A 144,179-nucleotide genomic window follows, 5' to 3' on the forward strand; every position below is an offset into this window, starting at 1 on the left:
CCCTAGAAAGAGTTGGTGATTTTCCTACAGTATCATTTCTAAATTGTCTTGCAAGTGCACCTCTGCCATGACAAGTGTGATAATCTGAAGGAGAAGATGCTATCATTCAAAATAGTAACAGCTATAAATACCAAACCCCTCAAAATTAACACCTAAATTCCCAAGCATTTCCAATCCAATTAAGCTCTTTCCTACTAGTCTCATAAATTCATTTCAGCCTGTCATTCACAGGAGCCTCTGTAGTTTCTAATACAACCTTTAATGCAAAGCTTCCCTGAATATAATATAAATGCAATACAGTATCACAAGTTGTTACTCTGTGCTTTTGTTACATACTTATTTTTAAAACAGACAACCCAGGTATTTTCCTGTCAAGAGTGCATAATTCTGGAAATCCCTTGCTGCTACAGCATATAGCATGAGAAGTCTGTGCTTTGAATTAAAAGGAGCTTCCAAATGTAATTTTCTTCATCATTTTCCCAGTATAGCAGTGAATGCAAATGACATATCTGGCTGGGTTTTTTCACTTTGCAATCCAGTAACGACACAAAACTGTCTGTCGTTTGTCACTCTATGTCCATAGACAGTAGTCAGTCAGTCAAATGTGAAGTTCTAAATTATCTATAAAATCATATAATTGTAGCATTTCAGAACTGCAGGAGTAGGTGGATACAACCATGAGCTCCAAAATAACAAGTTAATTAGCTTATTTTACTATACCTGCAAAGACCATACAGTATCTCTCTGCCCTATATAAAGTTATATTTTAAGCACGTTCACTCATATATCTTGTCTTTTCTTTGTTTTCTATTTCTTAGCAAATTTAGTTCATTCTATTTTGACACGATAGCAATAGAATACGCTAATATTGTATCTGTAATTAATGACAGATATATGGAACATATGGGGTCAGGCCAAACAAGCGGTATGATTTACTGATACTAGTAGTAGTGGATATGCACTAAATAAAGATTTTTTCTTGGCTCTACTTGAATAAGTAGGGCTACTCTTAAAATACCCAATCTTGTATTTGTGAGGTAAGTAGAGAGAGTGAAGGGGGGAAACTCTGTATTCAGCAGAGATATTTGCAACCCAAATCAGCTTAGTTTTGCCATCCTGTGAGTGGAGGGGAATTGATAAACTCTGCAGTCCTAAACATAGTTTCACTAAATTTGTCTATGATTCTATCAAGATTAATCAGAATTTTGTCTACTACAGAACATGTTCATCGCATGGCAGCAGCTCACTCTGACACTTAGAAAATTGCAGGTGGGTTTTTGGTTGTATGAAGCTGAACGGTGAAATGCTTATTTTTAGAGAAGCCAAGATTACACCCTGCATTTTTAGATGTTTGCAGAATAAAGACGTCAGGAATGTTGGTCTGCAGGAAGTGATTTCCCTTAGGCCAGATTTCCTTTAAAAGCATATCATAGCTTGAAGTGTAGTCACAGCTTACACTGGCAAAGTTATGTTTTTGAAGGTATCATTAGTACCAGACTTCCTGATTGAAATGACCTATTAAATTTAGGCTCCTTGGTATAAAAACTAATAAGAAAGTGAAAGAAAAGATGAAGTGATATTTTATCCTAAAAGGGGGGAAAAAAAAAAAAAGTATTTTCTTAAAATATCTGTATTAATTTTTGTTTTTGTAAGTATTTATAGCATTATTGCATTATCTTAATCATCTTTACATTCTTTTTCTAGCTATTAACTAACTTGGTCTGTGTCTAACAGTGTTTGAGTTGTTTGTATCTTCAAGTTTTATGTTTAATGAATGTTATTTCTAGGGACTGGATAATATATTTGTCAACTAGTAATTAGGAGCAGGATTTTGTTTGATGTTAAACTACAACTGGGTGTTTGCATGTCAATGTGTACAGATGAGGGATGTTCTTTTGTAGCAGCTGGATGCTATGTGAGATCTAAAGTCAAAATGTAAGAGCAGATTAAGCCATTCCATGAGTATTCCTCATTCTAGTGCACCATGAGCAAAGCTGTAAAATGGGTTTAGGATTATGCCAACATACTGCAAAAGTTGATGTCAGCAGTTTTGCATGAAACACTGTGTGTGTTTGAAATGTGATGCATTTCCTACACAAAAAAAAAAAGATTCATACACAGTATTAACCTAGAACTTGCATTCCTTCCCCCAAAGCCAAAAGTAATCTGAAATGAAGCAATGATGACTCTTTCAATTAGAAGTGTTCAATAATTAGTTTAAATGTCACCCCTATTTGCTGGATGACCCATCCTTCCCTCTATAGCAGACATAGTGGAACCATGGAGGAACACATTGATGAAGAGTTCTTAAAAGGGTTAATAAAAATTTAGCCAAATCATTTTCCAATAAAAAATGGGAGATTTTGAATGAACGTTTCTATTTTGCTTATATCTTCTACAGAGAACAGGCAATACAAAACAGTCTAGTTTTGTTCTAACATGAAACATATTTGACCTTGTTGTTTCTTGACTTTTCCATTCTGACATTTCAAACTTCTTTCAAATGAAATGTTTGATAAATGTGAATCACTTTTTTCCCATTTTTCTTGTCCTAACCAAGTTAGATTCTTTAATTTTTTCTTCCCTTTAAGGACAAAAATTTCAAAATTCTGGTGCTTGCTATAGAAAGAAGATTCCACTTAAACAAACGTTCTTTAAATCTGTGGATCTGATGTTCAACAGTACCACAACGTATGTGGAACTGTCTTTACAAAAAAAGGATGCTGGCACTTCCAACTCTTCTCCATGTCTATGTCTACACTAGTAAACTGAACAGGGAATGGGCCTGAGCTCTGCCATGTAATCATCCATACTCTTGAATTGCTATGGTCTATGGCATGATTTTGCCTCCAGCTTACTAATGCTACCTCAGACAATGCCTGGGCATGCATCAGGGTTAGCACCTGCCAGAAGTGTGAGCAACAGAAAGTTTGCATTTGAACCCTCTGGTTTATGGGAATAAGGAAGACCAGCTGTAAGGACACAGACTGTGTCATGATCAAGAATGTGCCTGATCTATTTTATTTGCACAGATAGCAAATGAGGAGAAGGAAAACCTGCTCTTGGAAATGTCTTTGTAGAAGAATAATGTTCACTAGACAAAAATTGTACTTCTGTTGCAAGACTTGCAAATATTTCATTGACAGCAGTCTAACTTTTTATAAGATGAAACTGAATAGCACTACAGCAGCTTCTGCTCTCATGTCACATTCCCTTTTTGGGGACTGAAAGAACTGGAGAATTTCTGAGCTACTTGTTAGTGGGATCAGAAGATGACATTTGTTCTTCTGGGTGTATGTGAAGCCAAAAAACCAAAATGGTATGAGGGGTATGTGTCCTGTTAGAGGACTGACTTGTCATGTCAAACAGGTAAGAAAAAAAAGTGGAGTCAAGATAATAAATGATATTGTTGTGTTTTAAGTAATTATCTTGTGTTGTGTTTTTTTTTCTTTTAGTTCTTCCTGGGTACTAATCCTCCAGCTATATTTTCTATTTTCCTGTTGATTTCACCTTTATCTTTTGGAGGGAAGTTATGAAATAGTTAGTCTCTTATTGGCAAGCATGAAAGCTCCGTACTTTTTCATCAATATTCACTACATTATTCAGATAAGAATTCATTTTGAATATAACCCTGTGTGAGGAGATTTATTTCAAATTACTGCTCTCTGCACAAGGCTACAAATGCCAATAAGATACTGAGGGCTCAGAGATAATGCTCAGCACTCCGCAGCCAACATGTAAGGGTCAGTTAGATAAGTGAAAGGCAGATTGTTTTCCATCACACTGATAATTTCCATTTCATTTGGCATTTTGTCCCTGCTGAATTATATACTTCCTCTAAATCAAGTAGAATCTGAGAAACATTTTCATTAAGTTTTTTGCATCTAAATAAAAAATAATTAAGATAATTTCTATGCAAAAGAGTGGAAAATTTTTAGTTTGTATTGAACATCATGCTAATGCAAGTAACAACAGTGAAGAGATCTCTCTAAATTGTCTTTTCTTCCTCTCAAAGTGCAAGCAGTCACAATGTCAGCACATTTTACTTGCAGATTCCTCACTCAGATCTTACTGCTTAGTATTCAGCTCCAAAAAGGATCAAAGTACTGCATCACCATCCATTTCCTTTCACTAGGTTACTCAAGGTTGCTGTTGTATAAGATCTGCTTCCCCTAACTCCCCTTTGCCCCGGTAAGTCCAACCTACATACATCATATATACAATCAAATGACAGTGTGGAGTGTAAATAGATTTGCATACTAGAGCACTTAAATCACAGATATATGCAGTTTTATTAATTACATGACTTCCTTGTGCTATGGTGGAGATGGTGCAGTGAGGGAGAGGAGTCAGCTGAATTAACACAGAGGCTCCTACACAACCTTCTTGTTCCACGTGAGAGATGGTGCAGTCCTGAAGGGAAGCTTGGCGGTGAGTGTAGTGGTTCCTGCAGAGTTCTGGTGCAGGGTTGTGAGGCTTCCCTGGGCTCTTCTCTGCTCCATGTGTTCACCAGAGGATGAAGAGATGTTCCTGGATCCTGGTGCATGGCTGTGGGACTTCCCTCCCTGAAATAATTTTTCAGCCACTTTTGGTTATCCCAATACTCTTCAGTGTCCTTAGCTCTAGGGCTGGCTAAAGAACACCTTGCTGATGATTGGAATGTTTGGTTTTTGATTTGCTGTTGGTTTCTGGTTTGCTTCACTATTGTTGGCGCTCATGATCTGCTTGTTCTGGACACTTCTGGACACTTTGGGTGGGTCTTCTTGATGATCTACAAGTTGTTTTTGTAATTTGGCTATTTCCTTGATCACACCAAAACTATCCTGTTGTCTGAGGCAGGAGGTTGATCATGTTTTCATCTATTTCTGCTATAGCAAGTTGATTAAACTGTATATTGGAACAAACATTACAAGTTGGACCCACTGGGAACAGTAGTGACTCCTAGATCTCAAGGAAAGAACATCTGAAAACATTCAGATCATCCAAAAAGGCAGAAAACCTTGGCAGCTCTGTTTCTGTATTGTCATACCTTAATCTTAATGAAAATGTTTAGACCCCTGATTTGTGAAGAATAAGAATCTCACTGACCAGAATTCAACACATAAATATATTTCACCCTGGTCTAGAAGGAGATTCAGAAATTCAGCCTGGACTATACATTTTTACTCTGTGCTTGAGTTTGAAATTCTAATGCCTTAAGTAGAGAGATTTGTAACCAAGGAAACATGAAGTGGTATTTCTCTTATTATTCAGTAAATTTGACATAAACTACAGAAAGCATCTATCCATTAGCACTCTAAAGCTAAAATGTTGTCCTACTTCCTTTCCTATAATTTCTCTCTGTCTTTGATAAATGACTTATAGCTTCAATGTCAGATATCATGGATATACAAGCCATGGTAGAAGAAATATTTTTTTAAAAAGCAATTATTTTCCTTGGTATGTATGAAGGAAGATTTATGATTTCTGTTTCCTCCATAGATTAAATGTTTCTTGCAGAAATATAGTATATTAACCAGCAGATCCCTCAGCAAATGGTCATAATGGGGGGTCAAAGATTCCAGAATGTTATAATTAACTCTGGTTTTAATTATTAATAGTTTTGACAGCTTTCAGACATAGCTAATTCTAAGAAAGTGCTGATAAGAATAGTGATGATGTTCTGATTAATGCATATAATCAGGACTAAGAAGACCAAAGTTAATCCTATAGGATGGGTGTGGAATTCTCTGTTCTGTTTAAAGTGATGTTCAAGATTTCTTAAGGTTAGTTAGACCCCTGCCAGGCTGAGTATTGAAGAGAGTATGAACATGACTTTTTACTGAAGGAGATAAGGTGATTAGAAATAAATAATTAATGCCAAATGAACTATTTGGATTCCACTACAGAAGCAAAAATAACATTCTGCATGACTTACAGACATAACACTGAATTTTCCAGTGTTTGGGGTTACGTTTTGTGTTTTTTTTTACTTTCTCTGTCCACAGCCATCTGAAGTGTACCACATAAACTATTCTGCACAAACTAGAAGGGTTATCCATGTTGCTGTTGATGATGTGCATGCAGTTTGGGTTGCAGACAAGAGTCATCCAACTGCCACTTGCAATTAAGCCTTTCTGTGAAATTTGTTAACAATTTGAGAATAAAATCAAGGTGTTAAATTGTGAAGGTGCAAACAGCAATCAAGTTATTCAACACCTCTTACTACAAGTATATGATTTATTATCTGTCATAGTATGAAAGCAATTGGTGATTAGTGGTAAAAGGAAGAAGCTAGACTTGGTGAACATAGAAATTCAGATTAGGTCAAAGCCTTCTGGTATAACTATACCAGATTGGCAATATGATATGATTTATGAACAGTTAATTAAATCTCCCTTCTCTGTGTCAGATTAAATATATGAGTACAAATATCTTTATCTACATTGATAGCAGATAGCCAAGTCATCACTTATCTTATGACTGTACACGGCATACTGATGAAAAACTAGACTCAAACAACTAAACACTTTGTAAATATGACAATAAAAGACTATCACAAGCAGAATAAATTCCCCCTTGTCAGCTATCCTTAAAAAAATCTGAGCATAAGACTGAAAAATAGTCCTTACATTTTCTGTAATCATGTAATGAAAATACTTTTATAATTATATTTGAAGTACTTTATTAAGGTAGAACCACCTATGGTAATTGCTAGAATAATACGAATGTCTTGATTCTAACAGGCTGCTAAAATTGCCAAGATAAATTTGTTACTTGCTAATAATTTGAGAAGTATAAAATAGCTAATTTTTATTACTGTATTATGATTGATCTTATGGCTATGATGTATAAAATATGGGAATTAGTTTTGCCCAGCAAATAAAAGCTGTATCTGTGAGATCCAATTCTATGCATTGTAATATAAGCAATCTATTTTATAAAATGAGTTGTGTGAGGATGCTTATCTCATCACTTGATCCATAAAAGAAAACAACTTTCATCATGTGTTGTGATCTTTGTTCTTTGAGCTCCAGCAGCTCCAGATAGATAGAAATTCAGTACTGTTGCAACAAATTCTGTATTTTCCTCTACATAGTCTCATCATCTGGTCCATAACTTCTATTATACATAACATCATTAGACTTCATTACAAGAAGGAGGAAAATAGAGCAGTGGAATATTTTAACAGTTAATATGCAAAAGAATATTATAAACAGATTTTTGTGCTTCTGTAAATACACACTAAATCTTGATTTTCTTATTTGCTTGAGTAATTCAATTTTAATCTTTATGACAGTTCAGATAGCTAAGGTGACTTCTTTTTGCTGTACTATTTGCATAGCACCTCTCCTCTAAAAGGGCAATTACATGTGATAGCTAAGTATTGTTTGCATTCTGTCTTTTCTTTCCTTTACCCTTCAACCACACCATCTTGGTCTCTATTTCTATTGTCTACTATGCAACATCCTATTCAGAATTATGAAGAGCCTAATGCTGATGACATTGCAATTGTACTATTTATAAACAGAGAATAATAGTGAAAAGGGAATAAATGACAGAAAATGGGACAGGTGAAATTTAGAGAAGCATTCTACATTTCCAGTATTACTGCCATATTTCTGTGATAGAAACTGAAAATAGTATACTTAGCAATATTCACTGGTTGTCATCCTATCACAATTTCTTTTGTAGTAAAGGACAAGTTATCACCCCAAAGTATTCAGATAATTACTTCTGGAAAAGGGATACAGGACGGAATGTAGAGTTCTCATCTCTGTTACAAAACTTCTACCACATCTGCACAACGTTGCCATCCATTACATCAATTTCACTTGATTCTGTGTGCTTTTGATTGGGTTTATTTTGCCTGACTTGAATCTCTTGCTTTCTAGCCAAGACAGAGAGCCAACAGACTTAATTCAGTTGTCTGAACATGAGCATTCGTGTCTATTTGAGATAGCCTAGAGAAACCTCCAGCTGCTGCTACAGAAGGGTGCAAGTCTCTGTCAAGTCATGTGTTGTATTTGTCAACCCCACGCAGATATTTAGACAGAGTAGGACATCCCAGATGATACTAGACATCCTGTGTTTAGGCATCTGAATTGAGACCACAGGTATACACATTTTCAGAATATAAATCATCCCATTTTTTTCAACCATGTAACTCACAAAGATGAAACACATTGAGAGGAGATACCCTTTCTCTGCATTTAGTAGAGAGAGTCTAGGGACTCCACCCAGTTCACTTTTGTGGCTATGCTTACCATTAAATATGTGTTCATCATAACAGACAAAAATGGAAAACTTTATTCAGACAGTAATATTTCATAACACGGACTTTGAAAACTGAACTCAAACCAGAAGCCTCCCCACTGTCCACCCTCCTCAAAAGTGTTAGTAGAGGTTAAGGTTATCTTCCCATAGTAAAACCTGGATCTTCAACTAGGAAAAAGCCATTGAAGAAAAATTAGGAACCATGAGGTCTCATCATCTATGGGATAGTCTTTAAGAACAGGACAGGAATACTTTCTGAATTGTTATTACTATTACCAGATATGCTAACACAGAAGAAGATAATGCACTCTGGGGAAGAAACCTCTACTGGATAATTTTCTAATATATTCAAAAAGTTATTCGGCATGAAAGACTGTGGCACTGAAGTCCCAGCTTCATCCTTCCTGAAATCACCTAAACTCCTTTGATGTGTTCCTTTCTTGTGGAACACAACATAAAATTGCCAAAGTCCTGAAACCTGTCTGTGGCAGGTGCATCCGCCCAATAAAAGCAGAGCTTCTTGGCTGCTGAAGTGCAGTAGCTCCTGACTGCTATTTGTTCTCAGGGCTCTGTGGTAATAGGGCCTTTGGCCAATGGGAGCCGCTGTTGACTACAGGTCAGATTGGGCCTGGGTATAAATGGAGTCCCCTGGGGGAGCCATTTTGAGCTCATCCCCTTCAGCAGCATGATGCAGTCCAGGAGTCTCCCCTTGGGCCAGGACGCTGCCCAAGGAAACTCCTCGAGGTGCCTTGGGTCGGGATGCTGCCTTGAGCAGGTCCTCGAGGTTGAGAGCCCTCACTTATTAGGTGGATGATAAAGCATTTTGGGTTGTCGTTAAGCCCTAGGGAGTGGTGCTTTGTTCTGCATTTTGGGTTGCCATTAAACCCTATGGAGTTCTTTGTTATGTGTTTTGGGTTGCCGTTAAACCTTAAAAAGTTGTTCTTTCTCCTCTCACAGACATTCGAACCTGTAATTTATGGAGAGCTAGTTAACTGTGTTAATAATTAATTTTTTATTTTTAGTGGTTGGTTGTTTATTTGAGAGCATCTGTAACACTGTCTCATGATGAGGCCATTACTGGAATGTCAAGAATTACATTTTACCCTAATGCCTCATGAAGTACTTGACCCAGTGGACATGCACAGATCAGTCAGGATTCAGTCTGAGTTAAACCACCTAAATTTAGATGTCTACTACACTTCTGTTCTTGTTACAGAGGTGTAGTCAGTACAGACAGAGGAGCTTGGAGGACAGTATAGTAACAGCCAAGATGGAGCTATTGTCTGCACAGCCAGAAAGAGCTCATCAGTAGCACAGTCATGTTATGTCATCTGAGATGCCCCGGGGTATCTAAGGCTGTCTGTTTTAGAAGAGCTGAAGTCCTGCATAGGCTCCACTGAGTGTATTTCTGTAGATCTCCATCGGGTGTAATAGGAAGTCAGACATCTCCAGCTCAATCCAACAGTTCATGAATAGATGTCTAGGGCATTTGAGGTGTCTTAGGAAGACCACAGGGTGCCTGCAAGAGGCTAACAGATATGGCACAGGACCTGTAGAAGACACATGCCTTTCCTTCTGGCGTTGCAGCTACAGACCTTACAGGACAGCCCTAGCCATCTGAAACGGGACTAGGTAACTGTATAAGTAACTGAATTCCACTTACAATATTCACCCAATAAATGTAGTGATACTTTCCCTTCCCTTTTCTCACTACAGCAACTCAAAAGTTAGAAAATTAACTAGAGTTTAATTTCCACCTCCAGTATAGAAATTGTTTTTCAATTTGCAATAATATCTTGGCCACTAGGATACAGCATACTCTTAGTCTTTCCTGACTGATCTGTTCAGGTTTGTATAAATGTGCTTTAATAGTCTCTGGAGCATGGATTAGAAAACTGGTGTGATTTCTCAGGAGACTGTCCTGACCTCCAGAGTCAGTCTGACACCCTGTCTCAGACTGTGGCTGGCTTCCACAGCAGCTCCAGAATAAGGCAAGGCTCCAGTAAAATCATTGCAGATAAATGCTATAATAATTCACCTTTTAGGTAGTATGAGAGGAACACAAATACTCTTTTTGATGGTTTTGGAAGGAAGATTCTGTCTATGAATATTAAAACCTATGAATATTAAATACGATGAATCCTAAAGAAAGTTTGTTTCAGTACAAACCACATTTTTAAAACAGCACACGTACTCATAGAAATGCTGCATCTTTTCAAAATATTTTCCCACTTTACCTTCCTTGCACAGACATTTGCTATGATCTTTGGATGGAAAAGCAAACACAAAGCAGTAGGTCTTGAATAGGACATGTGAATTCTGTAGGAATACCTGTTATTTCTTTGTTATATCTAGACTCTCAAACCTTGCTATTGGAGAATAATTTTAAAATCCATTATCTCAAATTTTATAATCTGTTATTACATATTTATAATAAGGAGTATTCATGAAAAAATGCAAAATATTTTTGAAAATTCATCATATCAGAGGATCATTATGCTGAATCCAAAGTAATTACTCAAACAGCTAATAATCCATTGCTTATTAGTACAACATGTTTTTTTCAAGCATCTGGATGTGGGTGTTAAATCCCTAACAGCTGTTAGTGATTCCCTGCTGTATTCCTGTATTTTTATTATTGTAATCCATGTATCTCTCGAATATTAGAAACATTTTAATACGTAGAGTTACCAAGCAACTGCTCAAGACAGCTTTATTATATGCATGTTTTTTGCATGCTTCCTGAGACTCTGTGAACAGATTTATCAAAGCATGAGAACAGAAAGTAAGCTGGAGAAGAGACAGCTAAAGGAGACAGCAATTTTAGAGGAGTAATTCTATGAAATTCACTGTAATAAGCCTCTAAGACTTAAAGAGTGTAGAGGCTGTTAACTTTCTACAGCTCCAGGCTTCACACTTTGCCATGTGAGGTTAGCTACAAACTTCTACCACAAAAAAGTTTTTCAAGGATTTCTGTCCTTCTGTCTTGGCCCTAAATTTATATTTGTGTGGAGCATGTTCTCAAACATACAACCTTAAGTACAAACCTAATGACCCTAACATAAAAAGCAGCTTAAAATGACAGAATTTGTGTGTGGTGGTAGTACTCCTCATAAAATGTGCTGTGAGTATTCGTCATTTTATTTAGTCTAGTTTTTGCACCCTTTAGGTGCAACTCAGCATATTTTTAGGCCTTTTCTCCAATAGCAAGAGAGCTCAGAACTTACATCTTTTATAAAATCCAGATATTTCCTGTAATCACATGATTTCTCAAAGCTGCAGGGCTTGGTGGGAAGAAACTACATATATGTTTGGTATATATTGGTCAGCATACTTTGATTATGTTAGTTCCTAAGAAACTGTCATGACATGGTGTTTTTACAAATCTGCAATTTATCTGCACACTAATGCTGGAACTGTAACAAAATACAATTTAATAAGAGATTTGCAGAGAAGATGGGAGATTATATTTCCTTCTGGAAGACAAAGTGTTTCTGGGAATGATGATACCAAACAGGACTACAGCGTAAAAAAGTGAATGTATGAGACATGAAACTTTGTTCATTGAAAGGATTTTGGTTTTAAGGCTAAATACTTTTTAAGAAAACATTATTTTGTTCAGTCTAGAAAATACAAACTGTGTTTCTTTGCTTTTGTACTTCTAACTCCATATGCGTTATAACATTGTAGAATGAATCTGTAAATCTTTTTTTTTCTAGAAATAACACCCACAAGAGGATCTGCAGGAGTTAGCACATCTCCTGCAGAGCTTGTGTTCAGGCAAAATTAATAAATCTTTCTGGATAGGAGCTGACATGGAATAGAGCCACGTGCCTTTTCCCTGGAGCCTTGAGAACTCCAGCTTTCAGGAACACAGCTCACTGCTATGATAACAGGTCTGGTACCCACAGGCAGTTGTCTCGGGCTTTGCTAAGTGGTTACACTGCTAGCCTTGAAAGAAATATAAATGCATTCATATGCTACTATGCTTGGACTCATACCTAATAGTCCAAGTGGAGCAAGGGCCAGTATCTAATCTGCAAGCTGGATAAACTCTTTCTGGATAAATGAGAGTTTGTCATTTATAAATGCTACAGTATGCTTTCACGTAGTTAATCATATGGGATGTAAACATGCTGAAAAGCTGTAACATCCATATTTCCTATTAAAGTGATGCTCACCTTAAAGAAAGTGAAAATCTCTACAGGATAGCTTGAAACAATAGCTGTATGGTATTAGCACGACAAATCTAATAGTTTTTCCAAAGTATAGTTCAGGATTAAATTTATTTCACATTATCTGGATTGTGAACTCATATCAAAAACCATGGAAATCCTTTCTTGAGCAACTCGGATCCAAAAGTGGTTGTCATAAATTGCCACCAGGGAGGAGGACTGAAGAAAAGACAGGATGTCTTTCTCCATCCCATTTAAACCACTGTGAGAATCAAAGCAACAGCTGAGCATGAGACTACAGCATGTTTCATATGACATAAAGAACATAATAGACCAGGTGGACTCATACTGGGAGCTTTTAATTTCTAAGTGGTTTATCACAACATGCAAAGCCTAGTTTTAAGTTGCAAGGACACAAAGAGTATTTGCTTATGGAGTTGTTTATATGATCCATTAGTAACTGGCCACACAATTTCAGACATTAACATCCTACTTTTCTACTGCCAAGCAGCTCTAACATTCCACCTGCACTTGTGGCTCATAAAGCATTAACCCTTCAGGCATTATCTGAAAGGCTCATCTTTGTTAATAAAAAAGTCCACTGATTTTTGAAGATAGGGCAGCACTAGAAGAGTACAAAGCATTATAATGATCATGAAGTTGCAGACATCTTCTCTGAAATTACACTTACCGGCCTTTCCCCAGCCCCCTGAGGAATTATGCAGGATAATAAAGATGATCTGGACTTAATTTCTTAAGGCTACTCCATTTTATCTGGAGAAGGAACACAGCACTGTAGATAGAATATGCTTCTACTAAACTGGTTTTTGTGCAATATCTAGAAAAAGAAAACAGATTTGTGTTTCCCTTTCCATAATACATTAACACCCTGTCACACTCAGACTCAACCTCCTGTCAGATTCCATTTGTATTTCTATTTAATGTTTTCTTCCCCCTTTTTCAGCACACTGATACTCTGCTTTTTTATTGGCTTCTTGTCTACACATGAAATTAATTCAGCAGCTCCTTCTGAATATTCCTGGTTTGAAATAAAAGTATCTTATTTGCATTTAGGTTGATTTGATTTCTGGACTAATCTGAATAAGTGATAAAATGTTCTAATGAAGATTTCTAAGTACATTGGTAGTCAGGAATAACTACTGCAGATTAGAATCATTCTCTACCTTAATCCAAAGTAATTTTTTAGCTCTACTCTTCAAATAAAGTCTATTGCTATTAAGACTCATCCTAGTGAAGTGAGACTATACTTGATGCTGAACTTATAATTAAATCAAATTATAATATAATACAATATAAATAATATAATATAATGTAATGTAATAAATAAATGCTAACATAGACCTACCATAGTGATCTTTTTTAATGCTACTTTAATCGTATTTGATATAATTCCCAGAAGCTATGAATGATCCTGGGAACAGAAGACTTCTCATCTGATAGATTTCCTACTTTTTGCATGGATGGAATGAACATTGCAATAAAGAAGTGTCCAAAGAACTTTTACAGTGAATACTTTTGATTTGATTAATATGATCTATTTGATTAATTTTGTTTAATCTATTCATTGCACCCCTGGTCACTTTGAGCCACTAACATAAGGGTCCTCACATTATTCCGTTGAATATGGATGGAGTCTGGAGGGTTTGAGTCAGGAGAAATTGTCTCAATCTCTGCCCTTTTTTATCATGCAGGCAGGCTGCTGCATTCGTACACCTTCTTAGCTCTCATTATTGGGATACTGGATCCACAGCTACCTCCTCCTTCTCCATGTGCCTTTGTATGTCTGCACTGCAGAATGAGGCACGTCCTGGGAGGGACACTGAGCACTGGGATCCTTTTCCCACACTACAGCACTGTTCATTTCCCTGCCTCTTTCTGGAAATCTCCAACAATATCTCTCCAAGATAAATCCAAGCTTGGGGGCAGTTTACCTCCTAGGAAGAAATATCATTAAATCTACCCCAAGTTTGGTTCCCTCTGTCCCACCCACTTCCCTATCTGCAAGCATCCCTTACTCTCACTCATGCTGGGGCAGAAGGCAGGCTGCCCCATACCCGCCATTCCTGGTCATGCTGTAGGCACTCCAAACCAGAACAAAAACTCCACAAATAATGGTGTCTCTGAGCCACAGATGGCCTAGTGCTATGCTATATAGTTGTGTGCAGTCTGTCATAGAGGGAGCTAGGTCAGGACCATGGAGTTTTTGTTAAATAAATGAGTTTAATTTACTCTTTATTCTTATTCCTTCAATACCACTCCTCTAAAAAAAGAAAAAATATTATTATGCACTCCTACCAGTGAAACATTTCTCAGAAATGTCCTTTAAGAGACAGCAGATTACCTCAGTGCAGTATTATATAAATTGTTGATGTCATTCCTGAAAATCTTAACATTTCTTTTTGTTCGAAAACTACATATATATATGTATACATATATTACAACTGAGAAAAGCTACTGCTTAGCAAATAAAAGCATATTGTCAATGACAAACTTGTCAAAATCCCAGTTTTCTACAGGCTTTCATGATGGCACATTTTTCTACCAGGTTTTATGTGCCACCAGTGCATTTGCTGAGAGTAGACAGATTTTGGGGGTTTACACAGGTTAATTTACTTTATGACATTGTATGACTGCTTTGGAACACAGCAATATATCTACCATACCCAGTGCTTAGGTTCTAGGCACTAGCAACATTATTTAAAGCAAGGAGCTGTCATAAGGATTCTGCACTTGCTCTTAGCCCTATATAAGGCAGGAGGATCAATACAGCTGTCTCTAACTTCAGAGGATTTTTATTTAGCAAAAGAAAGAAAAAGAAGTAACTTCTTTATTCTACACTTTTAATCCTGTTTCTGCTATTTACATATCAATCTTTGAGTTAGGATACAGACCAGAATAAAGATTTTTTACCTTTCAAATGTAGTGAGATATAAGATTAACCTGATTTCTGAAGGAAATCAGTAGTTATTGATTTATTATTAGTAACTTCAGGCATCTGCCTCTGATGTCTCCCTGGGCCTGGGATGATAACCATTATTTTCTGTGTTGATTGAGGAGGAAAAGGAAAAAAGGAACAAATGTCAACACAGTGATGTCTTTAAAAGGTCAGAATAAAATATGAAGTTAGATCCTCCATGGGAGAGGAGAGCAGTGCACTAGAAGAGGAATGACCATCCCTGGGGAAGTGTCCTGGTATTTCTGTACCAGGGCAACAGTAAGTAGGTTTTATTGTGTTTCCCAGCAAGGACACAGCTTCTGACATGGTGTGTTCAGAGACAATGAAAAGCCAGTCTGTGTCCTCTACATGGACTCTGCAGCACTGCCTGGCTGCTATAGGCCCTGCACTGCTATAGGCCCAGACATGGAGATGTGACAGGTCCAGCCTCCTAAAAAACTGCTAGGCAGTTTCCAAGTCACTGTCACATTCCTTTGACAACAGACCTCAAGGGTCTTTTTTCTTCTACAAAGACAAAACAAATATCTGAGATTTATCCGGCTTTGCTTTATAATATCTAATTTGGCAGGGAAGCAAGTCACTTGCAACTATGGACAACATTTGACTTATTTTTAATAATTTTTTCTAACCAATATCCCAAGGCATATTCTAAGGATTTTTGTTAATACTGACTTCAAGCATTTAAAAGGTGTGACTCTTATGCCAAATATTATTTAATGTAGTATGTAGTCTGTACTAGAACTAGATCTCTAAAGGATGTGCAGAATTTCTCTTTTAAAATCTGGTGCATTTCCACAGCAGTTAACTGTCATTTCTACTTACATTATGATGGACTCTGGTTCATAGGAATCTCAAAGCAGTCTCAATCACACAGGATGCCATTAAGGAGCCTGCAGATCTGTCAACAGCTAATCAACACCACCTCACCTATCCACCACCTAAATCTCATTATGATCACTTGTGGATGACATTGTAATATTAGCTGAAGGGTGATAAATTACAAAAGAAGAAAAAAAAAAAAAAAAAGACACCAAAATATCTGTTAGGCACAGGAAAATATAAACCAAAAAAAAAAATGTTTTCCTTGCTTCTTCCTTTTTTTTCTTTTTTTTAAAATTTCTTTTTGTTAGTACTGAGCACCATCTGCTGGATGGTGCCAGCTTGCACTAGTGCCCATCCCCGGGGTGAAGAACAAGTTACACACACTGAGTGCTGACTGAGGCAGGGGTTGCCCTCACATACAAAGACAACAGGTGTTTTATATAAATATCCTCTCAATCCTCATAAAACGCATTTATTTCTAAACGCATGAGAGACTCTCAGTATGTCAACAGATTGCATACTGTGGTTGAAGTGTTAAATCTGCTCTTACCACCAGGCAAGCACTGTCCAGAATATGCCTGTGGAAGGACAAGCTCTAATCCTAATTATCAGCCTCCTATTTACTTGGTGTTAGAAGGCGTAGATATAAAAAAAAAAAGGTTTTTAACCTTCCACATTTGTTTTAAGCTTATTACTCTGCCTTGTAATGTAGCAGCCATAGTCTGAAATATTTGCTCCTTAGGAAATCTCAACTGAATTTCTCCAAAAGGTCTGGTTTCATTGACTCTGATACTTCCCCATTAGAGACTATTAGACTTGTATGAGAAAAACACAATCTCATCTCATCTTGTAATCCCCAAAAAAACTACTTTAGATGTCTTACCAACTATGTGCATGTAAACTGTGACATTAAAGTGTCAACACTGGTCTTTATTAGCTTCTTAAATTTTTTTTACATTAATTTTGTAAAGATTAGTTTTATGACATGCATTTCATGCAAATCATCGGAGGAAAATGGCAATGTATTTTTATTATCTGTGCTGAGTCACTAATGTACGTTTATTATCTGCGTGGAGCTGAGATGGTTATGATGAGAACTGCACTAAATGTTTTTGAGCACAAAAGTAGCCTTGAGAAGCTACACCTTGAAGAGGAAATAAGATAAGGAACAAAAGCTCTCTTCCAGAATTGCCTTTTTTTTTTGTCACAAAACCCCTGATTTCTCCCTGCATATTGAGGCAAAATGGAGGTGTTGCTGAGGGCAAAGGTAAGATGTAAGTTGTGCAGAGGGAGGGAGCAAAAGTGGAGCCTGTCTAGAACTTCATTTGAGAGTGGTTCTCAAATTCCTTCTACTTCGGATTTTATTGTGAATATATCAAGAACATAGGACTGTGGATAATAGCATGTATCTGCAAAGGGTGAAGCAAGAGACATCATTATGAATATCAAAATATTTTTGTCCTAAAATATCATCTTAATTTCCTTAGAGGATTTGCTTTCTGGAATGAAAAAAAAATGCGATTTTTTTTTTTTTCTCAGTCCTAGTGTGACTATTCTAGCATTCCAAGTGATAATATTAAGGATTTTATAAGCAAAGAAATATATCACTGGGGACAGAACAAAAAAGTGGGAAATCATTTTATGCCATTGATATTCAAAAAATGAAATCAGCAGCACTAGAGTTATTAGTGTATTCCAGACAGCACAGAGCTATTGCCACTGTGCTCCAATAGAAGTGGAAATAAAAATATTAAGATTGATGGAAAGATGGAAGGAGCCAATGCTCTTACTGCCTGAAAAGAATGTTCTTGTAATTTCTGTTAACATTAAAAAACATTTACTGAGACAGAATCGGAGAGCTATGGCATAATTTAGGTTGAAATGGACCTTCAGAAGTCATGTGGTCCAACTCCTCACTCAAAGTAGAGCCAATCGCAAAATTGAATCCGACTTTGAAACCATGAAGTTCCTCGGGGCTTTGACAAGCCAAACTTTGTATCTAAGGATGGACATCCCACAGCATCTCTGGGCAACCCATTCCAGTGTTTCATCACCCTTGTTATAGTTATTGGCTTCTTCCTGATAATTAACTGGAATTTTAACTCTGCAGCTTGAGCACATTGCCCCTAACACTGGAAGCTGTGCACCTCAAAGAGGAATCTGGCTCCATTTTCTCTACAAACACCCACTAAATAGTTGAAAAAAGCAATCTGTTTGCTCTTCTTCAGGCTGAACAAACCCAGCTCTCTACAGCTGTCTTCATGTCATGTGCACCAACACCCTGATCATCTTGATGGCCCTCTGCCGTACTCATTTCAATTAATCGCTGTCTTATTTGTACTGGGGAGCACAAAATTGGACATAGTAGTTTAGATGCAGTCTTACAGGTGCTACAATGGATAGACAGCAGTAATCACATCCTTCCTGCTGGCTGTGGTCTTACTAATACAGTCCAGTACATTCTTAGGCTTCACTGCAATACATACAAATCAGTTGCATATGAACCAAACGCCGGTGGGTACTTTGTTGCTGTAATAAAATTCTAATGTTGTTGTGTAGGATTGTAACTGAACTTCCAGAGGAAAACTGTAGTTAACTGTAGTTATTATTTAATTAATAATCATATCATGTAAGGCATGTTATTTATTCTTCAAACAATATCTTTATGAAATTCTATAAGCTGGAGAGTCCTTCCTATGAGCTGTACAGCAAAATAGCAGATGTGGGCAGATGCGTAGCAAATGTAACTGCAGTAGAAGCACACACCACTTTGCACTTCTGGAGTTAGTTTTATCCAACACTAATGAAGCTTTGTAGAGCTCCTACAGAGAAGGTAATTATTACATCCATTATGCAGAGAGAAGGAATTGAAGCATAAATAAGCAACAGAACTAATTTTAAAGTCCGCAGTGATGGCCTAAATGACCTCTTACTGAGTGGGAGTTTTAGGAATGAATTAATTAGAGGAGAACTAGGTCAAGGCCAAGTGCTTTTTTAAATGTTACTCTACCTTTCCTAACTCAAGGTCAAGCAGAGAACAGAAGTCAAGAGAAGGCCCTCCTAATCCTCTCATTTACTTTGAGTGCATATCATACTGATAAACAGTGAATCCTCCTCCTCAGGTGCTAATATACCCATTAGGAGCAACACTGACTGAAAAAGGGGAAAATCGGTTAGTTCCACAGTTCTGGGGGGAAAAAGTAGCCAGCTAGATAGATGGATGTAATAGTAGGTAGATTCTTGAAACCATTTCAGTAATTCAGATATTCAGTGCTTTGTCTACAGTATGTTGGTGTCCAGGACACTCTTCATCCATTTCAAAAAGACTTTTTTCCATGAACCCCATTTTCATAAGGGCAACTTATCAATCTACCCTTTTAACAACATATTTTCATAGCATGATTAGACAGTTTGCTTACTTTCAAATGCTGAAATGTCTTTTCGAAGAAGTATGGCTTTTTTCTTTTCATTTAACAGTTTGAAATATTTTGTCGAAAGTGAAATGAAAGATCTCAAAAATGCTCCTGGGGGAAATTTTGTTTGTTTTCTTGGACAACATTTTGAGAATAATCTTGAAGACCTTAAAATTAGGGATACTTATTATATCACAACAAAAATTAACACTCGAAAATGTTGACTATGAAGTAATATTAATATAACTGAAAAATCAGGAAATAACTATACAACTGTAGAGTGCCACAAGATGGCACTGTTTTATGCCACCTGATTTATTCGACGTGTCCTAAAAAATAAATAGGTTAATGGGGATTATAAAAACAGTAAAGGATGCATATATAGGCTTATACAAGTAAAATTAATTGTAATAAATGAACAGGAAATGAAAAAAAGTTAGCTAAATAGAAGATTCAGTAGAAAAAGGGTAGAATTTATTCAGCAATGACACATTTGCCCCAATGTTATCAGGAGGCAGAGAGGGGCTGGATGTAAAAACAGCTGGTCTGGTTAAGATTAAGCAAGAACTCCTTGATACGATTACCTAGTATTTAAACTTTCATTGTAAATCTTTAGGTTCAGGAAATAATATTTAACTGTCCTCACAGAATTTCTCATCTTTTTTCTTTTCTTTGAAAGATTAAACTCATCTACACTGATTTTTGTGGTCAGAAAAAATATTTTGCCATAGAAAAGAGTTCCATAGCATGGACATTTACACATTTGTGCAAAATTGATGTATTAACATTATTCGCAGCCCTAAGAATGATTTTATCCAAGCTTCCCAGAACAACATCATGACACAAAGTACCGTGTTTTGATCCTGGGGAACAGGAATTTTTTTCATGTTAGAAGAAAGGAGGATCAAAAGAGCTTCTCAGGCACACCCAATACACTCAGTTTGGTATTGCTGGTTGAAACTTAAGTCAGTTGATGCTTATTCAGACCTAAAAAGTTGTGGCTCTTCTATTAGTGGGTTGCTCCATAAAGGTCAAGTAGCTTTCTTCTCCACGTTCCTGCATGAATGTCAAGATCAATTTTACCTGGGAGGGCATGTCCTACACCTTCTCTGCATTCCTCAGGGAACAGGTTATTCCCAAAGACATATGGAGGAAGGCATTCATTCCCACTGACTTAATCAGGAAAATGTAGGCCATTAAATCTTTGTCTGATTGACAGTCTTAAATTCAACATAAAAGTCCTGCTGTGGAGCATGTCACACAGTTAAAATACAGCCTGTCTTTATATCAGTACAGGTGAGGGGAAACTTTCTCACTTGTGGGAAAATGTCTAACTATAATATTTTTTCAGGCATATCTTTGAAAGACAGGCCCAGGACATTTGTATCTGAGTTTTGGGTTGCCACTCATCACAAGTAGAACTGTGTCTTCACATACAGCCAAAGATAATAGGAAAGTCCATGATGAATTTCAAGGAACCTCTGAAATTCATCACTTTTTGGATTATTTAATTATTATCATTATTTTTTCTATTTCTGTATTTGGGACATGCAAGAAAAGAAAATGTTTAGATACAAAGTGTACATCTGCATGTACAATAATATTACCTCAATAAAGAAACATCAAACTTGATAATCATTGCAAGATGATACTTTCTAAAAAGTATTAATTTGATCATTTGAAACATTTTTCATCCTCTTCTTAATAGAATCATAGACTCATAGGATCATTTAGGTTAGGAAAAACCTTTAAGATCATTGAGTCCAACCGTTAGCCTAACACTGGCAAGTCCCACTAAACCATGTCCCTAAGCACCACATGTACACATCTTTTAAATACCTCCAGGGATGGTGACTCCATCACTTCCCTGGGCAGCCTGTTCCAATGCTTGACAACCCTTTCAATGAAGAAATTTTTCCTGATATCAAATCTAAACCTCCACTGGCACAACATGAGGCTGTTTCCTCTAGTCCTATCACTTGTTGGGAAGAGATTGACACCCCCCACACCACCACCCACTGTGGTGAACTGCATTGGGATATTCAGTCTTAAAAAACTATTACTTCATTGAAGTTCCATGAAGACAGCCATTATTTTGGCAGCCTTCATGGAACAGGAAAGCAGAAAAAAAAGGGGAGTTGGATGAGGGATTTAGGGTATTTTAATCTCTTCAAGTCAGGAAATTAATAAAGGTGAATCTTGGCAAAGGGTTTCTCAGCTCAGATTTTTTAGTGTTTGCTGGGAAGGGAGGAGAGACAGGAGGGGGGGAAAAACAGACATAGTGTTTGGAAGACTCTCTCAGGACCCTGAAATATGTGTTTGTAGTGAGTTCCTATTCTGCAGATAGTCCAGTCTTGTCATGTCTCTAAGCAACAAGATCTATAATATGCACTTGCACTAACACAGAGTAAATTGCCTCAAATGTGCATAAATTTTAAGCCAGATCCGAATCTTTATTTAGTGATTGCTTTATTATCACAGTAAGTAGGGGAGTAAATGTTGTAATGGGTTTCAGACCCTCAGAATAGTTATTATTTCTCATATTCACATGAGAATAATATCTAGGAATTATTTATATTCAGAGTTCTGACTAATGCTCGAAATTACTGTGTGGGCAAGGTCTTCACCTGTAATATTCACCTCTCAATATTTTTCAGAGGTCCGTGATGACAGAATGTAGAAATCTCTGAATAATGGGGTATTCAGTTGTGTTATACTTTTATTTAAAATATGCATTTTTCTGATGCTTGTGATGCGTATGACACTAAAGTTTATATAAAATATTAATAAATGCATGGCTTTCAAGCATAAACTAAATCTAGAAATAACTTGGGTTGAATTATGCAAAAATATCTTTTATTCCATTAGAAGCAGACTTCTGCTTGAAGTATGTTACCTGTATTCCAGCTGTTATAAAACATGTCATAAATTAAATTAAAATCTTTCTGGTAATTCATGACATTCATCAAAAAATGTACAGGCAACATGAGATAAATAATTCCCATTAAACTGGGAAATCAATGTTCTGGAGATTAGAAACCAAAGAGTATTCATGGGACTTGAAAATTAGACTTTTTTGCATTTTTAAACTCTGCATTAAGGTCATTAGAAGCATTTCAAAATGAGTAAGTCTACTATAAATGACCAAATTTTACAGCGCAGAAACAACATTCTATAACACAAACAATAAAAAGAGGATAGTAACGGGCCAAATGCCACATTAAAAAGGTGTGAATTTGGCCATCATAATAAAGTTGACGCTATTGAAGATATGGGAGATTCATTTATTCATTAAACGTGCCACAGGGGTATAGCAACAACATTCTGACCTGGTAACATTTGAGGTCAATGTGTAACTGATACAAATTGATATATAAACTTATATACAGAATGAGACAAATTGATTATTTTGGACAGGAACCTGGAGAAGGTTCAGTCCAATTACTTTACTTGACAAAGTCTCTTTCATTGACACTCTTCTCTGAACTGGATAGTCTTGTTGAATAATTCTAAAAATGAACTTTACTTTAGATGATTACTTAGACTTTATAAAATAGTATTTCTCCTTTACAGTTACAATATAGGAGTGGAATTCAAATTCATATTTGGACATCCTCAGCTCAATTCAATCATTCCAAAAATTGCCATCTGCTGCTATTTAAGAAATTACATAGGACTTGTGGAAGACTTGTGTTTTTGTAGTGGTTGCTGGGGGCGAGATATGATGCTCTGGGCCATCTCGTACACCTACCTATATGCAGGGGAAAATCAAGCTTTAAGGTTTTTTGACTGTAACAAGATCTTTAGACACCAAGCACACATACAGATTCTTGCAGGTAGAAACCTAAGTAGAGGTGTCTCTATCTGGAGCTGAATCCCACCCTAGATATCTTTTTACAAAGACAGTAGAGAGCTGGTGTGGTAGCCCACACATTGGCATCTAGGATTGTTTGATACATCTTAGTGTTTGACCTGGCCTCTCCCTGGCACTCCAAAATCCAAAATCACCTATATTGTATTTGACAAACCTCTTAAATTCTTTCAAATACCCAATGCATCTCAAAAAGCAGAGGATGCTTATGTGTGAGCAAGTGAACGGAAGGTTATTTTCTGTTTAAGAATCCCTTTACAACACAGAAATGTCTCAGCAAGCACCCGACACCTATAATTTTTCCTGGCACTGAGCAGCTTTAAAATCCAATACTTTTTTGCTTTTTCCTTCCTTTGTGGAATGTCTTACATAGTCTAGTCTCTGCTTTCAGATAGTTTAAATGGCATTCATCTGACCTACTTTAGACATCTTCATCTGGTCAGGTCTCATAGACTAATTTTATAATCAAGGAGACTACAACATGTTTCTAGACTGCAATTAAATTCACTCTAAAGTATGTGGTTAAAATAGGTCAGATGAATCACATGCCCATTTCTCTTCATTGTCTATAAAGTATGGCTAGCTAAGGTGTAGACATCTAAAGTTAGGTCAGATGAATCATGTAATATGGTTTCCCTCAAGGACAGGGTTGGAGGGAGGAGTTACATGCCTTCTAAAGTGACTTGTTACCACAGTGTCTGAGGTTGTCAGAAGTCAGAAAGATTAATTCTACTTACATATTGTATAAAGTATGATTGTCATTTCACATGTTCTTGTTATTTATAAGTCTCAACATCTGAAGAGTTTCACACTGAGAAAATAGGTATATGATTATCAATACTTGACTGAGCAATTTTTGATCACTCAAGAATTTTAAACTGGTTTGGATTAAAAACAGGCAGATAATCATGCTTTCAGAGTTAGTCTTAAACATATGACACAAAATTTGCGTTGGCTTTATGTCTTTCTGCCACCTTTATGCTGAATATGGGAGAACAGCAAGCATTTGATGCAGCATAGGGTGGATCAGATAGACAATGACTTAGTATGCATAAAACCTACCACTGCAAGTTCCATGCCTCACATAAATTAATCATTAAAAGAGACTTGAACTTATACATCTGGTTTATACTAGAATAACTATTATTATCCTGTGTTCATTATACTTTGATCTGGTGCTAGCAGTCCTAAACCTAAATTTACTATATCCTCTAAACAAAGACTGAGAGTTGAATAAGGCCTTGCTGGGATGAGTATTTTACTAAATGCGTGGTTCAGCATGGAAGAATCTCCTTCACTTTTGACTCAATTAATCAGATTTTCAGTTGTGCAAAATTCTTTGTGAAACTGAATTGTAAGCAGGTCAGTGCAATTATGGGAGTTAAAAATAACTGGCACAGTTTGAATGTCCATCAAACAAGAGGAGAAGAAGGAGTAGAAAGCAGGAATGAGGAGGATGAGTAGGCTTCATTGTCAAACTGGCTTCAGTGTCAAGAAAATGTCATATGTTTACTACCAGGCAGCTAATAACTGCATATGGCCATGACAAAAGCACATCATGTTTCTAAAACTCAAAGGACTGAACAACCATGTAATTACTGGAAAGTCGAACACCTTCCTGATGGAATTGAGGACCAAGAAATCCGTAAAGAAGGAGAAGACGTGCAGGACTGAATCTGAATATCTTTCAAAGGCAGTTCTAAAGAACTGTACCAGAGTTCAGTACCAGCTCTTGTGCAGCCTGAAGATTTAATACTGAAGGAGGCATATACATATCGTTAGCCAGAGGACTGTGAAGCATCTATAAGTTAGTCAGATAAAGGATGAGAGAAACCTCAATCTAAATATTACATAAATATACGTGTTCCTATATTTACATTAAAACTGTGTTTTATAAGCCTTTATGGTAGTATTATTTATCTTTGTTCATATGCCTTCATAATGAGAAAACTGCTCTCTTTGGCAGTTCCCAGGTGGGTGACCTGTTTCTGTTCCCCATCCCCTAAGCCTGGAACTTGCAACAGCTGGACATCATAGTAATGGATCAAAGTTTAGGTATATTTAACACCTTGCTATTTCCCATTAATTGAAAACAGAAAGACCCAGAAAATTAAGTTTCATAGAAAGGAAAGAAAGTGAGATAGAGAAGATAACCTGCATTTTGTAGTAGTCAGGGAGGTGTGAATCCTTATTAAAAGTGATTTTATGTGGCTTAGGACTTTTTTTTGGCTCTGCGTTTAAAGCACATTAGTGATTATTGTAACATGGGGGTTTTTGTTGTAGTTCCATCCATTCTGTATCATCTATAACTATTGTATCTTTGGGAAAGTTATGAATATTGAAATTTTTTTACTCTCTTGAATTTTGCACCCTAGATTTTCAACAAAAAAACATGGGAACAAAGAAAAAAATTTAAACAAGTATTCCAATGAAAGATGGTCTCTATAAAAAAGATCAACTTGAAATAATCCAGTAGACTTCCCAGGAATGTTCTTTTACAAATATTGTCATTGTTGGAATGAATACCTCCTGCAGCCTAAACCTGCTACCATAACTTGTCTGAGTTTGTTACAAGACATCCCAGTAGAAAAAAAAAAAAAAAAAAAGGGGACATTTTTAAAGACATGTGATGACTCTTAAGGGTTATACTCATTGACTATGACACAAACTTCTAATGTTCCTAGTTTCACTTCCTACAATCAGCACTCTAGTATGTGCAGTAATTTTTTTTTTAAGATCTTATTTCATTAGCTCTTTTATTATATTTTATAGGGGTTTTTAGAACTGGTTACACAGAAGCTGCCAAGACCCATATTTGCCAGTTCTTTGAACAGTTAAGCCTTCTCTCAAGTGACCTCTCTGGTCACAGTTGGGACACCAGTCCTATAATTTGTTACTTTTCTTTTAGCATACTTATAAACAAAAGGTAACTGAAAGTGTATAACTCTAAAGAAGAAAAGCCATACAAGGCTTGATAGAGAACCGTTCTGGATGTTTACAAATGTATACAAACCTTTGACTTGTGATAGATACCATCTTGCAACTGAACGTCTGTAGTGCCACGTACAGATTTCTCAGGCAAAAAGCAATGAAATGCCCCAACAGATGTTGCAGGGCTGCCAGAAATGCCAGCCTCTGATGAAGATTCAGAACAGACCTGTACTAAAAAAGATCATTGGATTTTTAAATAACTATCAAGAAAAATGATTACTATTTTCTGACATAACCTGTGAGAAGACAGAATTTAAGAACTTTGCTTCTCTTAGAAAACTTTTTGCTCAAGCCTCGAATACTCAAGTTTTCATTAAAATTCATATTTATGACAGAAGTAGAGTTGTAAATTAATTATAACAGGACTGAATTTTGCAGGCCTTGGCCCTGCTGCATCATGGCAGGGGCCATGACTGACCCTGGTCCCCCACCCCAGGCTCTGGCACTGGGGAGCTGTGTAGGGGGAATGAGAGTACCCTTAGCTCTTCACACTTCTGCCCCTGCCCAGCACTCTGCTGTTCCCTGACACATCATTTAAAACACAGAAATTCCCAGCCCTTCCCAAGGCGTCTTCTGCAGAAAATGAATGGGAGCAGCTCAGTACTCCATATCCTTGGCATAGGACCTCTAAGGGCAGCTTCAATCAGAAGGAGCAGCCAGGCTGGCAGGCAGAGCTTTGCTCTTGGCCCTTGCCCTCAGTGTGCATCAGGAATGTGTTGACAGTTTGTGCCCCTCACATGGCTGAAGCAAAGTAACTATTTCTGCTTCCTAGAATGGGCTTAATTTGTGAAATAAGAGTGTAGATGCTTGCTCTAAAATGGCAGCCATCTTAAGCAAAGGCCCAAATCAAGGCAGTAGGAAACACTACTGATGAAATGTTGAGGTATCTGTAAAATAAAGGGATTTTGAGAACTGCTTTCCAGATTAAGCCATCAAATTTCAGCCTCAGCCCCAATTACGACAGCTTGCATTCATCACTACAGGCATCACCTATATGTTTTGAAATGACAGCTGCTATGGAAAGGTAAACTTCTATAATCATGTTACAGTTCTGTCAAATACATTGTAAGGCTTTTTATTCCTCTTTCCTTCTTAACATGCGTCATTGCTATAGCTATATGTCAATATTCCCAGCCCATTACTGCTGTTCTTAGCAACTTATCCAGGCCACCATATCCATTATGCCTTACTGAAGTGCACACAGCACAGCACAGTCCTAATGTATCCAGCTGTGAATGGGAAAACAAGGATGAAGAGTCACATTTTTCCTTAGTGCATGCAGGTCGTCTCTCTGTAATTAAAGCTGAGATTTTCTTCATCAGATTCTCCCTTAGCTCCCTGAAGTTCCACTCCCAAATGTCATTAAAACTCAATCTGTGCAATGTTTTTCTGTGCAAGGTATATAAAGTCTCCCTTGAGAACAATTGTTTCTGAAGTGATGGGTTTTTGTTGTGCTGTAAAATAGTCCTAATATTTCTGTATATACATGAACACAGGTTACTCTACACAGGCAAGTACTTTACAAGCAGTTTGAGCTATATCAGCTTATGCTAACATAAACTGGCCCTTGACAGCTATAGGACTATGTAGATACAGTATTATAAACCTTGTAAGACTTCAAAGATGAATTCTCATTATTAGAGATTTTTTCAGTTCTATTATATGCACAAGAAAAGGCTTCAGCCTGAAAGAAGGGAAACAGAATGCTCAGGTTTATTTCAGAAAATCTAATAAATATCACTGTTCATTTTCAGCTCTTACTTTACAACTTCATGCTTCATGTTTTCTATATAAAACTCCTCTTGGAATGTTTGTGACTTCTCAAAAACATTTCAGTCTAGAAGTTCAGTGCCAGCTAACTTTGCCTTCTATCATATTTTTCAATGACAAGAACGTGCACACATGTGTTTCCTGCTTGAGGTGAGGTTCATATTTACAGGATATGGAAAGTTAGCATGACAAAAGTAATGACTGTGTAGAAGGAAATTCACTTTCGTTAACAGGCATCCTATTTACTCTACTGTCACCTCGCATGATATGCCACATACCATTTCAGATACCAAAGTTCTCTCAGCGAAAACTTCCTGCACAGAAAATGGAAACTTTGACAAAAAACAACAATAACAAAAAAATATGGCTGACTTTATACCCTGGAAAAAGTATATCAGTTAGATCCTTTCCTCAGATACACCCACCTAGCTCCCATTGAGTCCACTGGTCACACATGAAATTGATTCCAGAAGATGATATTGAATTATTTTGTTTAATAAAAAATTGTTGGGAAAAAAAAAACTTTTTTTTTTTTTTACCCACTGCATTCCACTCACTGAGAGGCCTTCAAAAACATTTTCTAAAACCTTTTGAGTAAAGCTTAATTCTTCTGGTAGTGGCTGAAGGATTCCTAGTCAGCAGAAAAACATCCAGGGAGATTGAACAATGATCCTCAGCAGCTATCTATAGGATTACTGTGGGATGAAGAAGGAAAGGAGTAAATTTGCATTCATACATCCTCAAAAAATGGACCCAGAGACCCAGTCACTGACTTAGAAATACCACATCCAAGACAATGGCTGGATTCGCAATGATGAGGGAACTGCAGGGCTGAATGATACTCTGTCTACAGGTGGGCACCACCAGGCCGAGTCAATTAAAGGAAATAATTTTCCATGCACTTAACTACTACAAGCCCTCTGCACTTAAAAACTGGGCTCCACATGATTGGAACTCAAAGCACTGAAATTAGTATAAAACCAGGAGAAATTCCCATGAATTGGTGCAAAGATTTTTTTTTAAGTTTTTTTTCGAGTTTCTATAACAATAATGGAGAAAAAAATGTTTGAGTGGTGCCAGAAATGGCATACTTTGCATTTTTGTTTTAAAAATGAAATATTTTTGATGCCGATTTCACTCAAGTTTATAATCACCTGCAACAGTTCTTCTGCAAAGGTTATAACACTAAAATTTAAAAGGACAGAATTTACCCACATGAGAAATTATATCCTGTGAAGCAAGATTTGATCATAAGTCAGTTTATATGAATGATTGAATTGAGAGTCATGGAATAATATTCTTCTCTGCTCTGTGATGCATGAATTTAATTTTGCACAGTGATATGGATCACTGAAAATGACCATTTCCAGGGTTGTGGAAGAGCTTACCGCTGATTAGAAATCATAGAGTGCAACTGAATTTAGGTACAAAAAGCCTGCGAATCAGTTTAAAGATCTGAAGTTTTAGCTTTTGAGAAAAAATGTGTGAATGGTTCACTAGTTACTAAAATAGACCAAGTGTTACAACAGCAAGAGCATGTAGACGTTACTTGTGCAATAAAAATATGGGTGGTAACAAATTATATTGCTGTGAAGAGCAGATGAGAAGAGACGCCTACTGAAACCTGATGCTGCCTTTGAACTTTAAAATTTTGACTTAATAAGCTCTGCACTGGTGCTGCTTAGCAAAGAGCTGTCACGAAGGGCAGATTTGTTTCACACCAGAGTTGCTTTATTAAAAATCCTCAGCATTTCCATAAAGTCCTGATTCAGAAACAGAAGGAGGAGTTACACTGAACTTGACTGCTGACCTGACAATGAGAATGGAGCTATTGTACCCCGGACTGAATATGCATATCTGTGCTTCTTCTCGCTGAGCTTCACACAGCAGTTACCCCCGGAGAGAGGAACCCTTTAGAGATCTGAAAGTTGCTGACTGCCAGACACTGAAACTCTGAACCAGAGCCTAAAGTCAGTAGGTTTCATAGCTGTTAAGGGGTTAAAATGCAACTTTTAACCTTCTCCCTTTTTTTCTCCATTTGCTGTAGGGTGATCAAGGGACTGCAAGCCATGTGCAGCAGCATGGTCCATGTCGTCATCTTTGTGCTATTCAGCAAACTGCAAGCTAGATGCGCTCAATTAATAGTAAAGATTGTCAGGGAAGCAGAGCTGGAAAGGCTTATTTGGTACTGCATGAATTGAACCTGCTTGTTTGAATAAAACACTAATTACCTCACTGACTCTTTTGCATTAAGCCTCCTCTTTATACTGTGCTTTACTTGGTGGGAAGGAGTCAGTACAGTTCGGTACAAAATGTAATAGAAACTAATGCTTGGGAAGGAAAAACTCTAATGGCACATAATGCGTTGTTCACTGCATGGCTTTCCCTGTTACTGCTGAACTTTCAAGATAAAGAAAATATCAACTGTAACCATTGGTCACACAAGTAAAACACACAGAAGGGAAATTCATTCCCTCATTTTGAACCTCAGCAAAAGGCAGAGCTCCTTTCTGTTCTGCATGTAGTATTAGGAAGGCCAGCATCCACCCAAGTCACACTTTTTTCAGATTTTAACTGAATTTCAAACTCGGTGATGAAGATTGATCTGCTTATGATTTATTCTAGTAATAATGGCAAGAAAAGGTATTTTAGTTGTTTTCTCCTCTGCCATCTTTGAGATATAGAGGCTGTCTTACCCAGGATATTCTGTAATGCTTTTTCAATCTTCGTCTATGGTTTTCTTCTCTCTTCATCCTGATGGAAACTGTAGCGCAGTTAGACATTTTCTTGTTAAGGCTGCACTGAGACACAGCTCTCAGTTCAGTCCTACAGCTCCTTTTAAAAGTGATACCAGCAGCAGTAAGCCATTTCTCGCAAACAAAGAAATGTAGAAAATGCACTGAAAGACTTAAAGCAGAGAATATTCTTCATTCCTGTTATGAGATCTATAAGGAGCTGGCAAAAAGATTTTTATGAGTTTCATTTGTTTTATGCAAAATTACTTGTTATATAATTCAATGCTCAGTTGTTCCTTCTAACAACTGAATGAACATAATTTTTGTCAATGAAGAAATTGGTTTCTGTTGCCACCTATTAATGAGCTAGAAAAGACTGTTTGCAAATCATGTTGTCAGAGAAATACTTTGTTTTGCACCACAGTGATAAAGTTGAAATAACTGTATAAAGAAGAACTGCAGGATATCTAACTAGAACTGTTGCAAGAAGTAATGCCAATGCAACAAGACACTCTTTCTGATTCCTAGAAACTCCTTGTCACTACTGGTAAGTAAGGAGCTCTTCTCCCTAGAATAAAAACTCAAGGCAGCATCATGATGGAAGTTGTCTTTGGGGGCTTTGGGGTGAATGAATCCCAAAAGACGTAACAGGGAAGGGGACCGGGGATAAGGAGAGGTGTCATTATTGAGTAAACAGAAGAAAGTGAGATGGAATATGATACTTATTTCCTATTCATAGCAACTGATGGGAAAAATGAGACAAAGATTTACTGTCTATTGTATATTACTATTAGGGGGGAACTAACAGCAGTTTTCTAATGCCCATGAGAAGGTTATCAAAAAGATAGGCTCTTCAGAGTGATGTATGGCAGAAGGAGGAGATACGATGCATGCACATTGAAAAAAAGGGAGGTTCAGACTGGATGTAAGGAAAAGGTTTTTCAGCACAAGGACAGTCAGCCGTAGAACAGCTTGCCCAGAGGGGCTGTGCAGTTTGCATTCTTGGGGGTTTTCAAGACCTGACTGGATAAACACTGGAGTAACATGGTCTGATCTCACAGCTGACCCTGATTTGAGCAGAAGGTTGGACTAGAAACTGCCTGAGGTCCCTTCCAACATGAAATATTTTATGATCCTGTGATCCTGTGATTGTTCAATTTATTGTGGAAACAGGTCTTTTTCCACCCATATAAATGAACTTTCCATTTATCCTTATAATTGACTTGGCATTATCTACTGTTTGTTATAAACATCTGCTTGACTGCTGACTTTTCATAATTATTACTGTATTTATCTTTCAGATTAGTAATATTTTAGTTCATTTACACATAGACTCAATGCTTACAAGAAGAGATGTAAGGTTATTTAGAGAACTCAGGTGAATGCGTTTATTTTTCCTAGTTTAGATGACAGAAAAGGCCCAGACAGTTTCCTAATAATAAGTACATTTACCTTTTTTTAAGTAGTTTTAACATCATTTAGCAGGAGGATGGCATATGGGCTACAATTATTTTAATTGATAAAACAGAAAAATAATAATGAGCTTTTGGGAAGTGAAGAAAGCATTATCTGAACGTTCCTAACACTTCTATTGCTATGCTGTTTGTATTACAAGCTAGACAACAGATAGTCTAAGCTTGGAATGCCTAGATTGCAGAGGACTTAAATTGTTTTCATGTTGGCACCATCTCAAATGGAGTCTTTAACAGTGCTATTACACTTAAATTTTCTTTTAACTTTTGATTAAAAGAGAGAAGCACTCATTTTTAAAGAGGTACCATTCTTGATTTTTGAGATTTAAGGTGAAAAAAAAATTAATGGAATGTGTATTTTTTTGTCAGATGACTAAAACATGTAAGACAATTTTATTTATTCACCTTGTTCTCAAATAGAAATGGAAAATAAAACAGAGAGAAGCCAGTCTTCTACTGCCTTGCATGTAGTATAGGTCCTATACAGTTTGTGAAACATGGATAAAGAGAAATAGAACCGGGAAGAAAAAATTCATTAGATTTACACCTAGTGATTTTTATATATCCTGAGATTTGTTCTGGCACAGCGAACAACAGAAGAATCCAAGTGACTTTAGTAAAACTCATAGCATGTACTTTAAGGTTTTTTGCTGTAGTGGAAAAGCCAAATAATTGCAGAAAAGAGAATTCAGTTTTGAATTCCTTAAGTTCGCTGGGTGCTAAGCAGATGTGCACACCAGGAATAACCTGCCCATCCCTCTCCATGTTGTGCTGGAAGTTGTCACATTTACTCATGTCTTCTTGCAGAGTTGACAGGGTGATTGTATCATAATACAGTTCAGTCAAAACAAGGTCACCCAGGAAGGACCTACTACTTGAACTGTTTAACCTAACCTGTCTCATTTTGACTATATTAGCAAATCATCCCAGCAAATCTTTGGAGACAATAAACATGAGAAAGAAGTTGACAAACAGCTGTGAGTGGTAATGTCCTTTACCAATACAGTGGAACTGAGAAGATAACATCCACTTGCAAATTAATGCTCCTACAAAGGAGAGCCTGGATCCTGCAAATCCTTTCCAAATACTCTATGCAAGACAGGGTATTAGATCTGATTTGGTTTGTTGTATTCCTTAAACAATTGTGCTGCATACATAAAGCATGTGCGAAATACTGTATTTAAAGCTGCAAAGTTAAGATTTCAAGAATTAGGAAATATCAGAATCAAGACTTTAATATACCTTTCCTGTAGTCCAGTTGGTCAGCTACCCTGCTTCCCGGCTGAGTCAGAGGCTACGTGTGTTGGTTTATAAACAGCGGACATACATGTATATGGAGTTCGCAAAAATTTCATAATGTATATGTATTGGGATCCACACTGAGATTGTATGGGCAATTCAAACCCTGGCTTTTCCTATTACAAAAGCTAAGAATCTAATTTAGCAACACAACCATTACTTTACCACACTTGTGTAATTTCCTGTAACAACTGCTCATCACCAAACTGGAGTCCTGACCTTTTAACTAACAAAGTTTCCAGTCAAAATTAAGTTCACTGACTGCCATGTAGCAATGGGGCAAAATTAGATGGCTGAAATTTCCATTTTCATCAGCTATGTCTTCCTCTCTGACAGACCCTGTTGTACTCAAGGAAGGCTCTCCTGGTTATCTCATGAAGCACGTTCTGAATATTGTGCTGGTAGGTACCATGAACGAAGATAAATCAAAAAAGCGGTCCTAGGCCACCTGAAAACTTTAGTGGCTCAGGACTTGCTTCAGAAACTGTTCAACCGCTCTTGCTTGTACACTTAACTCTGATACAAGGACAGGAAAAGTGACTGAGGAGAATTTCAGTTGTCCAATTTGAATTTATTCTGGGTATAACTGAATCCTACTGGTCAGCAGTGGAAGATTATTGCCTTAGAGTGGAACAACAATAGTTATCATGTTCACTGAAGACTAGCTGGTAGGGTTCTGGTTCAGTCTACCAGCTATGCTGCTACAGAAAGCTTTATTTATAACTGTTGCTTTAGAACTGACTATATAGGCCTGGCTGTACTCAGGTTCAGTGGTTTTGATCCAGGCTGAAAGCTCCCGAAGAACACAAGTTAAAAGAGGAATTAATTACTTTTGTAAACGTTCTGTGCTTATGAGGGTATTATATGCAGTCCATTTCTATAAACGGAGCTTTCTCCCAGCTGACCTCCTTAGATCTTCTCAAAACAAACAAAAAAGGTTTTGATAATAATAGAATATACTGATGATACATAGGTTTCTGTAAACTTTCTTCTATAGCAAATGCAAACAAATCATTCACACATACCCACCAAAATCAGAAGACAGCTTTCTAAAAAATGTCCTTCCAATGACATTCACACAATATAATAGAAACCCCATATATATCACTCAAACTTAGTGTTTACTGTAGATAGGGTGTTAGCTTATCAAGTTATCAAGTCAGCATGCATAGATGTGGTCAGTGTTTGGAGCCTCTGCTCTTCCACTTCCCTCCCTAAGTTCTATGCGAGTTAATAAAGCAGAAGCAGGGCTGTGGTGTGGGAGATAATCATTACTTCACAGGACACAGCTTGGGTTGCTACTGCTTTCCATTTTGGAGTACAAGTATGTGAATCATGTCAGATAAACATTTTAGCTGGGTAAATACATTGAAGCAAATGTTTACTAGATTATTTTAAAAAAATAAAATATGACTCATATAGATTCCTAGTCATCTATCTATAGCTCTGAATGATGGAAGTTATCCATCTTGAATTCTCATGATTCTTGCAGTATTGGTTACTTCATTTGCATAAAATGAATAGAATAGATTGTTACGAATCCAAAAATATACGGTTGCCAGGATACATCTTGCTAGATGCAAATGAAAATGGGTTTGTGCCGACCAGCTTAAAATAGTTTGGTACTTAGACATTTTCTTATTAACATTAATAGTGATAAATGAAACATTACATATCCAGTGATCTATTAAAATCTTACTATTTGTTTTGCAATAGAACTAGTATTTCAAGCAAATCTGAACTAATATTTGTACAATGTAATTCCACTAAAATATCCTGCAATTTCATTACAGAAACAGCATACAGAATGAATAAATATTCCATGTTTGCTTCTTGATAAACTTTTGAATTCAAAAGATATGTTTCCTGTCAATTGTTGTTATGATTTTCAGTGTTACAGCATTAACAACAAACATCTATCAGCATATAGGAACACTATTATTATGCTTTGTCCATGTACATGTGGATAAGGCAGTTACAGTTGAGAACCATACCCAAAGCAAGTCCTAGGGTCTAACCACATTCCTATACAATTACATAGCCAAAGTCCTGTTATTTAATGTGTATTATTCCGACTTGCTAAAAAATGACAAAAATATATATTTTTTTATTTTAAGCAATATATATTGTAAATCTGGACTGTTTTTAAGCTGTATGCATGCATACTGATACCTTTAAAAGCCTGTACCAGAAGCTTAATCATATCACTTTCCTCAGTAGCTTAATTTGGTAAGATTGACAATGAAAATGAGTCTGCATTGAATGCCTAATGAAGATAATTAATATATAAAATAAATACATTTTTATTGTGTGCCATTCAAGGTGTGTACATGTATTTTAAAGGGGATTATATTTCCTATATATTGACTTCCAAACAGGTGGATATACACAGGTCAGATTTCCAGCTGTATTCAGTGGAGACTCCTGTATTTTTGGTGAGCAGAGTCGCTGCTCTAATCTGCCATGGTTGGGCCCTTGTCAGCAAAGGGCTGGCTGCCCATGCTTCTTCCAACATCATGCATCAGCTGATACAAGAAATAAACTGGGGGTTTACTGCAATAAAGGCTGAGAAGGAATGCTCTTCAAGCTGAAGATATCTATAACAGTTGAGATGCAGAAGTTTTCTCTGACCCCTTACTAACGGTTGGTTCTTTGAGAGGAGAGAAAAATAATGACAAAACCACAGCAGCACAGTTCTCTCATAGGAAACAACTTCAGACACAATTCAGAGTTGTAAAATGATAGATTGCCTCCCTCCCCTCCTCTTTGGTTTTGTTGTGTCTCAAAAGTTACTGGCTTTACTCCTAATTTTAAGTGGCATAACTGAGAAGAAAATTATGTCCCTAAATTCCAAAACAGGACTGAGGTCCATCTTCACAAGTGATGAACAGCTACAATTCCAAACAATATCAGTGGTACTGTGAATTATGCAAGTGATGACAGGATCATACTGAATATTCATATAATTTACTTCATAGAATATATTAGCATTATCCTTTTTTTCCATGTTAACCACAAAAATAAAGTACTTCCAGACTGAGGAGATGATTAAGGGGCTGATTCAACCGCCACTGAAATTGAAGACACTTTCCTTTGAATTTGGTAATCTCTGAACTGGGCTCTAAACCTTTCTTTTCCTGAGAATGCTCTTTGTACTAACCTTCATCATTTCAGTCTGCACGGAGCTAAAATGAGCATTAAGAAAGATGTCCTTTTATTCCACAAATCAACTCCTACATGTAATACTTGAGAAAACTGCTAGATAAATACATTAGTTCTGCTTAGCAAGTTAAACATCAAAAGCTGAAAACTCATGTTCCCATCTGTTCTGAGATCACTGGATGCTTCCAGATGATTGTTAGTGCAATTCTGCATAAAGCTATGAGTTTCAAGAGTTGCAAGACACCTTACTCTACAAAAGACTAGACAACACTGTTCCAGGTAGATAAAAATTCAAGTATTTACCAATATTGTAGATGACTTTATGAATCATTCCTGTTAAAACGAAAACCTCTACATCACCATTCAAATTACAGCAGATGTTATAAGGCCAGCATCTAAAAAAAATTGGGACACTGCTGCTGCGCTGCTATGTCCCAGCTGAGCCATAGCAACTGGTTGTGTATACATTGTCATAACTGTGAAATAAAACGTGTTAAATTCCCCTGAGATTTGTGATTGCAAATCGATTTGGATGGGATTCAGTGTGAAAGTCAGACTCCTAAATTTTAGATGTCTGTATGCAGGTGTCTAAGTTTCCACTGCAGTGAAGACAGATTCACTCGTGTAACAATGGGCATTCTGAGCTTTACCTGAGCTAACTCTATGGGTCACAGGACTGCTCTGGAAGAGCAGTAGAAAACAAGGCAAGATACCCAAGGGCATCTTAAAAAGCCCTGAATGTTCCTGCTTATCTCACCCATGGATCAGGACCTGGGCCAACAGAGCCTGGGTAGTTTTGAGCTGTGATACCACAGACTCTTAGTGGCTGGTCCATCGTGTTGTTTCTTGTGATGTGTGAGACAACATATGAAAGCACCAGACCTGGACCCTACTACTGACTGTACTGGGAGGTTAGACACCTAATTAATGTCTAAGAACATGCAGGTGTCTGTATACATAAATTCAGAAGCACAATTTACCTGTGTAAATGCAAGCACATCCTTTCATATGAGAAAGTTTATGGTGTTTGAGGTACTGGGATGGGGGCTGGTAGAGATGAGACAGAACTTTATAGGAATCCTGCACCTCCTCAAAGCAAAAGCTGGGCACTATGTGAGATCCCTCACAGAGTCCAAGTGATAAGAGATAACTTTACTGAGGAATCTGAATGCTACTGATGTGCCTCAAACTGAATTCGTCTCACACCAGCACTGGGATAACAGTTTCGCAGAGACAGTTACTGTGGCTTGGCTAATACACAAGTAGCTGGTTAAACAATTATTTGCTGGTCTCTAACGTCATTGTCCAAAGCTGGGAATCTGAAATCTATCACTCCCCTGCCATTCCCCCTACAGGCTGTTCAACTTCAGCCTTATGGTAGTCTGTGACGCTAAAGCTACGTAGATGTTCTACAGTTCATTTCATCAATACATAACAGTCCCTTTGTTTTGACAGGATTTAAAAGTTGGGCTTTTCTAACTCTTAAATACTACCCATATCCAGAATCAAAATATTCTTCTGGCTAAGTCCCTGACACATTCAGTGCAGACAATCTAAGAGCATGCATAACATGCACTAATAGAGTCAGAATATTTCCAAATGATGGGTGACAGCTGCCTCTCCTTTTGTAAAAGCATCCAGTTAAAGACACGTCCGTTACTCAGCAGTCAGAAAGCATGCCCCAGAAAAATAAGTAAAAGGGGACATTAAGCTGCCAGCTGGGAATCTGAGGTTCAGTTCTCTCTCCTGGTTCAAGTTTTCCATGTGACTGTTCTTCCCACTTGAAAGTGGAGCAATGCTATTTAGTTCTTTTGAAAGGTACTTTGAGACTTGTGGATAAAAAATGCAAGCCAGCAGCTTAGTGTTCTACTAAGCTGGGTGCTGTAACGGTAGCTATATTAAATATGTGCTACAGTAACAGACACCAAGCCTTTTAATAGACTAAGTATGTCACTCGAATTACTTTCTAACTAGAAAATTTGGAATTTTCAGACCAAAGAAGAACATTTCAAGGACATCTGGATACAGCCTGGGTAAAGGCAAGAAGTTAAATCGTGTAACTGATGCTGCCCTGGGACACTTGCTCAGTGGGAGTGACAGGCCAGAGGGTCAAGTCAGCAGCAGAACCCACGTGCTCACAGTTGTACCAAACCACTTGGCTTCACAGCGCTTCAAAACTTGCCATATTCATGAGAATCACACCTCTCGGTGTGCACAGGCCCTATCTTCGAGGCGTCTGCCCCAGGCAGAACGCGGCTGTGAACTCTCAGGTTCACTGGCACAGTGCTGTCATGGCTTTGTGGTCAGCATCATGGCTTCTCACATCTAAAAAGCTCAGCAAGCAAAACCCTGGTATGAACAAATAACCAGATATTTCTAAGCTGTACTTCCAATATTGTTACTTGTAGGCTTCTTTCTTTCTTTCCTTTTCTTTCTTTCTTTCTTTCCTTTTCTTTCTTTCTTTCTTTCCTTTTCTTTCTTTCCTTCTTTCCTTTTCTTTCTTTCCTTCTTTCCTTTTCTTTCTTTCCTTCTTTCCTTTTCTTTCTTTCCTTCTTTCCTTTTCTTTCTTTCCTTCTTTCCTTTTCTTTCTTTCCTTCTTTCCTTTTCTTTCTTTCCTTCTTTCCTTTTCTTTCTTTCCTTCTTTCCTTCTTTCTTTCTTTCTTTCCTTCTTTCTTTCTTTCTTTCCTTCTTTCTTTCTTTCTTTCTTTCTTTCTTTCTTTCTTTCTTTCTTTCTTTCTTTCTTTCTTTCCTTCTTTCTTTCTTTCTTTCTTTCTTTCTTTCTTTCTTTCTTTCTTTCTTTCTGCAAATGACTCATAGACTGGCTTTTGGGGAAGGGGGAAACCAAGCCTCGGATAGCCACTCTTGCAACTTTAACCTTATTTAACCCTCGAAACAGCAAGAGGAAGTACAAAGTATTTTCACGAGCTGTGAATGGGCTCAGATCTGGTCTTGACGTCTTGAGGAAGTGCTGCCTTCTGCACAGCCAGAAACGCAAAAAATTTATTTCCAGTCCCGCCGAACTCAAGCATGTACACACACACAGTCCCGTCCCCCCTCCGCCCAGAAAAGAGCCCACCGGCTGGGCGGTGAGGGCTTGGGGGCGAACCGGGGGGATTTGGGTCAGAGCCGATGTCCCCGGGAGGGGGTGCAGCACGGGTTACAGCCACACGTTTCCCTGCCCTTATTTCTAAGCAGACACCCCAGATCCCTCCCCCCGCCCACCGGGCTGGGGAGCCCGAGAGTCCCCGCGCAGGGTCTGTGCGGAGGTGGGGACCCCCCTCCCCCGCCGCCTCTTCTCCCGTGCCCCTCGTCCACAGCCGCCGCCTCCCCCCCCCCTCCCCGCCACCGTCCCGGGGACCCCTCTTGCCCCCCCTGCCGCCCCCAGCCGGCAGCGGCGGCGGGAGGCGGGTCCGAGGGAGCCGCGCCCGCCCGCCCGCCCGGGGCCGGCCGCCGCCGGGAGCCGCACGCAGCCACCGCGGGGCGGGCCTGGGAGCGTCGCGCTGGGCCGGGCCGGGCTGGGCCGCGCCGCGCAGCGCCGGCGGCTGTCTCGGAGGCGCAGGGCATGGACGAGGGTCCCTGCAGCGGCGACCGGCGGCTGAGGTAAATGGGGCGGGGGAAGGCGCGGCGGGGCCGGGCGCTGCCGGGGGTTGCGCGGGGGCGGGCGGGCTGAGCCGCCTCTGCCTCTCGTTCCCGCAGCGCCCGCCGCATCTGCGGGGCGGGGACGGGGCTCTGCAGCCCGCGGGCTTTCTCCAGCCGCGGGGCTCCGCTCGCCCCCCTGCCCTCTCCGCCGCGCCGACCCCCGCGGCCGCCTTTGTGCCCGCTCCTTGGCCCGGGGTCACCCCTCCCCGGCCGGCCCGGGCCCCCGGCGCGGCTGCCCCTGCCCCTGGCACCGCCGCCGCGGGGGCGGGCGGGGACGCAGCCAACTGTTGCCTGGGGAAGCGGCGGCCGCGGAGCGTTGCCAGCTCCTGTGGCAGCGGGGCGGGGAGCGCTGGCAGAGCTCTCGCTTCGCCTCGGCTACCGGCTGCCTTTGGAAGGGCATCGGTTGCGGTGCGAGCCCCCGCGGAGATTCCCCGGTTGGCCTCGCCCCAGCCGGGGGAGAGGCTTCCCCGGGCACAGGCCCTGCGGGTGGAAGTCCCCGGGTGCTCGTTGCCAGGCGGTGAACGCCGGAGCCGCCCGGCTGCGGGGGAGAGCAGCGGCGGTGCGGGGACCTGCCTGTGCCCGCTCCCGGGCCCAGGGAAGCCTGGCTTAACTCTTAGCGCTGGCCGAGGATCTCAGCCAAACAACACGTCGTAGTGCCGTGCTGGAGTAAGTACGCCTGTGCTGTAGTCGGGGGAGAAAAGGGGATTAAGCTCACAACTTTGATCATACCGAAAACTTTCTATTCCAGGTGCTGGTGGTTGTTGAGTGCAGGGCGCTATAAACGCCCAGAGGGATGTACCTAGGCGTGAGATGAAAAACACGATCTGTAATACTGCATTAATCTCGGTGTTTGAATCTCTGTCCGTGTTGATATGCGTTACAGTGAACAGATATCACGCTTGCATCTATTCTTCCCATTATTATTTTTTTCCCTAATTTAATTTCAAGACCATTTAGCTTTAATTTTATTTATCTGGGTTTTATTATGCTAAGGTCTTGGTAATACAGGACGCCACTGTGTAGAATCAAATGCTGCATAATTCACTGGCAGCACAGCAAGACTTTTGCTAATAACTTGCCGAGGGTGGTGATGTGCGTTGGTTTCCAGCCTGTTCCTGGTAGTCTTTCGTTGCCATACAGCCCATCTATGCACTCTGGTTTTGTTTATCAGCTCCTAAAGGCGGTTTATATGTGTATGGAGAAAGAGTCAGTTAAGAGGGCCAGTGATGTTTTTGCTTTGCTTCTCCGTCTCTCACCATCTGAAAGGTCAGGAAAAAAGGAAAACGACTAGCTGTGAACTCTTAGGTGGGGAGATCTGGAACAAAATGCTGTCGTGACATGAGGTTGCCTTCTGGGCAAAGAATTTCACATGCTCAGCACTGCTCAGCAAAAATACCCCAACTCATATTACATAGGGAAGAACCAAGCTGATACTTCCCTTTTCTCTGTTATGCTAATTTTTACATTTTTATAACATGTAAGGAAGAGTTATACATCAGCAATGTACTTCTTTATTTTTTTAAGGAATAAACTTTGTAATTTCCCATGTTTAATTCTCCTTTCTACTCTCCTGTAATACCCCTACCCTCCCACCTCACTGGGCCCAAATTAAAAATGAATGCTAAAGCTCTACTACTCATGAATTTAGCTTTCCTAGGGTAGACTTTAAAAAATGTTTTAATGAAATGAAATTACAGATTATGGGAATAGCATGAAGGGTTTGACTTAAATTCATAAAAAGCATAAAGCAACTACGCATAGCAACTCAGAATAAAATTCTTCAAGTTCAATTTGAACCAGTATAGTATAGTCTATCTGGTCTTTAATGTTGCACTTAAATGTAAACTATGGCAAGTATAAGCGAGGTTCTCTGGGTTCTTTATATGGTTTCTTAATGAGTGCCCAATATTTTATTGTATCCTGCTCTGTACTTTTTCACTACTCTCCTGTGCTGTTTTTGCAGTGAGGCTTCATTTTTGCTGTGAACTTCTGCTCTTTACTAAAACTAGAAAATAAACAAATAGCAAGTAATTAAAAAGACACTGTATGCCAGTAATTAAAATAAAAAATACTCAGCTAATTCACCAAGTAAAAATGATGATCATCTTGGATACTACTGCGTAGTTACCATCAGCAGATGTCATTTTGCCATAATAGTGAGTCTGTTAGTGAATTTTACAGTGTTGGGAAGATAATTCATTGTTAGTGTGCTTAGCTTGTTCTCATGACATCATTTTTTGACACTGTTTTGTCAGGCTGAAATATCTTGTCCTCAGCGGTATGGTAGTCTCACAAAGACATTAAGGATTTGCATGTGCAGTATGTTGCGGATTTCCACATGTTACGTGTTATACAAAATGAGAGCTTAAAATGTGTGTCAAAAATACTAGATGTTATTTAGGTGAATAACTATTTCCATGGTTTAACAAGTAATATTTTATATGTGTACAGATACTATAAATAAGACGTCTTTAATCAATCATATTTATATGTATTTCCAAATACCCTTTTAATTAGAGTTTTTAGAGAAACTGTAAAAGAGTTTTGTAGAATCACTGTCATTCTTTAGCACTAGGTGCATAATGCATGCAGTAGCACATAAACTTGATCATTCACTTAACACTTACAAAATGGAAAAATACTATTCTATAACCAAAACCTGTATGTAATCCAGATGTGATTAGGTCTCCTATTAAATCTCTGGAGACAAACTGAGTATGCCAATGTGACCTGTAACATCAGCGGACAGGGGAATATGCATCCTAATAATATATATGTTGATTCAAAGGAGCCAAAACCTCTTAGTGTTTCCTCCATGCTGAATTCAGTATGTATTTGGATCAGTTTCAGTGTTATCAATCATTCTTTTAGCAACACTTTCTCCTCATGTTATCTAGGAATGCAAAACAGTAACATTAAATCAGAGAAAACAGTTTGAGAGGCATGAATTAAAATATTTAATATATGGGGCAGCTTGAGAGTTGCAAAAAACTCAGTCATAAATTTGAATTTTGTTGTTTAAATTAAAATTTTAATAGAAGCTGCTATGCACTTGTGTGAATGATGTGAGATGTACAGGTCCTAATTCTTGTGTAGTACTGAATTACCATTCTTCTACTTTCACAGAATTCCAATTCACACTTCCAATTAAAATGAAAAATGTGTCTTTTTTTTCTGTCTTCATATACTGCTTGATACAAGTTCTTGATTTAAACTAGTAGCAATAGTTGCTTCTACAGGAAAAATAACAATAATAGATATAGGACAAATACCTTTTAGGACAGATATGATGCAGTGCAACCCTGACACACAGGTACTTGAAAGATTTTTATTTAATATTGTGAATTTTAAATGTTTAGAAATAATTTCATGCTTGGTATTTTCATGTTTGCATTAAGTTAAATGTCAGTCTTAATTCAGAGACGGTTACTTTTGCATGCTAACAGATGAAATATTCTTGTCTAATTTATGATCTTGTCAATAGACTACAAAACCGGTGCTCTATGGGACTTCTTTGTGCATTTTATCCTGTTCTTCCTGTCCATGATAATACTTTTGTAGGGCTGTTTGTAGTGGCAGTGGACAGGTTGACTTTTAACATCATGGTTTGGATGACCAACAGTGCAAAAGCTGAAGCTAATGCACAAGTCTGAGGCTTATTTTTGAGTAAATATGTGTAAGGAATTTGTGAAGTTTGTAAAAGGTGAAAAGTTCATTTTGAAGGTTTCTGTGGCAGTGCAACTTGTAGTGCTATGTGTGCCCATCTCAAATGCTAGTCTGGTTTGGTTAAAGTCTTAAGTTAATAAACGCGATTCATGAATGTCCCTCGAACCTGTTGAAGAGCATCGATATGTCATGGGAGTTGTCATGTCTAGAATATGGCATGGAGCATACTGGGATCTGGAGTTCGGTCCCCTGCTTGCCTGTGGTGAGCTCTGGATGACTGAGTCATATATGGGTACTGGAGTTCACACAATTTAATAACGCTATGGAGGTGGTTTGGTGTTTTTAAGGGGATGTGTAGGCTTACACTGACATTTTAGATAAAAGCCATTCTGTACTCTCTTACAGCTCTCTGATACGCATAGACTGAAAATCTAAGTTAGAAGCTTTTTTTTTATATATAATTTATGGGATTTTGGGGGGGAAGTCCTTCCCCTTGTTGTATTACAGCCTGAATTCATAAATTATTTTACAATTAGATGCCTCAAAGCTAAGGTTGATGTTCTTAAAACTCATGTCTGAAAGCACACAGTTGTCTGTATTTTTTACTGTGAAGAAAATGAGATGCACAGAGCTTCATTTCTGCATCCATCCAGAGCTGTTACCACCGTGACTGTTCTGGAGAGTGGCATCTCTCTCCTGCCTAACTGCTTTTGGCATCCTGAGATAGGGATGTTCCCTCAGGATTTGAAAAGCTTGTTTTGCTAAGAAATAAGTAAGTAAGCTATTTACAAACTCGAGGAAGAAGCATTTGCAGTGATGTTTATCTCTCCCTCTTCTTATATTTGATGGTGCATTAGTTATGTCCCTTACTCCTGAAGTGTGAAGCTTGGTTCTCGTGTCCCCTCTTTAGCTTGAAGTAACTTGAGCTCATATGTCCTTCTTCCCAGGAGAGTGCAACAAGCAGCTGTCCTTTATTTCACCTGCAACTGTGTTAATTCCAAAAAAAAGAATTAGACCAGAGGGAGAGTGACTTCTGCTCTGTGATTAAGGCATTCAGGTGAGGGAAATCTGGTTTCTATGGGTGTTTCATTCTTTCGTCCAGTAAATATTTCTTCATTTCATAGCTTCAGCAGGAGTAGTCTAGGACACACTATAGTCTGTGGGTTAGGGCACTACCCTGATGTGCAGAGATGTGGTTGTGAACCAGCTTCTCAGCCTGGAAAGAGCCTACCACCCACTTTTACTTCCTCTGTGGTTGCTTTCCTGATGCTTTTAAATTGCTCGATAGTGCTTGGGGGCATGCTCCTGCCTTCTCATCTGAAACTTCAAAATTGCATGACTTCTTTCCTCATCAGCTTGTGAAAGGGATGACTTTGTATCTTGCTCCTGGGGAGGCCTGAGGGTTTTACAACCCTTTTTAATAACATAGGTACTACTTGAGCTTCCAGGATAGGTGATGTTTAAGGTACACCCTTCACAACTTTGTTTCCTATTAGGTTAGATGGCTTCCTGCTTACTATCCCAGTTATCTTAATTTCCATTATATAACCAAATTTATTGTAGCCAGGCTCAAAGTTCTCCTGGGAGTCCATTTTATGCTTCTGGTTTCATATGGACAAGTAAATCTAAGAAAAGTGTAGATTTTGAGGGAATGAAGGTGAGAATTTGGCAAGACTGAGGTTCCCTTCAGAAGAAAGTCTTTATTTTGTGATGAGAACACAGTTTGAGCCTAGTTTGATTCAGTTGTCCAGCACAGGCATCTTGTCTTTGCTGAGATGCTTTATGACATTGTCTGCATCTATGCTTGGCTAGCAGATGCAAGATGGCCAGAAGACCCTTGTTCTGCTTGAACTAGCACCTACTGGGAAGGCGGGATATTTTAAGATAGCTCCGTACTATTTGCCTCAGCAACTGAACTGAGCCCAGTAGTGTCCTAAGACTGTTGTTGTCTAGGCTGAATGTGGTTAGACTGAAAAGCAGGAGGAAGGTGGTGTTTTCTTGGTTTTCAAAGACATTTTAAGGAAAACCTGCTGTTTTATTTTCTTTACTGTGAGTGTATTTGGTACCTAGCCTGATCATTATAATTTTCATTTTGCAGCTGCCCCAGATTAAGTCTGGAAGGTTAACTTGAGTTAATGGCTTTCTGAGAAGAGAGGGAGAAAGTTCGTCTTCTGGTTTCTGTCATGCATATTAATAGGGGTGTGGAGCTGTGGGGCAAAAATTCATTACTGTTTGTTGTTAGCTGGTATGGAAATGCAGAGTGATGGTGCCACTTAGAGAGTTGAATTGGCTTTGGAGAAGAAGGAAAATTCTCTCTGGTAACTGATCCATATGATCCTATCTCCGGCAAATTGATTCCAGGATTGTGTTTAAATAGCCTTCATGAGAGATGTGCAGTGGTATTTATTTGGTACAGATGATTTGCTGGTCCTAATTTTTCGGAGAGAGTTCATTTAATGCTGTGAAAATTGGGGGAGGGAGACAATGGTGAGGGGAAAATTTTATAATACTATTCCTCAGAGCTGTTCAAACTTGTTTAGATTTTAGAAAGCTGGATTGTTAATTTGCTATATTTCCAGAAATAATCTAATTTTGTCTCAGTTATACTTTCTCCCACCCACATATACATGTTCTGACTCCTTGTGCTGAATTGCACAGTGTTTTGCTTCAAGGATCATCTGTAGACTGTTGGTGACTCCTTCAGATAAAGATTCCATGACCGACGTTGACATCTTTAGAAGCTTCTGGAAATAAGTCTGTAATCATCTCCCTAATAACTGATGGCAGCAGAGGAAATGGGAGCTGATATTCTGTAACCGTTTTTCCTATGTTTTTATTATTAAAGCATAAATGCCCTGTAGGACTGGAGGACTTCCTTCACCCTCTCCCAAGGCTGTGCTGCAGCAGAGCTCTGTAATACCAATTACTGCAGGGACAGTTTGCAGTTCCAAATGAGATCATGATGGGGATGCTGGAAAATGAGTCTCTCAAAATGTGTTTCATGCTCTGAATACTTGAGAGATTTTGTTAGAGTGAGATACTTAGGTCTACGGGGTTTATGGTTTTAATTAGAGGAGGTGTTAAAAAATCCACTTACTATTTTGCATCAACATCTCTTGTATTCAAGAGGAAAACAGAAGATATTTCCTGATCTTGAAGTATTCTTGGAATGTGTTGCCTGTAGAACTGATTTGTATTTCTGCAACTAGATAATCTTACTACTTTATTTTATTTTTTCCCCAAAGACAGGGAGAGAGCATACATATTAGATGCCTTAGAAGTATAGATAATCTGCTTGTCCATTTTTATACTGTGAGACAAAAAATGATTGGTGTCTGACTACTTACGCCTTTGTTTTACTGAGGTTTTGATTCATTATGGCACAGACAGTATCATGTTGTCCTTTACTGAACTAAAAGTAAATCCGCCAAAAAAAATCCCCTTTTGTTCTGCTGCTGAGGAACACTGTGGGCTGCCAAATCCTGGCAGTCTGAGTCACCACAATTGTAATAAAGTGTTTGTACTTTTGCGGTTGCTGTTACTCAGTGTCTTCTAATTTATTCGTAAGGCAAAGGGACACCTACAGGTTAAAATACTACTTTTTAAAGAAATATTCCATGTTTATTTGTCAAAAGAGAATACACACTGGTAACGCTTCAAAGATTCCAAGGAGCAAATGTTAATCAATTAATTAACAATAAGAAATACATATATTTAACAAATTTCATTTTCTTTGTAAGGGCAATGTTAGACTTCAAAAAGTAATGGGATTATTTTAAACTCCTTACTGAACTCTGCTGTTTTGGCCATCTGATCTCACCTGATAATGGTCTGATAACCAGGGATACTGTTTCCTTCCTTAAAAAAAGTAAAATAATGTTTTAGGGACAGAGACTCTGACCCTGGAAATGCTTATCTGTATTTTAGCTTTGATGCGTGGGCTGTGACCCAGCAAGCATAACTCATGTAGTTGAATTCAGGATCACTCCCAAACAAAGCAGTCAAATATTAAGTTGCAATATTCAAATAAAACTCAGAATGACTGCACATAAACAGCTGAGGGAAAGCAAGGTGATTCTGAATCAAGGATGGGTACTGGTAAGGCTGACAAATACGTTCCCTGATGCCACAGAAGATGTGCACAGTGTCCTGCAGGTGGCTGCCCCTACGCTGGGGTGGTCTGGCTGGTGTGCCCTGTCACTTGTGCTTGGGCAGGAGATGGGAGTTCCTACAGATTCTTGATCCCATCAACTGTGCATGGAGAGGAGATGGGTTTCCTTATAATTTCTCAATTCTTTAGCTATTTATGGGTAGGAGTCCTCATGATTTAGGCTTTTAACTCTAATATCAGTTATTGAGACAGAAACAATTATTTCTTTCTTTCTATTGATAAAAGAACAACAAGGCTTTTATTACTTTTTTGCCTGATACTTAGGGAATTCTGTATGTCATTTACCTTTCTCTAGTGTTGAGCTACTGAAATTTCCATGGTTCTCTCAAAAAAAAAAAAAAAAAAAAAAGACAACTTCAGATTATTAGTAACTTTCCCTGACTCTGTCTTATAGAGCTGCTGAAGAAAAGGAAGGTGGACTGAGCTGGGTGTGGGTGGTGGGCACTGAAGTGGTGTGGGACATGTATGTAAATTCATGTGGCAGAAAGTAATTTTAATAGCTGCTCTGCATCATACTATGACTACAGCTGTTTCCCAAATAAGAGGTTCACATGCTATTGACAGGACATTCACACAAAGAAAGGAGATGGTAGATAAGCAAATGCAAATATATTACATGCCCTTTATCCTTTAGTTTTAATACATTCTCATGACAAGTTCAGCGTGAAACACTTGGTGACATGTAATTATATATGCATTAAGTAAATGGCACTTGATTCATGGTATCCCTCTCTCGGGGTATATATTAATGCACAGGGGTAGGGATGAGTGAGTAGTAGTACAGCTCTGAGCTTCTTGATTCATGTGGCAATGCAGGCCTGCTCCGGGTGCTGACTTCCTTTCTCCTTTTTTTTTTTGCCCATAAAAGGAGAAAAGTACTACCATATGACTGCTTTAGAGAAGGATCGGGGGGAGGGGGTTATTCAGGTAGCTTTGTTTCTTGTAGGCAGTGCAAGACATTCTGCTTTCTGTGTTTAAGGTGATATTACCAGCAGGGTACGTGGTAGTGTTTCCTTCAACTGACGTTGAAGTAAAACACTTCATTCTTCTAATGTTTGGGGGTTTTTTTCTGTATGGATGAGAGATTCTGAAGGGAGGTTGGATATAAATGAGTTTGGAAAGAAGATGAAAATCCTATTCTTGGGGATTAGGCTGTCCTCCAAACCTGCAGACACTTTCCTGCTGGTGCTTAAAGAATGACTGTGTGTGGTATTCACCCATCTTGTGCCAGTGACTGTAGGTAGGCATGCTTAAGTTTATTGCTTAATTTTGCACTGTTAAAAAGTTACATCTCCGGTTTTCCAGAAAACTTACTATTAAGATAATTCCCTGAAGACTTGCCCATAAATCAAATCTGGACATCTCAGTGCCTTTCTGCAACTGGAGAAGTCCATGAGCCCACTTGCTCTGCAGTCTTACAGTGACTGTCAGCATACAGTAAAGCAAGAGTTGCCTGACTTCCTTTGACATATTCTGACAAAAAGCATAGCCCTCCCACTGATGAGGGTCACATTTTCTCCATAGAGCGAAGCCAATTAACAGCTCTAAATAAGTTCCACCCAGCTTCTGTCATGGGCTACTAGGTGGTCTTCAGTGGGCTCCTGATTTGGCATCAAGTGCGTGCAGCCAGCAGCAGGATGGTCGTGAACTAGGCAGCTTCAAGCGTGCTGCCTGCTGATGTCCTGCATGTGCGTTCAAAGCTATCTCTGAGTCAATGATTCACAGTATTGATCAGCTTGGGTTTAGTCACATTTGTATGTTCCCTTTACTTACTGCTGAAACAATTTGACATGGGGGCATGTAAATCAGTTGCCTCTCTTCTTGCTCAGACCAACACAAAATATTTTAGAAATCACAGCAGGATGGATCTACCTGTGGAAACCAGACTTTTGTCTTTGACAGCTGTAAAAAGTGGAGATCTTTGACCCAAACACTTTCTTATGAAATGAAACATTCTGTCAAGGACTCTGAAGGGAGCTGAAGAAAATTAAGATTTTAGTAATGAGCCATTTCCTAGCATTATCCTTTTCTAGTGTCTCGGCAGGTATCCTGGGAACAGAACAAAAGGACCATACTAATTCTGGATCTAAAGTAACTTTTTCTTTCAAGCTGGTTTATTAATTTTTTTTCCACATCAGAATTAGGATGTAGGCCAAGATCTGTGAGAAACAGATGTCTGTCTCATGCCAACAGTGTTATCATCGCTGGGATTTAATAAATTTATTACTTCACTTATGTGGGAGGGTTTTTTGTTGTGTTGTAGGTTTTTGTTTGTTTTTCTTGGAAGATCTGATAGTGAATTTTCTGGTTAATTGGAGTGATGGTCTTCAGTTGAGTGTTGATGACACCATTGGGGTAGATGTGTCATCTTTTTATCTTTTTGAAAGACAGAAGTTGTAACTGTAGTTCAAGGCTCTATGATTAAAGGTAAACTGAGGTGTGAGAGTTCATAATCTGGGATTATTAGTTTGGTGCAGAAGGTTATTAGGTGGACTCACTAGACCAGATGGCAGCCAATACTCCAACAGTTATAAATGGTTTGTCAAGGTTTTACAGAATAATATGCAGTTTTGTCAGTACTGTGGTGGGTTGACCTTGGCTGGATGCCTGGGCCCACCAAAACTGGTCTGTCACTCCTCAGCTGGTCAGGGCAGAGAAAATATAATGAGATGCTCATGGATCGAGATAAGGACAGGGACATCACTCAGCAGTTATCATCATGGGCAAAACAGACTCGACTTGGGGAAATTAATTTAATTTATTGCCAGAGTAGGATAATGAGAAATAGGAACAAATCTTACAACACCTTACCCCCCACCCCTCCCTTCTTCCCAGGCTCAACTTCACTCCCAATTTCTCTACCTCCTCCCCCAAATGGCACAGGTGGGTGGGGAATGGGGGTTGCAGTCAGTTCATCAACCGTTGTCTCTGTGGCTCCTTCCTCCTCAGGGGAAAGACTCCTCACACTCTTCCCCTGCTCCAGTGTTGGGTCCCTCCCACAGGAGACAGTCCAGCACAGGGTCCTCTACGGGCTGCAGGTGAATATCTGCTCCAGTGCCTGGAGCACCTCCTCACCATCCTCTTTCACTGACCTTGCTGTCTGCACAATTGTTTCTCTCACATGTTCTCGCTCCTCTCTCCCAGCAACTGTTGTGCAGCTGGGTTTTCCCCCTTCTTTAATATGTCATCACAGAGGTGCTACCACCATGGCTGATGGGCTCGGCCTTGGCCAGTGGCAGGACCATCATGGCCCTGGCTGGCATTGGCTCTGTCAGAGACAGAGGAAGCTTCTGGCAGCTTTTCACAGAAGCCACACCTGGGGCCCCCAGTACCCAAACCTTGCCATGCAAATCCAATAACAATACCATTACATTTTTAAGTCTACTTCAAGGTAGGCAGAGTTGGGAATGAAGAAGCATGTAGTGAGATGATCTGTAGGTAAGCAGTTGTGAAGGGGGTGTATGCTTTTGTACTGTCTGTAATTTTTCAGTACTCTGTGACACTGCACAATTACTTATATCTATACAAAGTTTTAAACACAGTAAATCTTGCTAGGTATAATATTTACATCGAAATTTGCACCATGGTAGTTGTGTTTTACTTTGGAAAATTTTGATATGCCTCTGTTGTGCTTACAAAGAGTTCTTGCTTGTGTTTCTTTTTGTCCAAAATAAGGGTAAATGGTTTTGATTCAGGTTTGCACAACATTTTTTTAAAGTACTAAGTTGGGATTTCTGACTTAGAAGAAGCAAATTTGTGAAGGCATATAAGTTTCTGAATTATTGAAAAAAGTACATATTTGTTCCTGAAATGCTAATCTTGTGAATTTCTTCCTTGCCCACCACCATGATGTGGGTAAAATTTGGAGAAGCAGTCTCAGCTGTTGTGCATTGGGATGTGATCAGTAGAGCTATGCCTGCTCTATACCAGCTGACAGGACCAGTGTTCTACTGGCAGCAGTCCAGACTTGCTGAAATTAAAAAGTCAGATGCTTATCTTCAGTCTGTCTGAACACATTCAAAAACTTCAAAACTTAGTGCAAATTTTCACGTGTGCTGCATATAACACATGCGAGAACACAAACACTTAACTGTTTGACATTCATTTGGTTCTGTTCTCTTGGTTTGAAAGCAACAACCACCTAGGTAAGGATGTGATATTAAAGCCAGAAGCTATAATGCCTGAAAGAGGTGACCTGTTAATTCTGAAATGTATTGGCTACTTATAACTTCTAAAAATGATGTTCTCCAGAAGCGACTGGGTACTATAATCGTGATGCATGTTCATAGTAGGAACGAAATAAGAAATGGATATGGCATGCAACTGTTCTGTTATATTTTAGTACTGTTCGTGACACAGTTTCGTCCTGTGCCAACTAACACTCTCCCAGATAATGCCCAAAGCATAGTTCTGGGGTTAGGAGAGACGATGGACCATTTCCAGAAGGCTGTTTGGATCTGGCTAGGCTGTTTTGAAGGGATAGGATTTTAGTTGTACAGCCACGAGCTGTACCACGCTCACTGGTTCCAGGCCCAGAGCGTGGCTTTGTGCCCTGCTCTGTTTTATTTTCTGACATATGCATGGCCACAGATCCTGCTTTCCAAGAAGCTGGGATTCAGCAACTTCTTTGGGAAGGCAACAGCAAGATTGTCTTTGTGTACTTAGAAGGGTAGGAGAAAAAATTCTATCAAACCTGTAAGTGAGAAGCTGTATCTGTAAAGCTGGAAAAATAATCCCAAGCAATTTAAAATCATGGAATAATTGAGTTTCATATTGTTTTTATAAGAAAATCCCCAGGGAATACACAGGTGTAATTAGCCATTTTGAAAGTGCTAGTTAAAAAAAAAAAAAAAAATGAAGAATTATGGCCTGGCATTTTAAAACAAAATAAACAAATTAAATGTAAGTAGATGGCATCTACAGTATCCTCAACCAGTATATCCTGGCAGTAGTGTAAAATTTATCCCTGTCCTAAGCTTTGCCTTCTGTTAACTAAAGGAGCAGTAGCAACCTGCTAGCGCAGACCTGAGCTGGCATGATCTTTAGGTTTTCCCTGGGAAATTCCTGTCTCAAGCAGATGTTTCAGGCCTCTTCTAATTGTCTGATTGCCTCCTGTCAAGGAGGTGCAAGTCTAACTTTATATTTAGCAAAAACTGTAGGGTGCAGGAAGTTTTTTGTTGGTTGTTTTGGTTTTGGGTTTTTTTTCTTTTTTGTTAAGCAGTGTTAAAGCTATTAGCATCCTAATGACAGAGTCTGGTCCAACAGACAATTTATGGGTTGACTCTAGTCCATGGAGCGCTTCCATGTGTCTAACAGCCTCTCTTCTACAGGAGATGAGGAATAACTGTTGGGATGGCGTAGGCTGTCTAGTGAACTGGCCACACATCCTTCCACCTGGAAGTGGTCCATTGATCTGAAATTGAACTCCTGGTCCCAGCGTGGACAGTGATGGGCCAAGTGCCATTCCTGGGCTGGGAATTCCTGTGCGGTTTGTGGTTCGAGGGTTGTGTGGGGAGAGAATCGAAGCTCAGGTCAGGGTTCTCTAAGGATGAACTGCCCTGATTTGCGTGTATTACCAACATCTCTTGCATCTTCTGCATAATATTTAAATAGTACCAGCTTGGTAGTAAAGGCTTTTATGAGCCTGTTCTTTTTCAGTACATACATTGATAACTGTGTTCTGCTGCTGCTGCTCCTTATTTCTTTATAGCTTAAATCGAAATACAGATTTGTCACTTCATTTTGGAACATGTACTTTCTACTTTTTAAGTAAAGGACTTCTAAAACATGAAATAATATTGTGATTGAATAGTTAAGATTCAGAGTCTATGCTCTGATGCACACTTCATCTTATTTAACTCTTCTGTTTTGCCTTTGAACTACAACATTATCTAGTCCATTCTGTGATGCAGCTTCACTTAACTCTTTATTTGAAGTAGAATTAATTTAGCTTCTTTGCTATTTATGGTTTGTTGAATACTGATCATACAGCCTTAATTATTTCTTACACAGCAGGAAACTTTCAAAGTAGCAGCTGTGTTTTGCCTTAAGTCAAATTGGTTGTGGACTATGACTGCTCAAATCCCTGGGTGGATAATAAGCTTTACTCCCAGCAGGTCCCCCAGACTAATATGCTGAGGATACCGAATTGACTTCTGTGTTTCATTGTATAAATGCATTTTAACTAGAGATAAATTGACTTACTGGATGTTACCAAAACAGTAGAGGAGAATTTTTCTCTTCTGCATTAGTATGTGATGGTTTGCCTCCTTGTGGACATCCCTCCCTTAAAGCAGCATTAAGGTTTTTGCTAAGGTTTCAGAGTGTCTATTTATTTCTGTCCCATTTTTATCTTACTGGTGTTTTAAGGAATGATCACTTTCTTCCCAAATCACGAATTCTCCTAAGGAGAAAAGCGGTTGCTCATAAACATGTTTCATCACCCCATGTTTAGGTCAGAGTGTTATAAGGAGTATCTTGATATTTATTTATTTTATAAACATGTTAAAGTGTTGTCCCTCCTCATTCCCAATGGCTTTCCTATGGAACACTCTGATATCAATCTTGGACTGTTTATCTCCACTTTTAAAGGAATATTCTATTTTAAAGACCCAAAACTGGAAATTTGAAACTCTTTCAGAAAGTGAGAGTAGTTTATCCTCTTTCCCTCCCATGGCACTTGCTTTCCCATTCGATGACATCTCTCAGTCCAAATGAACTTGTCTTGCAGCCTGTTCCTCGTAGTTACTGCTTGCGGGAAAAAAAAGTGCTTCCTGACATCTGTTCGTAGTCTTTTTTTAATGCCCATTTTGTACCCGTTCATCGTATTAACTCTATGAATTGGACTGACATTGTTTTTGTATCCCATCTGAGATTGTTTTAGTTTGATTTTGGTTTAGACTGAAAGAAATCGGGATATCTGGGATAAATTTTAGAAAAGGTTAAAGAGCAGACTTCAAGAATGTAATGTGTATTTTGTTAAAACTCTAATTCAGTGCTAGCTACTACTTAAGTTGTGCTTAGGATAGCTATTCTGTATAATTTGCAAAGTTTTTGTAATTTCATGATTCAGCTGAACGGGAGATACTCCTTGACAGCTCCTGTTTTTTTGTTTCCAAAATTTAGTTTTTCTATATAAAAATATGTTTGGACTGCCAAACTAATTGTGCTACAGTCTGCTTCCCAGCCAGAGTCTGTAAACTTTTTGTGGGTATGTTTTGCACCTGCTACATGAGAGCTTATTGTTGCCAGCACTGTTAATTTTTTCCAAATAAGCAAAGTTGTGTAACAGAACAAATTGGGCTAACACAAAAATATGGAAATTACAAATATAATTCAAGAAAATTCTCATTTACCTTTCTTTTGGTCTATGTTACATCTCAAGAGTTTTAATTAGTTCACTAGTTTATGTGCTCTGATGAATATATATTTTTTTAAAACAATCCAATTGTCTCATTTTGCAATATACAAATTCTAAAGTTTCTATCAAATATATTTTATCTTCTGTTCTTGCATCTACTTTATGCTATTTCAGTACTTACAGCAATCTTTTATTTTTATTCCATAGAGTTTTAGCCTGGATTTTTTTCTGTCCCACTTGCAATCAGTTTAAAGGTTTCTGGGAATTTTTTACTGTAATTAAACTTGTAAGTCTTGTTCTACAATTAATTAATTTTCCTGAAAAACATTTCTGTTCATATACTTCTGTAGAATTACTGAGATATGTCCTGTGCATTTGAAGGGAATGAAGTAGTAGTTCACTCTCAAATTATGATCTTTGTAGTTATATTTCCATTTAATACTTCCAGAAAGAAGTGGAAATTTAGTACCTTTTTTCCCTTACTAAGTTCTTTTTACTTCTGTTTTCTTTCTTGTGATGATGGGTCATGAATTCAATTAAACTGTGTTGCCTGTGGCTTCAATGACTAAAAAATGATCTTTTCGTATTGAAGAACTCCTTCTGGAGTGGATCAAATAAACAGATCAGGTCATGGCTCAAATAAATACAGTTCTGCAGGTATCTGCTTTTGTATGAGATATTTAATTGACTAATTTAAGGTATTTATCTAAGAAATACTTTCTTCCCCTTTATCAAACTGACATAGGGTCTTTTTTTCATGTCATAACATTCCTCCAAAGCCAGTTCATGTTATATCAACATAGTCTGTGCTAGACTTGCCATTTCAAAGCTAAATTCCACCTTTTTTATTTCTGATGATCATCTAAATTTTGCAGTCCTCTTTCTTTACCTGCAGTGTTTCTTTCTGTTCTTTCCAGTCTCTTCTTCCCACCTGTAATCCTTTCTCATCGTTTCAATCCATTCTGTTCTACCACTTTCACTTTCTCATTCCTGGTAGTAAATCTGCTTTGCTTTCTGTTTAACATGAGTCTTGCTGTGTTGCTTAACCACTCTCTCCAGTTAACTTTAATTACATGACACTTGAAAGATACCTAAATGCTTAGTAGCTTGGGAGTTAACATGGTCCGATTTGAAACTTTCTAACAGATGCTCATTTAATTAGTGCTGGCATTCCTGAGTCCTCTAGACTTGTCATTTTGTTGTTGTTGTTGGGTCAAGAGGGAAGGGGTCATGTTTTCATGTATCTTCAACCAGTAAATTCTGTAGAAAATGATGTATCTAGAGCTCGTTTCTGCAACCCAGTAAGGCTGGAGGGTCAGCAGTTTTGTCGTACGTCACCACTCTGTAGGAAATGGTGATTTCCTGGGTTCTGTAAGGTGCCTCCAGTCCCCTCGCTGTCCTGAGGTGTTTGTGCTTTGCCCGCTCTCTGATGCCTCCTTCCCGGCTTCTTTCCCACGTAAGCTGCATAACTCTCCAGAGTTAAATAAGCGTCCTAAACACAGTGACAGTAGTCCACTATCCTGATGTGCTGTAGTATGAGATTAATTGACCTTTTGCTCTGGGTGTAACACACAGTAGAAGATACCTTGCAGCAGTACCTGTTGCTTTAAAAGAAGAAAGGAAATTAATACGTTTTGAAGGAATTTAAGTCACTTTACTGATTTTTACTTAGCAATTAAAACAGTTTCATTAATAACAATTCTTTTAAACAAATTTTAAAATCCACAGATTGCAGCCTCTATCTAATTAGTGGGAAGGCTCTGGATCATCTTCAGCAAGGTAAGAGTCATCTCTGGTACTTTGTCTTGCACTGAACAGCTGTCTAGCAGATTCGAACATCATAAATGACAAATGAATATTCATTCTCCCTTGAATAACATCCTGTTATGTAGTTTTTACTGTTAACACCTAACTGACGCTTTCAAAATGCTATCTGGGTGTAATATTTTCACCTTGAGGTTTTTATTTGTTTGCTTTTCTTATTATAGAACAACAACTGAGAATTCTTCTTCCTATGTACTTTTTTCATTCACTCCACTGTTTTGAATCATTTCACTGTTGTTATTCTGGTTTATGTAAACCCTTGGGATAGAATTGGCTTAGGCAGAGAACAGGATTTGTTCTCATCCCTTTTGAAGTCCTAATTCTGTGATTTTATTGGGTTTTGGCCTTCTACTGCCTTTTTTTTTTTTTTTTTATTTTACAACTCTTGACCAGGTTCCCATCAAACTTTCTGAAATATAAGTTCTAAATACCCTCTGTTGCTACAGAACTGGAGAGAATTTGCAGCCAGCAGCAAAATAAAGCAATGCTGAAAATAGACTTTTTTCCCCTAGAGAAAGGGAGTTCCCTGACTTGACCAGCTACTAATTGGTACAAAGGTTTGTTTACACAGAGGAGCTATTCCTAATTAGTTCCCTATGTGGGTACTCTACTTGGGAAATTAGTGTTGCATTCTGATTTAATTTAATCTGCTTTTATAATGAATTGTTATAATTTGCACTAAGGAATGTATTTTTAGAAGGAAAAAAAAAATCTGCACTGCACCGCCCCCGAGTTTCAAAAGATAATTCCTCTTTAGGCAGCAATCAAGCACTCCTACTCTTTTGAAATTAAATGAATAAAAATCCATCATTAGATTAGAACCAGTTTTAGTCATATCTTCATAAATATAGCTGCAGAAACACAACCATGTGTTTTTCAAAGCCAAAACTTAATTCAGCTGATTTATAGACCTGCTGACTTGACCTTTGTTTTTCCATAGTTGTGAGGATAGTGAACCAGAATATTTGGGAAGAGTTTTTGTGGACTTATATTAGCATCGTTGAGGTTATGGCTGAAATGAAAGTTCAGTTCCAAGCTTTTCTGTAGCGGATTTCTTTTTCTTAAGTTGACTTCATCTTTGCTCTGGGAGCAAGCTTGCATCTCTGTAAGTTATTTTATTTAGAGTTGAAAAAATAAATTAAGAATAGCTGCCCCTATAGATCCTTATGAAGGACCAGATCCCCTTGGTTTTCTCTCAGCCTTCCCCTTCAACACTTGCAGAATGAAATGATCACTGTTAGGCATTTTAATTACATCTTTTATTTCAGTAGTTTCAAAAGATTGGAAAATTCATTTCTGAACTTAGAGCTGCTTTAACCAGACTTCTTCCAGTGTAAATACTGTTTTAGATAAATATAGTCTTTATAATGAACTGTTAAATGTTTTGGAAATATATTTGCATTTTCTTTAGCTCATTATTCCTTTTAATTCTTAATATAATGCTTACCAGTATCAGTGGACATTATTTTCCTTTGGCTGTACCAGTCTTTGCAACAGCTCATTATAAAATCCAGAATAAATTGAATGTGTTCTGCAGAATTATATAGGATAAAATTTAGTTTAAGTATATCATCATTTCAACCCAGCAGCATTTTTGAATGGTATTGCTTCAAAAATTTTTGGATTTTACAAATTTCACTTTGAAAATAGTAATTTTTGTTTTCTGTGGATATTTCCTTTTTAAGCTAGAAAGTTTCGTCTGAAAATTGAGAGGGAAAAGCACAGTGATACCAAGTGTAATCTTGAATGTTTTTCATGACAGACGGACGTTGAATGTTTAGCATCACCTCTTTGGATTTTTGAATGTGAATTGGAACCACTGTATTTCTAGGTAAGACATAACCAAGTGTTTGTGTTAAGTACCCCCTTTCTTTTATACATGAATTATGAGAAAACTAAAGAGTGCAATATGCTGGACTTTGTACAGAGTGTTTATGTCCTGTTGAATACATCCAATGTTACTTGAGGTTTTAAATAAAAACAGTTCAGTTGTACTAAATTTTTACATTCCCTGAGAGAAACCACACCAGCAACTTTGCATGGTCTATCTACGTATGGGATGTAATTTTATAATCAGGTTCGTAGTTGTTTGATTAACTTGTTGCCATTCAAAGTGGTAATTCACTTCTGTCTGCCCCTTCTCTTGCATCAACATTTGTACTCATCCGGAATGTGCTGGTTTAGGAAATCTGCTGCTGAAAATCTACAGGATTGCAAAGACACGTTGGAGGATTAATTTTCTGTCAGTTTAGACCTCTGCATCAGCACACTGTGGATGCAAGCAAGTCGACACAAGGAAATCAGTTGCCAGTACTTGCAGCAACAAATTGTTTTATTAGCTTTAAATTTCTCGCTTCTCTGCTCCAAGATAAGGTTTGATACAGGAGGAATACTAACGAAGGGGTTGTGAACAGCCACAGACTTCAACATCTGAGGTGGAAGCAGAGGGTGACAGAGAAGAGCTAGAAGGTTTTGATCTGTAGATATAATTACAAGAGAATTTGTCACTAAAGATTACCACCTTCTTCTTAGTGAAATACTAGAGGTCGTGCCAGTTTGGCTACTGGTGTTTACTGCTTAGGTTATATGGAACAGAAGGGAGATGTCAGTGCTACACCTCACATGCATCAAAGTTGGGGTCAGCACTGCACCAGGGCTCCGGGGCTACAAGTCTCAGGCGCTGGTTCTGACCCAAACAAGCTGCTGTTTGCCAGCTCTTTCTGGACTGCTGGGAAAGGTAAAACAGACATGACATTTGAGCTGGGCAATTGCAGCATGTAACACTTAAAATCTGAAAGGGAATAATATCTTACTTTACTGTGGGAAGTAAGGCTGGGCGAGATGGTACCTTTCATCCGGTGGTTTCTCAGAGAGATGGAAACCATTGAGTATGGAGAAGACTCTTTAAGCTAACACTACTTTAGTAACAGTGAGTGTTGTCATTAATTCAGCTGCCGTGAGAGGCATCCAACAGGTAATGCTATGGGCAAATGACCACAGAAAGTTCAATTTGTTTCAGGTAAAAACAAGGCCAACATGACAGCAGCCTGACTGGCTTTCTATCAGAGCAGGTTTGCAGTACCCAAGTGAAGCCAGGGATCTCAGTGGCAGTCTGTCAAAGTGAAGGTGTTTGCTAATCATGTGGAGGTTTGTTCAAAAGCAATAAAGCTGCCTGCAGAGGAGTTTGGAAAGTGTAGAGATTCATTAATTGAAGGTGACAAAGGATTCTGGTGAAAGTGGAACTGGTGTAGTTGAAAGACAGCAATATTCCCATTTCGTTTCACTTGGATGGCTGAACAAAACCCGGTCCAAGGGAGGAGGTTGGATGTGAGGGGTGGAAGGAAAGACTTATTAAGATTAAAGGCTATAATCATAGCTTTGACAATTTCTGCAGTGTAGAAAATTATTCTTCTCTACCTTGTAAACTAATGATGTGATATTTGTAAGGACTGTGTACTTAACCAGTGAAACTGCTTTGTGTATTCTATTTTTACACTTTTTCTCCTTTGAAAGGCCTTCCAGCCTTCTATTTTGTTACAATCATATGGAATTTAGAATAGGAATTATGTATATGACATACCTATTAAATTTTATCAAGATAGCATTTCAACTAAAATTTAAGGCCCATTCTACTTTTTAAATGAAGGATGATCTTTCTGAGCTGGAGAGCAGAGGATCTCAAAAAGGAGTGCTCTGCATGGGCTTATCCACTCTAGGGGGGGGACTGAGATGAGTTGAAGGGAGATCTTAGAGACAGGACAAATAGAATGAAAAGGATGAATAAAAGCAAAAATGGGAGGAATGGAGGTGAAGACCCTAACATGTCAAAAGAAATAGGAAATGAGGAGAAACAAGGAGTGTGAAATGGGGAAATAGAGATTTGCTCAATTATGGATTCTTTTAAATTTATCCATGGAAAGTTAATATTACTACAATGTAGTTCACAGCTTTTATTAATTCCATTGGTAGGAAATAATAAACTGGTAGAAACTACAACTGTTAGGAAAATTTTTTAGTAATTTTTTTTACCTGATAAATTTTTGAAGTCCTGTTTGCTATTAGAGGCCTTTTACAGATTATTTTTTCAAAATGAAGCCCTTAAATATGCCTTTAATGACCTTAAAGATTGACTCTTTCAGAAGACTATGACAAAATATGGATATAGAAGCATCTAAACAACTTTTTTCTAAAAGAAAAGGTTCTGAAAATCAAATCTTAATATGACAGTGACAAGCCAATAATAATTTCTAAATACTAATTCAGCGGAAGCAATTCTTTGTGCTCATAGCTGTGAGCTGTTTGAGCTGTGCTGAAAGTTTTCCATTTCTCTTAGGGCAAAGAGAAAGATAGAAACTTGCTGGCTGTTTTTAAAATTACCAGTATGCCTTACAACTGGTTTGAAAAGTATGACATGAAATATTGTTTTAATTCTCCAGAATTTGAATTTTCTTGACAGATTAAATATTTGTGTTACTGTTTGCAGAAATGGTTTTGTGTGTACATATGCATGTATATGGTGATCTATTAATGTTGGTTTTTAAATGACCTTAGGGCGCAGGAGAACGTAGGGTGGGAAGAGAGTAAACTAGTTTCCATTTTCAATTTCCCGTTTTCTAATAATGCATAGGAAAGTTTCTTAACTAAATAATACAATGTAAATGTAAGATGAAAGATGAACTATGATGATATTATTCAGGTCTTCAGATGGTAAGTATATTCTTAAAATAGTAACTGGTTGACAAGGATTAGGTATAATTTTCTACCAAAACTAGTGTGAGTTGTTAGTATGAGGTTAGCAATGCAGGGAGAGAAATATCAAACATTTAACCTATTGTTAAATTGCCTAGAGTACATGTGGGCAGCTTCACTAACTGCATAAGGAGTTTGGATTGATGCTGAGGTGCCAGGATTAGTATCTAAAGCTGAATCTCTGGAGTGAATTTGTACTTCACACGTAAATGTATCCTTAGTTATCACCTCAGCCATGATAACTTTTACTAATTTCTCTGCTAACTTGATAAAATGAGGAGCAGCGTGGTCGTAGAACTTCAGAATGCATTTTAGACATTTTTTAAAAAATAACTCAAAGTTCAGAAACAAGATGATAATATTTCATGTCTGTTACTGGGCAGTCTTTGAGAGATTGTTCTTTTTTGTGCTCTCAGAGTATCTTGTACAGGGTGTTCTGTACTGTCACGAGGAGTACCATGTAATGACGTTTTCAACACAGATTACTAGTTAGTTCATTGCCAGGTGTTTAACAGATACAATGCATAAAAGTGTTTAAGGGAGAAATGTGAAGAAAGGTACTGTGGTAACTGTAGTTGGTTACCTTGTGTTGTTGGCCAGATGTGTTTTCCAAAGAAGTGGGCACACTCGCAATCTGCAGTTCAGCTTTTGGCCTGATTTTGGTCTGTAGTGGTAGACTGTGACTCAGAGCCTAAAATTAAAATGTTTTTCCTGAATTTTACATCCTTATAGGAGGATGGATTCCTGGCGGGTGTTAATGATGAGGTGTTTGCCAATTTACAGCAGTGAGACTTCATGAAGTTCTTGAAATTAAGGGTAGAATTTTTCAAAAGTAGTAAAAGGCACAGACTCTATTGACCTCACCTGAAAAAAAGGCTCTAATTTTTCACCAACAGCAATGCCGTTGCACCAATATGGTGCAATATGCAAATGCACCAATAGTTTTGTATTATCTTTTTTTTAATAAAAAACTCTTTCAAAGAGATTTTTCTTTCATAAAAAAATTTGCAAACTTTTTTTTTTGCAATGTTCACCTTCGTTAGCACAACTTGCTGACTTCCTTCCTCAGCTGCAGTTCTTCCTACACTCAGAGGTCAGAAAAGAGCAAGATCAACAAGCCACACATCTGGCTGTCTCTCTTTCCAACTGGAACAAAGAAACAATTTTTTTAATGGCTTTTTGAGTTAATTGTAAACAATTTGGTTTTGGAGTCGCTGACATGCAGCAAATGTTTGTCGTAGGCGGATGTAGGGAAAAAGGACTATGTCCTAATGCAATTCCTCTGTGGCCAGCAAAGGGAAAAAAATCACTTAAAAAAGGGAATGTCTTGATCCTTGTAGCATTGAAGTATGCTCAGAATTTTGAATGCATTTCAGAAGCTTAAAATATATGCTTTGATGAGACAAAGACAAATGTAGTTGCTCATGAAATTTTCCTATACTCTTGTATACAGTAATAATTATTTTTTCCCCTTTATTTTCAGTAGCCATTTACGTACAAACAAACGGACAGTGATAAAAGACCAGAGATAAACAATAGGAGTAAGAGGGGGAAAAAACTATTTTAAAATGAGAATCCTGTTCTAATACTTTTTTCTTGTATTTATACTGTTCCTAAATGCTTTTCTCCAGTAAACGTTTCTCAAAAAAACTATATTTACAGTCATTAATCCTTAAGTAACATTTTGAAAACTAATCCTTAAATAATTAGTGAAACATAGTACTTATTTTCCCAATTATTGTAACTTTTTTAATACCCTCTAGCATCAGGTAGCATCAGTTTATCTAATATATTGTTTTTTAAAAAAAATAATAAAAGTAAGCATCAAGTGTGACTTTTGGTACTTTCCCACTTCACAACACGAAATATTAGAATTGTTGATATACAGCACTTCTGAAACCCCAGCTACTTTTAAAATGCTTTATTATACCTTTTTGTGTCTAATTTGAGTTTGCATCATGCCAATATTTTGGTTACTTTGTTTAATATATCTGTCATGATGGTTTTATTTCTAACCTAACCATCCTGCTAAATATCTGCAAATGTCTTGATGTGAAAAGTAAATTGGTAATGCTGGCTTACTAATACATTTGACTATTTGGAGTGATATCTGAATTTGTGACAAACCTGAATAAAATGGCTCATCCAAAGAAAGTGTTTTCCATCAATTTGTTTGTAGGAGGTAAAATGATTATTTTTTTGTCAAATTTAGGTGTTTGAGTTGATAATGCCACTTAGTGGATAACAGCCTTAACTGCAGCCTTTTTTCAAAACCAAATCAGGTGGCAGATATCTTGATTTATATCAGAGCTTTCCTCCTGCCTAGAGTATGCTGATCATAGCAGGTTTTTAAAGAACCTTTTTTTATCAACCATGTTTTAGGAAGTCTATGATAGCAAATTCAGTTTCTGAATGAAGTGTATTAAAATATAGGAATAATTTATTACAGAATTTTAAACTTCTTATAGGAAAATAAGGATCTTTTTTGCATGTTTAATTTGATTGGAAAGATAAAACAACAGCCTTGGTCGTCTTGAACTGGTTCTTTAGGTTAATGAAATTTAATAGTTAGTATGATGATGATTTTGGTGGTTTAGGTAATGCTTCGTTTTAGCCCTTATGGTTGGAAGATTGGTGTCTGGAGAAACTGACCTAGAACAAGCCGATTCTTCAAGAATTGAATTGAAGAGGACCTGAGTGAAAGTAGTGCCTTTTCATGGAAGACAGTGTGAAGGGGCATATGCAAAATGGGAGGATAGGACTGGGCTGGGTCCTGCTTTAGTTGGACTTTTGTAGACTTCAAATAATTCTGCTTTGGAAGATCAGAAAGGTGAGATTAGACGCCAGATATCTTTTCTGTCACTGTCATTTACAATTATTACTTTTAAATATATTCTTTTCATAAAGACTCTTCTTTGCTAAGTAGTTTGGATGGTAGTATTAATAACTTGGTGTATTTGATATACAATTTAAATACTTAAAAAATCAAACTTCTTAATCTGAGACCAATGTATATATACATGTATAGAATTTATATTGTGTATATATGTATATTTTTTCGAATATCAGTGTGTTAAAAAAAATCCATTCTGTAATGAAAGAATACTATCCTCTGCAATTTAGTGGCTTTTTTATGGAAAATATTTTTTGCACTGTTGGAGCATATATTGATTTAGGTCTTTCCATTCCTTTTCAGTCTTTTACACTGTGTTCTTTGAACTTTTTTTTTCCCTAAGTAAATTTCCATTATTTCCCATCAACCCTGATAATCTTCAATCACTGTGCATTTTTTTACTTAATCTCTCAGGCTTTTCTGAAATTTTCCGTTATGCTGGTTTTATTAGTAAGTCAGCTGAATAAATTACAACTAAAATAATGATTGGCTCAGAGGAGAAGGAAGAAAACGTAATTCAATTTCCAGGCATGTTTCAGTGCTGGATTACAGTCTGGTTGCATTAATGATGAAGATTGAAAGACAATACAAAGACTTTTGTTGGTTTAACTAACAATATTTTTCAGATAATCTCTATCTTCCATTTGTTTATCATGAAATTGGGAATAATTGAGGGTTTTTTCTGCCTTACCCCATCCTTCAGAGAACTCACATCATCTAAATCATGAGCTAAGAGGAACCCAGGTTTTATGATTCCATTCGTGCTGAAATCAAGCAGGCGTTCTTCCTCCCTGTATCTCTGTACACAGTGCTGTTGTACAACTGCTTTTGTCTTGGAATAGCTGGACTAGATGGCTTTGAGTGAGCAAACAGAAAGCTTTGATTAAAGAAATTATGTAATCTCGATTTTGTTACAGTTTTAATGTTGATGTATCTTTTTTTTTCCTGTAACGAGCAACTAATTCTCAGTTCTCAGCTAAACGTGCTCATTAGCAACTCTCTGTGTACGTGTTGCCTTTACAAGGGTGCATTTCTTTTACATGTGGCTTATGTCACCTCTAAGTGTGAATGGAGAGTTAGTTACAATTGAAAATGAAACAAGGTTCTTAGATTGTTTTTATGCAAAAAAAAGCCTTCCGTCTTTTCTATAGTTCCCATTTCTCTAAAAGGCACGATTTACCTTTCAAACAGGAGTATGCAGCAAAGGCAATTAGAAATTCTTGGATGTAACTAGCTACCTCCATTTTGGATTGCCGATAACTGGCATTTTAAAATTAGCGTATCTCATCCCATGTATCTGGTTTTTAGTCAGAGACTTAAAAAGAAAAAGCCAGATTTCTTCTTTCTCAACTTTTCTCTGCTTCTTAACTTCAAAAGAAGTAACGCTAATCGAAACTTCTTGAATAAGTATAGATAAAAATGGTATTTCTGTTCACATGGAGAAAACAGGACTGCTGCCAGGGGCTGATGTAGCATGTGTTAGATGCTGGGCTGGGATGCCCTGCTAAGAACACTCACCAGCCTTGGGGCTTCACTCCCTGCTAAGCCTGATCACCCATATGCTGTTTAACATTCAAGTTGAAATGACAGTTTTCATAATTTTAGATGCAGTCACAGTTACTTTAGATTAAAATTCTGAGTTTCAGTGGGAAGAAAGGGAAAACAATATATTTTTTTTTTAATATTGGTACTTGTTCTGCAACATGGTTATTAAAATATTACCTAGATTAGTTTGGGTTTAGTTTGAAAAGTGAGAGTAGAGGAGAAAGTCATCCACTGATACAGGAGCTGCAGTCCCTGCAGAAATTCAGTTTGATGTATACATCTCCTGCAGAAGTAAGTTAGCACTGATAACTGAGTGCACATACAAGCTAACGATGAGATCTAGCCGTGGCCTTTTACTGAGGCGTAAAGGTAGTGAGCATCTCAGGTGCATTAAGCAGTTTTTATCGGGAGCACTTTTTCCTCTGCTTTGTGCCAGAAGGTCTGGCTTGCTCTTTGGTGGCCCAGCGGCGGTGCCCAGGGCCAGTGTGGCAGCCTCGCCCTGCCCCAGCCGTGCGGAGTGCACACACGTCTGAGGGCTGCTCTGCCAGATTGACGTGTCTCCCTCAAAGGAAATCCACCCAGCAGCATTGTAGGGTTGACAAAACAACTGTACATTGTCCACTTCTGTGCATATGTTTAACTTTGCTCACATGGTTGAACAAAGCGCTGTTTTCTTTGTATAATGGGCCTCTATAGGCTTGTGCATCTTGTACTGGGGGAGGGAGCAAACTGTGTCATAAATGGGCTTCTGATTAATCACTATCCAAATTTCTCAATTAGCTAAAATAGATTTTATAGCAAAGTAGGAGCAGGATATAAAGTTACTACTATGCATCGATTTTATTGTCTTAATAAAAAGTTATTGTGCAGATTTCATTGCTAAATTAGGAATAGCTTCCAGTAGTGATTTGAATTAATTACTGCAGAGCCTGTCAGGGTCAGTATGTTATTTTAATTTTCATTTACACTTACAAGAAATCTAATTTTTAATGAAAAGCATGGTTTTAGTTCAGGACCATCCACAGTACTCTTTCCTTATTTGTCATCTTGGGCAAATAGCAGACTTGTTAATATACCAAAAAAAGTTGCAGTGGTTTTTAGCAGCTCATGTTGGGGCACAAAAGCTTGTTTGGCGTTCTGTGTAAGTAAAAGACATTATTTGAAAATAGATTTACTAGGGAATGTGCTTTTTAAAGTATTAGGCACAATGCAAAATTAAGAATCTCTTTATGTTTACATAATTAAGAGGGCCAGTGTGCTTGCCTGTTAATTAAATGCAATTTTCAAGGCAGACTATTTTGCAGAAAAATGCCATGGACCAAATCTGCCCCTGTATGTTTTAAAGAATTGAGTGTCTAATGTGAAAGAATAGGAGTTAATAGTATCAGAACGGATTGAAAAATGACACTGAGCTAATTAAGAAAAAAGGAAGAGTTTTATTGGAATTGATACTTTTCTGTAACTCCTGCATAATTACAGATTAGACTAGACTTTTGGAGAGTCTAGTTGTTCTTGTTCAACATTTAGTTTCCTCGTCCCTTAACTTGACTATGAGAGCAATCTTTGAAGAATTCTGGAGTTTAGAAACTTTTTTACCCACTTCACGTTTTATTCATAGTTCAGGATAATGATTACTTTTTTTTTCCTGTTTACTTTCTGATTAACAGTCAATCTGCATTTGTGGGATTGATTTGGTTTTTTGCCTTGAGTATTTTACATTTGTATTTACTGAATTTCTTCTGGATAGTATCTCCAGTTTATCAAAGTGATTTTGAATTATGATCCTATTTTTCAGAATATTTTAATTCCCTTCTAGCTTAGTGCATGTTTTAAAAGGGTATTTTCTTCTTCTCTGTCAGTCACTAATTAAAAGTATTGAAGAAAACCAGATCCATACAACAGATACCAGATACCATTTCAAACTACCATCCTCTTTTTTGCCAGTAAACCACTGACGAATACTTTTTCGGATTTTCAGTGTTGCACCAAATTTATGGTATTTTCTCTTTTCTCATCTCCAGTCATTTGTCAAAGCTCCATCCTTTATATATTTCTTTATTTCCTTCAGTTCTTCCATATGCTTATACAGACATATTGATTTCCAAGTCTCCCATTTTTGTCTATTTTGTCCACTGGAATAAACTGTTTATTTTCTTACCTGTTAAGTTTCCTGCAATCCCTTACCCCTTAAATCAACTTTCCAAGAGACCTATTCTTCCAGATATCTGAGATTACTGAAACTGCTTTTTTGAAATCACGGTCTTTAGTTTCTGTTTTCTCCTTGTTTTTAGTAACCTCTGTTGTTTTTCATTAATTTCTCTTGTATTTCTATCCTTATATTCAGTTAATTTTCCCCATACATATCCAACAAATCTAAAATAGCTATTCCTCTGGCAAACTCCTCTGTGTTCTAGACAGAACATTTATCACTCCAGGAGCTTGTACAGATACATGGTTAATGAACCCTCCTGAAGCTTCTTGCCTCCATAGTTCAGCAAAACCTTCTTTACAGTTCAGCAAAACCTTCTTGCCTTTCTTGGCATTAGGTGGTCTCTCAGAATGCTGTCTTGGGATGATACCTGTTTTTTCCTCCTTTATTCTCACCCAGAGACTGATAGGAAGTTTTTCTTTTATCTTTTTCTGAAATTTTAAATTTTAAAAAAAAGTATATATTATCCTTCAGTCTATTTACAGTGGTTTTTTGAATCATTTTCTTTTCCTAGTGAAACTCTTGCTATTTCCATAAACAGCATCATAACACAAATTGGTCAGCAAGTTTTCTTGTTTTGTGTAATGAGATATTAAATAAGACCACTATTGCACAAATGGAAATATTAAACTAATAGCAACTAATCCCTACAAAGATCTACATTTCATCTTTAATTCCTCAAATCTTGAGCTATTGATACATATAGTAAGCCACAGCTATCTTAACTCCAATAATGTCAATGTTTCTTTGATCAGGATTAATTGTCTGCTTAGTATTTTAGGATATTGTTTGACTTCTCTCCCCTCTTCCAGATAAGAATACTTGTAAAGATTGCTTCAGATCCATATCTTATTGATTATTGCTCTCCAAATCAGAAATACAAATTTAGTTGGCAAGATTCACTATGTCCTACATACTGACACTTTCAGAGCAGATCACTAGCAAATATGCAATGAGAAATCTAGACACTGTAGGATTTATGTCTGGCTTGACTGAGATTACATGTGCTGTTTTGGCACTTATGTATTTAAAAAAGTAGTAAAATAGATAAAGAACAAAGTTAACATGTAAAGACTTATTCCCATTATCAGCTGGCACAAGAAATACTTTGAAAACAAAATCACTCTGAGGAAAGTCTTTACCATAGTTGCATGAAGAACTAGAATATGAGTTTTCATCTTGTTTTATGCAGACACTTGTACTGGATTTTCTATGAGCATAGTCCAAAATATTCTGTATGGCATAGTCAGAAGTCTGAATAATGGACAGTTATCAACAGACAGAAAGGAGCAGCAACATTTTCTTCTGTTTCTGGTTTTTCATCTGAGAGTCCTGTTTCTGATTCTGTATAGAAAAATGTATATGATCAATAATAGATTTTTCTCTCATCATATCCAAAAACATTGAAAGCAGATACCTTTTCAAATGTCCAAATCCTTAGATTTCCAAAACTGAGTGTGTTGTAAGGTGGTTTATTTCCTTTTCCATTATGATTTTGGTGAGAGAAGGCAAGGAGAAGGAGATTTTAAGCATAATAGGACAATGTGGCTGCTCTTCAAGTTTGGAAGAACTAAGCCATACTCCACCTGGAAGAAAATGAAGTGGTTTTGTTTTGAAGGAAGAAACACTTGAACTAGCCAAGCCTGTTCTGTTTCTGTTAAAGGCATCTTTCTCCTCTCTCAGTTTGGTAAACATTAGTATCCTGCTTTGCTTACCTGACAGTGTCAGTTGACAGAGGCTCCGTTTATTGTGTACGGGGAATTGTGTCCCTGTTTTGTGTATGAGCATCTGTGCATGCGATGCTGTATTCAAACTAGGCTACTGTAGTTACTATACACTCAGGTGGAAGGATCAAAGTGCAACAGTGTTTTCTTCATTTCAGATATAATTTTATTCTAATTACTTAACTGGCTTCCATTCTACATTTTCTGCTGGGGTTTGGGTTTTGGGTTTTTTTATTATGACCTATGAATCAGAATCCAGATAATTTGGTTGCCTGGTTTCCATCCTTTCATGATGGCTCTTCTAACATTATGTACTTTGAAAAAATACAGGAGTTCTGTTCAAAGTATGTTCAGGTGTGAGAGTTGGCATATAGAAAAATCCCTCCCTTGAGTAAGTTACAAGTTCATCTGAGGTAATCCTTTTTTTTTTTTTTTTTCCCCCCTTTTGATTTTAGTGAAACTACAAGCCAAGCTCTTTAATCCTTGGGGCTACGGGTACAAATACTGTTGGCTAGCTCTTTTAACATTTTATGTTTAGTGAAAAATGTATTTGTCATTACAAACCATTTATTAACTCCCTTTGACTTGCCTCACCTTTTTTTATGGTTTAAATTGTGTCCTGCAATCTGCATATCAGTTAACAGCAAAACCTCTTGGCTTGAAGTGTTGCTTATCTAGGAATTGTAATAAAATAATTGTTCAAAGCAGGAATGATTCTTTTATCTTAGGTTACTTTCACCTTGAGCAACTTTCTTCTCTTATTCCACCTTCACGTTTTTACATCTGGGTTTTGGGTTTGAGTTTTGATGGGGGGGGGGGGGTTATCTGTTTATGCTTCACCTGTGTAAGGAATGTATGGCACTGTTTTTTCTTTGCTTGTGTGTGTAGGTTGCTTCTTGGTGCATCTTGTTATGTGAGTATGTTACTTACATTGTGAAAATCTTATAAATACAGTATTTAGAGGCCAACACTGAGGATCATTTGATTATTTTTTTCTGGAAAATGAATATAACTATCCCTCTGAAAAGAACTTCAGTGTGTTTTACCCTTATCTGTGCCTTGCTAGAGAATACTGTAGGTACTTTACTGTGAAATATCTTTGGGGTTTTTTTGCAGTTAGCATCTCATACACAAATGTATGACTATTTTTATGTGGGTTTTTTCTTTAATATAACAATACGGTCTTATGCTTATTTCTAAAGTAAAGTTCATAGAGGAATAATACCACTTTTCAAAATTAACATGTATCTGCACAACTGAGACTATTAAACATAAGTTGTTACATTTCTCTTCATCAGTGCAACTATGGTTTATAAAATTTAAACATTTACCAGTAGAACAACTGAAGATAATGATACCATGTCCATTAAAATATTCTTAACTGTAATAAAATTGGAGAGATGATTAAAAAAAACCCCTACTGTGGAGTTTGATGGGGATAACTGTAAGGTGTTGTATAGAAACAAGACTAATGAATTGCCAAAATGCAGGAAAGAAAGCAATGTGTAAAATGAAACTATGCAAATAACATTTGAGGGATGTGTAAAGCACAGTTTTCTGCAAGACACAATTCCTTCGTGATATTTGGCACCATGCTGGGATGCATTTGGAGCACTATACCTAGAGTTGAGTCACCCACTGGAATTTAGTCCCCTTGGAGAGATTTCTGAGAAGGGCAGTGACACTGGTCAGTTACAATAAAAGATGAACTATAATGATTGAGCTTAAAGAGCTTTTTGAAGAGCTTTAAGAATAGTTTAGACAAACATCTCTGCAGAGTGACAGAGCTGCTGCCATTCCTGGTTTGGGATCTGAATAACCCCACCCCTAACTCCCAATGATTTTACAGCATTGCAGTCAACATAAATCAAAATGCTTCCTTGACTATTCCTGAGTCCAGCACTGTGCTTTTCACAGCAATAATATTCCCAGTTTCTAACTTATGATAAAGTCTGTTCTGTTGCCTGAGCCTTGCAGAAGTCCGTTCAGGTGCTGATGGTGAAAGGGAGAAGTAGGGACATGCGTGTGGGGCACCCATGTGCAAGAGTACCTTCACTTTGTGTGTGACTCCAAGCACTGCAACATTACCGTTTTCTTGGATCTAATTTTACACAAGTATTTCCAGAGATTAGGTGGTTTTAATATGTTTATTGGACAGAAAATATAAAAATATGGATAGTAGAGTTGGCAAATGCAATTAAAAGTGATCTTTTATATCTTCCTTACTCTCCCAAACAAAAAACAGTGAGCAATACAGGGTTTCCTTCAGAAGGCAGACTAGATTATCGTTCTTAAGCAACTTCTGCAGTTCCTTAATAGAATAAAACCATTTTCTGAGTCTTGCCCTTCTGCTATTTCCTTACAAGCACTCAGCAAGCTTTATAGGTGAATATCACAATGATTTGGAATCATGCTTTTGATCTGAGAGGTCTTGAGTTCAGATGCTGGTGTTTTTTGAAACAACAGTTAATTATTCATGCAGTAAGGTCAGTACCACTGCTTTAATGACACTAACATGCTTAGTACAGTACACTTCCTTCAGACTGCAGACTGGATGCCTGTCTCTACCCATGTAGATATGCTATTAGGAGTTATCTTTCCTAATCATTCATCACAACTCTGCCGGAACTTGGGAGCCTCTGTTTCTCCTGAAACTCCCGATGGAGCTGCCCATGAGAACACTCCCAGCCCACTTCGTTATGATCATCTGAATTAATTTAAGCAATAGGTATTTGCTGATCCAGCTCATTCTGACAAAAGCCTTTTAGACTATGTTTATGTTAGCAGGCAAATTTAGGAAGTAGTATCTGACAAAGGAGCACTGATGAGCAGCAAAGGGTTGATTGAGGTGGTGGATGCCTCCTTTTTCACTAACATGAGTTTTAAATGCTTTGTCTGTTTGTTATACCTTCAGTGTTGCTACAGTGCTGCTGATGGTTTTGAGTTAGTCCTGTAAAGGAAGAAGAAATAAATTAGCACTTCTCTAGCAGTTTATATAGTACTGTAGCTATCATTTTAAAATAATACGAAACCCCACACTTCAAAGTTATGTAATTGCTTAAAACAGTGTGTAAACAAAGATTTTTAACGAAGAGTTAAATAACATGATACTTAGCTTTGGGCATGCAGTATTTAGTTGATAATACTCAGTTTGTGAATATTTACTAAATTTTCAAAACTGGATTTCAGCATATAATAAATATATATTTCAGTATATTTTCAGTATACGTATATAAAATCCATGGCAGATTTGAAGGGTTGCATTTTGATATGTTTGGGGGAGTAATATTTTGTTTATCACAATTCAAAAATAAACTGATTGGTTTAATGGGGGAGAAGGAATTTACTTTCCCATCCTAGGTAATGCCTCTAGAATGTCAAAACTAAATTAATGAAATTTTAGGAACAAAGTGATATGTTAAAAAACCAGCATGTGTTATTTTGTTCAAAGCTCAACATTTTAATATATGGCACTGGATAATGGTTTAAAACTGCAAAATGCTAAATGTACCTTCTTGTTCATATATATGTCTGTGTGCCACTAATTAAATGTTGAGCATCAAAAATGAGCTTTAAACTGTCAACAGTAGCTTAGAACATATTTTCTATATGCTTATGTAATATCTTAGGATAAGCTTTAATGGTTCAGAAAACAGTAGAGAACACGAAAATGCAAACATCATTGTCATGTCAACATATTTATACAGCATACTGTTAAAAGTTGGAATTTTAAGAGATTTGGACCTAAAGAGAAGCTGCTATCATTTAGGAGTGCTGCAACAGCAGTATTTTTATATATGCATTGAGTCTCATTTCAACATTTAAACTGATTTTACAGTAAGTAAAATGCTTTCCAGTTTAATGAAATGGAATTTTATGCTCTTAAGTTAAACCTTTCTGATTTGCTTCTGTGCATCAGCTGTTTATTTGCATTTCTGTTGCAACCACAGTATATATACTGACCTGTTCAGAATTTATGTAATTAGTTACTTTGAAGTCTCATTTAAAATTATCCTAGAAGTGACTTGCATTTCCTGAGGTTTGGAATACATTGTTAGAGTTTTCAGTGAAAGACAGTTTGGAAAATCTGGGAAGCAGCAAGCTATACAAAATAAAATAATTCAGTTTGGGGCAAGGAATTATGTTTATTAGTACTTCCATTAAGGGGAAGGTTGCCCTTCTAATACGGAGTTAAAATCTTAGCGTTGAATGATAAGTTATAGTTTAAAATGAAAGTTTCTTGGAACTAGATCTTGCTTTTAGTTTTGGTTTTTGGGAAACCATAAAGAAATTGTTTCAAATCATGAAGAAGTAAAGCATGTGTAGAAGCTGCCTGAAACATATCTTCTAGATGTTGATGTTCAGTATCACTATTTTTTGTGTTGATGTACATTGGAAATAGATGGTGTCAAACCAGTGCCTTCAAGATCGTTGGAAGATGCAGACTGACCATGAAAATGGGTATGAAGTTTGTGCAAGGCTCTTGTTTCATACTTGTGACCTAAATAGCTGAATCAGTTTTCACACAGGGATTGAAGGAGAAGTGAATAAAATGAAAAACAAGCTAGGAAACATAGTAAAAGTTCATGAAAAATACTCAGAAATCTCCAGAGCCATGATGTGCTATACTTCTGTAAGAGGGATCAGAAACCAGAGCTTGGGCACATGGGCTTAAGCTACTCAGTTCAAATGAGGGAGCATATCCTCAGGTCTTGGCAAAAAGGCTTCCTCTCTGTTTGAAGCATGCTGTCAGCTAAACCAGTCTCTGGATGCAGTGCTAACTTTGGCAGTAGAAGAAATGGTTGGATACTCTCTGAAGATTGAAGGCAATGAGGTAAGATACAGCTTAAAAAGTGAAGAATCCAAACTGAGTCAGTAATATAGATTGTGATAGTATTTCATAATAATATAAACTGTTTCTTTCAAGGTTATGAAAAGGAAAATAAGTGTATGCACGTTATCTTGTCCCTCTTACCTGATGCTGATTAAATGTATTATACCAGTGTGATAAAAATGTTAAATTGTTGAAGATGGAAGTTTTAATGCTGTATAAAATCTATTTTGTTCTGTTTACATGTTTTTCCCCTTCATAGTCTACTCGGAAAGTCAGACTCAGGTCATACAGTGCAGATCTTGTTCTGAAAGCAAAACTGTAAATTTTTTCCCTGCATACAAGTGGGTGTAACTTTATGAATAACGGAGAACGTTTCTTCATGTTGCGATATTGTATATGCAAGATGTTGTTAATTGTAAAGGGCTTGACAGTCTGCTCACTGGATTTGTTCTGGAGAGAAAATTTTGAAGAAGTATTTAATGCAAAACAAAGCCATTTGTCTAACACAAAGCTGGTTTACATGAAGCTGCGTGCTCAGAACAGATTATTGATTAAATTTATATCATTTTGTGGAATGACTATGGCTGCTTTGGAATCTCCAAGCCTTCCATTACCTTCCTAGGTTTTCCTGCTATAGAAATACATCGCTTATATGCATATAGAAATTAGGGTTGATAGTACTTTTTTTTCTGTAATGCTGAAAAAAACTTTGTGTCCTCATGTGGAATGTCAGCCATGTACATGCTTAGAATAATTGGTGGTCTGATTTCTTAAGTGGGAAAAGAGTTAAACTGAAAAATAGATGAGCATCAGATGTGAGCCCCAAGAGCTGTGGTTTAGAGTACTGAGAATATTTATCTTTGAGGCAAAAATCAGTTATCAATCTGAGTTTTAAATCAAAATTACATTTTTCTACATCCCTCCAGGCAGACCTCTTTATCCTTATATGCGCTTTTCATGGTTTCCTCAGAAGAGAGAAAAAGTAAAAGTTTGAAGTTTGCCCAAGAAAGCTATACTTTTACATAAGTTTTAGAATAATGTATCTTCTTAAGGACTTTACAGGCAAAAAACTTTTCTTCAAATCTCCTTCCTTCTTCTCTTCCATAGAGACTTGCTTTTTTGAGAATTGTTCACTTTTCCTTTTGGAAGTTTTTCATAACTTGAAATGCAAAGGCTTCCAAGATGATAAAAGATAGGAATAACGGATAAAAAGATAGAGTTTGAACTGCTGATGCTTTTTTTTTCCCAAAAATGCATATATACATTTTTAAAAATTAAAAAGAGTAAGCATTTTAGCTTTTCTTTATGATAGATTTTTATAGTAATATTTTGTAAAACCTTACTGATTAGAAACAATTTTTTTTCCTTAAGAGTTATTTTCATGAAATAACATGGATTTATGCTAAAGAATCCAAACCAAGGTTTAAGACCTCATTTTTAACTCTGGAATAGTATTTAGTAATCTTGAGTCCAGCAATTTAGAGGATTTACAAATACAGATATAGTTCTGAGTTTGTTTCTCTTGTTAAGTAAATTCATAAATACCTGTTTGTACTCTGTGATGTTATACTGATGTTTAAACTCTGATTTGTTGAATACAGTTATTTGTGTATTTATCCAAGGTCTTACTCTCTCTGACCCCACGCCTAAATATCACAGAATTGACCATCAAAATGTTTCTCATGGTCCAGAACTCGCAAAAATGTTTAATATATGATGTAGACTGTGTCAAGCCCTTAGTTGTAGTATTCTAAGTTTACGTATATAACTGTTTATGATTTTGTTGCATTTACTAGGTTTGCTGGGATGGGTAATCTTCTTAAGGTCCTTACCAGGGAAATTGAAAACTATCCACATTTTTTCCTGGATTTTGAAAGTAAGTTCAAACAATTACAAGACAATGAGAGAATCTTTTCCCTGACTTAACAACGATCTGAGGAAAAACTTTTAAAATCTGATTGCTTGCAGTGTGTATTTTCCAGCACAACCAATCTGTCCAAGTCCTTATCTCTAAAATAATTTGTTCACTCAGGACTCCTTTTCTCTTCCTTTTCTATTTTTCAGGAACCAAATGGGAAATCTTTTAAAAGTTCTCACTTGCACAGAGCTTGATCAGGGGCCAAATTTTTTCCTTGACTTTGAAAGTGAGCAAAGCTTCTTGCCTGGCTTGCCTTCTTTGCTTATTATTTCCTAATAAACTGCATGCGCTTACGCATCATAAAGCAATTGAAAAGGGATTTGCAAACAAATCAAATTACACTTGAGTTGAATATTGCTTTTTGATAATTATAAAGATATACAAAATTACTTAAATTCATTCTGAGCGGAAAAGGGGGGCAGAAAGATAGATATGTAAGTAAAACCTTACCTTGAATTAGTTTCAAAACATTTATGAGCCATTATTAAATTTGCATGTGAATGAACTTGACCTCAGATTTCTTTAACAAATCAGGGTTAAACAAAATTTCTTTATTTCTTTGCTTCCTTGAATGGAAATATGTATTGGAAATAAACTGAAAAAATATAAGCAGTGGAGGTGGCACTATTTTTGCCTTGTTCAATGACAATTTAACTGGGATTATTTCTAAAAAGTAGTGAAGTGGTCAAAGTGTATGTGCTTGATTGCATCTCTCTTAATTGCATGGTTATCAGTTTGCAAAAAAGTGTTTCGCATTCTAATTTCCTTGTCACATCTATATCTGATTCAAAGCTACTTCACTTTTGCTGGTTACAGTTTCCCTGCATGTACTTCTAGACATTATCTTGAAAACTGGTCATCAAATCCTTAAATATGGGTTTAATCTTACTTCACTACTTACATGAAATGCTTTTTATTTAAAATGCTAACAGCGTGTGATGTTTTGTTTCTTAATATCTTTATTCTAAAAAAGAAAAACAACAGTTTTGAGATAAGCCAGTGTTTTTAAAATAACTTTGTTTTCAAGCATGGTTTAAGAGAGAATTTCAGGTGATTAGACACACATTTGATCACCTTGAAATAGTTTTCTTGAATCACTTATTCCTGAAAAAAAGTTACTGACATGATATGAGACTGTACGTGTGTATGCACTCTGAAGCCCTGGTTCAACAAGTCATTTAAAGACATACTTAAATCTCATGAAATTGTTCAAACATGCTTTCTTGGATGAGAACTAGAGTGTATGACTAACTTTGCACCTACCTTAATCTTCTCATCTAGATTTTATTTACCTTATTATGAAGAGTCAGTTTTCAATGATGAAAAGAAGTTAATTGGGTAGTTTGGATTTAGGAGAAGGTACTGTGAGCCATGTATCCCTTTTTGTCTTCTATCTATATCATTTGTGAATTTTATTGTAAACCCAGGATGTCAAACCTTTATCCAAACCACCACATAATTTTTTTCTATCAGACTTTTGAAGGCGCTCTGTGTGGCTTTGCCAAGCTATTACAAAGGTTTTCAGCTGCTCTGAGCTTTCAGGTTTAATCAGCCCCATCATGTCCTGGATGGTAAGAAAGTACTCCTGTCCCAGGCTGCAGCCATGGCAGGAAACAGGTGGCCTGGCAGTGGGAAGCCTTGGTGGAGCAGAGGTGGTGGTGAGAGGGGAAAATATCTGTTCTATTGCCTTTGCAGCAAAGGTGGGTTTTTTCATCAAAGTGCAGAGACAAGAACTGAACAGGGTGAAGCACCCTCTCCCATGGGAGGTAACCAGTGGTTAGTGCAAGCACATGGGCATGCTAGTCAGGCACACCTACCTGAGAGGAACAAAACTGTCATCTCCAAATTTCAGTGAGTTTGATGCTCCTGAGCAAAAAGTTAAAATGTTTTACTTGTAAAATAGTCCTGGAGGTTTTTATGGCACAAAATCTGTTTTGTGTCAAAGGGATGTGACTGAAGATGTCTGTAGTTGCATGCTTTGGTCTCCTTTAATTAGCCATCATACAGTGTAAAAGGACACTCTTAATGGATGTAGATAAGAGCCTGCTTGCGTGCTTGCTCTGGATGTGTGACTTTCTGTGGCCTGAGTTTTCAGTTTGAGTTCATGGACGAAAATGGTCACTGCAGTTGGCCATTCAGAGGATAAGGGGTGTGTTGAGGTGATGTGTTTACTGTATTTCATTATTTGCATCAGTATATTGCTTTCTAGTTTTTGTGCCGTTTTCATTAGCCATAAGCTGAAATCTCAAAGTAAATCTGTCAGCACTAACTTCTGAAATGTTTTGGATACTCCTGCCCTCATATTTTTTTTGCTGCTCTTCATTTGGTATGTATTGTACCTGAAAGGAGAGTGCTGTGACATACTTCTTCCTGCTACATGTACAATGTACCAAGACAAATATTGCTTGAAAAAACAAACAGCCTTTTTCTTCATATGCAGGAGTAGAACAGATGCAATCTGTTATCCTGCCTCAAAAACTGGAAGCTTTATGGACTGATGTTGATCAAAAGTAATACAAGTGTTTATATAAAGTGGGAAAAGAACATTGAGGTGTTAACTTCATTTGACCGTTGATTTAATCTGTGCTGCTCCAAAGGGGTCGTCCCATGGGTGATGCTTTGCCACATAGTCTCATATCCTTCTGCTAGAGTTAAAATGTACCAAACGCATGATTGCACCCATTGTGAATGATAGCTCTGTGGCAGAATGAACTTGCTAAGAACTACCTGTTCAAAGAAAACCCACCAAAACACCACCTTACCTCTCTTCCCTGCCTAGTGAGTACTCTTCCAGACAGGTCAGGGTGATGTAGATGATGGCATGGTTGGAAGAGCATCAGCAGTGGCACATGAATGGGAACAGAAATGCAGGAGATGATGGCAAGCATTTGTACAGATTTAGGTATCTTAGGTTAGTCGTGAAGCTACAAAGTAAGGTCAGCGTAACAGGTTTTTATTTCATTGTTTTCCCTTATTATCCTTAATTAATACATATTTTATAGGCAATGTGTTATAAGGATGTTCTGTGCAACAAAAATGAGTTTATTTTCTTGTGAATTGTTCTCTAGGGCAGAATTATGTTTTGATGAAAAATTTGATGAGGACGATCTTGTGTTGCATCTTTTGAAAAATTCCGTTATGGGTTTTTGTTTGGTTTTGAGTATACTTAATTACAAGCTGCTTTTTAGCAGTTGCATGCTCACTTTTCCCTTACATATTTTTCACCAACCTGATTTTTTCATTTTTAGCCTTAGTCCGTCCAGTGCATCTCTTCCATGCAATTTTTGAGGTCTGGAAAAATGGGCAGGTAGAAACAGGAACACTTAGAAAAATTAAGTTTTCTCACCTACTTCAAAGTTGTGGGTTTTTTCAAATTATGCCTTGTGCTATATCTGAAAGTGGGAAAGAATCATGAAAGAAGTGGGTTTCAAAATTTCACCTTCCAGCTGTTTTTTTTAATAGCTAATTTAATTTTTTCCCTTTTCCCCCCCTTTCTTGCAGCTGTCTGTATCATCAGTTGCAATTCTTATGACACTTTACTGGCATTGTTCTTCGTTCCAAACTGGGAACCAATTTTCAGAACTTGATGGTCATACTTGAAAAAACTTGAATCCAGCATTAATTTCAGTTAATGTTGTATAGCAAAAGCAGTTCTGTATGCTCTCTGGCAATCGTTTTAGAGTTAGGCAGTTACTCTGGATCTGTGCGAGGAGAAGCACTTTGAAGATCCATTCAGTCCAGCCTTGAAAGCAAACAGGGACAGATGGGAACTGTGGTATCTTCAGCGAGTGATATGGAAAAGAGTGTTCTGTGCAGGTGAAAAAGCCATTTCTTTGAGGTGAAATGCAAACTATATGCACTCAGCCAAATTGCTTTTTTAAGGTCTATTGAAAGGTTTAAGTAAAGGAAAATAATCTCTTCATTCCCAGAAAAGTGAACTGTATTGATGTTTTACACACTTGTATCTCAGTGTGGGTATTCTTAATCAAACTGCCATGTATTGGATTTGATTATATACCTCTTACTTACCTTAATTCCTTCTTAGCTCTCAACTCGAAAATAATACTAGGAAGAGTGAGTGCATGGCAAGTCTTGAGAGTCTGTGGATTTCAGGATTTTATGACCCTATAGGGTGAATTTTCTTGAAACGGATTTTGTCAGTTCAAGAACCGTTCTGTTCTTTAGATGTTGACCTTGTTTAAATTACCCACAGGTAAATGAATTCTGGGTATTTGAGGCTCTCTCCATAGCAGCTTACGGTGCTCTTTTTTGCAGAAAATCTATTGTCAAATTACTGCTGCCCATAGAGGGCCTTTTTCAGGTAAAGTAACCAAATAACTCCACATGAATTCTTTGAAATAATTTGAAAGTTGAGGTAACAACAATGTGTTTTGAACCTAAAGGACTAAAGTTTATAGATTATTGGGAGGAGATGTCCTTAAGTGATACTTTCAGTCCCATCCTCTCCTCAGATACAAATACCTTTTAGAACACCAAACTCTCTAACCTTAACCAGGTTCCTTTTTTTCCTAGATGTTAGCTAGGTGGGCACATTACTGATCTTAATTTAATTCGCCTCATCCCCTAAAGAATAAAGGACACTTACTTTCTAGGATTGTCCCCATCCCCAAAAGATTAATGGAATTTTCACTTATCATTGTTCAGGTATGATTAAAAGTGTCTGTTATTAGAACATGTCTGGCACCAGAGCAACTGCCCACTTTTTGTGTAATAGGATATTAATTAATACCCTCACTCCACAGGCAGCGAGGCTGGAGATGTAATCTGTATCCAGCCTGAGGGAGGTTAAACTCTTGTCCCCCACGCGCTGCAGGGAGTGCCCTAAGCAAGAAGCTGCGGCTCAGTCAGCGAGAGGCTGTCGGCTCCATGTCCACCACAGAGCTGAAGCCTGGCACTGAGATCCCTGGCATAGCACCATGCCCATAGCAAGTATTAAAAACTTAGGGAGCTTCACTTTGTTCTAGCTGGTTTAGAAAGGATGAAATTCAAAAGCCAGTGTGGACTGGATAGGGTACTGTTTCTACCTAACACTGTTCTTTTTAATGTATGGGGTATAGCAGGTTCTGATACCCTCTAAAAAGCATTATTCATTGCAGTTGTAATGCCTTTTCTCTTTTCTAAGGACACAAACTAGCTTTTCATCTAATTTTGTCCCAGATTAGAATGGGAAAAATCATTGTCATGGTGACAAACCTGAAATAGGACTTCAGCATTATACAGTAAAATACATGTACTGCTCTCTTTTTCCACCAGTCACAAAAGCAGAGCCTGTAAGACATCTTGTTTTACACACTATTCTTTTGCTAGGCTGTTGAGGCCAGGAGATCATGATGGTTTTTTGACAAGTATGATTCCACATTCACTGAAATGCAAGCACTAACCAGCTTCAGTGGGAATCTTCTTACCCTGCAACCAGTTTGACTGAGGGTGGAATAAAGTTCTGTGCTTTTGGTCTGCATTTCAGGTACAGAAAGGGTACGTGGGTTGGAAACACTTCTTTTAGTACTGTCTTGTTATCTCTTCATGAAAATTAATTACTGGATATTGTTATACTTGATTTTGTATTGGTAAAGGCTTCACATCTATTCTTTTTATATTTAATCTTGTTCTGTGAGTACTAACGTCTTACCTACATAGCAGTTTCTGTGGTTTTTTCTAATGCACACTTTGTGAAGAATGAGGTAGATACCTTGTGCTGTTAAGATGGGGGTTTTTTTAAACAAATTTTTCTAAGAACAGAGTGATGATTCCACCTTCCCACCCTGCCATGCACCTGAAATATAATGCATCCACAAATGGATTGTAGTGGGTCCAGCTTCCCCCCCCCCCCCTTTTTTTTTTATGAAGTCTGAAGCCTCATCTGAAGCATGGAATAGACCCTGTGTAAAGATGAAAGAGAGCATTTGTTCATGAAATAGTTGAATTACCATGTCCTGGTTATTTCTGATGAAACCAATGAAATTGCATTTCTCTCCATAAATCTAAAATTTTTGCTTTCTAAATGAAAATTTGCTGGTACAATCTATATATGGAAGAGTCAAGCCTGGTCTGACTCTTGAATTAATTTGATAGAGGGTTCATTTAGTTGTCAGTTTTAGGGATCACATTAGAAACATTTGGGCAAAGGGAGGTGAAAGGGTTTCATAGTTTGTCTTATTAAAGATGCTAGCGATGAGTGCTCTAAAAACTCAGACTTGAAATGCAGTAAGTCTGGTGATTATGGTAACATTATTGAGAGGGCTTGCATTCAGTGTGTAATAGTCAGTGGCTATGGTTTTATTTATAAATGGGCTCAAATTGCTTCAGCACCTGCTGGTTCTCTGGTGGTATGGGGATAAGAGGTGAGCACTGCCAAGCAGTGGTTTCACACTGTGATTCAGGAATGGCATTTTTTTTACTCAGAACAGAGAAAATAGCTTTGGTATTGTTGGAATAGAAAACCAAGTTTAAAAGCCAAAATCTGTCCTGAAGAAGTCTGTGTTCCTTTTAGTTATTGTTGCTATTATTGTTGTTGACAGCAAGATGAAATGTTTCAAAGTGATCAATTACAGGTATTTAGCTGACCATTTTTTTCAAGATTGTCATGTAAAATCCCTTTTGAAACATGGCCATGGTTTTATCAGAACATCTGTTTGCATAACATATATATTTCATAAAATGCATGGTTTTTTAAAAAAAGCCTGAATCATCCTCCCTACCTTTATTTTCAAGCTAAACACTTTCAGCATAAATATAAACTGCTTCTGCAAATGCAAGCTAAGCCTGTTGCTCTGTAGCCTTTGCAGCTCTCTTCCTCTCCCTTCCCTTTCTTTCTCTCTTCCACCTACCTACCTTCCTTCTACTCCTACTTCCCCAGGTGCTGGGATACTACAGAAAGCTCAATGAGTTTCAAATATTCAACCTTCCCCCAACTTCCAAAAGATGAATTGGAAAAAATCTGAAAAAGACTAATGATAAAGGGTGTTACTAAAGGCCACTTTTAGGTCCTAAAGTGCTGAGCAGCCCATAGTGTTTACATTTCTATTAGGGGCTAATATTTTCTTAAAGCAAGTAAATTGTAAAAAGTAATATAGAAATACCTTGTTAACCAACCCATGCTTCAGGTGACCTGAACATGCAAATTTTACACTCATGAACTGTGCTAATAAATTACTTACTCTCTTCTGTGTCTTAATATTCACTGAAAATGTTATTTTAATTAACTCTTATTTAACTATTAAAATATAGATATGGATTTATAGGTGACTCCTACCTTCCTCCTACTCTGTTGTTCTATGGTATGTAACTGTTTAGCAAGATTACCACTTCCTTCATTAAACTTAGAAGCGTTTACTGTTGTTTCTTTATCACAAGATGACAGACCCCTCACACAGTATATACCTGAAATTTCTTGCAGCTTGGGGAAAGAACCAGTCAGGAACACTATAAAATTAATGTGATTAATAGGTCAGTTCAACAGCTGTGTCCCAGATGGAATTTTCCTGTTTGGGATAGTCTTTCCCTTCAGTGCTTAGTGGAATTTTTTAGTTACATGAAATATTTTGGATTTAAAACCCAGCTGAGTAAGCCCAGTTTATTTTTACTTTCACTTGTTCTGTCTTTTAAACAAGATTAGGGAAAACTTCCAGAATAAAAGGAAAGTCAAATCAGTATTGTTTCATGTGCCCAGTCTCATGGGACTCATGGTGACATAGGAATATAGGAAAGATTTTAAGTATTAGTTGCTTCAGAGCCACAGACATGTAAATCTCAGCTATTTGTGCCTTGTTCCTGCAAGGTCCATAGATAACTTGACACATTTAAACAAATTGTCCTAACCTGAAACGTCATGGAGAGAATGCCTACTCTTTCCATACTCTCCAAGGTGAACTGGTTCATTCATTTTTAGTGCGGGGTGGGTAAATGAATCCCATACTGATACATGGGTGGAGAGTGAGAAGACTAAATAGAAAAAGTATTTTTAATAGTTCTTGTCTATTAATAGAGAGATGTGTACAGTAGCTCTTCCTAATCAGTGAGTTTTGAACTGAAGGTACCTTATTGCTTTTAATTCAAACAAGTAGTCCTTAAGTCCTAAGGTTCACCTCTGAAGTACTTTTTTTTTGTCCATAAAAATTAAAATGCTATCTTTACAAGCTAATACAAATTTAAGAAGGAATAAAAACCAAGCAAACAAAAGCAACAACAAAAGTTATGTTTCTGTAGAAATCTGCTGGGACAATGTGATTGTTTCTACAAATACTGACTACAATTCTATATATAGGTCATCCAGTCTTTAGTCAGTGCTGGTCGTCTTTATGTTTTAAAGCAAAAGGAGGCAGAAGATCTCTACCTTGTCTAATGTGTTGATGACCTCCCTGGTGTCACACTGCTGTGAAAATCCCATCGGATGGGATTTGAATGGGAAAATTGATCTACTTCCAAATGTCATTTCTCTGAACAATAAAGGTCTACAGGTCACTCCCACCGTGAAAACTGATCAGTGACAGAGCTGGATTTATTTTAGTAGCAGGAATGATCTGACATACATAAGAAAAATGTTTATTTTTAACAGTACTGTATCTGTGTTTTACAAAAGGAGAAATAAATTACTCTGGTTAGGAAGCCTGGAGGAAAGTCAAAGTGGCATAATCTCCTACTGCTCCATCCACTGAAAGGCCTGATTTTATCCCCAAGCTGCAAGAAAAGAGAGCAATTCTTTGTAATCAAGCTGTGGAGCTCATGAAAGAGAGGGACATTTTTACTGAAGGACTGATGCATTATCCTATTTTCTAATAACATTGCTTTATGATACTGCTTCACTTTAAAATGATGCATTTTGAGTAGAGGCATTATGAGCCATAGATAGAAAAACTGTACTGTTTTTCCTTCCTCGCTAGAAAGCAGAAACTTGGATGTTAGCAGAATGGCAGTGCAGTATAATTGTATATTTTAAAAAAACACATCAGAATGGAGTTACTCATAGTCAAGCTGGAGATAATGTTGTTAAGTAGAACTGAGTAATCTTGGCATTTGTACTGCAGCTACCTTTTGACTTTGTGCATTTTGCTTTTCTGTTTCTTAGATGCACAGCCCACAGATGGAGAACGGGAGGTATGGAATCAGATCAGTGCAGTTTTACAGGATTCAGAAAGTATGCTTGCAGACCTTCAGGCTTACAAAGGAGCTGGACAAGAAATTAGAGATGTATGTTTAAGTTAATGGCAGTTCTTTGGAAGCAAAATCAAGCAAAACTCAATGTGTTCCTTCCTTCTGTTATGTATCCAAACACATTCTATGAAATTATACGAAAATCTTAATTAAAATTGTATTTAGAAAATACATTACAGATTATATGTAACACTGAATATAAAGCCCTACTGTGAAATCATTAAATTATGGCTGTTTGAACTTCTTTCAGGTTTACTATTAGTAATTAGTAATTACTTTTCACTTTTAAGAAACACGGTTTCATATACCTCATTTCATATATCTTATGGTAGAAGTCAAAGTTAAGGACATGGAGGAAGTAATACTCAGATGTCAGAAGTACACTGTGAAAAAAAGTTGAAAATAATTGTTCTTCTGTGTAAGTGAAATAATGAACCACAGTAAATTATAACTGTACATCCACTTATAAGACATCTTTTTCCATGAAACTGGTCCCAAAGCACAATTTTAGCGTGAGCTGTTGGTTGCTTAAGAACCTGAATGTGTTGAAGATTTCAAAAACATCAAAACCTTTAAAAAAAAGGCAATTTCTGCAAACAGTATTCATATAAAAGGTCTTACCTAATGCTTCTACAATAGTTTTGCTCCCCAAAGAATATGTTAAAATGTATTTCTGTATGTCAGTGGTGCATTGGAATGAAGAATTTTAAATCAGTATGTTACAGGGGGAGAGGGAAGGTGGAAAACATGGTATTTTTTGGATTTGCTAATTTCCTGTTCTGGTGATGTATAATTTCTTGTAATTGTTCTATGTTTTATAATACTTACTTTCTAAAATAATGTAGTAGAAAAATTTAAAACCACCTTTTGCTTGTTGTTCATATATTACAGTTCTTTACAGCAATGATTTCATTTCAGGCAATACAAAATCCCAATGATATCCAGTTGCAAGAAAAAGCATGGAATTCAGTATGTCCTCTGGTTGTAAGGCTGAAGCGCTTTTATGAGTTTTCACTCAGATTAGGTGAGCCCTGTTTTAGTATGTCTGTTTATTAGGCTACTTTATAAACATATAAAGAAACAGGAAGTTTCTTTTTCCACAGTCTGTGAAAGGGTTATTATTCTTTCTGTTTAATATCAACAGACATTTAACTCCAGTTACATTTATCAAGGCGTATTTTTAATCTTCATTTCAAAATTATCAAAGTTTGTTAGTCTGTCACGTAACATAAATCTGTGTTATCTAAATAGACTACAACCAAAGAACGTGATAAAACCCTATAAATTTTTTCTCTGGTGCATGCCACTCTTCTGGACTTCATGGTCCATATTGTACTAATGCCATTTATTTTTTGTAATTTGGATCCTTCAGGGTTTTAAAAGGAATGTAAACCAATAATATTTTGAGACGACTTAAAAACAGGGATAACAGGGAGAAGAGTGTCAATAAACTCTTGCAGGGTGAAAAGCCAAAGTTGGGCATGTTTTATGCTCGCTATCATCCCTGCAAAAATGATGTAATTACTCCTTGAATTAGGACTCTGGAAGAGAACCAGTGTGCAAAAAATGTGTATATGAAGTAGGAGAGCTCGCAGTGCAAGGGAATTCTTATGCAACATCCTGCTTAATAAGTCTTTCACTTTTTGAGTTATGCTAGTAATTATAGCTGCGGGAGCTGAATTGCATTGCTATCAGTGCCTAAGAGTACACTTCTAGTAACAGAGATGCCAGAATAATCTCTATACTGAGCTGATGGCTAATTGGGGAAGATGAAAGAGTTCAATATCTGAATGCAAGAAAAATGCTTTCTCTAGAATTTTCGATAGGGAGCCCAGATAAAGGGTAATAAAAAGGGAAGAGAGCTCAGTGATACAAAATGAAGAGGAAAATGTCAGAGAGCCTGAAGAGGCAGGTATCTTTGACTAATGTTTCTCGTGGTAGAATAGTAAGAAAAAGCATTTCTGTTAGGGCTCTGCATGTTCAGAGGGTTCTGTCCCTTCAAACAAAGTATATTTAGATACTTACTTAAAACTTTGTCATAATGTGGACTGAATATAATTTGTGCTTCTGATTTTTGTTCAGAGAAAGCCCTGCAGAGCTTACTGGAGTCCTTGACGTGCCCACCTTACACTCCAACTCAGCACCTGGAACGGGAACAGGCTCTAGCGAAAGAATTTGCAGAAATCTTACATTTTACTCTTCGTTTTGATGAACTTAAGGTTAATAAAGTTTTTTAATACAATCTGATTTTTCCCATGTATTTTGAACTGAAACTGATTATTTCCTATTGGTCTTCCTTGAAGATGAGAAACCCAGCAATCCAGAATGACTTCAGTTATTATAGGCGGACAATAAGTCGCAACAGAATAAACAACATGCATGTAAGTAAATAAAATCTGATCTCCTGTTCACACTGAGGTGTTTATCAGTATGCATTTATACCATTTGTGGTAATGTTTTTTCTTTTGATTCTCTAGCTGTCATGCTTTCTCCTTCACACCGCGAGTTAATCAGCAGTCCAGATGAAGTGTTTAGAGTAGAACTATTCATGCGACAATCTTCTTGCTGACATGAGCATGTACTGTATCTTTTTCTTGCTGCTGACAAGTTTTTAAAGAGTTTTACTGACTGTTTTTTCTCATGTTTTCATCAGCTAGACATTGAGAATGAAGTAAACAATGAAATGGCAAATAGGATGTCCCTGTTTTATGCAGAAGCCACACCAATGCTGAAAACACTCAGTAATGCAACTACACATTTTGTATCAGAAGTAAGTAACAAGGGAGAAAAGGTCTAACGCAGACATTATTTTAATTGTACAAGATGGTTTACTGAACATTGGCTGTTTTTAACCCTTCTAGAACAAAACGTTACCAATTGAAAATACAACGGACTGTCTAAGTACTATGGCTAGTGTATGTAAAGTCATGTTGGAAACACCGTAAGTTTACCTTAAATCTTGTTTTTTCTTGCGTGAGAGAATTTGTATTTTATTTTAAATAGCCACCTGGGGTAAACATAGTTTTTTCCAAATTAATTCCTGTATGTGTGCCTTGGTTGTTACGCCTTTTATATACAAAGGATGATCTGGTATTAGAAAGCCTTGCCTCCTGTTTTAACCACCTTAAGATTTTTTTTCAGCATTGAGTTTTGTTACGGAGAGTTAACAAAGGTTAAAAAACAAGTGTAATCTTATGCACTCATAGGCGTCTATGTCTTGTCTAACCAGGGCCACAACTACTCTCTTGATTGCCCATGCAGCTCAGTTATTAGCACACTTAAGAGTCAAGGTTTTGGCTCCTCCAAGTAGTGCTTTGGGAAATGATACACAGGCACTATTTTGAGGATAATTTGAATAGAACTTTTTTGGATGCAGCCATCTTATTCTGGGTATGAGAAAGTTCAGCTGTATAGGAACTGTACAATTTCATTCGTATCTACTAGCAGAGATATAGCCAGTGGGGCTGCTATTGTTTACCTATGCATTTAGTTGAGTATTTTTTAGGTTAGAGGTCTTTTTGAGTGGAAGACACATGCAAGGTAGAGTCAAGGTATTCTTCCTGTCTTTGAATTACTTGTTCATGTAAAGGGTAGAACTCTTGAGGTCATTGTGATTGTTTATGAAAATTCTGGAGAAGTATATATAGGAGGTGGGATTCATCTCACAATCTGGGACATCACAGAAGTAGTAATTGAAAAGTAACTTTGTGTCAGCTCATTGTTTGGCAAAAGTGGAGAAACAAAGTTGTGAGTCATCTACTAGAAGATTATGTGATACTTAGTTCTAATTGTGGCATAATCAAGCATTTTCACATCAAACTGTAACCTTTAAATCTGTTCATGTTATGATGCTGTATAAGAATAGAAATTCAAGTTATTGTAAACTAAGAGATAGTACAGTACAGATTTTAGTATTTTTAATGTTTAAGTGAAAAAACCCAAGTTTTATATTGAAAGTCAATGAATGATAGTAGACTAATCTGTGTATTATCTACTCAAAATAATATTTATAAGAAAAATTGTTATAATTTTTGTTTTTCAGGATTTCTGTTTTTCTCTGCTGTAGTTCATTTTTCATTTCCTGATGATGGTTTCGGGGATTAGAGCCGATAACGACTGTCTTAACTGTGCCATGCATATTCTTATTTTGGAATTGAAAAATCAAAGAAAGGGTCTTTGGAATTAGTTCAGTCCAGTCCTATCTAGTGGGTCTCCACATTTCAGATGCTCAGTGAACCTGGGTTTTTGAAGTTGCCTATGGACTTAAAAGAGAGAGAGCAAGCAATGACTATGATCCACCTAGATGAAGCTCTGAACTTACCAGCTGCTGAAATTAGATCCCACTTAAATGTTAACTATTTCAAAGTAGGAATTCAAGCAAAAAGAGTAGCTTTCCTTTGAGGTCCTGATATGCTGTGTTTCTAAGGTTAAACAGAAGTGCAGTCAGTTTCCATCATATTTCACGAATTGTGGAAGTCTTCTGTGAAGTCATAATCATAGACATTTTTCTGAAGTGAGGATCTGAACTGTGAATTGGGTATTGGAAGGGGTTTACATATCCATTTGCTTTCTAACCATTCTTCTACATTGACAAGGACTTACGCATTTCAGAGATCTTTACAATTTTACTAAGATGCATCTTCAACCTTAAAATACAATTTTAGTTCAGATTTCATGCACTCATAGTCTAGTTTGCCTAGTAAAAAGTCGAGACTTTATATCTTTTGTTCTGTTTTCCAGAGAGTACAGGAGTAGATTCACCAGTGAAGAGACCCTTATGTTCTGCATGCGAGTAATGGTGGGAGTTATTATTCTGTATGATCACGTTCATCCTGTGGGAGCTTTCTCAAAGACATCAAAGATTGATGTAAGAGTGACTTTTTTTTAATACTCTGTAGGTTTGAAAATACTAGTCTGCAGCTTTTTTTCAGCACAAGCTTATGATTTTGTATAGAACATTTTAATTATTTTTGAATGGCAAAATTTAGAATTTGTCTTCACCTGCATACTTTAATATATCAGCTTATTTGAAATTAAAATAAGGATCAGTCATCTTTTCTTTGTATTTTCTTCCAGACACAGATACTCATTTGTCTTAGTTTGCTTTCCTGCCAGCTGTATGGTTACACTAAAAAAATTTTGTATTACACCTACCCTGGAATATGTTCTATGGTCATAATTTTTTATTTATCATGTAATTTGTTTATGCTAAAATGTTAATCTTTGGAATAGTTCCGTTGTAAATAAGCAGATATTCAATATTGTCTCTGCTTTGTCTGAGATCTGAAATAGCAGAACTGAAATGTTATTGTAATGTTGATAATGAGCCTTCAGTTACAGCTTTGGCATGACCAGTCACAGTGAAATCAACCTTATTTTTTCATCTGAAATACTGCAAGCACACAGAAAAAAGTACTCTTATTTTTGCTACGTGTTTTTACAAACCTAAATGTTATGTGCCACGTCTTTCAGCAGAAATAATCTGTAATTCATGAAAAAAGATGCTAAGTCTCTCCCTTTATAAGAGAGCCTTCTTCGAAAGGAAAGAAATATATATATATTATTGCACTCCATGACACTGAGCCTTCATTAGCATTTTTCGTCTGCAGATATCAGTATTTTACCACATCTCATCTTTGACTTTGTTTTACAGAGGGAAAGATATGTTGCAAAGAGGTGAATTGATTTGCTCAAGGTCATGCAGCAAATAGAGCCCAGAAATTGAATGCAGACTTCCTGACTGCTAATTCAGTCTCTTGCCTACAGAGGCAACACAAGTAAAATTTTGATAAGATCAAATATAATGTGTGTGCTTTGTTTCTCACATTTATCCTGAAGCCCCATAATCTTACAGGAAGGTTAGCTAGATATAAATGGGAGACAGGAGATGTATGACTCAGTTTTTAAAAATGAGTACATAGTCCCGAATCTTAATTTGCCTGATTAGTTTAGTGATTCTTTTCTAATAAAAAAAAAAAAAAGTTTTCTAATATTTCATATTATGAGTATGTTTTGCTGTGAAAAACAATTATTTTCTCCAAACTAGTCACTCTTGGGAACCATTTCAAGATAATCTTCAGGGACCGTGGAACAAACCTTTCCTTACTCATTAAAGACCAGAGATGGTATTGCAAGCTGTTAATTACAGGCTTCTATCTTAGGCATCCTAACAGCTTCTCTTTTTTGACTGTTTTAGAGATTCTGTTTCTAACAAAAATAGAAAAGAATGTTTTGAATTTGTGTCCCCTTTGAATTTGTCTGACCTGATCTGATGGGACATGTAAACCTGTACTGAATGATGTGAATAGAGTCTTGAGTTTCTTTAGTTCAGAAAAAGTAACTGTGTCACTTGAAAACATGTGCTGCTGCACTGAGAATTTAATCTGATCTGCTGTTTGCAAAGATAGTTTTATCTTCCAGGTAGAAGTGAGTCAACTGATCAGTGATCAGTGGCAGTTAGGCTGGTCATTGTGCAGGAGGCTGATCAACATTTTCCAAATAATTTTTATTGGCAAATACACGGACCCTAACTTCAGTTAAGTATTTCATCATCCACTTCCATAATAAGGCAGAGTTGCTCTTTAGCAGCAGAGAAAATACTGGCATGTAGATTTAGCACTGTAATGTGACTTGGAAAATCAGAAGTTTCAAATCTTGACGCTGCCATGCCTTTATCTGACATTTTAAATAAGATGGAATTAATCTAGACTAATTTCTGGGTAGCTATTAGATATTTTCATAGCAATGGGAAGAAATAGGTACTTCTGGAACATGACTCATTACATATGAAAGTATATTCTGAACAAGTTAGAGGAATTTCTTAGTTTGCTCTATTGACTATATAGGGAGTCTGTATAGTGGATCAAATGAGTTCTACCTCTGCTTTCTCTGCTTCACTTCCCCTTTTGTAAATTTGGACAGAGTTTCAGCCTGGTTTTTACAATCTCCATGAAGATGTTCGTTCAATGTGGTGTTTAAAATCAACATCATGGACTTCCTGTCTCAGATAAAATTTGTAGCCACTAGTTATGACACAAATCATAATTTATCACTGATTAGGCTTACAACTAAAAACTGAATACTGAGAATTACTTCCTTGTGTGCAGGCATAAAAATAAAAGTCAAAGTTGAAACGTCTCTTCTGATAGTTGCTGACAGCAATGATGCAGAACTTTCTTCCAAAACCTCTTTTTTTATTTCAGCTTATCTCAACTGTTCTTGATATTTTTTTTGTTGGAATTGGAGAAATCATGTGCAAGTTAAAATATATACACTTTACATATAATGTACTATCTACAAATGCTTATTAAAGTAGAGGTTGTTTTCTCAAAAGTTAGATTTTTAAATTAAGATAATTTGTAATAAGGTACAATGCTTTATTGTATCATATAAAGCAACACTAACAGTAGGAAAAAACCCTATCTATGGTGAAATTTTTCCTTGTTTTCAGCTAGTACAATTCATATATTATTGTTCAATAGTGGCATGCTTCTGTTCCCAGATGAAGGGATGCATAAAAGTTTTAAAGGAACAACCACCTGACACTGTGGAAGGACTTCTGAATGCTCTCAGGTATGTGTGGAATAATTGTTTGATTCAGCCTTAACAAATTCCTCTTTGTTTTTCTTCCAATCTCTTCACATTTAAGACTTTCCACCTTAGAAGCTTGAATTAAGAAAATTGTCCATTAGGTTTGCATTCATCACCTGGGGTTTTCTTAAGTAATATTAATTTCTTTCAAATCTATTTCACTTTGATAAACAATGGCTATTAATATTGGAAGTCATAATGTCCTTCTTCAGAGACCCTTAAGGTTCATTTTATCGCCTAAAACTTAGCCATCTAAAAGGTAAACAATACATCAAAGGTAAACAGTGTATCTAAGCTAAGATTTGTTATATAAAATACCCCAGCAATTAGAACATTTTAGAAGCGAAGAGTAGAATTACTGGGTTTTAAACCCTTGATACTTCCCTTCTCTCTTCCCTCTTAAGATGAGGTTTTTTGTGGTTTTTTTAATTTTGCTAAATGATACAGCTTCAAGAAAATAGCAACCTAAATCCCAATTCTGTAACTAAGTGTTTAAGGTGCTGTCTTGGGAAACAAGGCACATTGGTCTGACACTGCTCTGAAGCTGAGAAGGGAGTCTTAGTACCAAGTTTTTCAGAGTGGTATTGAATTCTCTAGCTGTTGAATGCTTGGATAGAGTGAGAACTACAGCCATAACCACCTTCATATTTGCTTATCATGTCTTTTGAATTAAAATTGATGTGGAGTTAAATCCTACAGGTTTCAGGTGTGTTTTGAGCTTATGTGATAATTGATCTCCCTACAAACATAAGCAGTGGAGAATGTTTGGGCTTAAATGGAAAAAACCTCTCTAAAGCTCTTCAGTCCTCCCAGGACATTTAAGAAAGCTGTTTAAAATTAGTCTTATAGATTATGCCAAAATTCAATCTAGATTCCTAAATCCCTTTAGTATTTACCCTGTTTCTTATGTCTTTCCATGATTTTACTTATTTTGAGGCTTTTAACTGGAAAAAGAGAGATCATTTTGACCCAAAATTATGACAGTGTCATAGATGGATGGCAAATAGGATTTAGCCACAATTCCCCACCTATTAACAGGGAATAACTTACTGCAAGGGGTATTTAGAAGATAAAGAGCACCAGACTATCACAGTTAAATTCCAGTGATCACTGACTAAAGGAACATAGGTGTTCCTCCTTTGTGTAATAAAACTGCACTGTTTTAATAACAGGCAGTGCAGTTTTCAGACTTTTCTAATCCCTGTTCATTTTATAAAATACTGTTTTACCTTGTAATTTCTAGGTTCACTACAAAACACCTGAATGATGAATCCACTTCAAAGCAAATTCGAGCTATGCTGCAGTAGTATCCTGAGACAAGTAGATGTTTGTATTGATCACAGAAGATGTGTATGTTTACATAATTTAATACAGTTTGATGTTAATACTTGTGTGTATTTACGTAACCGTTTTCTTCACATTGCTAAAATACATGAATCTGTTCATAACCTGACTGACTTTATATAGTGCAGCCTAAGTTTTTATGCTAGCCTTTATCTTTTGACTTTTAAAATACTTTTTTACTTAAAAACTTCAGCTACAACAGTTTATCTGTGCATTTTAATCCTTAAACACCTTCTCTATCAGAGAAGTAAGTAGTAGTGAAGACAAAAGAAATCAAATAAACTGAAATGTCAAAGATACCACAGAAAAGGAACTTTAAAGAAGAAGGAAGTTAATATAAGAGAAAATAAAATTCATTGGATATGTTTTAAGAACACGTGCTGTTTTTTTCAGTTAGTTAGGATCTCATCAAATTTGTATGAATATGAGAATACCTGAATGTTCATCACTCCCATAAAATATGTTGTCTTCCCTGTAATAAGTGGAGATCCACCTAATTTTAAGGATTGTGTGCTGGCTGACATCCAAAAATGTATTGCAAAGAGGTAATTTTACCTTTTTTTATAAAGTATAACCTGTACCTTTCAACAATTGAGGAAGTTAATATCCTTTTTCAGATTCAATATAAATAAATAGAAAATGTGTTTTAAGACCATTGCTATATTTTGAAAATTCTGTATAATTTTATTAGACTTAGAAAGGAAAGGGAAAATACTAATGCTTTGACTTAACTAGAATAGGTTTGTCATTGTAAATATATTGTGATGAACATTATCTCTCAGACAGCTCTACCTGGTAAGTAATATTTTTTTCTGATATAAACTGGTATAAAGCAAAACACTCTTCAGTAACAGCAAACTTCCCTAGTGTCAAATTGGCTTCATCGAACTAGGGATAATGTGTTAAGAGCTGAGTTGTTCTTAGGCACTCCATCAAGTTCCTTGATAGTGTTATTCATTAGATGATTCAACACAAAAATATATATCAGCTGACTGCTCTTCCTTGGTTTTTGAGATGTGATTGATGCTTCAAGGAGTTACGTTCCTTGCTGAGTTGTTTGTTCTTACTTTCTAGTAATTTTTCCAGTAAACGGAATAGAAATACTTTGCCAAAAGCAGCAAAGTGCTCATGCTCTGTTAAGTGTGTCTTCTGGGTGGTCTGCAGTTGCTGTACATATTCTTGCAGAAGGTCATGTTCTGAAAACGTGTTCTATTTTATGTACTTTGCTTGCATGCATGTGTGAAAACTCCAGTGCTTGTGCACAGATTCAGATTTGTATTTGCTTATTCCCATGTATGTAAATCAGGGTTTGTGTGCTCACTGGAATTTTCACGCGTATCACTTCTAAAACCGTAAGGCTTTGAAGATGCATTAGGTCTGTTGAAACTCTGCTGCGTTGTGACGAATTGAGTCATTGAACTCAATCCTTAAACAGTATTAATATCATAAGTTCTTTGGAGTAGGGATCGCCTTAGAGTTTATTTCTGAGCAGAACGACCACTATGAAGTTTCTCAAGTCTGATCAGAACCCATAGGTGCCAATGTTATATGTGTTGTGATACTGGACAACACCGCAACTCCAGCATTCATGTCACACATCTCCAGTTCTAGCAGCAGATAACTATGTTGTTGTCAGGATCAGAATTAGAAATCACGCTAGGTTTTTTTCTTTCTCTGGAAGCAGTGATCACACTGCTTTTTCACAGTAGTAAATCCACTGTTTACCAGCTCCATTTTTAATGGGGGGACATTTAAAAATGTATATTAGGGAAAATTCTGCTTTGTTCATAGCCACTTCCAGTTAGGTAAATCTAGATTGATGACGGGTCATTCTGTTGAGCTTTGGTAACTGAAGTTAATACATGCTTACCTGCAATTATTTGTCAGTGAAGTCTTATCTTTAAGTAGCCCAGAGGAAAGCTATTTGTCACTTGTATAATAAAAATGTAAACCTTAAAGCATTCTGTGAGTTGTCATGTGCTGTTTGCCTGTCACTGAATTTCTTTGCCTGCTTTGATGTTTTTGTACAGAAGTTTGTTTGAAATAATAAAAAGTTTGGTACAGTAAGCATTGGGACTGTCTGTATTTAGAGACAACATAAACAGGTTGAGAAATATCTCATTTAAAGTTTTGGATCTGAAATGTAGTAGGCTCACCTTTATGTATCCAGCTTATAGTTCATTCAAAAAGCATTTAAAATCTTTCACATGTATGCCCCAACAGTATAACCTCATGTCACTTAAACAATAACTGGGGTTTTTTTGATGATTTTTGGCACTTGTCTGTCATCTTGACCAGGGGAAGTTGTTGATACTGCTTTACGGAAGTAAAGCATGAATCCCTTCTATGACTTTTGTATCTTCACATTAGTCATCTTAGGCTGTGGTGGCCATTTCAGGTTCCACTTATAATCAATAAGGTCATCAGAGGATAATTCATTTAATCTTAAGGTAAGTGCAAATTAATTGCTCTCCAAAGAAGAGCTATATAGACTAATGGTCAAAGTTATTGATCTCCATTTTGTCAGTGTTTCTTCTTATTTTGACTTATCATTATGTAAGAATATATGTTTGTAGTATGATAAATATTTAAGCCTCATAATGACAGCATTTCAGAATGTGCATAAATGAGTGTGGCTAGGTTGGGTCAGAGCAGCCCTAAAAAGTTTGCTTGTTTTGTGTTGAAAGAAGGTATTATTTTAGGGTGGTATGAATTTCAAAGACTAGAATTTGCTCCTGCAAATGAATGGGTTTGAAAGATAATTTGACTTCTGCGCTTCCTGCTGCTGCTAAGTGGTTGTCACGAAGGATAGTTACTAAAATTATATTTACTGGTATGTGATAGACCACATCACTCAGGTAAATTATCTAACGTTTTCCATGTCTACTAAAATTTACAGAGCAACAAAAAGTCTTCTCTGTGTTGCTTTCTGTGTTGTATTTCAGCTAAATTTAAACTGGAAGTAAGACATAAGTAGTATATAAGATGGCCTTGCATTCTTACGAAGTAGGGCATAAATTCTTCGTTTCCACCATTTACTACTTGAGAAGTTTAATGAAATCAATATATTCCTTCAAAAATACAGTGCCAATTAGGTGGATGCACATTTGGGAAATACTGCATCATTTTTTCAGGCCACATCTTGTTTTGGCCAAAACCAGTACAGATTCTTGTCCTGTCCAATTCTCAGTCTGTCAGGGTCCCTCTGAAGAGCAGCAACAACCATCTGGTGTATCAACAACTCCTCCCAGTTTTGTATCATCTGCAAAATTCCCGAGGGTGCATTCTGTCCCACCTTCTGGGTCATTAATGAAGATGTTAAACAGTATCAGCCATGGAGGGGGCAGTGTGGGTGGGGGGGGTATGCCACTAGCAACTGGCCCCTAGATAGATTTTGTGCTGCTAATCACAGTCCCTTTGAGCCTGGCAGTTCAGCCAGTTCTCAGTATACCTGAGAGTATACAGTATACCTGTTTATCTCATCCATATTTCATCAGTTTGTCTATGAGGGTGTTATGGGAGGCAGTGTGAAAAGCCTTGATAAAGTTGAGATAAACAAGCCTTCAGTGACATCAGCCAGAGCTCTCAGCATTTGTGCTGCATCCCATCAGGTCCGATAGACTCGTGTATGTCCAGCTTGTTTAAATGTTCCCTAACCTGATCCTTCCCTACCAAGAGTAAATCTTCCTTGCTCCAGACTTTCTGTCTGGTCTCAGGGGCCTGGGATTCCGGAAGCCAAATCCTACGATTAAAGACTAGAGCAAAGGCGGCACTAAGTTCCTTGACCTTTCCTGCATTGTCACCAGGTCCCATACCCCATTTAGCAGCAGGCACACATTTTCCATAGCTTTCCTGTGGCTGTTGATATACCTGTAGAAGCCTTTTTTGTTGACCTTCACATCCTTCACCAGATTTAACTTCAGAACAGCTTTGGCTTTCCTAACCCCAACCATGCATGCTTAGACAGTGTGTAAAGACACTTCCTATTCTAAAGACACTTCCTATTCTTCCTAGGTCTCTTGTCCCTGCTCCGACTTCCTGCATGCTGCCTATTTATGTTTGAGTTTAATCAGGAGCTCTGTGTTCATCCATGGCTTCCTGCCATCTTTTCTTGGTTTTGTGCTGTTCTTGAGCTTGGAGGAGGTGATCCTTGAAAATAAGCCAGCTCTCCTGGCTTCTCTTCTCTCCAGGGCTGTCCCCCATGCAATTCTTCCAACCAGATCCCTCAACAAGCCAATTTAAAATTCCCAAATTAAATCTTTCCTGTAAATCATCTTGCTGGCTGTATAGTCAGGAATATGCTATTAAAATTGCATATGTTCTAGGACTATTAGACGTGCATGATTCTATGAACATCAAAAGTCAAGAAATATGAAAACTTGCATATCCAGAAGTTTGCTAAGAGTTGCAAATAGTTGGATGAAGTGGGGTTTTTTGTTGTTTTTTTTTTCTTTAAAAAGTAGGACACTAATTACTGTTCTCTTACCTCAGATGAATTCTCTAATGCAAAATTACAGAATCTGTTAATTCATACTGTGAAGCAGATTAGATAACACAACAGAAGCCAATGAGCTGAAACAGTGACACAAATTTGATTTGCCAATAAGAGAATAAAACCCCTTTTAGCTAAAAAGCCAGTATAGCAGATCTAGTATTTTAACTTAGTAGTCTGTAATGCTTCCTTCTACAGACTAGTAAAGGTGAATTCCTGACTGCTATATAATCCAAATTCTGCAAACACAGAATTCTCTTTCACACTAATTTGAGACAAACATAATTTATTTCAATAGAGCTGTTTCTGATTGACACGGATGTAAACAATACCCTTTGTCTTTTCTCAGTCGTGGCCTTTGACCTAAGTTGCTTATTGCTGAACAAACTTGAGTCTTCTGCTAGTGCAGATCAATGATGTAACATGATAATCTTGCAGAGGCCTCTTCCACTTGACTACTTTGAAATTAAAATGAACAGTGCAGTAGGTGTTCTAGAAAGTTAGGAAGTATATAGTTAAAAAGGAGACCAACCAAGTGCTAATCCCCAGTTTAAGAGGAAAATATATCATGATTTTTCAACAGATCTTAATTTGGAGTCCAGCTGGAATTAATATAACTTTCTTGTCTTGGATATTTGCACTGTTGACAATTATGTAGATTTGGGTATTAGGAACTTGACAAACCTCTTGACATTTTAAAATTGCTAACAGAACTTAAAAATTAGAATATTTCTATGTGGCTTGGATCAAAATTGTTATTACAGCTTGTGATTGTTCTCATTCTTGTTCTGCATCCACTTCAGTGAAACCCTAGGGTTAAAGGAATTTTCCCTGGATTTTAGTGATGTGTCAAAGAACTACTCTTACTGCCTTTAGAATTGTGGAAGAGTTTGTCTGTCTTCTCTAGGCACACAAGAGAAGTTGGAAGAGGACACTGGAAGATGATCAACCTCAACTGGTTTAGATCTTCCATAATGAAAAGAGAACAAAGCATGAGACTTGACATGGATGCAGTCACTATGCAGTTCAGAAACTACCCTGTCCTGTGGATTGTGTGACATGGCAATGTCTGAAGGTCAGATCATGTCAGATGGAAAGTGAACTTCGTGAAGAGCTTTGACCAAGAAGGGATTCTACCCAAAGTGAAGAAACTTGTCTCTTTACAGACACCGTTTTAGAATACCATGGTAGGAGGAAGCTTAAGGGCTCTACTAACCTTACCTCCCTTTCTGTGGCAGCAGCACGGCACTGTGCAGAGCCTCAGCTTCCACTCCAGTTGCTGCCCGAGGACCCACCTCAGTCTGTAACCTCTGCTCTTTGATGCTTGGCTTTATCGAGTAACGTAAAGCAGCGTGTGAGGGAATGCGAGGTGGCTCACCTTGCCTCACCTGTATGCAGCCTCCTTCTGCTCTTGTAAATGGAGTCTTCCCAGGGAATTCAGAGACATGGGAACTGAACCTCATTTTGGTAACATTTTTGAGAAGGTTACTGAAAAAAGTGATTTTATACTGTTTTTTCAACAGTATTAATATTTGACAATTTTGGATATATCTGTAAATCTAATACCATGGGTTTATATAATTTTAATTTTTTCCACTGAAATTTTCTATTTGTGTCTTTATAAACTCATAATAAAGAAATGTCTGATGGTGAAATATGGTTGTTCCATGACCTTTTGTGTTTGATTTAGTTTAGGGTGGCTGGGGAAAAAAAAAATGTTAAAATCCATTTCATGTCTTTTTTTTCATATTGCACACAATGCTGTGGTTAATTATAGGCACTTTAAGTATTAAGCTCAGACTTAAATAGCATGCAGCATCAGAGCTCAAAGGCTCTTTATTAGAAACCTTCCCAAACACGATTACTTACAGTGGACTTGAATTAGGTTTCTTAGATGAACTTAACTGAACTGGATACATGGTCTTAGTTACTGAGGCACTGAATATATCAATATATTGATATAAAATAATCTGAAAATTTTTAATTCCGAGAAAGAAAAGTTGTATTATCTAGCCAACCTAATTAAAGGATTTTGTGGAGATTTTGATGTGTGTCAGATGAAATGTACATATTTGTTCTTCTGATTAATTTTGGATTACACGTACTCAGCTATACATTCATAATAATATCTGTGATATTTATACAAAGAAAGATTATTTGTAACCACTGACTTAGCCAATTCTTTGCAGCTGTGTTTTAAAACTACAGGGTGAATGCCACATTTGTTTTACACAGCCTGTCAAAGTGACATTTGCTTTATTAAATTTGGAAGCTTAAAAGGCTAATGAGGATTCCTTTTGTTCAGTGGTTTCACATTCGCATTGAGACCCGCTATTCTGATTATATGTTGTACAACTGTAATTACTTTAATTGAGATATGCAAATAAGACCAATTTTTTTTTCTTTTTGTCATTCATGATATAATTGACCAGATTTTTAAATAATACAATCCAGTGTAGGTTAAATCAAGTTAGCAAAAGCACTCAAATGCATGCTATCTGAAAATTAGTTTAAATTATTTTGTTGAAAAATATTATTTCTGAGACAAGATTATTTTTCAAACAAGTATCAGTAGTCCTCCTTGTTATATATATTTTCCAAATAGAAACTGGGGGGTTTACTGCTGCAGATATTGCCTGAGCTTGCAAGTAGTTTGAATCAAGAGTCATCATGTAACTGAGCTGAGAAAAGGCAGAACAGTTTTGGTAGAGTGTGACACAGGTGCCCAAGCCACTGATTACTGTTCATGTTGGAAAATTTGAGATACCTCAGTTCTTTCATACTTCTGAAATTTAAAAAAAAAAAATGTCCTCTTTGACCCCATGAACAATTGAAATGCCATACTTAATAAAAATCAGCCAATAAAGACTAACAAGCAAACATTTGTGGGTTTTAGCCACAAAGTACGGGTAGTGGTGGGGCCATTTCTGTGTAAAACAAAAAGCCTGTGAAGTAGCAGGATTTTGACCTCATGTGAAGAGTCAGTCTGGGATTTTGTGTGTATTTGGAAAGTTCATTTCTCCTCGGGTGTTTATTCAATTGTATCACAACTGTATTAGAAACTTCTGCTGGAAGAATTCCCTGAGACATCTTTTATCGGCTTCATGGGTCAAGAAGCATAAAAACGAAAGATAGCATTCTAGACTTTGCAGCGATGGGTCATTTACCTCCCTGATCTTGAAAGCAGAATGAAAATAATTCATGGTCAGAGTACTGGCATTGGAGCAGCTAAAAGGACATCCTCTCACCTTCTTTTTAATGTCATTAATTTTAGGGTTTTTTAATCATCTCTTTTCAAAATTAGAAAATATATTTTTTGCCTCCATTTGAAACAGGTTAATTCTTCCACAGCTTTGTTCATCTTGAGCTAATGTGCTGTTTGAAACATAGACTTTTGAGTCCTGCCTGCCACAGACATCTTGAAAATACAGATGGCAGGTGTTACAACCTTAATTTTCATTTGACACCACTTGCAACAGCTATGGGCTTTGCCTGAGACAGCAAATTATGTCCTATGCGCAGTCCTCCAAAGGGTGTGGAGAGACAGACCTCTAACGACCCTTCTTCAACTCTTATGTTAGGGTGGACTGAAATGCCTCAGTGTCTCCACTGTGGACTGTGGACATCCTGGATTATTACCTTGGACAAAATGTCAGCTCTTACACTGACCCTCAGGAGAGGCAACTAAGCATCTAAGTGTTCCCAGTATCTGAAAGTTTTTGCTTTGAGCAGTGTCTAGTGCTGTCCTGTGCTGGGATTTCTGCAACAGCAAAAAAGAGGCAACACAAGCAGCAATATAAAATAAATGACTTAGGTTTCATTTTCATTTAGTTTATCTTTGAGGATCTGATTCAAAGCTTGTTCAAGTCATTAGCCTTCAAATTGCCAAGCTGAAAACAAACAAAAAAAACCCCTGAACTAAACCTCTTCGTTCTTACAAGTTGTAACTTTTTTTTCATGTGTGCTAATAAATCATCTTCTCTGTGTAGTAGCACTCAGCTACCTGATGGCATCACCAGCAGTGCTCATTTCCACAACAGGGTTCAGCAGTTCAACCTTACTGGGTTACTAGGAACTCCTTTTTACTTTCTCTGGCCTCTTCCATCTGTATGCACTTTGAATAAACATCCTCTAAATATCATGTTTTAAGACACGTTACCTTACATTTGTGAAAACACGAGTTTCATGCTCTGCTACAGTAGTGGCAAGTTACCTAGAATTTTCTTAGTAACATCTGGGTGTGAATCTGCAAACTCATTGTACATTGTAATTACAAGAATCTTCATAGTTATCTTTTATTACTATAAATAGCTGTTCAATTAGAAATAGTCAATAGATACTCAAAGCATTTACATCAGCAACAGTATGCAACAACTGATAAAATCACAGCTGTTTTTATCACATAGATTCTAATAAAGTCTCTACTTAGAAAACTTCAGCATTTACTAAAACTAAAGAATAAATAAACACTAATATATATATTATTATATTCAGGGGAGTTGCATTTTAAAATAAATGTCTTCACCATTTTATGCCCATTATTGTGTTTGCTTTCTTTGAGATATAAGGAGTGTTTGCTGATAGGATGGCATCTAAGTGTGGATTCTAGAGCACACAGAGGAAAGATCTGCTCCTGAAACCACTCCAAAAGTTTTGCTCATCCAAGCAAAGAGTAATAAACATTCCCCTCAGCTGGAGATCTCAGCATCAGAACAAAGCATTGTTCAATAACAACTTTCAAAGACATCTTGATATTTTTCATTTGAATCCATTGAAGAAAATTACAAAAATTACTGATGGGCAAACAACTAATACAAAAGAATTCAAATTTGAGCTTCAACTTGAACTGCATTCAGTAGAAAGACTGCATGAATCTTGGCTGACGGGGCCAGGTTTAAACTGACTTTTAATGATTATTTTGAAGACAGGTCAAAAGCAAGTAAAGTTATAGCTCTTTCTAATTTAAAGTTTATTGTGATGATATGAGTGGAAATTTGAGTGAAGTGGAGAGACTGGGTCATTTACCAAGACTGAATTTGGTTTAATTGTTTGTATTTTTCCCTGAGTTAGACTTGGTTACTATAAATTCTTTTGACCTGCAAACTTTCTGACAACCATGGGTAAAAAAGTTTTTATTGGCATAACCCTGCTAATATAGGCGTCCTAGACATAAAAAGTAGCTTTTTATCACAGATACAGTATGTTGCATAAGGCAGAAGTCTGTAATGTGCTATTTATACATCATGAAATCCAAGACAGCATAGGAAAGGACAGAATTTGGCCCTTAATCTTATTAGGCATCTTATTTTTTCTTGGAATTTTCTCCTTTATTACCAGTGTTACTCTGGCAACTTTTTTTTCCCATACTTGTATTTCATAGAATCTTTTTTACTTCTGGTCAGATCTGCTTTTGTCTTACAGGGAAAGAAAATTAAAAGACCAGTCTGTTATCTCACATTTCAGTTAAGTCTAACATATATTTGCTTAGGGGTAAAAGAGGTTGAAGAAAAAAGGGAAATGTCAAAAATGAATAATAAATGGCGTATAAACAGAAGCAGACTTTCTGTGATATGTTCCCCCTGATAAACTTGATAATGTTTCCCAAATGTGTTGCCTTGGTTCAGATCCAAATCTACTGGTCAGGTTTTATGTGCTATTTTTAATTTTACTGCTTAGAAAACTTTACATCATCTTGTAGGAATTCCCTCCTACTGCATAGCTGAATCTAGTTATTTGTAGGTTAAAATTCATCTTAATATAGATTCATATAAAACATGTGTTACCACAGAGGCAGCAAAAAGATGGTTCTGGGTGGGTAAAACAAGCCGGATTTGCAAGGAAATTCTTTTTTCTTTTTAATGAAATATGTTTTCCTTTGAGGTCACTCCACTGTTTGATATTGTAGACTCCAAGGTCTTTCCATTCAGTAAACTTTCCTTGCCCTTTAAACAGTGAAATCAGAATGTAAGAGGCGAATACAAACAACTAGGGACAGGGGGACCTGGAAATGTTTAGGATTGACAAAAAGCCTCTAGAACTAAGCAATGAAATCAAGAGATATTGCAAAGCAATTCCGCTCTTTGGAATACTTAAAACCAGAAATTGTCTCCTGTAGGTATTGTTGCACTGACTTAGTGCAGTTACTCTACTCTAGATTGGTAATAGTGGAGATATTTTTAGAGAAAAAATCTTTCTCAACATAAAATATTAAAGATGTGGAAACATTAAAATGGACTCAGAAAAGAAAGGAATGATGCTTCCAATGGCACACATGACAATACTGATATGAGAAAACAACCCTAGTAACGGAAAAACTTTGTAGTATTACTTGCTGATCCGTCCGTTAGCTAGCATTTTTTCACCATTATCCCATGGCAAGTAGTAGATATGCTGCAAGTCCTTAAATATGGAGTCCATGCTTCAGTGCCCCAGCCTTAGCTAAATTCAATATTTTGGAGCAGGTTGGGCCTGATGGACTTCATCATAAGGTATTTGATGAATTGGTTTAAGGTATTTGATGAACTGGCTTAAGGTATTTGATGAACTGGCTTAGAACAGACTAGCTATATATGGTTACTTCTAAAGGGGAGGTGAGACAAGTGCCTGCTCTTAAAAATCAGGAATGGGTGTGAAAATAAGCCCAGTTATCTAACGGGCCATGTCAGACCACGTCAAAGCAGTGTAGTTTCCTCAATAGAGAGGAAGAAGTAGCAGAGGAGAAGCAGCAATATCATTTGCCTCTGTGAGGCTTTTGATACTACCCCACACTCATTGCCTGTAAGCAGCTAAAGAATGTGGTTTAGATAAATCGGTTACAGGGTGAATAAAAGACATTCCTGAACACAGACACTCCAGCTGTGCAACTGTATGGGGCTAGGGCACGACTGTGAGCCTCGGTGCCTGGAATGCTTCAGTCCCACCCCATACCCCAGTACCCAAGAAAATCCACCTGAAGCTCAAGCCTTTGCTCTGTCAGTTGTGACAATGCTGTTTTGGAGGCAGAGAAAGAATAAGGATATGGTTGTAACCAGGTTATGCCAGTTAGCCCACCAGCCAGGTACTAGACCCGTTAATTCATTAGTAGCGATGTCGCCTTTTTATGTAGACACTTCGAATCTTACTCCAGAAAACTGTGGTTCAGGGAGACAGAGGTGTTGGGTGGGGGGAAAAAATGGTTCATCAGACTTTTTTTGGTACTACATTGTAACTTTTGTGTAGCTATTCCTCTAAACAAACACCAAAATATGTTCATTTGTATTAAAGAAAATATTCACTTTTATGAAGTGGTATTATATAAAACTGTAGCCAGCTGATGAAATACCAACTCCAACATGCAGTCTAAAATAGGGACTTACATGTCATCTCTCATCGCCTGCTGAAACACCATAATTTATTTCAAATGTAAGAATTTATCCTGACTGAAGTTTGTGAACATTAAGACAAAATACTAACATTCTAACACTAATATTTTTAAGCTTCAATGGAAATTAATTGATCAGATAGCCTTGCATTGGGTCTCGCTAGGAAAGCCACCTTTTTGCTTTTGTTTACCAGTTCATGTAAGAGGGATAATTATACAAGGCTAGATCATTCAATCAGTGGGTTGCATGAGTACACTGGAGTCAGAGATTGCATTTGTTTTTTTTCCTTATTTGAGTGCCCTTTAAGAGTGGTTTGCTAAAGCCATGAATTATAATTAATATGAGAAAGGTGAAGTGTAGCAAAATTGAATAAGAGTAAAATGTCACTCTCGCTCTCTTATTCCTGCTACATAATTATTATCAGCAGATAGTCAAAATAAGTATGAAAAGAACAACAGAAAATATAATAGTTACAATGATGGATTTAATAACCATGAGTGCTAAACAACAGCTGAATTTGGTGAACTATTCTTTAGCTCAGTTCCATCACCCCTTGATCTTACCTGGGGAAGAAAAGACCCTTCTCTCTTTTCAGCATAAGTGGTTGAGCACAATGTTTTGGAAGCAAACTTAAATCCAGTATTACATGTTTTGTGTTTTCATTGGTCTTTTTTTTTATATGCCTGTAGAGTAAAACCAGGGGGGTGTGAATTATTGCTGACATAGGCTAAATGCTGAGCCATGGACTTCCCCACGCTGTGGTTCACTTGGCTGTCAGAAGCTGAGGGTCTTGGGATCTGTTAGAGCAGCTCCCGGTCCCTGGCCAGGGGTGACATAAAGGTGTGTTCCTGCAGGCTGTGGGCTGGTTTCAGAGAGAGATACTGTTTGTGGGCCAAGTGGTGTGAGTCCAACCTCTGCTACATCCTGCAAAGAGGCCAAAGAAGGAAGCAGAACACAGCAGCAGTAAGCATAAAAAGAGAAAAATGGGCTGTGTATAGGATTGGGGGGAAAAAAAGGCAGCAAAAGCTATGAGTAAGTTGGAAGAAGGAGCAATACAGCTTTATACAAACCACACTTCATGGAGAATGATGTGTGCGTGGCTCAGAAAAAGGGTTTCCTCACTCAGATGCCTATGTAAACATGGCTTAGGAGCCTGAGTCTCTTCTGCGTATTGTTTATATTCTAGTGTAATTCCATTAGTTCAAATTATATCAGAATGTAATTCTTAAAGAAAAAAAAAAAAAAAGCTTTCCTTTAGGTGTGAGGAAAATAAATTATTATCCCTCTGGTAAAAGCCTAAGAAAGAAATCTCACATGTTAGATATACATAATATTGCTCCATTCATAGTGGGAAGGTAGTGAGGGCGATATAGAAACTATATAGGCCTTGTACCCTGTTGAAGTATAGAAGGGCACAGGTACATTTTTGGGATGCCTGTCTATAAAAGCAAATTAATATAAAGCCTAAATATAAGAGAGAATGATATCCAGAATAAGGCAGCTGAGATCTCTGGTGAGCTGAACCCTTCCACAAGATTTCCACCTGAGTAAGGACTACTTGAAGACTGAGGAAAGACCTCAGTGTTGGATTTAACTGTGGATATACAACATGAGAGACATGAAGCTGCCTAACCATATTATTTAGGTTGTGATTTTCACTTGTGAGAGCAGATTTTTTTGTTTGTTTTGTCTCCTGCCTTGTTTGAAAAGGCAGAAACTGGAGGCTGTAGGTGAAACATTTGTAGGACACAAGGATTCCTGCAGATGTTATCTGCAGTAATCATTGGCAGCAGGTTGAGTATCAGCTCACTGACTTGTTGAACAGCTTTCTCTCTGGTTTGCCCTAATACTTAATCATAACCAAACTGGAAAGGCAACCCAAAATTCGCATAGGTAGCAGAGGCACAGGATCAACATGGTGCACTCAGAAATCAGTGTGGAAATAAATTTCAAAGGGGGAACTGCAATATTGTAATCCACCTACAATGGCCATTTATATTACTTAAGTACAGTACTTTGCTCCTATCCTATTTAATCCTATTTTCAGTGAGTTTCCCATTTGTCAAGACTATTTTGAACTTTATTTCTGGCCTTAAGTGTATTATTTGGGTGCAACTGCAGGGTCCCTTTACAATGTCTGTGGCTGAAAAGGGCATCTCCTCCACCTGCCCCCAGCTCTGTTTACTCATTCCCACCCCATTCCTTGTTCTGAGACATGTCACTCCTCAGTCTACAATATGCAGTTGAAAACTAACCCTTTTGGAGGTTTTTGGTCACATTAGTTACAATTGCTATGTGAATGTGTCTGAGGGAAAGAATGGCCTGGGGAGAGGGGACCATTTTTCAGTGGCAAGCTGTACCTGAGTCTTTTTGTTGCATTCTCAGTCCTTCCCACATTGGTACTATCTACAAATCTAATGAAAGTATTCTGTAGCCCATTGTCCATGACTTTTATAAATATGTTGAAGAACACTGAGCATTAGAACAGGCCTTTGCAAATCTTTTTATACATACCTTCCTTCTGGCAATGAACTACTCATGACTCTTAAGTATGTTCTTCCTTTTTGAGATTCATTTAAGTGAATTATTTTGTATTAACCTGGATTTTAGGTGGATTTTTTTTAGTTTTTATAAGCAGGTTTGTCTATACAACCATGTTCATGCTAAGTTGATAGTCTGTAAGGTCTCTACTAGACAATTGGATTTAAATAAATACTTCCCTCTGAACTTCCAGACGTTACACTAAAGAGGTAGTTCTTAAGCCTTCACTCCTATCTGGAATTAATGCTCCTGATATGGACAGGTATTGCATGTGCAATTTTAGAGTGTCCATGGACAGGAGTTTTATAGATGCAGAGATTTTAAATCAAGAAATTGTACCGAATACGAGGCATATATTCATCAGTCTTCAAGGATGCTGTGTCTAATTTTTAGGAACTCTTTCTTCACATCACATCAAACCATTTCCTGAAATGGCACAAATCAGAGTAGCTCTATTTAATGAACAACTCTATTTTATCCAGGTAGAGGATGACCTTACCAAGCACTGCATTCTGAGGCAAAATACTATCAGTTTATACCTGAACCCTGTTTAACTGTGTTGTCTATGTAGAAAGACAGAATCCTATTTTTGGTGTTCTGTTACAAAACAAATTAACAAAAATGTCAAAAATAGCAGAAGACAGAGAAGATTTCAGTGTGAGCTGAGGATAAAAGGCAATTTTTGCCTAATAGAGAGCCCACAGCACCTACAGAAATGCCAACACAAGAAGCAATGATGACTGGGACCCCTGGGCATCAGCAGCATCTTCATCGGTGCCAGGAAAGGAAAGCAATTTGCCAATTACACAGAATCTGCAGGATGGGCTTGAGTTGTATTAGTTTTGTGCAAAGCATGGAGGATTTCAGATGCACTGGTCTCTGAGGTCAAGTGTTAGGTGCTGCAAACTTAAGGTGTGCTCACACCCTCTGTGGTCTGGTCCTCAGAGTAAGAATGGTAAAATAAGGGATGGGTGCACTGCACTGAGTTCCCAAACAGGAATATCATTTAATCATTATGTCCTATTCCACCAGTCTTTGCCAGGGTGTACAACAGGGCTCTTCTGCTTCTGGAAGTTTTGTCATTCTGATTACAAAGAACTGCAATAGCACGTTCGTGCCACTCTTTTGAAGAGAGAAGGAAGAGAAGGAATTTATCTGGCTGTGATGGAATTTTTTGTTCAATTCTCAAATTAAAAACGTTAGAGTAAACAAAAAAAATAGCAGGAGGTGGATGAGAGAGATGCACAGCAACTTCACTACAAGAAAACAAGGCTTTTACCTGAGGAGACCCTGGTTTTGAAGGGAAGAGAGCTTACGTGTATGGGTGTGAGCCAAACTATGATCTTTGACATGTTTTATTTTCAAGCACAGACATAGCCTGAGGTCATCAGACACACACTTCCCACTTCCCTAATATCCAATCTGCAGATAAAGTCGAGGAAATGTGAGTTGCATTTACCACCCCTTCTCTTGGAAATGAGATGTATGTGTGGTGGGGGCAGGACGGTCGTGGCTTTTTTTTCTGGATCTAAGATGAGGGTGAGTTGATGGCAAAGTTTGCATCCATATTTCACCAGGCCCCATGGTAATAATTAAACTATATATTTGGGTGTGTCTGCATTAATTTTTTAATTTAGATCAGGGGAATGGAGTTTTTGAAGCAATTCTCTCACCCATGTGGTGGAGCTGTCTTGGAGCACACGAAGTGACTCCTTTCCCCTGACACTAAACCAGGAGATGTGCTCCAGAAGTTCATTTCACAGCTCTAGGTGCAGATGAGCATTCAGTCCATGACACCAGAATAGATCTGGCCTTAAGTAAAACCTCCAAAATACACATATGGGGGGCATCACGTCCTCAGCACCAACAGTTTTGCTCTATAGATCCATTTCACAACTTCTTAAATTTGACATAACCCAAGGATGATCGGTTAATAATTTTTTTTACTTCAGCTTTGGCTCTGTTTAGTACAGACATTATGACTAGGAAAGGGTCAAATTCATTGTTACTTAATTATTAATTAATTGTCAGAGCTTTAGTATAAACTTCCTTATTGTAATGCTGTTTACCACAGTGAGCAGGACATGGTGGTAAAAGGTTTCCCAGCAATCACAAGAAGATGCAACTTGCATCAATAGTGACCTTAAGAAAACATTTGTCTCAAGCTGACCAGAGTTGTAGCATCTCAAACAGGAACCAGCAAAAAAGAAGACTTGCAGAAAACTAAACCAAAAACTGGCAAAGCCCATCTTCCCTCCAACAAACTGAACTCCTGTCTGTGAACATCAGTTAGTATAGCACACTGGTGTGTAGCACCTTACTTCAAAAATAACATGAGAAAAATAATCTTCCCTTTTAAAACCCTACTGTTCCAGTGTTGCATAATAAAACATAATCCAGATGTCCCATAAAAATTAGAATTCTAGAAAACCAAACAGAATTTTTAGATGTGTGTTGAGAGGTGCTCCATTGGAGGCGATTTCATCCGTGTAACTGAGTTGGGATCCAGTTCAGGATGATCATCCCAAGGTACCAAGAGTAACTGGAGAAAAGAAGTTTCTCTCTCTACTTTTTCCCATGTTCATTTTCTTTGTTGCTTGTAATAATTTCCAAGTGTGGAAGCCTGATAGGGTGAAACAATTGAGAAGTTTTTTGCTGTCAGCAGCAACCTGAACTACTGCTTTATTAGCATTATGCAGGATAATTTCTTGCAGAATTGTGTAGGCTTTATTAAGAATATTTCTGACAAAACCTGCTGGAAATTGGTTTCATCATGAGATAAAGCTCTTTTCCAAATTCTGTACTGTATGTTCTCTGTCAGAAATATTTAACAGAGAATTATAATCTCATTAGGCAATCTCAGTAAACAAAAACTAATATCTGTGTATAGAAATTGCCCATAGCAATGTTTTTCATTAGTGAGAACGGTAGGGAACAAGTTGAAGTTTCAACACATGGACAGGGACTATATATAGAAAGATCAGATACTGTAATTTATGGAAACATCAGGACAATTTAAAATAAATATTGTGACACAGCTAACTTTTATCACTGCAGACAGCCAAACATTAATGGCACAATTTTATATAATACAGTAGCATTCCTTGGAAAATGGGATAAATGTTGCACGATTCCCCTGTGTGAATAGTTTCATTAAAATCATCAGAAACACATGTATAATAAAGCAAGCAGCCTTTTAATTTTAATTTAAGATTTTGACTATGCCCAGCAGTGCCTCTCCGAGTCACAGTGAGGAGAGGTATTCCCAGGATCTCTGTTCAGCTTTATTCACCCATCCAAGCCAAATTCTCTGGACTGAATCCAGCAGCTTTACACAAATGGAAGTTACGCCTGCTGGAAATGTCAAGATCACCTGTGATTTCAAAGCAAAACTTATGTGCTTGCAAAGAGTTGTGCTCCACCACCCCTACAGCCTTCTTAAAGCAGGTCTCAGGAATGCAGAAATCACAGCACCAGAAAGTGAGCAAGTTAAAGGGGGGTGCAGGAGGGAATCTGTGAGGTAACAGAGAACTTTGCCTGGGTCTCAAAACGATCTCTATTCACTAATCACAGTAAAATAAAAAATGTTTAAACCATTCATTAATTAGATTAGAACCACTCCTACTTTCTGCAAAGTATCACAGAAAAATTTTCATAAATACCACCAGGTCGTACCTTAAACTGAGCAGAAAGAGTGTTTGCATCAACCAAATCCATCTAACAGCATGGTGGAAATGCCAGCAATGGTTTGAGAACAGGCACAAACCTCACTGGCAATCTGAAGTCATCTATTGCAAGTTATAGAAATAAAAGAATTGGGGTTTTGGGGTTTTTTTGTGGGTTTTTTTCTTAGTGAAATCCATATGGCTTGCAGCTGGATTATTCAGTGAGTAACATTTGGTACACAATGCCAACCAGAGCTTGAATTTTTTGAAGGTCTCTCTAACATTGTATCAAATCCAAATTTTTGTAATTTAAAATAGTAGCATCGCTGCCCAAAATGGCTTTACTGCACTGCTTTTTTAAATTACCTGTTTATGTGCTGAGAAAATCTAAATAAAATCCGTTCATCAGCAATATGAAGAGCTTCATGAAATTAGTATGAACAGGTCTGTGTGTTTTGTGTGGTTAGGAAATTGCCAGTCTTAAGAAGCAAAACAATCCAAAAGCTGATAATCAGGTTTACTTTTTTACCTCCAAAAGCTGCAGCAGTTCACCTCAACTTTCTATCTTGTTGCTTTTCCAGTCCATCTAGCTGTCATTTATATTAATGCTTTATTGTTCAGCATTATAGTATTATTATTCAGCTTAATGGCATTGCTCCTGAAGTCTGAATTTATAAAACTGTCAACTGTATAACACTGTGTACTCAAAGGCCTCTATGTTAATCAGTTTTGATGCATTTCGCTAAAATATTAGCTTTTGTGTATTGACTAGCAGCATAGGGAGTACTGGACACATCAATCAAGGTCTATCAGGAGCAAGCTCAGATGGTTTCTCATTGCTTCCCCAAGCTCCTTTTTATGTCTCTGAATCATCACCTACAGGTGCAACGACTCCACATTAAAGACAAATATTTAGTCCTCTCTGTGATTTATCCCTGAAGCACAAAAAAACCCCCAAAATTAGCTGTGCTCAATAACTGAATTTGCAGGGAAAGCACACCCTTATGCTGATGCATAAAAAAGCTCAGGGATGTGACATTTCTATCCTGTGTTAATGATGACAGATATAAATATTCTAAATTTTGGACATATAACCCACCCTCCATTAAATTCAGCTCTTTTTAAAGATCACTCATTCTTACTCCCTTCCAAGCCCAATTAATTACATTATTATCTCTTTTACAATATTTGTACTTAGTCCTTCAGGATCTTTCTTGTCTTGTTATGCAAAATATAATAGAAAGTGAGTGAAAAAATTGAGATTAAACTGCAGGGAATTTTCTGCTTTCTAATCAGAGATCTTTTTTTAGCTGACAAAGTGGCACCACTGCTGTGCTACCAGTTTTAAAGATTTTTTTCTTAGCTCGTAAGTATGAGCTTGACGCACATATCCAAGAGGGCTTTAGATACTTTAGAGCATCTTAGACTTCAGACAATTTTGAGGGAAGTGACTGAATGACAGAGTTAAATGTTTGTATCATTGGAGAGTTAAACAAGCTGCTGTAAAGGTGCTTAATGGGTATTTCCTCATACAGAAGCCACTAGACTGAAAAGTCTTGATCTGCCAAGCACGTTGGATAGTTTTTATCTTTTTCGACAAGCACCATGTGCACAGGCTAAAATCCTCCTGAGCGGAGACTTGCGAGGGGTTGAATTCAGCTGTCCGGTGAGGGTTGGAGCGGGAGGAATCCGCCTCCTGTGCTCCTGTTCCTCTCTAAATGTCTCCCTCTGGGAGCATTGAGGGATATATTCCATAACGTTTGTGCCATGGTCACATCTGATGGCAATTATGGCCACAAAGCACAGAGAACCTAAAGTGATAGAGGACTGAGTAAGGCATTCAGTGCCTTCGGTGGCTAAAAGCGTGATGGGGTGATGGCAGCAGAGACCCAGGAACATGGATCACTGAAAGGTCCGCTGGTTTGAGTGCCCTCGCCACACACCACAGAGCACCCTGATACCCAGGCAGCAATGTCACACCCACGCCGCAGTGTCACACACGCACAGCCATGCCACGCAATGTCACACAATGTCACGCATGGCAATATCACACACACACAACGATGCCACGCACACACAGCAACGGCACACACACAGTGTCACACGTCCACGGCAATGTCACACACACAGAGCAATGCCACACATGCACAGCAATGCCACAAACATAATGTCACACACACAGAGCAATGCCATGCACGCACAGCAGTCACACACGCACACAGCAATGCCACGAACACCCAGCAATGTCACACACACAGCGCAATGCCACACATGCACAGCAGTCACACACCTCACACAGAGCAATGTCATACACACAATATCACACCCAGCAATGTCACATACGCACAGCAATGTCACAGACACAGCGCAATGCCATGCATGCACAGCAACGTCACACAATGTCACACATCCACGGCAATGTCACACAGAGCAATGCCACACACGCACAGCAATGTCACACACACACACAATGTCACATACATAATGTCACACACAGAGAGCAATGTCTCACACACACACACAATGTCACAATGTCACACGTGCACAGCAATGTCACACCCCCACAGAGCAATGTCTCACACACACAGCAGTGTGACACACACACCAATGTCACACGCACACAATGTCACACACATAATGTCACACACACACACGTCACAATGTCACATGTGCAATGTCACACACCCACAGAGCAATGTCTCACACACACAGTGTGACACACACACCCCAATGTCACACACACAGAGCAATGTCACACACACACAATGTCACACACCCACAGAGCAATGTCTCACACACACAGCAGTGTGACACACACACCAATGTCACACACCCACAGAGCAATGTCACACACGCATGGCAATGTCACACACACAATGTCACACACAATATCACAGTCACACACAATGTCACACACAATGTCACACATGCACACAATGTCACATGTGCACAGCAACAGAGCAATGTCACACACACGCACGGCAATGTCACACACACACAGATCAATGTCACACACACAATGTCACTCACAATATCACACACTGTCACACACAATGTCACACATGCACACAATGTCACACATGCACAGCAATGTCACACACCCACAGAGCAATGTCTCACACACACAGCAGTGTGACACACACACTAATGTCACACACACAATGTCACACACCCACTGAGCAATGTCACACACACGCATGGCAATGTCACACACACACACACACACACACACACACACAGAGCAACGTCACAGACCCACAGAGCAATATCATACATGCACAGCAATGTCACACACACCAATGTCTCTCACACACAGCAGTGTCACACACGCACACCAGTCATACACACAATGTCACACGCACACACACAATGTCACACAGACGGCAATGTCACACACCCCCCCAGCAATGTCTCACACACACAGCAGTGTCACACACGCACACGACGTCACACACGCACGGCAGTGCCACACACGCTCGCACAGCAATGCCACGCTCGCACAGCAGTGCGGTGAGTAGCACTGCGACAATCGGCGGTCGCGGTGTCACCCGCGCAGCGGCACCCCCCGGCCGGCGGACGGCTCAGGCCGTGGCGCGGCGGCGGCTCCGTCTGTCCCCTCCCAGGCTCCAGCGGGCGCCGAGCGCTGCCGCCCGCGGGCGCGTCCCCCCGCTCCGGCCGCAGGTGGAGCGGCAGCCCCGGGGGCCGCGGGCGCGGAGCGGCGCCGCGCAGGGCAGTGCGCAGCCCCCGCCGGGCGCCTCCCGGCTCCGGGCCCGTGTAGGGCCGCGGCCGGGGCCCGAGGAGGGGCGGGGGGGGGAGCGACGGGAGCGGCGGCCCCGGGGCAGAGGCGGGCCGGGGAGGGCGGGGGGCGCGGGGCGGGATAATGGGCGCAGTGTGTCGGGCCACAAACCGCGCAGTGTTGGGGAGGACGTGGGGAAGTCGTGTCGGGTTCTGCTCATCCATCACCTGTCAGGGCTCTGCTCCGGCAGCCCCGAGATGAAAGCGCCCGGCTTTGTCTATTGTCTCTCTCGCCGGTCAGCCTGGAACCGTTCCCGCGCCGGAGCCTTGATGTTAATCCCAGTGAACCGGGGGGGCTGTCAGGCCAACGCGCCGGCAATTTAGTAAAAAAATCATTTTGGGGTAGACGCTCCGCTGAGTTATCTTCCCTATCATGTTGCTCCGCGTCTTTGCGAGCCGCGCTAATCTTTTTCCCATCAGCGACAGGGCTCCGGGGACTCGCTCACATGCGCCCGCAGCCCTCCACCCCTCCGTGGGATCACTGAACTTATGGACTGTGAAAAACTACACATAACTTCCTGCAAGGTTAGGAGAGGGCAACTTTTATGTCTCTAACGGTCCCTTTCTGAGCAGGCATAGCTGAGCAATGAATGTCGTGTCCTCACTACACGACCCATGTAGTTTCCCTCTTTATTATTTTTCTCTTTACATTTATTACTTTTACCAAACACTTTTATCATGCTTATTTTAAAAAAGAAAAACCCACTCTGCCTCACAGCATCTTTTTTTTCCTAGGGCATGCAATTTTCCTCCTTACCTGATGTTTTACACTAAAAGCTGGGCAACTTTACCTTGGGAATCTTAATTAAAAAATAGAAATAATCTCTCAACCTTGGCGAACCAAAGCTCAGTGTTATGGAGAAGCTGTATTTGTATAAATGCTAACCTCTGCCTTGGGAACCAGTTTAAGGCTCTTTCTTGTCTCTTAACATCTTAGCAGATGAAGGCATTTACCATAGCTACATTACAACTAAATACCAATGTGCTAGTTTTTTTGTTACCTGTCAAGCAGATAATAAACTTGAAAATGATGTGTTAGACATACACTACTGCGGTAGCTGTAGCTGAACAATGAAGTTCAGTTAGACCTGAGTCTGTCAGAGGCATCTTTGATTCTTCAGGAACATCTTGTCCCGGTTGCAATTTGAACACAGCCAACATCTTTTAGAAACACCAAAAGCAGTCATGAGTGGTGTCCCTCACGGGTCTGTGTTTGGACCAGTCCTATTTAATATCTTCATGACCAACACAGTGGGATTGAGTGCACCTGTGGCAAATCTGAAAATGACACCAAGATGACATGGACCTGTTGGAGCGGGTCCAGAGGAGGCCATGAAGATGATGGGGGCTGGAGTACCTTTCCTATGAGGACAGGCTGAGAGAGTTGGGGTTGTTCAGCCTGGAGAAGAGAAGGCTCTGGGGAGACCTTATTGCAGCTTTTCAATACTTAAAGTAGGCTTATTAGAAAGATGGGGACAGACTTTTTAGTAGGGCCTGTACCAATAGGACAAGGGGTAATGGTTTTAAACTAAAAGAGGGTTGATTCAGACTAGATATAAGGAAGACATTTTTTTACAATAAGGGTGGTGTAATAATGAAACAAGTTGCCCAGAGAGGTGGTAGATGCCCCATCCCTGGAAACATTCAAGGTCAGGTTGGACGGGGCTCTGAGCAACCTGATCTAGTTGAAGATGTCCCTGCTCCTTGCAGGGAGGGATTGGACTAGATGAACTTCAAAGGTCCCTTCCAAACCAAACTGTTCTGATTCTAAGAGCTTGGTACTGGACATGGTCAGCCCATGACAGTTGACCTAAGAGCCCAAGGAATGGACTTTGCCATGGTTTAATGTCTAAGTGTAGACACCCTCTAGTGCAAAAGAGAAAAAAAAAAAAAAAAGTGGGGGGGTGGGGGCACAGGATTTTAGGCCCTCTGATCTCAGGAATCCTGTGCATTTCTATTCCCTATGTAGTTCACGGAGGGAGCTAGACATTCCTGACAAGATGTAAGGGTGGTGAACATGACACTGTGTGCTGTGTAGATCAGTGTTTCTGCCTAGAAGCAGCCACTAGAGACAGGTCCTCAAAACTGCCTGTCAGGTGTGACCATTGTGCAACCATTGCAGGGCTCCTTTGTGCTCCTGGGATCCATGGCTCCAAGGAACGCACAAGAGCAGGGGACAGAAAGTGAGTCTGCAAAAAGTCCTTTGATATAACAATGTACAGAAAGTGAAGGCTATTTGCAAAAATCATGCCTTCATATAAGGTCTTGAGCTATCTTAAATGGAAAGGCATAAAGTTCTCAGAGGGCTAAGAGTTCTGGAAATAAAATAAAATCATGTTTTTAATAGATATTACTCCTGCATATCATCAGTGTGGTATGCTAAGAGAACTGGAATTTAAATGGTACGAAAAGAAGCAAATGTATTTTTCACATTGATATTAGCCTCTCAATATTATTTCTTCAACAGTCAAAACAGAGTGGTTCTGTCTCACTTAGTGAAGTCATTTTGCAGTAACGGTAGCAAAGGAGTTCTTGCTTAGTGATTCTTTGGATTGATTTTTGTTGTTGTTCTGAAAAGTATTATTTAAAAGCTAAACTGTGCTGCATACTGAATAGGAGAGGACCAGGTTGAGATATCTTAGTGAGATGGACCTGCACTGGTCTGCAAACCATCTCTTCATCCTCTTGTCAAGACCATGGTGGCCATGCAAAGGAGTTCTGGTGAGAAACAAGGTCTTTTGGGGTGAGGTACAAGCTGCTAGGGTGGAGGGAGAGTTTAACACAGCCACTGTATAGTCAAAGTCAAAGTAGTGCTCAGCTTATCACCGCAGCTATTCTCCTGACAGTTGAAGGATGTCTTTTTTAAGTCAGAAGATATTTGCTACTGCTTTTTCTACTGTACTGACATTTGACATGGCATTTCAGAAGTGCATGAGTAACTTCGATGAACCTGGCTGCTGATTTCCCTATGTCCCCTGTGACCATAATTTCATGATTTGCCACATCAGCTGAGTGGCAGTATCTGGCTCTGTGTGTGTGCTTTTAGTTTACAGCAAATGTAGATAAAATGAGTGACACCAGACCTCAATGAAAAAGGTAAAATTTTTATGTTATCCTGGCCAGTAGCTATGGGCTACGATTTAAGTATGCAGGAGCTGCTGTGGTTCATCTGATGCATGGTAACTCATTAATATTCCATAACTTGATCATGTGTCAGACCCCTCAGTTTTCTTTAGCTCCTTTAAAAAGTCTTAGGCAGGGATTGTGCCTTGGGAAGGCCCTTCCACCTTGAACAGGTATGATTTTCCCAGCAGTTTAAACCTGTAGCAGCTGGGGGATGTTCTGCCCTTGAGACTCTGTTGTGAATCACATCTAAGTAAGAAAAAAATTCAAATCCTACCCTGGCCCCTGGCTGGTACAGTAAATCTGTAAAAATCACTCATGCTGAGAGGTATGGATCCACATAGACCTATGCAGAATGTAAATTACATAATCCTGAGAGAACTGCCTGGGCCACATAGGAGAGAAACTGTAGCATGCACAGAATACATAAGAGGGACATGTGCAAAGGCAGACTCTTTCCCCCACAGGTGATTTGTGAGAGTTAACATTTGGTTCGTGGGAGATTTAACCGCTGCCTTCTCCCCCCTCAGACTGATAACAGCTGAAGAGGAAGATGCAAGCTGCTATTTGTACATAAAAGAACAACAGAGCTGGGTGGCCCAGGCAAAAGTAAGTTTTACGAAGGATATTTTAAAAAGTAGGCATTTAAAACCAGGGTATTGTACCACTTCTGTCAGCTAAAGTGGCTTTTTATGGATATCAGCTCATGGGCCTTGACTGAAGGTATGCCAGGAATGCCAGATAGGTCATCTGGGTGCTGAACTGACATGTCCTAAAGGAGTGCAACATGATCCAAGAGCAATGCCAACATTATAACATGTGTTAGGCTGTATCAGGACAGAAAATGATCAATACCTACTACTTTTAATAGTCCTCAGTTCTACGCAGCAGCAGTGAGCAGTCCATGGGATGTTTTATTAATGACACCATGGGCTCTGAGACAAACTCCATGGATAAAGATTTTTAGGTTTGCTTTATGGCCTTTCCAATAAGGAGTAATCTTTTTTTCAATAAGATAAGAATTATCGACAACACTTTAAATTATAACAAATGCCTGAAATATACCTTAGCTAATTTGGCTTTAATAGGAAAGTAATTACAAAGCCAATACGTACCTATTGATTGCTACAACTACGTTTACTGGACTTCATCATCTACCTACTGTTACATACACACAGTCTGCGAAATCTTTCAATTCATATTTTAAAGTCTTAGAGGGGGACCTGTATGTTATTAAGGTTAAACGCACTGCTGCATACAGGAATCCATTTTCAGTTGTTTAGAATTTCCCCTATTTTCTGGGCTGTTTTTTTTAAGCCAAGCACCTGCTCAATGTGGAATTCTGTGCATGTGCATAGAAAATTTTGTCCAAAATTCTTCAGCTGCTTCAGAAAGCTAATAGATCAGTTTTAAGAAAAGTATATGCTTTTGTTGATGTTACAGAGGTGATTTACTTTAAGTAATCCAATTACCCACATGCCATGAGGCTTTAAATTTGGCAGAGAGAGGTTGTGCCTTCTACAGCATCTCAGTCCTTGTCTTCCTGCAGCAGCACATGTCACCCCACTCTTTCTGTAAAGTCATTCCTTTTTCTCATTTCATTGTCTGCACTTTTATCAACCCACCAGTCCTCAGGCAAAATTTTCTTTTTGTGCCCAAGCATAAGGTTTGGCCAGAGACCTCCCAAAGCCCGCCCCCCCCAGACAGCTGGTTTGACCTCTGATTCTCCATCCAGCCTCAGCTCCTTGCCAGCACTGCTCTTCACATCCTGCTCACATTTTCCTTTCAGTCTCCTGCCTGTTTTGGTTTTGGTTTGTTTTCTTTTTCTCAGAAGCCCAGTGTCAAGTTCAAACCCTCATTTCATATTTCTAAAGCTTTGCTGTTTCTGAACTTTACTGTGAATTCCTTTTCCCTACATTTTTTTTCTTGTTTATCCTGGGATCTTATCCTTCCTTTTCTCAAGCACATTTAACCCTGTCTGAATGCTTCTAAATTCCTGTAGTACCACACTAAAAATACAGCCTTTTTCCTACAGGGGGTCAAAAAGATTACACAGACTGAAGAAGCTCCTTGCAACTTCACCCACACACCTGCACAAGGGTGAGGCTCTGTTTGCTTCCTTGAGGCTCACTCCTCACGACCTCATTCAAAATCCTGACTCAGATAAAACTCTCCTTGAAATCAATGGCTATATAGACTAATTAAGAACTTCTGAACTGGAACCAAACATCTTTTTGGAAGCCTAATTAGGGATGATTATAAACTGATTGTCTACAGTAAATAAAATAGGGCTTCCTAGATTTTCTTTTCTGCTTTTAGAAAGTTGAGAGTGACTGCAGGAAAACTGTTTGTATTGATGTGTTTTGTGCACGTCTGTTTGTAGGTAGCCACTCTCTGTGGGTGTTCAACACTGTACAAATCTCCTTTAAAAAAAAAACCAAACAAAAACAAAAAAAAGTGCTAAAATTCAGAACATTTTTAAACAAATGTGCCTGAGCTTATTTCTCAGGAGACAGAGTAGAAACACGATTGCTTTACCCAGTTGTAACTTTGACAGGAGTGGTAAGAAAATTATTATATGAATCCTCCATGAGATTGTAAGTCTGGTCATATGCTTCATTTTCATTACTTTTTCAGTTCTTTGAATTCTGTAACAGACTGTTGGCTTGAACTTCCCAATGGGATCTGACCAAGCGACAGTCCAAACATCACCGAAGTAACACTGAAAATCTCATAGGGAATTTCAATGATGGTTGAAACAGCTAATGGATATTGTGATTTTTGTTAGATTTTGGAAAATAAGATTTAATTGTGAGTTAAAAAATGGCAACATAAACAGCCATATGTAAAAAATTCAATAATAAATGTGTACAGTATGGTATAGTTCCTACAGGCACAGGAATTCTGTATCTAGTGCTGGGATTATTATTTATTATGGTACTTTATTTGCTGAGGTGTTCCTCAGTAACAACAAATGAAACTAGTTTGTACTTAGGCTGATGTTGTAGAGGCCTGACTGCTGATGCCAGGCAAGCTAGCTTGAGTATTTACACTACAAGCTGAAATATATAGATTGTGCGACAAATTTTCAATGAACTATACTAAATGCTACGAATTGTAATTTGTAACTTTATTTTCTTCCTCCATGACCTATAGACTTTCATTCATACTGATATTCATGGAGAGCAGTTTTCCAAAAATAAGCACAGAATAGTGGGGTTTTGTGCAAAATATTTTAGATGTGGTAATCTTTCTCTGACTCCATTTCTTTCCTTGACCAGGTGGGGGTGTTCTTGGCATAACATTTCTCAAGAATAAGATCCACAAATATATGGCAATTGTCTGCTGACATCTGGGAAGGGTTGGTTTTAGTCTATGTTCCAGCTCTGACAGCAAGCAGATGGGATCACCATTTTGACTGGATCATAGAAATGGTCTTATTCTGAAAGTCGTATTACCCCAAAATCCACAGCAATGAATCTGGGCCAATGGTTCCGGAGCAATGCGTTATAATTAATATTACCATCGGACACAGTGTGGAGTAATTGCCCTAATAAAAGTGTTCTCGTTACTGTTTAAAATCTCTAGCTGGGGGAAGATTGGGGGGGGGGGGGGGGGGGAAGAAGTTTGGGTTTTTTTGTTTTTGTTAAAATTATGGAATAATTATGGAGTAAAATAAGAATTCTGCAAATAGTTTTCTATAGTCTACAAAAAGCCTTTTTTTCTGAATTCAGTTGTTTATCCTGTCTCTTTGAGTCACTAAGTAGCTCTGAAACTATATTAATCTTAATTTAATGTTTATATGGATGTATATAGACTTTTATGCTTTAGTACCTTTATACCTAAAAAGAGGAAGGAGTAGTAGTTTACAATGACCCTGTTAGACAGTGAAAAATTTTACAGCGTGATGGTACAAAATATCAAGCCACATAGAAAGGCTGTGACCAAGCCAGGAAATGAAGCCAGGATAGTGATAAATATAAGACCATCTTTCCTATTTTATTGTCACTCTTAAAGTTTACTAAAAATAGGAGTTAAGTAAGTAGCTCAGAGAACTGGTCCACTTGTTCCAGTGCCAAGAAGAACTAAGTGTCAAGAAAAATCCATTCAAGTTTTGCAGACCTTTACATTAGAGCTGTGGACTTTCTGTTGAAGGTGACTTCTGCTTCTTAAAAATGAAAGTGCAGTCACCAGAAATAGCTGCTCCCTGGTCACACAAGTGGGATACCCAACATTCAACAATTATCACCATCATCGTAAAAGGTGAGCGTTCCTCAGCTTAAGGGATATCAGTCCATGAAAATGTGATGTGAAATTAATAGAGGATAACAGTGTGGATGTAAGGGATCGCTCTTTTCCTCTTACAAAGCTGAAGCTGCTTTTCCAAATAAAGCATAAAGTTAGATTTCATGTTTCCTTTGTCCCACACAGTGATCCGTCCACTAGCCTGTACTGATCCTTGTTAAGCCGAGAGGCATGTGTCTTCAGAACATTTCTGTACTCACTGTTGTCGTAGTAAACATCAACACCTTGACAGAAGACATGTTTCAGCTTTTATTATTTAAATCACAAGCCAGCATTACCCAAGAGATAATATCATAGGTCCATATACACACATTCACAGCATATGATTGCAGAGTGAGCAATATGAGATTAAACTATGTTTGTGCATATGCAGGAATCTATGCACATAGGTCTGCCTTCATGTCCATCTACATCCCAGTAATTCTGAATCACTTAACTAGTTTCAACCCAGTATAACAGAAGTTAGCAGGAATTAAATATCCAATTTTGTAGGAATAGGTGGCTGAGCAGGAAAGAGAGATGTCATTAGTGGTCTAATCAAGTCAGACCTCTGATCACAAGGTTGCAGCATGCTCTCCATCCACTGGAGAATTCACACAGAAGACAACTATTATGGCTGCCCCAACAACAGGAAAAGTTTTAATTGGTACTCACACCAGAGAATCCAACCACAAGACACAAATCCATAAAAAACCCAAGCTTCATTAGCTCTGCTGCAGATGGAGCTGCTTGTCTCTCCAGGAACCATTCTTTATTTTATTTGTGGCAATTTCACCAGACTTTTCATCTTCCATTTCATTTGAGCTAATCTCTCTCCATCACAGCTGGCCTGCTGAGCTCTGAGGAACAGATGTATGAAGTCCCTGACTGCTGCCTGGTGAACTCGGCTTGTGCCATTTCAGTGCTAGTGCTGTGATGTGTGATTGCTCCACATCCACTCCCTTTCCAGTCTCTCAGTTCTTTGAGCTATCACAATGCAGCTGTGGATCAGTGAAGATTTTGCAGAGAGCCTTCTTACATTTACGAGGGGAAAAAAATGTCTGCAGCTCCTTTATTTGTCGCCTTTTTCCAAAAAGACCACCTCCAGTTTTCCAGTGTTAGCTAATGGAGCCAGTGAGTTGTTTTTGGAACAAACACGTTTCATCCCTAAACTAACTCCACTTATCTGAACAAGATTGGTACAACCTCCTTTTATCAGTAAAGTGTTTTTTCCTGTCTCTATAAACCCCAGATTTTCCTGTCTTTGTGAATGACCTAGAGGACCACCCTCTACAGAGAAAGGCAGGCATCTCTGAAGAGAGATGTTCACGCTAGCTATTTTTTAGGATGTTTTACAGGCACTCTTTGGCAGTGCCTATACATTTTACCAATACAGGGTGGGTCTAGATAAGTATATTCAATTAGATATCTAAACTTGAACGTGGTTGAAAATGTGTTTCAAAATTGTATTCAAAATATATGGACTATAACCTGTCATGAACATAACATAAAGCAGAACACAATATCCAGTTGAGAAAGGAGATTTGGAAGTTAAGTGATTTTTTGACAGCCCAATCCTCATTTGAAATAAACCGGCATCAGCAGCCATCAAAATCAATAAGATCATGTTAACAAAACACCAGTGAAGGATGTAGACTTAAAATAACATCCTTTTATTTTCACTAAAAAGAAAATACTAGGAAGGCAGTTGTGCTCTTGAGAAGAGACAAGCAAGTTGCCATACTTTCTCTATGCCCATCTCCTCTACCAGCAGGGAAAGAAATGCTGACACACAGAAGTCATGTGAAGCTTAGCATACTAGAAAGGAAAAAAAAAATTCTAAAATAAAAATCTCTGTTTTGTTGATTAAGGGCTGTTCTAACCCCAATTCAAACAGATGAGATGCCAGTGAAGTAAGGCTGTTTCCACCCTGGATGGGAACTCCACATTCTCTTTGCCAAGAGTGGGCAACAAGATACAGTCCCACATGATGACCATGGGTTTACAGAGATGTTAGCTGACCCTTCACATTTAATTTGTAGTGCTCTTTACCTGTGGAAGAAGGGAAACCTTTAAGCTGTCATCCTTAGGTTCCAATCAGATACTTTAACTGGAAGATTCTTAAAATCCTCCAAATGCTCAGGCACTTTACATAAGTTACAAGGAAATGGAAACACAACGGTTAATGTTTTTTCAAAATTATATCTTACTCTTATGGGATCTGATCAATCCTTTACATCTCTAATTATATAAATCTATTTTATATTAACTTATAAGGCTTTTTGATTCAGATTACTCTTCTAATTATTATAATAATTATGGACTTCTTTGTCCATCTTTAATATAAAATTCTGCAGTATATTACAAGTGCATGACAGTACCACTCTAGATTTTGAAGCAGGATATAGGAGAAAAGCTATAACATACTGAGATTGCTGAGAAATTTCAAAAGACTGCCCATCCCCAAACAAGTTTGGCTGCAGATTAATATCCTTCTGCTTTTGAAAATATGTCTTGGAATATGCAAAGGCCTTGGTCACATTTTTGTGTGTCACCCAAGGCCAACAGGATGGTGGGCTTTAACACAGTTTAGGGAAAGCATCATCAGACTTTTCTGAAAGATTTCTAGGTACAGTTCTCAAAGTCCTTGATTTAATTTATAGATATGACAGGATTGGTGAATATAGTGGAACATATTCCATTGTGTATGATGCATTTTCTTCTTTCATAAAATCAGCTAAATGGAAAGATGGAACCACACTAGCCTACCAGGAATCCTTCATGAGCTATCCAGGGAGATACCTATTATCTTTCAATTTTCTGAAAATCTCAGAATGCCAGAATTTCTCCTTTTAACATCTTCATGTGAATGTCAAGAAGGAAAGGACCACTACTGACAGATAAATGATAATATTTTTCTACCTCTGATGACTGCTTGTGTACCTCCCCAAATCATGTGCAATGGTCTTGGCAATATGCCAGGCATTTCTGTTCTGTTACATTGCAGTGCTGGCAAAAAGCCAAACAATCAGCAGTTTTAGTTTCCATGAGGAAAAAATTCTTCCCAGAGAGTTTGGATGTGATGGGATTTTAATGTGATCCAGGATGTTTCTTAGGTCAGTGGGTCTTTTCTAGGTGGTGAAAGAAAGCGTTACAAAGAGGAAGGCCCTAAAACCTGGCATTCAGGGTGTTTTTCGAGGTAACTCTACCCCTGCTCTTGGCATGCTGCCCCTCACTTCATGCAGGGAAATTGTATTCGGTTAGTGATATCCATAACTGAGGACTTCATAGAGTTGTGACAAATGCGGCTGATCGATTGGTTCTCTCAGGCTTTGCTTGCTCTGTTTTTCAAGTGCATACCAGCTGCTGGAAAACAGTGTATCAATGCTTGGTGTAAGCCACAGCCCTTAGTACTGAGGTGCTATTTCAGCCTTTTCTGAGAACATCAGTTCCCCCAAACTGGAACCACAGACACTGTATGGGGGCATTTGATTCATTTTCCTTTTGTATTTTAAGCAGTATCTGTTAACATCCAAATTATTCTCTGCTTCCTACAATGCTCCCTAAGATAAGAGTGGTTCAAGAATGTACGTTTGTGGTAATGAAACCATCACGAAACTTTCAGTGACAGAAAATATATGGTTCTCCACTTTTTTTTCCCCTTCTTTTTCCCCTCTTGCCAGCCACTTGTCTATTTATAGAAATATACCTCACCATTTACTTCAAGGGCAGTGACATGGAGAAGCAGATATTTAGAGGAAGTCCATTTGCTTGACAAAAACATCCATTACCTTTATCACCAGTGGAGACCAAAAAAGAATCAATTACAATACTTCACTTGGGAATGACTAATTGAATTGTGAAATATACTGACACTCTGAAGTCATTGTGGTAAGCTAAATGCCAGCACTTGTAAAAGGCAGGAAATGTTGTAGATAAGATGCTGATTCACATGACTTGAGACTAGAATGCATTTTCAGTTTGTGTTGATGCTCTAAGCTTGTCTAATTTCTACCAAGTGTTATTAACCAAGGGTCAGGGAATTAGCTCAAAAGTGAGAACTGCAGAGAATTTGCACTTGCTTGGTTCAACTATGAAATTAGCACTGAGTGCTATATATCCCATCCTACAGTCAGAGATCAGTTGTCAAGTACTTACTCAATCATAGAACCACTTAAATTAGTCATTTGACTGGCTTTAGTGGTGCGCCTATCATAGGTACTCTGTTCTCCTCCTCCACGTGTGCTAGCACCTTCAAATCCTGCAGGTGATGGCAGAGATTACCAGAGGCAAGGGTATTGCCGGTTGGCCTCACTGGGAGTGTGCTTTCAGTCCTCATCCTGCAGCTGTTCAAAAGTGTCATATGTACATTGAGTAGCTCCACTGAACATACCCAGGGGCTGGAACTTCATCATCTGTGCTGTTAAATCATTAGGAAGATACTTGATACGTCTTTAGCTGGGGCCAACCTCCCTATCCCAAATGCCTCAGAAGTGGTTCAGAAGCTATCACTGGGTGAATACCATTTCCTGTGGGCACTTCAGGTGAGTGTCCTCCATTTGGGTGTTCACACTGAATGCAGTGTTCTCGATGCAGGTTTTACTGTGTCATTTGACTTCAATAACAGAACGATATGGCCCACATTTAATTTACTGGTGCAGACACTGTTTCCGTGTTGCAACAAATATCTGTTCAGCATAAAATACTGGAACTCAGGAAGTCTAGCCCAAGAGATTGAAGTTTTATATATATACTGCAAAATTAATCAAATAATATGTTAATACTATTCAGTTAATTCAGATATAAAAAGCTGCACACAGATATCATTATTACGCTTACTTAGCAACAAGCATGTGGTTCATTACTGAAGGAGACTTGCATGTGCTCAGGAATCCTCTTTTTCACATTCCCCCTGAGCTCCAAGAAGGAAGAAGGGGTGACCTTCCTGCCCTGGTGGAATTCACCCTACAGACACATCCAAATCAAAAGGTAGCTTTTGTTTCTAGAGCTTTCTGAAAAGCTTCTGAAGACAAAAACACTTTGGTGTTTGCAATGGCCTAGGGGCCTGATCCAAGCACTTTGCAAGCAAAGAGAATTGCTGAGCTTGCTACAGAAATTGAAATCTCAGTGCCACTGAAATAAATGCCACCATCCCCTTGATCCGCTGAAGTTAGGATTTCAGTCCAAAATCTACCTCCATATCTCTCAGCTTTAACTCTTTGAAATAACAATAGTTCAACAACACACTTCAGTGGTAATGTACTCAATGCTTTTTTTTTTCCCACAAAAGAAATAAAAGCACATTCTACAGGTATACTTAATTGAAACTGGTTACTAATTGGTTTCTAATATATTTTATTTAAATGCTAAAAAGGCTGGCTTGTTTACAAAATGAAACCAACTATTAGATTCTCTGGATTCTCCCCCCTAAATTGACTCAGTCTCATTTGTATCTAAGTGCTTTGTGATTCATCATGGTGTCAGGAAGGAATGTCCCTGTTAGAACTTGTCGGGTTATTCACTATAGCAGAAGAAAAAAAAAATCAGGAAAGAAATGTGTCTTTATGAGCTGTGATCTGAAGAAGAGAAGGTTTGAGGAGTAGAAAGTAAGAGACTGTTTCTACTACTAAGGTCAAGGTGGAGGCGGAGGGAATGGAGGAAGAGGAGGAGAGGTAAAAAGGGTAATTTGCTGCATATTTTTAGTCCATATTTACATTGCTAGATGCTTTGATGCTGGACATCTCATGAAAAATGGTATTTTAGGCACTATATTATCAGTGTGAATAACTGGCACAAGTACCTTTCCTCTTTCAGGCAGGATCAAGGTGTAATTTTACATACTGAACATTAAATAGCACGTACATGACCCGCTGGATGTCATGATGCTATTGAGTGGAACTCGGCACTGATTCTGTGTCAAACACTGCTGAAGAGAGTAGTGTCCGTAATTTAGATGGACAAATAAGAGGGGAAGAAACAGCTGAAGCTGTTTGTCTATGGGCAGACAACAGCAAATTGACAGGACTTGGGATTAAATCTGTTTTTCTGATTATTGATCCCATGTTCTCGTTGTCCAGTGATAATGGGCAAAAGTGTAAAATGAAACAAAATTGCAATAAACCTCTATATCTCTCTTTTCCCTCCTCTTTTCATTTTCTTGCCTCCCTATTGGCTTAAGGTAGTTTTACCTAAAAAATTACTTTCTACACAAACTGATTCCTTAAACGTCATTATAATAAGATTTGAATCAACCATGACATGATTTCATGTTAGATAATTTATTCTGAGGAGTTATTTCTGCTTGTGTATAAGCTGCAATGTATTTATTGATACATGAACAAAGCTAAGAGGACAAAATATAACTTCAGAAAAATAACTTAAAGAATACAGACTTGTTAGAGATGCCAGATTATTTGTATATACAAATGCAGGGGACATAGCAACTCTGTATTTTAGCAAAAGTTTTTCATATACGGTTTGGATGCCTAAATACATGTGTCTTAAGGCTCCTGAAATTCAGCAAGTTTAGAAAACTTTGATGTCAACCTGAAAAATCAGGTTTTTTTACAAGTTCTCAAAGTATATACAAGAACAAATACACATTTTTTCAGGCATCACACACAAAAAATGACACAGTCTCCAATCTCATTTCCAAGGGTTTGCACCACATATTTTCAGTGCACCTGTTATGCAAATAAAACTGCACTTCCAACTGAAATTTTATCTGACCATGTCTGCATTCTGTAGTAAAAGTTGGCTTGCTACTGAGAAGTCAAATCCTACAACCGGATGGTACTGAAGAAATGCTAACACAGATCCTCACTTTTCCCATATTTTCAATTAATTAGATGATGAGCTTCTCAGATGAACATAATTTTGTACAAAAAGGCAGTCATGAATATAGATGCATAGTGGGAAAGTGAGTCTGACCAATGAACTGGAATGAGATGTCCAGGAATGCAAACTGTAATTCCTGCAAACTCCTTTGGCAACATCTAGTTATAAGTTTATCACAAGACAAGAATGATATTTGACACAGGAAAGTCCATTTGTTTGTGTTCTCTTCCTGTAAATATGCTAGCATCAATTTGCAGCACTTCCATTTCCTGAAAAATTACCTTTAGTAATCTCATCTGGGAATTATACCCATGTTGCTGTCAATATATTTTATATTGTCCATAAGTGATGGCAAATGTGCAATGTGCAGAGACCCTAACAACTGCTTAGAGCCTTGACAACTGCAAAACAAAGATGTTCTGTGCTGGCCTAAGTTTGCAAGAATGAGAGAAGTGCAGGAGCCAACTGCATACTTTGGGAGTTTTCCAACTCTGGCAGAAAAACCTTTTCTTTTTTTTTTTTTTTTTCTTTTTTGGTAACAAATGGCACTAATGAGAACAATGAATTTCAGTAATTCGGTTAAGAGGCTTAAACAAACAACCTAACTAGAACAATGAAAGATGAATATAGTTTATTGTAAACTTATTGTCATTGTAGACTGGTAACATTATTGTAATTCATTTCATCACAAGCTTCATTCCAGAGTTGCCCATTTCTTTATCTGCTGTTCAGATTTAGAAGCAAATAAACTGTATAACAGAACTGGAAGAAAGTGAATCTGAGAGCTGCTGGGGGGTGAACTGACTGCAGAGGAAGTAAATTCCTGGTTCAGTCAAAGAACAGCTGTAGTTTTAACAGAAAGGGAGCTCAGTGCACGAGTTAATGTCTCTCAGCTTTTGGAGAACATCATTCAAATCCCTGCTCCGCTGCACATTTTGTGTATGATCTTGAACAATTCACTTGAACCTCAGTTTTCCATTAGCTAAAAACTACAGTAAAAGACAGAAAAAATTCTGTCTTGCAGGAGTGTTGCAAAGCTTATGACATGCTCATATAAGAGGTAATGAGTTCGTTTAAATATCTTACGAACCACTGTAATATTTTGCAAATTACCCTACTACTTGGCTTCAGCTGAAACCTGAAGCATTCTCAGTGGAAAGCCTGCCTTTGCATGCAGGCTGGTGTTTTTGATGAGGAATCAGGTTTTTCTTACTCTGGTGACACTTGTTCAATGGTTCTTTACATGTGAAGTTGCTATACCTTTTCCAAATTGGCCCTTTTTTTGCTGTATAGTCAGTCATAGCAAACATGTTTGCAAAGAGATTTCATTTTTAGAACAATAAGTAGAGAAACTAGGAGGGACACTTCCACTAAGTGGGGACAACTTCATTTCATTCTTCAGGACAGAGACTGCTGTGATCATAAAAGTCAGCTTTGTTGATAAATTTCTTCAGTGCTAAGTGGAGCTTCTTGTTCTGCTTTCAAGCTTCCACAGCAGTGTAACAGTGTGGGTTAAGGGATGGATAAAGGTAAGAGTGATGTTGTACTGGAAATGTGCTGCTTAAAGATTATTGATTGCAATTTGTCTATATTTAAGTGAGAAAACAGAAGGTACATCTCAAATTTAATTATTTTGTATTTATTAATTACTTCAAAGTGTCTTCAGAAGGGTTCAATTTACTAAGGCAAAAAGAATTTGGAGAACCTGATGGAGAGGAGGGATTAGACAGGAAATTTAGACTGATAATGGGTTTTGCTTTAACATGTATTTGCTACATACCTAAACCTTCCAATAACTCACACCCAAGTCTCTAAATTGTTTATTAAAAAAATAGCCTGGTTACATTGAGAAGTAAGGTGACAGTTAGGGAAAAAACCCCACAATGATATACAATATGTAGAAATACCTATGCATGTAACTTGGAGGTAAAAAAAATACTGAGAAGAGGATGTGAGAAACTAGAAGTATTGAGGAAAAATGTTAGCATGATAAAATGTATTTTTTTAATATATATTGGAAGAAGAGTATATCTTAACATAGAATTGTCCCAATGTTGGAAACAAATCATCAAATTCTTATTAGAAGACATAGAATAGTTAAAATTCATAAAATAGCTGTATCCCTAGAAACAAAATACATTCTACCATGTAAGATCAGCAAATTTGTTTCTGACTTGTCATGGTCTGAGGGAAATATAAAGCAACTTTAAGTAGAATTAAACAGTTTTAATTCAGTGGACACAGGTGGTTTGCACACAAATTGCTCTAGGAAATCTTTAATCCTCACTTTTAATAAATTTTGAAATGCCAGGAAAATTCCAGAAGTTTGAAAGTGAATTTACAGTGTGCCAATATTCAAAAAGTCTGACAAGATGACTGGAGTAAGTGTAGGTCAATTAATCTGATATCTGTTCCAGAAAATATAACAGAAAAGCTGGGAAGAGAATCAGCTGAGGAATAATTAAAGGATAGAAACAAAATTAATTCCAGACAACATGGTTTTATGAAAAGCAGATCATGTCAAAGAAATCTTACTTTATTCTTTGATGAAATTGCAAGCTTGTTTGAGTAATCTGATTTTTTGTAAAATATTTGAATTTAGCAGCACAGGATGTTCTGATTTAAACATTGGCATCATATACTATTAATAAAGCAAATGTTTTATGAATTAAGAACCGGTTAAGTGATAGATCTTAAAAAGAGATTGTCTCCAGGAAATTATCAACAGCTGAACATACTTATAATGGAGTTTCATGGGGATCAGTAGCAGACCTGATACCATTCAACGACTTCACTGATTATTTTTGAAAGTAAATAATAAATTACTTATGATAACATTTGTAATTAAAACAGAAAAAAAAACCAACTTGGCAAAATAGTAAATAAGGATAAGTCAATGATGCAAGATGATCTGGATCTTTTCATAAACAGAACTCTGAAAAAAACCTAGGGATCAAAGTGAAGGAGCAACCTAATGTGAGGTCTCAGCATGGTAAAAGTGCTAATCATTAGCTCTAATTGTAACCTGCCTGCAAAAGCAACTGTGCTGTTCTCTGGATTCAGGCTCTTGAGCGTGCAATCAGCTCTGGTGTTTCTGTGCTGCACTTCTCTATGCTTTCTCTTCTGCTGGTTAGTATAAACTGAGACAGCTCAGATACCTTAGATGCCTCTGCCAGCATGGTGTAGTTTTACCCTTGATCACAATCACAGTACTTTCACAGGGAGAACATAATGGGTATTAAATAACCCATCAATCTAGGAGGAAGGAAGTAACAAGAACCAATGTCTGAAAGTTAAAGACATGCACATTTGGATTAAAATGTATTATAGTTAGTATATGCACATCACTGTAAGAAATTATCGAAGGAATGGCCAGCTTTAGTTATGTCTGTGCCTTTGGAAGCATATAATTTTGTGAAAGAGGGTGGCAATTTCCATAAAACCTAGGTGAAAAACACCATATAAATTTTTCATTATTGCTTGTAAGAACAGTGAGCTGGTAGCAATTTTTGTTTACTGCTCAGAACAATCAGCTTGCTAACAATGATTTTTAGACTGGAAGAAATTGAAATCTCATACTCATGGGCAGAAGAATATAATATGTACAGAAGCATTTGTAAAGCAAGAAAAAGTTCATAATAGAAAGTACTAACAAGTAAAATCTGAAACTCTGCTCTCAGGCAACAAGCCTGCCAGTTGAAAAAACAAGTCCTAGAATGGCCCATGGTTAATGCTTTTCAGATGACAGAAAGGGTGTGACCTTGAGAGGTCATCTGCTATCTTAAGTCAAGATCAACTCCACTGAAGGCTGATTAAGAGAAAAATGAAATGCCAGTAATGTTAAGCTCACAGGTATAAAAAAAATGTCCTTGCTTCAACAACGTAAATGGTTTCTAATCCAACTGAATGCCCCCCTAACCCAGGCATCTCAGAGAAATAATAGCAGCTTCTCATACAACCTGTGAATATGTGACCCTTCTAGAAGAATCCTTAAAATTCCCCAAATGTGCTGTTTTCTCAGAGACAGAAGACTACAAAACCAGAAGGAACTTCAGCTAAATCTGAGTGTCTGTAAGCTAGTTTGGGTCAAGGATTAAAGAGTGTCCTGACCCTGATTCAGCCCAGCTTTTGTGGAAGTGCTGAACAGGTTGTATTTCAAGAGCAGAAGAACAATGAGATCAACTACAAGTGACTGAACTTTTCAACATAGACAAGGCTCCTCATTCGGGAATATGCTCTTTTAAATTCAGATTTATAGGAGGATTCTGTAGTCAGTACTCTAACCTGCCTATAACCCTCCTTCTGCCCACTGCTAAAACAATAAATCTTCTGGACTCCAGTTCCTGTATAATCTCTTATCCTGCCCAACAACAGTGTACTTGAGGATCTTTAAATTAAAGGTTATTGATTTGGAAAACCACAGTAGTTTGCAGTTAAAGAGTGACATTGAAATATTTTTTTAGTAAAATGACCTTAAAAATCCCATTTTTCACTACCTTTTAGTTGGTGTATGTTAGTACTATATACATCTTCAGTACAATTTCATTTAGGGAATATTGCCGTAAGTTGGGATAACTAGAGAAGCATGCCGAAGGCAGTGTTCATTTTTCATTACGAATTTTTTTGGGATGTAGACTAACGCTCTTCCATTAATGATTTGAATATAAGAAATATTGAAAGAGATATCCTCCATCTTTCTAGACAAAATAATTTAAGAATTAAAAGAGTTCTCATACAGCTGCTTTGGGAAGTATCTGAACTGTTAGTTGTGTAAGACAGTGATTTACGCAGTCTACTCAAATTATATCTTACAAACCACAGCCAAAGACCCAGAAATTGCACAAGCTAAAGAAATGTAGAATTTGACTGCATTAGATCAATTTAAATAAGCAAGACTTGACCTAAAAATAGTAATACCATAGGCCCTTTCTGCTCCCTTGTGCTATCAACCATAGTGGTGTCAGTCAGAAATAATGTATTTGGCTGCATGGGTTCAAATTTGCAAAGACTAAGAAACTGAAATTACTTTTTTACATTTTATATTTCTTGAGAGAATGAATTCTGAAACAAGGAATGTAGGTTACATCATAAAGTTGCTTGCACTGGTTTGAGGGATTAGATGGGAAGAAGTATTTGGGATAGGGAGAGGGCAGGATTAGCCCGTCAACACAAGGGTAGATTAGCTTAAAGCAGCTGTGAATCCTCACCTGAAGACTCTCTTGTCAGCTTAGTCTGCACTAGAGCCCAAACTCCCTTATGGCCTGGCTCTTGTCCCCAGCAAGCAGGGCAGGTTTCTGGGCAGGGGCCCTGTCTTATGTAGGAGCTCTAGCCACATGTATGGTATAGGTACAGTTGGCTCAGGCCCAGGCTTGATCTCAAACTGCTCCAGCAAGCAGTGGAGACATCACAGTGCTTCATGAACACTCTTCTTATGCCGTGTGTGATGCAAACGTGCAATGAAAAGATTGTGCCTGACCCAGTTTTAAGATCTTAAAAGACAAGTCTTAAAGTGAAAGACAGGAGGTGGCAGAAACCAACAGATGAAGCACAAACAGTGAGATGCATGGGAATTGCCACAGGAACACTGGATCACTCGTCCCTCCATTAAAAACTATTTATACACAGGGTGAGACTCTAGCTTTAACAGTTAACATACAGCATGCAAATCACTTTTCAAACAGCTCACACAGATGATGTTGTCATTTTCTCCCAAAACCGAAGACAGTACAGCCACAGTTTGTGTCTCTGTAGTGCTTCCTCTAATGGACATCACAAGCATACTCCTGTGGGATAACATCCTCGTCTCCTACTGTTTCCTTTGTAGTTCCAACCCCACTAATGGCACTCAATAAACAACTGTGTGTCAACAGGCTGGAAGCAGTTTGTAATAATCTATGGGCACTGCTTAATGAGAAATGTTAATCCAAATTCCATAGCTAGATGACCAGGATAGACAGCAGCCAAAATAGCCGCTCCCCAGGAACTGTGGTGGATTCCTTCAGCTCCTTTGTGGGCTCACCAGACTGTCTTCCCCAGGATAATAAACACAGGTGGAGGAGATTAAATTGATAAAGATGGAGGAGAGGAATTTAAACAGTCTCTCTGAAGGGAGACATGCATTGCTTTTGCTCAAGTAAAGTAAAACCTTGAGCCTAATATGTCAGAAGAGAGGAATATGCAAAAGACTTCATGTAGAAGATAGAGGCATTCTTGTAGACTTATGTTAACCCTTTCCCTTGTTACACTGTGTTACTCACATGGAGATTAAATTACTCTGCTTTAAGAAAACTGTGTTGCTCATTGGTGACAGGCCATGAAGGGAAGCCTTTAAGCTGACTTGGGACATGTTCAGTAAATGTATTTCTCAGTCCTCTGCAGCGTGGATTGAATTTACTGCTCTGCTCCTCTTCACAGAGCTTACCTAAAATATAGTCCTTAATAATTCTGTTGGAACACTACTCATGTTTTACTATAAGCATAAATTTATATTGCTGTAACTTTCTGAGGAGTTATTCTGGCAAAAGCTAACATACAGATTCAGTTACACAAGTGCACGATGTCAGCATATTGTATCTACACTAGCTATCCTCATCTAAACATCTCTATACCTGCACTTCTTCATTGCCTTGAGTTGTACTCATACTGTGCTGAATACAACACTGCTATGCTGCTGTCTTTCTTGCCCGAGGCAAGAATTAACCCTGAATTTTTAACTTGAACCGTTAAAAGCCAGAGGTGGTGAAACTGCAGAATGACAGCTTTTCCTCTATTCCTCCAACTGTCTGCATCACACTTAGCATTATAGAAGTTTCTGAATTTATGAGTTCCCTTTGGTGTAATGCTCAAGTAAAAAGAGAAGAGGCTTCAGCTGTGAGTTTTCTTACATCTGCAGACTTAAACAGTCCTGAATGTTTAAACTTTACTGAAATTTATGCTGTTGGTTCACTTACCAAGTATTTAAGCACTGTGGTAATGTCATAGAACATTTGCATTTTCAGTGTAGGCTTAGGGCTTTGGTACTCAGATGTAACCATTGCAAAACCAAAAGATAACTACCAGCTCCGAAGATGAAGGAATGGGCACCAAGTGAAAGGCCTTGGCCAGCAGAGCATGAGAAAAGAATTAACACATTTTGAGAGGAGAGCTGCTGGCCTCTGGGGGATGATGCACAGTTTAGTGTTTCTGTCACTGCTCCAACTGGCTGACCTACAGATTGGCTCCAGACTTTGGAACAGCTTGCCCAGTTACCAGCCCAGAAATGAATGCTTCAGCAACTGAGCATGTGAAATAGAGAAGGAAGAAAGAAATGTGCTAATGGGGTTTTATATAGAATTTTGAGAGTGGAATATAGAAATAATGAAATAACGCATTGAAAGTGGTAGGACCTGGGAGGAGAAAAAAAGAAAATTTTGGCTGGGTTTGGAAAGTGCTAAAGTTAAGAATTTAGAAAGTAGCAGTCATTAAATAAATAAATAATGAGGCCTACATAAATTTGTGGTCCAAGAAATGAAAAAATAATAAAGTTTCCAGACTTACATCATCAAGGGTACTAAAATGAGTGTTAGTAATTATTAAATATACCTGCTGATTAATTGATGGCCTGTTTAGATCTGTTTATTTGGGAAATGCAGAGCCTCATTCTAAATCTGAATAAGGTGGTGTATGCACTTGTGGAATGTGCCGCCCATGTAGAGGGGTTGCCTTGGTCTGCAGCTGTATAATTACATCAGTTCGTGATCTAGCTAAGCAAATTAGATCCTCATGGGAGGTGTAATTAGCCAGTGAATAGAGGTGGAACATCAGTTCATGCATTGTGTACTCAAAGACTGAGAGAATAGGCACATAGTCTTGCTTATTTCTACATATTGTATGTAAATCTTTATTAGTTACGTAAAAATGCATGGAAGTTCTTTTTTCCTCTATTGCCCAAGTCACTGAAAAATAAAATTTTGAGAAGTACAATAATGCAGAAAGTTTCCCAGCTATTTGGAGAAGGGAAGAACCCAGGAGAAAAGTGGAGCGTAGACTCATGAATTAATAATGCTGAAAGGCAGAATATGCCAGGACTATATGAAAGGTAGAATACGTCAGTTCTGTTGACACAGGAAGAACTAAACACAGGTTTCCTCGGTGAGTGGAGGGTGCTGCAGTAGATGTCTCACAAATGTAGGTTGGCCATTGCTACATCTTCAGGGCTGCATTCAGTAGTAACCTGCAGCATTGATGTGCTCAGTAAATGGATCCTGGATGATGCTTTCCTCAGCCTTTTGGGTTCTGCGTTAGTGTCTTCAGGACTTCTTTTTTGTCACCCCAGCTTCTCCTGGAGTTATGACAGCATTTGCTGCCTTAAGTGCTGTGGTTAACTCTACCATGGCCTGGACTGGTATCCAGTGAGTCCTAGTTAGAGGACTGAGCATAAACTTGCTTTATCTGTGAATAATGACACAACAGGCCAAGCCACATACCCAGGATAGCAGAGCAAGAAGTTGGATTGCATGTTTGGGACTTTATTCTCCTCTCTTCCCTTCATTTAGAGTAGAGTCTCAGCTTTAGAGTGAGGGAATCACTAGCTTGGCTTTAGGCAGTCTTTTTTCTCTGGGTTTCTGCAATACCACAATAAAAGTAGACAGGAATAAGGAGAAAGAAATATGAAACTTTTAAGCACATCCAGAAACAAAATGATTCTTGCAGGATGCATCAAATATGAATGTGTGAGCAAAGTGAAAGAATTCAAACACCTGCAGTGACAAAGACTCTTTCACAAAAATACTTTTCAATATTTAAATAGTCATTTCTGGTAGCCTTTGGGGTAACAATACAGCTTGATTGCTAGCTGCTCCCTACAATGAAAGTTAAGGGGCATCCAGTATAGTTTTACTGTAATAAATAGAATCTGAAAAAAACAAACTGTAAGGCTGCAAAAGTATACTGTTTTCCTGAACTGCTTTGCCCTCTGAAATATTTTGATGGCGTGACATACAATGTTTATTGTTTTACATGTCTTTATAGCCTTCAGCCTCTCTCTCTGTCAACACATTACTCTTCAGCTTCGTTGTGCTCTTGTCTCTCCTCTGGTGCCGTGGGAACATAAAGCAAATGATTCTACTGTTCTCAGCTAGAAATTGTTTTTCATTATAATTTCAAGAGGGGCTTTGAAGTATCTACTTAGGCTCTCACAGCTAATAAGAGACAAGGCAGTTGCTATGCTACTTGTTGATTAAATGAAAAACAGACCTGATAACATGTGAAATCTTCCTGAGGGAGGTGTTTCTCTTATGGAGATGAGTACCAAGCAGTTAAGACCTTTGCAAAGTTGTGTCTAAGGTTAAATGCCTAAATGATCACTTTAAGTTCCCAAAGCAATGAGCTGGCTATCTAGAGCCAGAGTGTCAGCTGGTGTAAATCATCATTGCCACTATCTAAGCACTTGGGCACTGGGGGGCTTTGCAGCCAAAATGTCTGTTTTTTATTCCAATCATTAGAAATCCTCAATTTTCAGTTGAGAACTAAATGAAAAAAAATATTTTTCTGAGGTGCAATGTGACAGAAAATTCTGAGAGCCAGGAGAAGAGAAGACCCTCTGCCAAAACCAGGATAGTATATTTAAGGTCATAAATAACATGTAGTTTCATACCTATAAGTCACAGTTTGAAAATTAATTTCTAGGGAAAGCTCCAAAATACCATTTATGTTTCCAAAAAAGAATGTAGAACTCTAAATTGAGGACAGCAGTCTAATCTAAAGCCCTGAATCTGTTTAGGCACTGGAAGTCTCTTAAGTATGTTGTACTCCTTAAGTCAGACTTAACACATTCTACGAGCATGGAGTTCAGAATAAAATATAAACCACAGTGACTTCCACTGTGAAACACAACAAAAAGGGGTGTCAGAGCAGTTTATTCATTAACAATTTTGCACAGGGAATAAAATATGTATCATTTGAATTTTCATACTGAAAACTGCAGCTCTATTTTTGCCCCTTGCTCTTGAAAATGGGCAACTCTGCAGCAAAGGATATAAGAGCCATGAGACCAGAGAAATAACAGGTAAGGGAAGGCACAATTTTGTAGTTCAGTGATTTAGACACTGTTGGGAGTTCCTTTTATGTGTGTTTGTCTATTTAAATAGAAATGCAGAAGCAATCCGCAGCAGCAAAACAGAAAATGCTATTACACCTTGTCTTTCTGTATTTTTGGTTCTACACTTGTTAGCTGGACTGTAGTTACCATGTGAAATCCTTGAGGAGTGGTGAATGTATATATAAGCTTATGATTATCATCTTAGAGTAGAAGAGACCTGAGTTTAGTTCCCTTAAGCTAAGAAGGGCTTTCTTCTGTTCCAGTTACCAGCATCAAAACACCTGATTTTGTAGCTGTTCACAAATCAACAGAGAGAGCAAGGGTCTGCATTCTGGCTTAACTGAGGAGCAAACATCAACTATACATATACATTGGATGTCAAAACTCAAGACAGAGAGAGATGTACATTTTTCAGACACATTTCTATCTCCAGCTGGAAGAACAAGGCGGCTGCGGTCAACATCCTTCTCTCCTGTGTGTGAGTGGCTGATGTGTTTTCCACCCCAACTCCAAGGAGCCTAGATTTTAGGTGACACATTACTGTCTGTTCTTTGAATGGGGATCTATGCAGAGTTCATCGGGATGTATTATCTACCATACTTATTTCATGCATATGGTGTGTTAACATTTTAGTGATTGCCTTAATAATATATATTAGGTGAGGAAGTAACAGCTCATTATCAATGTGTCTTTAGACAGTAACACTGGACTTTTTCTGAGTATACCAGTTTCTGAAAGCACAGATACTTAAGATGTTAGAATAATAGGAAACTTACTCCATTGATTCATGCTTTCTGGAGAGGAGGTGAAAGTAGGAAGATTTCCCTAGGGCAGCAGTGTCCACGGATATTTTCCATTTCATACCTTCATTTCACCTTTCTTTTCATTTTCTACTTTTTATTATGATGTGGGGTGGTTGTTGGGTTTTTTGGGGGGTGGCTTGGGTTTTTTTTTGCTTTGAATATCTTCCTTTTTTAAAAACTTGCGCATCCTTTAACAGATACAGAGAAATAGATCAGTAATTTCAAGCTCATAAAAGGAAATTATGTGGAGGGATAATTTTTTTATTGTTTCAGATTTTCTTTATCGTACTTGGCAATTTCATCCAATCCATGCACTGAAAAAAGAACTCCTGTATTTCCGAAACAGACAAAAAATGCAGTTGCATGGTAACCAGCCCATATACTAAGCCCTAGAAATATCAGATCCAGAGGGCTCAGGACTTTGCCAAAGAATCAAAATGCTTTTAACTGATTTCTTCATATGATAATAACTGTAACAGGGATTTTAACCACTACACTATACAAAATGATCCTGTAGCCAAATTCTTTGCTGTCACTGAAGTCAAAGGTGTTACACCATTGGAGAAGGGGATTCTAGCTCTTCCTGAACAGTTTATCCTTGTGCAGCCTGCAGAGGGGAGTTTGCCTCCATCAGAGAGGGTAAGTCTCACCAGGCAACATGCTCTTTCTGTCAAAAAGGAACTTTACTTTAAAGACACTGTGGACTTTAGATCCACAGAGTAAGAGGGCATAAGAATGAAGGGCATGGAGGGAGCCAGGAAGGCCCCTCAATGTTTGCCATCCTTCTAATGTTACAGAAGAAAAAAGGCAGACACAGCTGCACGATTTTGCTCTGAGCATTTAACATTGACCTGATAGTTTCAAAGCTTGTAGTTACTTTGGCTTCCCTGATGATGTGGATCCACTGAAGATATATTTCAGGAAGCTAGAAGCAAGTCCTGAAACTTCTATAAATGCCTTGCTAAGGATTACAGTATAGGGAACTATGATCAGAAATATCTTCGCTGCTCTCTTGAGCAAAGAGAAAAGAAGGTCCCAAAACAAAAATTTCTTCACAGTTCAGTGTGTAACGCGCTTTCATGAATAACAAGCTAACAAAGTTTCTCATTCATAGCTCCACAATCATGAACTTAAGCAAAAGTGAGCTGATGTCAAAGTAGTCATTGGGATTTTCTTGATTTTCTGCCTAATGCTGAATGCACTGCAGACGGTGACTTTCACCTCAATGTTTCATCCAATTATAGATTTTGATTCACTTAAATCCTCAACCTTTAATCTATAGACAATGGCTAGTAGGACACTGGAGTAATAAGAGTAGTATCTTGGCAATGTAGATATTGTTCATTGAAATCAGTATTGTGTGTTCAACAGATGCAGCTGGAAATACCTGCCATAATACAAAATTTCAAATAAGGTCAAATCATTATCATTGCTGAATTCATGTTTGAGTGGGAAGGGAACACCTGACTTTCACTGCCAAAGTTTCAAGACTGTTTTGATTCCAAAGTTGTTTCATTTTGAACAATGGAGTCAAAGCAGCATTTTTCAGCTGTGTTCTCAGCCTGAAAACACACACAGTATTCAAGGGGTATGTTTTTTCACAAGTGTATGAACTCCAGA

General features: G+C 37.9%; 1 protein-coding gene across 10 annotated transcripts; it reads left to right on the forward strand.

Moving 5' to 3' along the window:
• Positions 1-40,391: 40,391 nt before the first annotated feature.
• On the forward strand, positions 40,392-97,647 carry CYRIA (CYFIP related Rac1 interactor A). Of its 10 annotated transcripts, none has more exons than XM_074861535.1 (13): positions 40,392-40,543; positions 57,508-57,558; positions 59,289-59,434; positions 77,354-77,433; positions 86,561-86,682; positions 87,565-87,670; positions 88,729-88,865; positions 88,950-89,027; positions 89,300-89,416; positions 89,508-89,587; positions 91,387-91,513; positions 94,148-94,218; positions 95,480-97,647. In XM_074861535.1, exons 4-13 carry the CDS (start codon positions 77,364-77,366, stop codon positions 95,541-95,543), a joined length of 972 nt encoding a protein of 323 aa, XP_074717636.1. In that variant the 5' UTR covers positions 40,392-40,543; positions 57,508-57,558; positions 59,289-59,434; positions 77,354-77,363; the 3' UTR covers positions 95,544-97,647. The 10 variants fall into 10 exon arrangements, 9 of the variants coding, with proteins under 9 accessions (XP_074717636.1, XP_074717631.1, XP_074717635.1 ...); XM_074861530.1 differs by lacking the exon at positions 77,354-77,433 and adding an exon at positions 77,622-77,701; XM_074861534.1 differs by having other exon boundaries at positions 59,366-59,434.
• The last annotated feature ends 46,532 nt before the right edge of the window (positions 97,648-144,179 follow it).

Source organism: Strix uralensis, chromosome 3 (assembly GCF_047716275.1).
Source record: "Strix uralensis isolate ZFMK-TIS-50842 chromosome 3, bStrUra1, whole genome shotgun sequence".
NCBI classification, from domain to species: domain Eukaryota; kingdom Metazoa; phylum Chordata; class Aves; order Strigiformes; family Strigidae; genus Strix; species Strix uralensis.

What these genes read in the sequence shown, in the direction of transcription:
- CYRIA (XM_074861528.1), top strand. Translation starts at nt 40,506, where the DNA reads ATGGACGAGGGTCCCTGCAGCGGCGACCGGCGGCTGAG. An exon ending in ACAGAATAAACAACATGCAT is followed by an intron (nt 89,028 to 89,299) that starts GTAAGTAAATAA and finishes TGTTTTCATCAG; the next exon opens with CTAGACATTGAGAATGAAGT. An exon ending in AAAGTCATGTTGGAAACACC is followed by an intron (nt 89,588 to 91,386) that starts GTAAGTTTACCT and finishes TCTGTTTTCCAG; the next exon opens with AGAGTACAGGAGTAGATTCA.